General features: G+C 38.3%; 2 protein-coding genes across 6 annotated transcripts; both read left to right on the forward strand.

Moving 5' to 3' along the window:
* The first annotated feature begins 36522 nt into the window (after positions 1 to 36522).
* On the forward strand, positions 36523 to 96069 carry map3k1 (mitogen-activated protein kinase kinase kinase 1, E3 ubiquitin protein ligase). Of its 3 annotated transcripts, none has more exons than XM_065240527.1 (20): positions 36523 to 36917; positions 65515 to 65665; positions 68667 to 68876; positions 68970 to 69164; positions 69348 to 69464; positions 69566 to 69714; positions 69978 to 70099; positions 71368 to 71449; positions 72695 to 72881; positions 74583 to 74843; positions 77768 to 77889; positions 82953 to 83044; positions 84364 to 84556; positions 84699 to 85968; positions 87219 to 87371; positions 88716 to 88878; positions 89045 to 89176; positions 89479 to 89621; positions 92853 to 92984; positions 94034 to 96069. In XM_065240527.1, exons 1-20 carry the CDS (start codon positions 36547 to 36549, stop codon positions 94181 to 94183), a joined length of 4395 nt encoding a protein of 1464 aa, XP_065096599.1. In that variant the 5' UTR covers positions 36523 to 36546; the 3' UTR covers positions 94184 to 96069. The 3 variants fall into 3 exon arrangements, with proteins under 3 accessions (XP_065096599.1, XP_065096601.1, XP_065096602.1); XM_065240529.1 differs by having other exon boundaries at positions 84699 to 85962; XM_065240530.2 differs by lacking the exon at positions 36523 to 36917 and adding an exon at positions 61559 to 61678.
* A 2987-nt stretch (positions 96070 to 99056) lies between these two features.
* On the forward strand, positions 99057 to 120588 carry hmgcs1 (3-hydroxy-3-methylglutaryl-CoA synthase 1 (soluble)). Of its 3 annotated transcripts, XM_073816085.1 has the most exons (11): positions 99057 to 99075; positions 103483 to 103501; positions 111085 to 111542; positions 111620 to 111745; positions 111954 to 112118; positions 114422 to 114590; positions 116729 to 116899; positions 117003 to 117109; positions 117244 to 117369; positions 117466 to 117623; positions 118990 to 120588. In XM_073816085.1, the coding sequence occupies exons 3-11, from the start codon at positions 111095 to 111097 to the stop codon at positions 119077 to 119079; spliced, it is 1560 nt and encodes a 519-aa protein (XP_073672186.1). In that variant the 5' UTR covers positions 99057 to 99075; positions 103483 to 103501; positions 111085 to 111094; the 3' UTR covers positions 119080 to 120588. The 3 variants fall into 3 exon arrangements, with proteins under 3 accessions (XP_073672186.1, XP_065096597.1, XP_065096596.1); XM_065240525.1 differs by lacking the exon at positions 99057 to 99075 and having other exon boundaries at positions 103374 to 103501; XM_065240524.1 differs by lacking the exons at positions 99057 to 99075; positions 103483 to 103501 and adding an exon at positions 104335 to 104473.
* The last annotated feature ends 1308 nt before the right edge of the window (positions 120589 to 121896 follow it).

Here is a 121896-nt window from a genome sequence, read left to right on the forward strand (position 1 = left end):
TTACCCCTGCAGTAAACTTTGCTAACCGCTAGATGATTTACAGTCACAAGAGTACAAAGACTGCGTAAGGCAGCTCAAAATCATGTGAAAGCGTTTACCTAAACATAGATAAATAATACAAGCTCTGTAGATGGTAATGACCTATCGTGAGCCTTAAACGCAAATGTTTCCTTCTTCTTATGTAAACCTTGTGCATGCAAAAGCCTACTGAAAAACAGGCCAATCTCAACATAACACCCACTTTGACGTTAAAGTCAAGATGTACGCCCCAAACATAAAGTTATACATTAAATTAATTATAATGTTATTACAATGCTAAAAACAAAGTTGAGACTGATGAGTTAGCACTATAATGTTATATGCTTTCTTGGACTACAACAAACTGGTCTTTCCTGGTCCTGTTGACGTGGACAAGACCGTCATTATCATAATTCCTCTCGCTTTGACTCACACCCTGTAAGTTAACTCCTGTTAGCATTGCATTGTGAGTAGGGATAGAAATTATCGATTAATTCATTAATCGTTAGTTGATTGACCTTATCGATCGTTTAACGATTAACTGATAATGTTAATTTCTCATTGTATATAGTGTCTTTAACATAAATAATCTAAATATTGCTTATATACACTGAATAAAAATGCATGGTATATTGCTTAATTGATGTTTTATTGTAACAGTTGGGATACAGTACAGATAATGGCATGTATGTAGTTTTACTAAATAAATAATCCAATTTTAAAAATTAAAAAATTTAAATAGATAAAAAACTAATTGTGCACTGGCTGACCTGTTGCATGTGAAACATTAAGGGTGGGTTGCACTAACAAGGATTAGGCCTTAATCTGGATTAAATCCAGGCTTTTTTAATAATTCTCTGTTGCACCAAACTTTAAACCTATTTAAAATTAATCAGGTTAAACTGTCATTTTGATCCAGGTTTAAATTCTACAGTAAAACTAGATTATCTTTAACCATGTTGTTCCATTACTTTAAACTTTGTTTTAAATTTCAGTTAGGGATTAACTTGAAACTTGTCGTGCCGCTATTCAAAGATGTGTTTATTATAACGTCTCAACAGAGTAAGTTTGGCAGCTAAAAAAATTAGGCTAACAGCACCGGTGACAGCTACCAATGCTCATATGCGCTTCTCTTCTGTCACGCGCTCCAGTCAGAAACCAAAGGGCAGTGAATGAACAGACACACAACAGCGTTTCATTACAAATGTGTCGGCACGTCTTGTTCATTATATGACAATATCTGAGCTTTGCAATAGTTCCTGCCACATTGCTCTGTTAATAAATACAATAGATTGTTTTTATAGATCGTCAAATATTTTTATTTGAATCAGCCCTTTAAGCTCTCGGGTTTTGACTGTGTTCCTGTTTGCGCAGATCTATATATATACTATGCACATTTTTAAGGACATTTTACGTAATTTATTTGTTTATATTTTTCTTAAGTGGGATTCGGATGTGAAAAGCGCTGCATAATATATTTTACTAAAATTAAACATAAGAGGTGATGTAGCTTTAGCCTACATAAATGCTTCTTGTTTTAATGTTGCCAGTTCCTCTTCAGCCATTTCATGCTGTTATGTTTGTAATGCTCTGTTATGTTCATTGTTAATAATTCATATTGATGATTTTCCTTTACCTGTCACTGCTCTCTGTGCTTGTGTGTTCCCTCACATGTGTCCTCCATGAAAAAGCGTGACCGGCTAAAGTAGTCTGTAAAAAATAAATATGACGTTGATTTTTAAAAGCCATAAGCACACCGCAATCAAATGTGCTGTTAAATTTGCACTGAATGCGCATGTAAATTTAATTTCTGGGCACTGCAAGGCTGGTTTTTAAAAAGTAAGTGAGACTCACTGCATGTTTTAGCATTCGGTAGCATGGTGGTGTATTTGTTACGCATCGGTAGCATGGTGGTGTATTTGTTACGCATCAGTGAGATGCACAGTGAAGCTTTTAAAGTTTTTATTAATTCATATTCACAAAACCTATCAACAAAACATCTATTATAATTAAGAGACAAATTATATGAAAAAAATTGTTTTAAAGCAGCAACAAAACTTAAAATAATTTAGAAAATTATTTCTGACCCACCCGTAATGCCATCGGCTTTCCTGTGATCACGTACTGTTTTCCCACCACAGCAGCTAACACATACGGCTGCATGCGAGTTAGTAAGTTGGTATCTTAGCGAACTCGTAAAGCTGTTATACTTCATCGTAGTACCGCAGAGTTTACATTGGATGTCTTTGTCATCATTTATTAATTTGAAATGCTCCCACACAATATGTTTTTCCTAATCCGTTTCAGGCTACATCCAGAAGAGGTTTGAAATCTTTTTCAAATTGCATTTCCGGAAATACATTTCAAAGTGACTGCTCTGATCGCTGTTTTGCTGCATCCGGTCCTGGAAGACATGCTGTGATAAATCATAAAAAAAGCATAACTTTAGCAGGCTGTGGCATAGCAGGCATGATGTGAACAGGCTGTGGCATAGCAAGCATGACTTTAGCAGGCTGTGGCATAGCAGGCATGATGTGAACAGGCTGTGGCATAGCAAGCATGACTTTAGCAGGCTGTGGCATAACAGGCATGATGTGAGCAGGCTGTGGCATAGCAGGCATGAAGTGAGCAGGCTGTGGCATAGCAGGCATGACTTTAGCAGGCTGTGGCATAGCAGGCATGATGTGAGCAGGCTGTGGCATAGCAGGAAACTGTTCTGTCATAAAACAGAAGGACATACAGATTAACAAAGCTTGCCAAAGACGATGTGAACATGAGGGCTATTTATACAGACAAGTAACCAATCAGAACATGACACATCAAGAAACAGGGAAACTAGAGACATAATGGCAATGAACTATATCAAAATAAAAGACATGAACATGAGAAGACAAAACCCTACATTATTAAGTTTAGGGGGCAAGGACTTGTTCAGACAGGACCATGTGGGTTTAGATTTTGTTTTCTCTTCATAATAAAAACCTTAATTTAAAAACTGCATGTGTTTACTTGTGTTATCTTTGATTAATATTTAAATTTATTTGATGATCTGAAACATTAAAATGTGCACAAACATGCAAATAAAAAAAACATTCAATAAAATAAAAATCAGGCCAACACTTTTCACACCACTTTATTTATAAAGTATATATAAATATATACACAGCTGTTGATCCTGACAATTTAAAACATGATCCCCTTATTGTTAATATTGATAATAAGTTGTTTATATTTCAAACAAAGCTGAAATAACATTAATTTCTTTAAGTGTTTCACCTTGACCTTCAGTTCTAAGAAGAACCGCTGACTTTAATTAAATATCATGACAGGCTTTAAACATCTCACTCATGACCTCTTCATCTGCTGCTTTTCATTAAAAATGATAAAGGTCTCTCTTATTCTCTATAGGTTTTGTGTCTTTTCTCACTGTAATTTGTCTGTAGTGATGGCTCATCTCACAGCTAAACAAATAAAAGTTTTAAGTTTTGGTGGGATCTTGATGTTTTCTATGTATTTATCCCCATCATATAAAACCAGTGCAGATGTTACATTACAAACACAATGCCACAGCAGATTTCTAAAGCGGGAACTCTGAACACATCTATCACTGTTGACAAAGCAATAATTTAGCTTAGTCCAGTGATGTACAGTCTGACTGAATGAATGAATGAAGAGGTGATAACAGTTTTATAAAGGACTCCAGAGCTCCTGTCATATATGAGTAGCATGAGTCTTGAGTCATTAATAAATAATGTGAATCCTATCCTACTGTATATAAAACACAGGACTAAATCATTTTACAAGATGTTGTGATGTAATGGAAGCCAAATGTACCATTTTCTTATGTCAGTTATTCCAGTTTGTGGTGTCCTGATGCTTTGATGTCTTGGCTTAGATCAAAAATAAAAACCCTTTAATTCAAAACCTCAATGTTAGTCTGTGGATGGATTCATGCTGTAATTTAACCTCCCAGAATAATCATTTCAAAACAATTTCAGTCTGTGATCTGTGAATAAAACATTTGGTATGTTATCATATTAATTTACAGGGCTTAACCAATGACATGTCTTGATGTTAAAATAACTTTTTGTGTCTTGTTGGTTATTCATCATTTAGCAAATGTTTGCTAAATGTCTGTATTGATTTTAAAAACCAAAATGCAAAGGGACAAACTTATTAGTTGGGTTAAATTAACCCAGAAATTGTTTATATTTGATCCAAAAATGGGTTAAAATAACCAAGCATAGTTGAAATTACAACCCAGCGGGTTGGGTTCAGCCCTTTTTGAAAATAACCAAACATTTTTGGAGTGAACTATATTGTAATCGTACTGTAAGTGTCACAAGGTGACGATCTTTTGGGCGGAACCGAAAGTCGGGAAACTTTGGTTCCGCCCGGATGTTTCCACCCAGACCGGGAAGAGGAAACACCGGACATCCGGTAGCATCGCGAGGGCTGTAATCAGCGAAATAGAGCGCAGCTGTGGGCGTTTAAGAGAAACGCCGGTTGATTGGAGGATTACAGCACACAGAGGAGTATTTTAGAGCAGTGTAAATCACAGTTTGGGTGCGTGAGTTGTGAGTTGAAGTACGGAGCTGTGCTCATCCGTTACACGTTGGCAGTTGGTTGCACTTCTCTCTTTCCCTCTCGTAGTTCTCAGCGGATGTTACCGTAAGAAGAAACCCTGTGGGTAGAAGAAAACAACGGTAAATGTGACACGCTTGGAGTAACCAAGGAGTAAGGAAACAAAGCCGTTGTAAACCGTTTACCAAGAAGATCGCCGTGAGTATTGGCTCTGGATTTGATCCGAATACATACTACTAACCTGTGTATTATTGAACGCCTCCAGGGAGAGGAAAGCGGCCCTACCCCCGATCGAGCGTGGTAGGTGAGCCGCAGGAGTAAGTGGATTACATTCGCCATAGCAGCAGACCTAAAAGTCCCGGCCGTAGTGTCATCGCCCCCATCTGCCCTTAGCGAAGTGGAGGACGCTGGGCGTCTCGTGTGTGCACCTGTAGTGTGGTGGGTGAGTCCATGTTATTTGAAAACCTTTTCACGTTGAAGTGGTGCTGTGTAATTGCTGTGGGTTGCTGTGCAAGTGCTGTGTGTCTTGACAGACGTACCCCGCATCATCCCCTCCACTGAGGAAGAGACGGAGAGGCTGACGGCTGTGTGTAACATTAACTATTGTATGCTGTGTGCGATTTAAGTGAACAGTGACGGTGTGGGCCTTGGAAGTTGCCCCGTCGGTGTGTTGACAGTTTCAGAGTGCGGCGGTGAAGACCTGGAAGCTGGCAGTGTGTGTGTGTGAGCATAAACACGAACCTGTATATTGCTACTTTACCTGGGTGTTCTATCTGTGGCAGAGTGAGGGTGAAGGAGTTCCGCCGCCCCGTGGTCTCTACAAAGGGGCGCCCCTTTCTGGTATTCGATCGGCCTACGGGCATTGAGGACAGGGCAGCGCTCGGCCCGGTGAGACGGTGTGACGGTTCACCCCCCCCTGCTGACCAGCGAATTCGCCGAGAGGGTTTTTGGCCCCCGGCGCCCCCTGGGGAAATCGTCGCCGTTGCCCTTCGGTGCGGGCCAGCTGTCGTAAGCCGCCCCCGTGCATTGTCGACCAAAACACCGCATAGCGAGCTGAGGAAAAGCTGCACTTACCCAGAGTTGCAAACAGCAGAGAGGTGAGAAGTATCCAAGTTGCACTAACTGTGTTATTGTGTCCGAGCTGCCTGTAAAGGAAGAGAGAGAACAAGAGTGAACGTCAGTAGAACGAACTGTGGACAGCCACATATGCCCGAGCTGTAAACAGCAGAGAGGTGAGAAGTGTCCAAGTTGCACTAACTGTGTTATTGTGTCCGAGCTGTCTGTAAAGGAAGAGAGAGAACAAGAGTGAACGTCAGTAGAACAAACTGTGGACAGCCACATATGCCCGAGCTGTAAACAGCAGAGAGGTGAGACGTGTCCAAGTTGCACTAACTGTGTTATTGTGTCCAAGCTGCCTGTAAAGGAAGAGAGAGAACAAGAGTGAACGTCAGTAGAACGAACTGTGGACAGTCACATATGCCCGAGCTGTAAGCAGCAGAGAGGTGAGAAGTATCCAAGTTGCACTAACTGTGTTATTGTGTCTAAGCTGCCTGTAAAGGAAGAGAGAGCAAGAGTGAACGTCAGTAGAACGGACTGTGGACAGTCACATATGCCCGAGCTGTAAACAGCAGAGAGGTGAGAAGTATCCAAGTTGCACTAACTGTGTTATTGTGTCCAAGCTGCCTGTAAAGGAAGAGAGAGAACAAGAGTGAACGTCAGTAGAACGAACTGTGGACAGTCACATATGCCCGAGCTGTAAGCAGCAGAGAGGTGAGAAGTATCCAAGTTGCACTAACTGTGTTATTGTGTCCAAGCTGTCTGTAAAGGAAGAGAGAACAAGAGTGAACGCCAGTAGAACGAACTGTGGACCGTCGCACATGCCCGAGCTGTAAACAGCAGAGAGGTGAGGAGTATTTACGCTGCACTAACTGTGTCGTTGTGTCCAAGCGGCCTGTACAGAGAGAGATAAGACGGGTGTGGATGTCAGGAGAGTGACCTGTGGAAGAAAGACCATACTTACCACGAGTTGTCAGCAAGCCGACAGGCGAAGGTGATTCCAGTCCAGGCTAAACGAGTCCTCGCGTCCCAGTCGAACCCTGCAGAGAGAGAAACCCACAGTGGAGTGAGCAGGAAGTATCGGCCCGACGTGACACTGGTACCACAGTAGAGAGAGAGAGATAAATCCCAAAATTCACACTATTTTGTCTTTTGCCTCCAGGAGAGAAGAGGAGGGCGCCACGGATAGTAGGATTGGCAGGAGCCTGTGTTCCCCGTCCCCTCCCCCTTACACTTGGGTTATCAGCCCCTGGAGCCCCGTTGTCCTCTTCCCCTTTCTGCCACTGTCCCGTGCTGTGGTCTGTCTGGAAGGCAGAGAGGAAGCTAATTTTAATTACCCCTTTCCCCATTTCCCTAGTTATTTTAATTATTTAAATAAAGTTTGTTTTAATACTTACCTGCTCTCGTGTTGTTTGGTCATTGGGTTGGCTTTGGGGACCTCCTCGAGGTGGAAGTGGAGAAGGGGCGTGGCTTTAGGTTTAGCAGCCAGCCCCTAGCCGTGACAGATTTTGGCGTAGTCGGCAGGGCTCCACCTCGAGTTGAGTAACCAGGGTCGCCCAATGACCGACAACGCGGGGCCCGCAGCCCCACCCCGTGCCACGTCCATTATTATGGGTAGTCCATGGATGCAGAAGTATGGAGGAGCGGAGTCAGAGGTCCGACTGACAGAGTGGAAGGCCCAATTAGAATATTTGGCCGACCTGCAGGGCCTCAGCGCCGCCCAGCGGCTCCAGTTTGTGTTAAACTCCCTAGAGGGAGAAGCCCGGCGAGAAGTGCAAGCCGCCCCTGAAGCAGTTAGAGCCACCGCCCAGACCGTATTCCAGTTTCTCACCGAACAATATGGTGACCACACCCCTGTAGCTGTCCTCCGGTCCCAATTTTTTAACTTTAAGCAAGGCCCCCGACAAACCATTAGAGCATTCGCCCTGAGGCTGCGGGAGCAGTTCACCCGATTACAGGCCCGACGCGATCATGGGCTGGGAGACGGGGAGCACCTGTTACGTGACCAGTTCCTCCTGGGGATGAAGGAGGGCCCCGTGAGACAGAGCCTGCGGGTCCAGTTTCGGAGGGACCCCGGGCTCACCTTCGAAGACCTTAGGAAAGAGGCATTGGCCTTGGAAGGTGATGAGGTCGAAGTCAGCGAGGCTCCGGTATGCGCAGCGGTAAGCGAATTGGCACCCACACCACCTGAGCGGGCGGATTGGAAGCAGGCCCTGAAGGCAGAATTGCTGAAAGACGTCCAGGAACAGATATCGGAGCTGTCTAAAGCTCTCCTGGGAGAGTTGCGCCAAGGAAGGGCGCGGGAGGAACCGAGGCCGGCCCCCCGAGAACGAACATACTCGGAGCGAGGCCGAGAGCCGCCCGGACGTCCAGACCGCTTTAACCGGCCCCGTTTTGAATGGGATGACCAAGGGCGGCCTATTTGCAATCGCTGTGGTAAACCAGGACATATCAGTCGCCAGTGTGGGCCTCGTAAAGCATCGGAAGGGGGTTTTTAGATCGGCCGGCCACAGTGGGTCGTGTGGCCGGGAACCCTCGGGAAGACCCCAGAAGAAATAATCCCAGGCACCAGATGATTGGGCATAGCCCAATAGCGGAGGTAAAAGTGTGTGGCAAGACAGTACAATGCCTGGTAGATACGGGCTCTCAGGTAACGTTGTTTGCAGAAAGCCTTTCACAAGAAATATTTGGGAAGAAAGGAACACAAGGGGCAGAGGCCCCCTGGCTGACGTTGCGGGGCGCAAATGGCCTGGAGATCCCTTACGTCGGTTACCGACTAACGGACTTGGAAGTCCATGGGGTGTTAGTCCCCCAAAAAGGTGTGATCATTGTCGAAGACAGGTGTTTGGGTGCCCATCGAGCCCTACTGGGCATGAATGTCCTCTCTGAATGTTGGGAAGAGTTATTTCAGGCTAGGCCTGGCCCCAGGATTCCACCTGCCGAGAGGCCCAAATGGGAGTGTGTAGTTGCCGACTGTCGTCGAGTCCAGATGGCCCAGGTCCGTAGAGACCGAGAAGAGGTAGGAAGAGTGATGTGTCGTTTTGCTTTGTCTATTCCCCCTAGAAGTGAGGCCATTGTGTGGGCGAGAGTGCCCCCTCGAGAAGTCGACCCTGAGGAGTGGGTATTGGTCGAGCCTCATGCAGACTGCCCTCAAGTGGAGGTAGCACGGGGCCTAGTGGCAGTCCGCCAGGGGAGAGTCCCCGTGAAGGTACGAAATGAACACCCCTATGCAGTCCACTTACATCGACACCAACGACTGGCCCGACTAACGGCGGTCGCGCCCCATCAGGTGAGAGAGGAGAGAGACGTCAGTTTCCGTCAGGTGTGCCCCTCCGTGATTGAGGTGGCCCTGACACAGATGGATGCCCCCAGGAACGACAGGAAGAGTGAGGTGCCGGAACATCTTGAGGGTGAGTCGCTACGAGGGAAAAATTTGGAACCAGTACAGACACAGAAGCTCCAGGCGCTTCTTCGAAAATGGCAGCATGTGTTTGCAAGTCATGAGGAAGACTATGGGTGCACCAGAGTGGTGGAACATCATATCCCGACTGGGGACGCCGGGCCGAGCAGAGAGATATCGGCCGATTCCACCTACCCTATACACAGAGGTACGCACACTCTTGCAGGGCCTGCTGGAGCGAGGCATTGTTCGGGAGAGCAGTAGCCCGTGGGCGGCCCCCATCGTGCTTGTACAGAAGAAGTCAGGGGCCTGGAGGTTCTGTGTGGATTATCGTAAGCTCAACCTGGTAACCAAGAAAGACGCTTTTCCCCTACCACGGATCGAAGACTCCCTTACCAGCCTCACGCAGTCCGCATGGTATTCCACTCTGGATCTGGCCAGCGGGTATTGGCAGGTGCAGGTGGCCAAGGCAGATCGAGAGAAGACCGCCTTCACGACCCCGTTTGGATTATTTGAGTGGGAACGGATGCCCTTCGGGCTTTGTAACGCTCCGGCCACGTTCCAGCGACTGATGCAGCGCTGTCTTGGAGGTCAGTTGATGAAGTCAGTCTTAGTATACTTGGATGATGTGATTGTGTATTCCCCAGATTTCGATTCCCACCTTCAGCACCTCGAAGAGGTCTTCCAGGCCATGGAAAGGTATGGGCTAAAGCTGCAACCTGATAAATGCCATCTGCTGAGGCGAGAAGTTCATTTCCTGGGTCACGTGGTCAGTGCCGCAGGGGTGTCCGTGGACCCCGGAAAAGTCTCTGTTGTGAAAGACTGGAGTGCACCCAAAACCGTGAGGCAGGTACGATCATTTCTGGGATTTGTGGGGTATTACAGACGATTCATCAAAGACTTTTCAAAGATTGCTAAACCTCTTAACCAGCTGTTGGTTGGTACAGGGCGAAATCGGGGACGTGGGTCACCCTCAATCAACTGGGATGACCCTTGTGAGGCTGCGTTCCAGAGACTAAAGCAGGAACTGTTACAGGCACCCATTTTGGCATACGCAGACTTTACTAAACCCTTTGTTCTGTACACAGACGCAAGCAACCTGGGGCTGGGGGCCGTATTGGCCCAACGACACAAAGGAAGGGAGCGGGTGATCGCCTATGCGAGCCGAAGCCTCCACCCAGCGGAGAGAAACAATGCAAATTACAGCTCGTTTAAACTGGAGTTGCTGGCCTTGAAGTGGGCCCTAAGTGAAAAGTTTAAAGACTACCTCTGGGGTGCCAAGGTGACGGTAATTACGGATAATAACCCTCTAGTGCATTTGCAGACGGCGAAGTTGGGGGCCGTAGAGCAGCGGTGGGTAGCCCAGCTGGCCAACTTCGACTACCACTTGCAGTACCGACCGGGGCGCGAGCACACAAACGCTGATGTCCTTTCGAGACTGCCGGAGATGGACGACCCCGGGTGCCGGGGAAGAGAAGAGGAGAACAGCCCGAGGGAGGATTATATGATAGGGGCCGTGGATGCCCCAGGAGGACAGCAAGAGGCCGTCCCCGGAAACTGGGGGTGGGACCCCCGTCGGTGGATGGAGAGGCAAGCCCGGGATCAGGATGTGTGTCAGGTGAAGACGTGGGTGGAGCAGAGGCGACGACCGACGTCGCCAGAAAGACTAGCCCAGACGGAGACGGGGAGAAAACTGCTGGGGCAGTGGGACAAGCTAGAACTGCAGGAAGGAGTGCTGTGCAGAAAGGTCAGTGACCCGAAACTGGGCGAGGAGGTGCGCCAGATTGTGGTGCCCGCCGATCAGACGACAGCATTAGTCTCGGCCTACCATGATCAGCTGGGGCATCAGGGACAAGAGAGGACCATATCGCTGCTGCGCAGATTTTTCTATTGGCCAGGGCTGGAAGCCACGGTTCGTAGCTTGATCCAGGCGTGTCCCAGGTGTATGCTGTTCAAATCTCGGCGAGAGGCTCGAGCGCCGATGGTGCCCATCCAGGCTAAAGCCCCCCTCCACATTATGGCCATGGACTTCCTGACTCTGGGCCGGCCGCAAGACCGCTACCAAAACATCTTGGTAATTACCGACCTATTCACCAAATACGCATGGGCAGTCCCCACCCTCGACCAGACAGCTAATACCACCGCGACGGCCCTCTGGAGGAACGTCTTTCAGACGTTTGGATGCCCGGAGTTCCTGCACTCGGATCAAGGGGCCAACTTCGAGTCAAAGGTAATCCGAGAGTTATGCCAGTTGTATGGGTGTACCAAGACCCATACGACGTCGTACCATCCCCAGGGAAACGGCAGCTGCGAGAGGTTCAATCAGACCCTGTTGGGGTTACTGGGGACCCTGGATCAACGGCAGCAGAGCGACTGGGTGAGTGCCTTACCGAATCTACTACAGGCATATAATAATAGTGTACATAGTACGACGGGGTATGCCCCTACTTACCTGATGTTCGGCAGACATGTGCGGATGCCCACGGACCTGGTCTTAGGAGTGGCAGCCGGCCAGGAGGAAGTGAGCGTGACCGAGTGGGTGGGACGCCATCACCAGCGGCTACACTTTGCCTATGAACAGGTATCGAAGAGAATACAGACAACAGGGGAGAAGAACAAACGGTTGTATGACCGGACGGCCCGGGACGCCCCCCTGCTACCAGGAGAGAGGGTCTTGGCGAGGGACAACAGGCGCCAAGGCAAGGGAAAGTTAAGCGACCGCTGGGAGACCATCCCGTATGTGGTTTGTAGGCAGCAGAGACCGGGACAGCCGGTGTACACCATCCGGCCGGAAGGAAAGGCCGGCCTTGAGCGGGTGGTACACCGGAACATGATTCGCCCCTGCCCCAACTATCCCGAAGCAGCAGAGGAAAGGGTTGTGGAGCCGGTGCCGGCGGCCCCCTGGACGGGAGGATGGGCTGTGGTACCAGGCCGACCCGTGTTGGCGTTGCCCCCGGCTGCCCCGAGAGGGCGAGAGTTGGCACTTGAGCCAGCTGAACCCCCGGCCGCCCAGAGGCAGCGAGAGTTAGCACCCGAGCCAGCTGAACCCCCGGGACAACCAGAGCCGGCACACGAACCAGCTGAACCTGATTCACCCGTGAGACGCTCCCAACGGGAGAACCGAGGCCGCCCCCCTGCCCGCTACGGTGAGTGGACAACCCCGAGGCATTCTAGGGACTAGAATGCATTGGCAGGGGAGGATGTCACAAGGTGACGATCTTTTGGGCGGAACCGAAAGTCGGGAAACTTTGGTTCCGCCCGGATGTTTCCACCCAGACCGGGAAGAGGAAACACCGGACATCCGGTAGCATCGCGAGGGCTGTAATCAGCGAAATAGAGCGCAGCTGTGGGCGTTTAAGAGAAACGCCGGTTGATTGGAGGATTACAGCACACAGAGGAGTATTTTAGAGCAGTGTAAATCACAGTTTGGGTGCGTGAGTTGTGAGTTGAAGTACGGAGCTGTGCTCATCCGTTACACGTTGGCAGTTGGTTGCACTTCTCTCTTTCCCTCTCGTAGTTCTCAGCGGATGTTACCGTAAGAAGAAACCCTGTGGGTAGAAGAAAACAACGGTAAATGTGACACGCTTGGAGTAACCAAGGAGTAAGGAAACAAAGCCGTTGTAAACCGTTTACCAAGAAGATCGCCGTGAGTATTGGCTCTGGATTTGATCCGAATACATACTACTAACCTGTGTATTATTGAACGCCTCCAGGGAGAGGAAAGCGGCCCTACCCCCGATCGGGCGTGGTAGGTGAGCCGCAGGAGTAAGTGGATTACATTCGCCATAGCAGCAGACCTAAAAGTCCCGGCCGTACTGTCATCGCCCCCATCTGCCCTTAGCGAAGTGGAGGACGCTGGGCGTCTCGTGTGTGCACCTGTAGTGTGGTGGGTGAGTCCATGTTATTTGAAAACCTTTTCACGTTGAAGTGGTGCTGTGTAATTGCTGTGGGTTGCTGTGCAAGTGCTGTGTGTCTTGACAGACGTACCCCGCATCATCCCCTCCACTGAGGAAGAGACGGAGAGGCTGACGGCTGTGTGTAACATTAACTATTGTATGCTGTGTGCGATTTAAGTGAACAGTGATGGTGTGGGCCTTGGAAGTTGCCCCGTCGGTGTGTTGACAGTTTCAGAGTGCGGCGGTGAAGACCTGGAAGCTGGCAGTGTGTGTGTGTGAGCATAAACACGAACCTGTATATTGCTACTTTACCTGGGTGTTCTATCTGTGGCAGAGTGAGGGTGAAGGAGTTCCGCCGCCCCGTGGTCTCTACAAAGGGGCGCCCCTTTCTGGTATTCGATCGGCCTACGGGCATTGAGGACAGGGCAGCGCTCGGCCCGGTGAGACGGTGTGACGGTTCACCCCCCCTGCTGACCAGCGAATTCGCCGAGAGGGTTTTTGGCCCCCGGCGCCCCCTGGGGAAATCGTCGCCGTTGCCCTTCGGTGCGGGCCAGCTGTCGTAAGCCGCCCCCGTGCATTGTCGACCAAAACACCGCATAGCGAGCTGAGGAAAAGCTGCACTTACCCAGAGTTGCAAACAGCAGAGAGGTGAGAAGTATCCAAGTTGCACTAACTGTGTTATTGTGTCCGAGCTGCCTGTAAAGGAAGAGAGAGAACAAGAGTGAACGTCAGTAGAACGAACTGTGGACAGCCACATATGCCCGAGCTGTAAACAGCAGAGAGGTGAGAAGTGTCCAAGTTGCACTAACTGTGTTATTGTGTCCGAGCTGTCTGTAAAGGAAGAGAGAGAACAAGAGTGAACGTCAGTAGAACGAACTGTGGACAGCCACATATGCCCGAGCTGTAAACAGCAGAGAGGTGAGACGTGTCCAAGTTGCACTAACTGTGTTATTGTGTCCAAGCTGCCTGTAAAGGAAGAGAGAGAACAAGAGTGAACGTCAGTAGAACGAACTGTGGACAGTCACATATGCCCGAGCTGTAAGCAGCAGAGAGGTGAGAAGTATCCAAGTTGCACTAACTGTGTTATTGTGTCTAAGCTGCCTGTAAAGGAAGAGAGAGCAAGAGTGAACGTCAGTAGAACGGACTGTGGACAGTCACATATGCCCGAGCTGTAAACAGCAGAGAGGTGAGAAGTATCCAAGTTGCACTAACTGTGTTATTGTGTCCAAGCTGCCTGTAAAGGAAGAGAGAGAACAAGAGTGAACGTCAGTAGAACGAACTGTGGACAGTCACATATGCCCGAGCTGTAAGCAGCAGAGAGGTGAGAAGTATCCAAGTTGCACTAACTGTGTTATTGTGTCCAAGCTGTCTGTAATGGAAGAGAGAACAAGAGTGAACGCCAGTAGAACGAACTGTGGACCGTCGCACATGCCCGAGCTGTAAACAGCAGAGAGGTGAGGAGTATTTACGCTGCACTAACTGTGTCGTTGTGTCCAAGCGGCCTGTACAGAGAGAGATAAGACGGGTGTGGATGTCAGGAGAGTGACCTGTGGAAGAAAGACCATACTTACCACGAGTTGTCAGCAAGCCGACAGGCGAAGGTGATTCCAGTCCAGGCTAAACGAGTCCTCGCGTCCCAGTCGAACCCTGCAGAGAGAGAAACCCACAGTGGAGTGAGCAGGAAGTATCGGCCCGACGTGACACTGGTACCACAGTAGAGAGAGAGAGATAAATCCCAAAATTCACACTATTTTGTCTTTTGCCTCCAGGAGAGAAGAGGAGGGCGCCACAGATAGTAGGATTGGCAGGAGCCTGTGTTCCCCATCCCCTCCCCCTTACACTTGGGTTATCAGCCCCTGGAGCCCCGTTGCCCTCTTCCCCTTTCTGCCACTGTCCCGTGCTGTGGTCTGTCTGGAAGGCAGAGAGGAAGCTAATTTTAATTACCCCTTTCCCCATTTCCCTAGTTATTTTAATTATTTAAATAAAGTTTGTTTTAATACTTACCTGCTCTCGTGTTGTTTGGTCATTGGGTTGGCTTTGGGGACCTCCTCGAGGTGGAAGTGGAGAAGGGGCGTGGCTTTAGGTTTAGCAGCCAGCCCCTAGCCGTGACACAAGATCTCAGCGGTTGCATGCTGTATGCCTCAATCAAACAACATGACATGTTCATTATACTTTAAAATAATGTAATAATAATTTAACATATTGATTCCACACAATAAATACACAGTTCTGTAAATCTCCCAGATGCTCATGTAATCCAAAGTCTGATCTGCACAATCAGCAGTGCACAAAAAAAGTCCTTAATTTCTTTCTGTTAGGGTTCATGTGTTTAGATCGCTGAATAAAGCCGATTAACTACCTTCACCACGTAACCCAACCAACCTTGAAGATTATTCATTCATTCCTTTCTGATTTTTTTTCATTTTTACTTATTCCAAGTTTCGCAATGGTTTGCAAACATTTACAGGTTTTACAGAAACTTGGCAAAATGTATGCTGTTAAACTGCTAGCCACTACGTACTATAAATCAAAGTCACCTGCTTTGAATAAATAGGATTTTTCTTAAACAAAGCCTTAAAAATTACAAAATTCTTAAAAAAAGAATTCAAATGTATTCAGTTTAATTCCATCATGTTAAAAGTTTTAGACCTGATTGAAACCTGTACATTATGGGGCGGTTTCCCGGACCAGGATTAGCTTAATCCAGGACTAGGCCTTAGTTTTATTAGGAAATATAACTAGTTTTAACAAACATGCCTTACTAAAAACATTACCTGTGTGCATTTTGAGGTAAAACAAAGGGCATTGATGTATTTTAAGATATGTCAGTGCAAGTTATTTTCAGTTTGGAGAGCTCTTAAAAGTGTTTAAGTCTAGGACTAGTCTAATCCCTGTCCGGGAAACCGCCCCTAACAGTGTTAACCTGCACATTAAAACACAGCTGCAAGAGTGCTTACTCGATCTAAGAAGTATGATCACATAAGCCAAAATCTTTACACTGGCTACCAGTTAAATATCGCATACATTTTTAAATATTGCTAATCACCCATAAAGCCTTAAATGGTTTAAAGCCTCTGTATCTTTGTAAATTACTGTCAGAATACATTCCATCGCATACATTGTGGTCACAAACTTCTGGTCACTTAATTATACCTAGAATATCAAAAGTGTCTAAAGGTGGTAGATTTGAATGGAATGATTTACCCAGAAATGTTTGAGAATCAGAAACAGTTGAGCAATTTAAGTCTAAACTAAAGACATTTCGATCATGGTTCATGTTTTGTGTGAAGGCACTGGCTTTGTTTACTCAGGCCATGTGCTTTCTGTCTCATCTCATGACCCTGCCCCCTCATTAATCCTTGTTAAAACCTTGTCATTGTTTCATAATTGTCACCTGTTGCCCTCTTGATTAGCTCCCTTATTTAATGCCCTCATGTTTGCTGTCCTGTGCTCATTCGGCTGTTTATCTGTAGTGTTGATCCATGTGAGTTTTTGTATAGTCAAGTCATATTGGGGTGGTTTCCCCAGACAGGGATTATCTTAAACCAGGACTAGGCCTTAGTTTAATTAAGAAATATAACTAGTTTTTAGAAACATGCCATACTAAAAATGTTAACTGGGTCCATTGTAAGGCAAAACAAAGGGCACCAACGTATTTTAACTTAAGATATTTTAGTGTTAAGTTGTTTTCAGTTTGTACAGCTCCTACATTTATTTTAGTCTAGGACTGGTCTAATCCCTGTCTGAGAAACTGCCCCATTTAAAGTCTAGTCAGTTTATTCAAGTCTGTTTTTGTCACGTTTCATGTTACCCTGCAAATCTGTTTTTTTGCCTTGTTCATCCCCTACTGGGTTTTGTTTTTCCTGTTTTATTTACAATAAAAGTATGTGTCATTCTCCGCCTGCAACTGGGTTCTGTCTCACCTAATTCGTGACAATTTCTCCTTAACAAAGCATAGCATAATTTGCTTCATAAATAAACATTTGCTTCAATAGTTAGTTTGAAACCAAGAGCCCCTACACTTATAGGATTTTTGTTTCTCTATCTCATCCTTAAACCTGAGGACACTGAGACTAACAGACCCAGTTCCTGCTGCTGTGAAGCTCTTTAAACCACTGATATTGGCCTCCAATAATTGTGATGCTCAACTGATGTTTGACTAGAAATCACAGACTGCTTTCCTCTATTGTGATGCCCAGCCAATGTCTAACCAGTAACCACAGACCGCTTCCTTTTATTTCAATTTTTTACATTCTTAATAAATCTTATATCATTTATTTTATACTGGATACATTTTATACTGCCCAGCGACAACCAACCGCTTCCTTTAACTTTTAACTTAAATTATTAAAACTTTTTCCTATTAAGGACTTTTTCCTCACTGGGTTTTCTCTTAGAAGTGTTTTCAACCCCTTAGAACTTAGAACTACTCTTTTCTGTCTGCTCGCTCCCACCTTAATCTGACTTAATAGCTGACGATTTTGCTTCTTTGTGAATAAAACAAATACTATCAGCAGTCTGTTCTCTGAACTGCCACCTCTGTGCATGCTCAAACCCTTGTGGCATGCTTGCTTCCCTCCTTCTTTCTCCTATCTGAAGCGAATTTTCCAAGGTCTTTGCTTCTAACCATCTGAAAACCTGCCCGCTAGATCCCATACCCACCCATTTCCTTCAGGATATCTCTCTATCAGTTATCCCTGCTCTCACCCACATTATAAATTCATCTCTTTCCACTGGTACATTCCCCGCAGCTTTTAAATAGGCCCGGATAACCCTGCTGCTGAAGAAACCCAGACTTAATCCTGTTATGCTAGAGAACTACAGACCTGTTTCTCTTTTTCCCTTCATTGCCAAAACTCTTGAACATATGGTGTTTGACCAGCTCTCCTCCTTCTTCACACAAAATAACCTCCTGGATAGCAATCAGTCTGGTTTCAAAAGTGGTCTCTCCACTGAGACTGCGTTGCTCTCAGTCATTGAAGCCATGAGGCATGCAAGGGCAGCCTCCAAATCATCTGTGCTGATCTTACTTGCCCTATCTGCCACTTTTGACATGGTCAATCACCACATACTTATGTCGACCCTCATGGTTATGGGTATCTCTGATACAGCACTACTTTGGTTCAAGTCTTGCCTTTCAGGTAGGTCATTTACGGTATCCTGGAGATGTAACGTCTCCGAACCCCAGTGTCTCAATACCGGGGTACCTCAAGGCTCTGTGCTTGGACCACTGCTCTTTTCGATATACCTGACATCCCTGGGTTCTGTCATTCGAAAACATAGCTTTCCTATGTGGATGACATACAACTCCACTTGTCGTTCAACCCTGATTATCCCATGGTTTCTGCCCGCATCTCAGCATGCCTAAGGCACATCTCACTCTGGATGAAGGATCATCATCTGCAGCTGAACCTTGTGAAATACTGGACTGCTTGTCAAATCATCTGAACAGAAGATTCATCACAACCATTCAGCTATGTTCCTCTGCCATCTCGCCTTCCAGGACCTCCTCTCCTTCACTTGCTTATACAGCCTTACGTACCCTCTCGATCCCTGCGCTCTGTCACTGAGTAACAACTTGTGGTGCCATTTCAAAATGTGAAAAAAACATTATTATGTACCTTATCTGGAGCTGTTCCACATCTGTGGAATCTGAAGCTGTCTTTAAAGAGGCCATGACATGAAAATCTGACTTTTTCCATGTTAAAGTGCTATGATTGGGTCCCTAGTGATGCTATAAACCTATAAAATTTGAAAAAGATCAACCCAGTAACTTAGTTTTGGTAAACCATTCTCTACAAGCACATGAAAAAATAGGTCGTTGAAATTTGGCTCTCCTTATGATGTCATAAAGAGCTCTTATTATAATAATCCAACCCCTTAATCCAACCACAGCACTGCCATTTAGTGCAGAGAGAAAATAATTCACAGAACAATTGAGTTTCAATTTCAACAAACCACCATCATTGTGATCAGTGTTTGCACTTGATCTGCACATGTGCATTTTAGAGGACACACCCAAAACGGCACATTTTTGCACACACCTACAAAGTGGCAATTTTAACATGCTATAATAAATTATTTATATGGTATTTTGAGCTAAAACTTCACACATGTGCTCTGGGGACACCAAAGATATATTTGACATCTTAAAAAAGTCCTGTGACATGGGCCCTTTAAGAATCGGCTAAAAACCCATCTCTTCCGCCATTACCTCACTTCCTAATATAGGCTTACTATCTTTTTCTATTTAAATTTTTTCTTTAGCTCTTTATCTGTACATACATTCTTTGAAAAAAAACTAACTAACCCTTGGCAATGTATATTGACTATATCTAGTGCACTTATGTATTGCTGTTCTTGTGTTGCTATATTTGCTTCTATTGTTTACCTCATTTGTCAGTCTAATGCTAAATGACTAAATCTAAATGTAACCTACGTTACGTTATGTATACAATACATTATTACTCCGCTCACTAGTACAGGTGTTGAGAATGTGGGTGGGTCCCCCATTTAAAAAAAAAACATTTACTGGAGTAGATGTCTCTTTTTTGTATTCTGGTGCTTTTAAATTAAACAATAGCTTTAATGGCCTACAAGTTTAGTTTACCCTGATGTGTCATGTCACACGAGTGCAGAGGGACATAAGTAATGAAAACACGAAATAGAGTTTAAATTAGATGGACAAGTGGAATGGATTTGAGGAAGCAGCAGTGTGGAAGTCAAGGCGTTGCTGAAATGTGAAACAGAGTTTAATTTATCAGTGCATTGCTTAAGTGGAATGGATTTCATTAATGCTCTGAAAAATGGACATGCACTAAATAAGAGAAAAAGTGTGTGAGTCCAATACCACTGGTCTTAAAAAGTGTGGGTCCTTAATGTAACATAAAAAGCATACAGTATGTGTCATGGGCTTGCCAGATCTTTTGTACTAGACTCGGGTCTGAGTGTATCTGGCAAGACCATGACAGTACTATGTTCTGTGTGGGAGCATGTGGAGGCATATAGTTGTGTGGCTTCCACATGTTCTCAGTGTTTTGTGGCTGTCATGGTCTTGCCTGACCTTGGTTATTATCCAGGTCGGTTGTTAGTGGGCAAGATTATGGCAGCATTGTGTTTACGTGGGAACACGTGTGTTTTCACATCATGTATGTGTGACACGTGTTCCCAGTGTCTTGTCACTTTTACCCCACTCCCTTATGTACTTGTGTCTTACGTGATTAATTATGTTCACCTGTTCCCCATTGATGTGCTGTCTATATAATGCCCTCGTGTTCTCTGTGTGGTGTGCGTGCGTTGTAGTATTTTCAGTGTTGATGTTTCCAGTTCCAGTGATTCTCATGTTCTGCGTTGTTTTGTGTTTCATCACAGTGTTTTGGTTATTACTTGTTTTACCCCCTTGTGGGTGTTTTTGTTATATTTATTAAACTCATAGTTATTTTCGTATATCTGGTCTGCGTTTGGGTTCTCTTTTTGTTTTCCACTTCCCGGTGTTAACCGGTCGTGACATAACGCACGCACCAAACGGAACCCAGCGGACCAGCCATGAAGTGTGCTTCCGACCCAGAGTGGTGGTCGTCCATCTCCACACAGACACTCACGGGCAGTGGCCCCTTTCCACCGCAGCGGGGTCTTCCCTTCAGGGACTATGCCCGGGCGGTGGAGAAAAGCAAGGGGTGTTACCCGGAGGTTCTCGCCAGCGCTTATTTGGTAGCTGGAATGAATGAGCCTCCACCGATTCGGGAGAGAGAGGGTTTACTCCACCTACCCTATTGGGACCTGGTGGACTGTCTTGACAACCGACAGTCCAGCCCGAGGGGCATTATGACCGGGGCGATCAGGCTGGAGAAGTCGACTCCCGTCTCCCCGGCGCTGGAGACCATTTCTGCGTCCGGTTCCCATTCCGCACTCCCTGCCTCTAGACGGAGGAAAAAGAGGACGAAGAGGGCTTCGGAACCGGCACAGCCGGAGACTCACCCTCCGGCGCAGCCGGAGACTCGTCAACCACCGGTGCAGCCGGTGACACGTCACCCGCCGGTGCAGCCGGAGACACGTCACCCGCCGGTGCAGCAGGAGACACGTCACCCGCCGGTGCAGCAGGAGACACGTCACCCGCCGGTGCAGCCGGAGACTCGTCACCCGCCGGTGCAGCCGGAGACTCGTCACCCGCCGGTGCAGCCGGAGACTCGTCACCCGCCGGTGCAGCCGGAGACACGTCACCCGCCGGTGCAGCCGGAGACACGTCACCCGCCGGTGCAGCCGGAGACACGTCACCCGCCGGTGCAGCCGGAGACACGTCACCCGCCGGTGCAGCCGGAGACACGTCACCCGCCGGTGCAGCCGGAGACACGTCACCCGCCGGTGCAGCCGGAGACACGTCACCCGCCGGTGCAGCCGGAGACACGTCACCCGCCGGTGCAGCCGGAGACACGTCACCCGCCGGTGCAGCCGGAGACACGTCACCCGCCGGTGCAGCCGGAGACACGTCACCCACAGGCGCAGCCGGAGACACGTCACTCGCCGGCGCATCCGCCTGCGCATCCGCGAACAGGTCAGCCGCCTGTGCAGCTGCAGGCGCAACCCGGACTAGATCACGCCTCATCTAGGCAACAGAACTTTGGGACTCAGTTTTTGCACCCTGGACTTTTTGTTCCCCCTGTGTTTGCCCCACCACCCCTTCATCATGTACTGTTTCTGTTAAGTCACCCCAACCCGTTTGTCACTTATGTTTGTTTGCCATTGCTATTTATTGTTATTTTGTCATGGTTGTCTTCTGTTGTGCAGTCTCTCGTTCCTCGTGTTTAATGTCTTTGTTTGTTTGTGTTTATGACGTCTGGTATCCGTCATTGAAGACGGGGGTACTGTCATGGGCTTGCCAGATCTTTTGTACTAGACTCGGGTCTGAGTGTATCTGGCAAGACCATGACAGTACTATGTTCTGTGTGGGAGCATGTGGAGGCATATAGTTGTGTGGCTTCCACATGTTCTCAGTGTTTTGTGGCTGTCATGGTCTTGCCTGACCTTGGTTATTATCCAGGTCGGTTGTTAGTGGGCAAGATTATGGCAGCATTGTGTTTACGTGGGAACACGTGTGTTTTCACATCATGTATGTGTGACACGTGTTCCCAGTGTCTTGTCACTTTTTCCCCACTCCCTTATGTACTTGTGTCTTACGTGATTAATTATGTTCACCTGTTCCCCATTGATGTGCTGTCTATATAATGCCCTCGTGTTCTCTGTGTGGTGTGCGTGCGTTGTAGTATTTTCAGTGTTGATGTTTCCAGTTCCAGTGATTCTCATGTTCTGCGTTGTTTTGTGTTTCATCACAGTGTTTTGGTTATTACTTGTTTTACCCCCTTGTGGGTGTTTTTGTTATATTTATTAAACTCATAGTTATTTTCGTATATCTGGTCTGCGTTTGGGTTCTCTTTTTGTTTTCCACTTCCCGGTGTTAACCGGTCGTGACAGTATGTTTATATAACTTCAAATCAGATATTTTTTTACAGTCTGTGCAGTATTATTTTACATTTGATTACTTAATTCAATATCTGTACCTTAAACCACAGACCAACCTGAAATAAAACATGAAAAGGACTGATTATGTTTTCCCTATTTGCATGCCAATATTTATGTGCGATTAAATGCAATTAATTAGATTCATTAATCAATCTGCACGTTATGTAACAAATTATTTTAAAAACTTTATTTGTTTGACAGCCTTAAGTCTTATATATCCAAAAGAACAAGTCATAACCTTAATATTTCTGAAAAGTCCAGTAGGTTGTATTTAGGTCAATTAGGACAATTCTAACAAATTACTGAATTTACCCAACACTGTATTCACACATAGACAGGGGACACTGAACTGTGAATGACAGTATCAGTTTATTCAAATCATTAAAGCTCTCAGTTGACTCTATCAGTGAAGGGTATGTTTGTTTAATACATTCAACCAATGATTCAAGGCTCGCACTGGAATGCTATCAGTTCGTGCATTGGGCTTGTGGCCAATGAGGGAGAGGCCTCAGTGAATGAGAAATATGAGGTAATGCATTAAAAACAAGAATTTGTTAACTCTAAAAATTCATATAAAAAGACAGATGTAGTACGTAACACCATTATCTCACATTAACTGTACCACATTTATTTAATCATGCATCCCTCTTTATGGTACATACTACATAGTCTAGCTACTTGATTCACTTTGAGGACAGTGAATTTTAAACTTATTGTCTTTATCGCAATCAATTTTATAATGTACCATCTCACTCAGGCAATCAGTACAAGACGTTGCTGGTTTATTTTGGCTTATATAGTATATCAAGTTATGTACCAGCTCATGTAAGCTGATAAAGTAGCATCACCATACATAAAACATTTGTGCTTGCCTTTAAAATGAGTTGTGGGATGATGACTCTCCTGCAATCACACTTCAATTTTGTTTCGATTGTTGCACCACAAGTTTAAACAAGTCCATATGTCGGCACTTCACCTCTTCTCTCAGACCAAACGTTATATTTTCTTTACCCTTCATAACATACCCATCAAGCTGATGTCACGCCGATTAGAACATTATGTAGCCTCTGTGTTATATTTTGTGCTTTCTACGCCATTTGTTTGACAATAAAGTGCCGCAAGACTACACTTCTATGTATGCCTTTGATTCACTCTCGCAGTACTGATTTCATAGGATTGACACATAAATTCCTTCAGTCATATGTGTGCATCAAACCTTCAGACCACACAGACATTCTATCCCTCACTCACTGACACTTTTGTCTCATTTTTATTTGTTGACGAAATGTCAATAGATTTTCGTCATAGTTGTCGTCATCATGAATTGGTTTTTATTTAGTTATCTCGTTTTCGTCTGTGACAAAAATTATTTATCAATGAAATTAAAGGAATAGTCTACCCTTTTGCCACATTAAACTATGTTGTTACCTCAACCTAGACGAATGAATACATACCTATCTTTTTTCAATGCATGCACTGTACAGCATGTTGCATTTAGCCTAGCCCCATTCATTCTTATGGTACCAAAAAAAAGTTTTATTTTGTAGCAACATACTTACTGGTATAACTCCTCATGTAACAGTCTTTAAATAGGGAAAAACACAGAAGTGTTTGGTGGCTTCCCTGTTTGGTACCATAGGAATGAATGGGTTTAGGCTAAATGCTAACACATTCATGACGCGCTGTACAGTGCACGCATTGAAAAAAGATAGATATGTATTAATTTGTCTAAGTTGAGGTAATAACATAGTTTTATATGGCAAAAGGGTAGACTATTCCTTTAACACTGGTTCCTGATCAGACTTTAAGGCACATTATCGCCACCTACTGTGTTGGAGTGGCTACTATACGAATTGAGAAGAGTGACGTTAGGTGAAGAGAGAGAGTTAGGTTGCGAAAATGCCTGAACGTTACCCGCTATTAAATGAAGAAGAAGCTCCTTAAATGCGCATTGGCCTATACCAGAAACTAGTTATTATGGCCTATAAATTTTTAAATATGTATATTTTTCTCACAATGTTTCTTTATTACCCGCAGAAGACCTTTATTAACCCATTGGAGCCATGTGGATTACTTCTGTGATGGATGGATGGATGGATGGATGGATGCACTTTTTTGGGCTTCAAATTCAGAAGTTGTCCCCTGATCCCTGTTTAACACAATTATAAAGCTAAGAAGAGCAAGGACATTTACTAAAATAATATGTATCTCGGATGGCTTGAGGGTGAGTAAATCATGGGATAATTTTAATATTTAACTTTGAATTTGAGGAACACCCTTTACCATTTAGGTACAGATATTTATATGTTTGGTACCAGAGTCAGTATGTACCTTCACTCTTAGAGCGAATGTGTTAAAAACAACACATTAGTGTTGATTGTGGGACGACACTAAATGCATTGTCCCAGAATTCACCCATCACTGTTTTATTATTGAAACCGCACATTTTGTGTTACTTTTAACACAACTTGTGTTATATTTTAACACAAAATCAACACAAAATGACACATAATGTGTTAAAATTACACATATTGTGTTAAAAGCTTAACGCACAAAGATGTGTAAAAAATTAACACATCCTTTCTAAGAGTGTTTGAGAAACTAAAATGCACTCTGAGGTATTAATATGAACTCTTTAGGTGTTAAGATGTAAATGTTAAAAGGGTACCGCCCCATTGATAGCTGAGGACCATTTTTTGAACATTTTTATATCTGAATCTGTATAAACTTAATTCAGCAGAGTTACTAAGAGTAAAAACTGGATCAAAAAAGTACAGAGACAGTGTTTTCATTAAAACAATAAAATCCTTTTTTGTGTTTACTTTGTAATGCAAATGAAACCAGTTTTTTTATATTAATATAAATGTGATATTACACTTTGCAGGACACATTAAATAACTTGTATCAAAGATCAATAGCACAGAAAGTGTTATATGCTGTAAACTCTTGTTTTTTTTATATAGGCAATCTTGTCTGATGGAGGGGTGGATGCAAGTTTTTGTTTGGAGCTCGGCTGTACCAGTCACTGCCTTTCAGTAACTCGTGTGGGAGAAGATACAATGCATACCAGCACTTAGATAAGAACACATCCTGCAGTTTATTCAAAATAGTTGTCATCTTAATCTTTATTTTTATATATTTCTCTGCCATCCTTCCCAGTAATAAGTCCACTGTAAGGTGTTAACTTCAAACACTGAAAAAAATAAACAAATTTAATCAATTTGTCAGATTCAAGGAAAAGCAGTTACCTGCAACATTTGGGGTGCAACAATATTTACTTTCTAACCATTAAGCCACAACTGCCAGTATTTACTCTAACTGATTAAAACATTAAAGGATTAGTCCATTTAAAAAAAAAATCCAGATAATTTATTCACCATCAAAATGTTGATGTCTCTAAGTTTTGGGGTCCATTAAAGTCCTTTAAAATGAGAAAAATCTTGGAATGTTTTCCTCAAAAAACATAATTTTTTCTCGATTGAACAAAGAAAGACAACAACATTTTGGATGACATGGTGGTGAGTAAATTATCTGGATATTTTAAGTAAATCAAGTAGAAACAGATCCATGCTTCTGCATGTGCACGTTTGTACTTGAAATTCCTTATACATGTGAAACAATATCTTATGAATAGATGAATCAACAATAATCAATGTTACAGTAAGAATGAATTTAGTAACATCTGAAGATTTATGTTTTTTTTTAACACTATCACACATGCATCATTATTGCTCGGCATGTCAGTTTGCGCTGCTTCTCAGTGAGCCACTGTATGAAAGACCATTTTGATCTGGTATAAGATTTGCAGTTATGAATAAAAAGTTATATTTCACTAGTCATTATCTTTAAAAGGAAATTTCATGTAAATGAAATAAAACCTTTGTCTATCAAATGGAAGTCTTCCTGTGGAAAATCACTTACTGTACATAATAGACTAATGTACAATAGCAGTGCTTTTCCATGATTGTTCAAAGAAATAGCAGGCTAGTTTTCCATGTTTGGTCTGAGGCAGGAAACAGCTTTGTGGAGAGATTTTATTGTTTCCAACCAACAGAGAGCTGTGTTGTGTGGGTGATTTTAGGCATTGTATGTAGGATTGTGATAAAGTTTTATTTGGCTACTCAATCTGTTCTTCATGAAAACACCTCAATAGATGATTTGTGTATACAGTGTCAACAAAGACACTTTAGGACTCCACAATTCATGAATTAGATACAAAATATCAAAACATCTGGTGCTAGAGCTTTTCTAAGCAGACTATCCATATATGTGTCAGCACAAAAATGTCTTGAATGATCATTCTCCAAATACTGAGATCAGATTTGATGAAAAAATTGTACTATAATTGTACTATTCATAAAATTGTACATAAAATAACCCAAGCCAGATTCAGTCAAAAATTACACTCAGAAAACTGAAAAATAATAGCATATGTAAACAAATGACTCTAACTTTATTTCTTGTGTTTTCCACCGGTCAAGTGGATTTACGTCACTGTCCACCTCGGGTATCATCAAGGAGCACTTGATCTCATTTTGAACAGCAATGTACTGAGACACTGGTGTTACCCTCACTGAGTCACTGGTGTTACCCTCACCTGTTCTGCTGTCATAGCCTAAGAAGATGCAGTTGAAGGGTCTGGGTAGGACTGGGTAGGAGCATTTGTTATGCCTTGCCATCTGCAACCTTGGTATCGTAAAGGTGCCTTGCCATCTGCTACCTTTTTTGCCAGACATGGCCAGACATGTCATCCTTTAATGTCCAGACATGTCATGTTCAGCTGATTCTGCAGCTTTTCATATTTGTTGTACTCTTTGTGAAGGTTGGTTCGAAATTGGTGAAAAGGATTGGTTGTCGAGCTGCTTTTGACTCCACTGCTTTTTGCACTGTTTGCAGAGCGATGTTTTTTGATTAATGTCTGTCTTTTTAAAACCAAACCACCTTTATGCTAACGATAAGGCCCCATGCCTGGCAATTAAATCTACTGTGGGTTGCGAGGTTGTTGGTTTTTGAGTATATTCTCTCCCTGTTTCCTTGCTCATATTTAACTTCTGTTATACAGAACATATCTAATGCGCAGCTACAGCATGCTCTGGATGCACACACGCAGCATGTGACTACAGCATTTAGTAATTTTGTGGACAGAAAATGCAAGTTTTTGTTTGGTAATTAAAAGTGAATAACATACTCAATATTGTAACTCATAAAGAGTTACAGTATGTTTGAAACTACTGTATGTTTTAGATCCACTGTATGTTTTGGGACTAGTTTACCTTTTGGATCCACTGTATGTCTTGGATCCACCGTGCATTTTGGATTCAGTGTATGTTTTGGATTCAGTGTGTGTTTTGGATCTACTATACATTTGAATCAACTATGTTTGTATCTACTGTATGTTTTGGATCCACAGTATGTTTTGAAACTACTGTATATTTGGATACATGGTATGTTTTGGATCCACTGTATGTTTTGAAACTACTGTATTTTGGATCTATTGTTTGTTTTGGATCCACCAAACGTTTCAAAACTACTGTATGTTTTGGATGTAGTGTATGTTTTGGATCCAATGTATGTTTTGAATTGACTATATGTTTTGAATCTACCGGATGTTTTGGATCCAGTTTGTGTTTTGGATCTACTGTATGTTTTGGATCCACCCTATGTTTTGAATCTACTGTATATTTTGGATCCACAGTATGTTTTGAGTCTACCATATGTCTTGGATGTTCTGTACGTTTTGGATCAACTGCATGTTTTGGATCAACTGTATGTTTTGGATCCACCCTATGTTTTGAATCTACTGTATGTTTTGGATCCACTGTATGTTTTGATTCTACCATATGTCTTGGATGTTCTGTACGTTTTGGATCAACTGCATGTTTTGTATCTATCATATGTTTGGGTTGCACTGTATGTTTTGAATCTACCATATGTTTTGTATTTACCGTATGTTTTGGACCACTGTATGTTTTTTATCCATCGTATGTTTTGGAACCACCTTTCATTTTGGATCAACTGTATGTTTTGAATCCACCGTATGTTTTGATAAAAACTCAAGACAAAACGTTATTTACTAATTTTATACTCTTAAATAAATCTTAAAACTCTTTAAAACATTTTTTTTTGATAATCATTCTGAATCTGATCTCAAACAAAATTCCTTTCACAAAAACACAATTATTTCAAATTTTTGTATTTTTAAAGAATAAAAGATAGAAGCATGTGATAAACATAAAAAAAATATGTGATATATTTTTATGTTTATATATTTTCAGATTTTTTTTCCTGGAAGGCATTTTGTAAAACTTTTTTGAAAATCACAAAAAATGCTGGCGGCCAACTTTTCAAAAATGGCTGGCGGGGAATGAGTTAAACACTAAGTTCAAATTGGATGCAATGTAAATGGTTAACAAGCTTTTGTAATTTTTAAACCATTAAGATCATACCAAGGGTAAATGTGTGGTCAGATACTGTACAAACACAAACCTGAAACATTCATGAGATAGATGATTAATTGCAAGGTAATCTTGCTGTAGATCAGAGTTTTAGTTTTTTTTTGTAACCTGACTAATTTTGTTATATATTTCTGACTTTTTATGCAACAGAATAAAAAGTTTGTCTCATTTTTGTTCTACAGGAAAGTCTTAAAAGATTCTGGGCTCTATCTTACACCCGGCGCAATGCAGCGCAATGCGCGACGCAAGTGTCTTTCGCTAGTATCCACCCTAATTTTCACGTTTAGCGCCGCGTTGTTTAAATAGCAAATGCATTTGCGCCCCCTTTTGCGCCCATGGGCATTCTGGTCTGAAAACGAGGGGCTCTATCTTACACCCGGCGCAATGCAGCGCAATGCGCGACGCAAGTGTCTTTCGCTAGTTTCCACCCTAATTTTCACGTTTAGCGCCGCGTTGTTTAAATAGCAAATGCATTTGCGCACCCTTTTGCGCCCATGGGCGTTCTGGTCTGAAAATGAGGTGTGTTCAGGCGCATTGTTGGCGCGTTGCTATTTTGAGGCAACTAAAATAGACTACGCCATTGACCAACAAAAACCTGGTCTAAAGTCTAAAGTCAATGGCGCAATGTGTTTTATGTTATTTAAAGAGCGCATTAGTAAAATGCGCCTATAAACGGGAGGACAACGCGGGTTTGCTTATCACAAAGTACATGAATGCGCAGCAGCACAAAAATGCTTTTAAATATGAAAGATTAAAGGATTGAATGTAAAAGATTATTACTGAGTCTCTTGGACATAAATGAGGACTAATTATGAGACGTTAGAAGGCGCAAAGAGCTGCTTCAACCTGCAGCCTGGTAAGTAAATAAATGCTTTGCTTTAAACAAATGCATCTGTTTTTAAATGTTTTTTTAAATGCTACCTCACGGATTTATTATATGATGACTCTGTACCTGCGGATATGGTGAGATGAGAAACATTTTTAAGTCATGCTTAAAAAAAACTCTTTGCTAAAAAAAACGCTGTCCAAAGTGCTGAAACGCGCATAGAGCCGTTTGTAAATTCTTTATCTCCTGTTTGTTACAAATAAAGTATTTTTAGAGTACAAACCTTATCTTACATGCTTGTAAATTATTTTTTGATGATATTGGATAGCCATACATTTAAAGCAATTACAAGCCTGCTTTTTTACTTCCATGACTAAAAGGAAACGGGTTTTAAAGGTTATAATAAAAAAATAACAATTTCAATACAAGTGAAAAACAACACAATTATTTAACATTAATCTTAAACTGGGGATCTTCTTCCTCCGCTTAGTTTTTCAGTTTACAAAGTCCATCATCTAAATAGGGATTAGACATAGCGCCAGCGCAACTGGCTTTTAAAGGGGATAAGAGCTGTGACTCTCATTGGTTTACTGCACGTTACGCCCAAAATATTCCCATTACAATAGGACCTACCCTTTTCGACCATGCGCTCGGCGCAAAAACCATTTTTCCCGTCGTTAAATTAGCAAAAGTGGATTCGGACACGCCCATTTAGACGTTGCGCTGTGCGCTTTAGACAATGCGCTTAGATCGTTAAAATAGGGCCCTCTGTCTGATTTAATGGCCAAACCAAAATCTGTGTAAACATTAGTGATCAGAGTAAAAATAGACAATTATTGACCCAAGTCTCAAAACTCATGCTTGTCCTGGAGTCCAGGTCTTACTGACAGTGCATAGTTATTTTTAGTTAGATTGTGAAGTGTTACAAATAGCTTTCCTTTCTTAAATGTTTACTTTATCTGTAAAGAAACAAAATTCTCAGGTTTTGTCTTCCTCTTCTTCAGAATGTGCTGCAATGCTTCAACAGCAAAACTCCCCGGTCTTATCTGGAGGAGGTGCAGAATTTCTGCTATTTGTTTATAATAATTGTATAGGTTGCTGAATTAAAGATGTTGGGATCAGGGCACTCATGCTTTGGGTCTCTGTAAGCCCATGCAGAAAAAGATATCCTTATTTTCCTGACCACTAGCTCTCCCGGTGGTATTTTGCTTAGTAGTCTCAGCAATTCCTAGTTCAGTGATCCCAACTTTGGTGGTCCCAAAGGTTCTTGGTTGAGTAAACTCATCCTTGGTGATCCTATTGTCTTGCCAGTGTTTTTACTGAAACTATTAAAGAGGTTTTGGGAGGTCTATGGGTTGGTAATAAAACATGTCATTAGCTTAGTAAATGGACAGTTCTCATGAGAATGGATTAAATTTCATTCACAGTTCTGAAGTGCTGGTTTTTGAAGGTGAGCATCTTGTGCTGGTGTTGGATTTGAAAGGCTCAGGACAAAAGCTTTGATACCACAGTATCTGACATTTTTTGGGCCGGAATCCCAGACAAACCCAATGGATGGGTGAATTGCTGCTTGGACTGGAGTGTTTATGGGAAATGAAGGTAGTTCAGAGAAAGAGTGATCATAGACCAGTTCACGAGAGCCCATCATGCAGATAATAAAACAGAATCAGTAGACATACAGAGGTTTAATACATTTGTGGGTCTGTCAGATCATTGCGTGCTGTGCAAAGTTAATCTCCAATCAGATGGAATGAGTGGAATGGTCTTCTGAGCTTAATGTTCAATGACACTAGTGAGACAGTCAAGGGCTTGGTTTTTGCTGCACTGTAAAAAAATTCCGTAGAAATTGCAGCTGGGTTGCCGGTAATTTACTGTAGATTTAAACTTATGTTTTTTACTGGCAATATTTTGTTCAAAGTTAAATGAACATGAAACATTTACAAGTCTTTGTCTTTACAGAGTAAAACTAAAAAAACAGCATCAAGCAAAACATTCTGAGAAACAAAATCTGAAGCAAAAAACAGAAAAAGGTTGATGATGATTTCTGGTTCCCAGAATGCTTTGCATGAGGCTGTAATTGTATAGTTTTATTCTGTAAAGATAAAGACTTGTTAATATTTAAAATGTATTTAACTTTGAACAAACTCTTGCCAGTAAATAACATAAATGTAAATCTACGGTAAATTACCGGCAACCCAGCTGCAATAACATTGTAATTTCTACGGATTTTTTTTACAGTGTGTCTGTACAAGGATATAAAGTCCACCAACACATTTTTATTGTTATTTTTAGTTAACTTTGTTAAATTATTGTCATACTTACATTCATGTTTATACATTTTTATTCAAACATATATATTTAAATGTTGTGCATACATATAAGTAAAGTATTGAGTTTAAAGTATTGTAAAGTGTAAATTATTGAGTTTTTAGCACGGAATTAAAAATGAAACATGTTTGTATATAACCTGGAAACATATTTAATAGCTTATAAAGTATCTGATGTCATTTATTACTATGGGAGATCCAGGATGTCTTTTGTCTACTTTATTATCCACTATAGTCATATTTTACTTCCACAGAATTATTTAAACAAAACTCATCTATTACAATTAAAGTAGATATGTAAACTGTAAGCACCATTTAAACTATACAATATATCATTATCAAAACGGTTTGTCTAGTTTTTAAATATTTTATTCTTGCTATGTGATTTTTTCAGCTCATGTCCTGTTAGGAACTTATCTAACACAAAATGCTTATTTTATTACTTAAAAAAATTAATAATAAAAAACATTCCCATAATTTTTGAGATGAAGATTAAAGGTGCACTGAATAGTGCTGACATTACAGAAGTTACAAATACTTTGTGTGGTGGTGGACGTGTGCAGGAAACGCAGAAGTCACAGGAAGCAGAGTCTGGATAAGAATAGCACTTGACAGAGAGGAGAGGATCTACTACAGGATATTACTTTCTCTAACAGACCTCTACCTAAACTAACACTCAACTTTCTTATATATTTAACCAATAAAAAGTTCAATAGATCTCTATTTGTGACATATTTCTGCTGATTCTGGGTCACACTTGACCTTGATTTGCATGCAATTCAAATAAAACAAGCGTATTTAAATAAACCATGAGTATTAAGCGACCTACAAAGATTTGTCATACTATATGGAGGAAATAATACCGGCCGGATTCCCAGAGAGGGATTAGACTAGTTCTAGATTAAAATAAATAAGAACTATCCAAACTAAATACAACTTGCACTGACATATCATTAGATACATTAGATTGCCTCAAAATGAACACAAGTAATGTTTTTAGTGAGAAAATTTTTGTTAAAACAAGTTATATTTCCTATCCACAATATCTTTCCATGCCAGACCTGCCATTGCTGTCCTTTGCCGTTCTGTAAGCAAGCTTTAAGTATTTTATTTTACGTTGACACTGCTGCCACGACCGGTTGTGTCCACTTTCCTCCATCTTCTGCGCAATCATCTCAAAAACACGACGATTTCGATATGAATCAACGAGTTTTCACTGAACCTCCTCTTCTGCCCATACAGAGTTGAGACACCTAGTCTCACTCGAACTCCATCCACGAGGATCCATTGCTTATTTTTCTGCTTTTAGTTTTAAGATAAACTTTCCATTTGGCTACACAGAGTTTAAATTCCGCCTGACCCTGAAACACGTCCCACAATGATTACACGTTAGGTCAGTAGGCGGGACTAGGCGGTCTTTTGTAGCTGTTCGAACACATTCAACCACATGTGCGTTCCGCAACTACAAAAAAAAAACTACGATCCGATCAAAAGTGGTTTTGACTACCTCTGGATGTGGTTGAAAGTGGTCGAAAGTGTACAAGCTCAAAACGTTTTGGACACAGTTAACACCTGGCATTAACGTCGTCCACTTGTGATCCGATCGATGAAAACGCATGTTATGCCAAGTGTAAACAGCCTCTGTGTGCTGTGTAATACAGTGAGCCTTTTATTTGAACACACTGTAACAGGTCTGATGTTTTTCTGATTTATTTTAGAGATCAAGCCTCTAAAGCAGGGGTCCCCAACCTTTTTTACACCGCGGACCGGTTTCAGCTTTAAAAAAAGTTCGCGGACCGGGGGTTGAGGTTTGGGGGGGGGGGGGTGCTGAGTTGCTGTGCTGAAAATCCTCCTTTGCAAAATGTATAACATTTTAAACGGAAGACAGATCAAACAACCATGCATTGGGAAAATGAATAATTGCTTTATTTATAGTATATTTTCTATAGACATGTACAACCATATTTTGCCGGATAGTTTTTTTACTTTCATTGTTTCAGTTTGCCTGCCCATTTAGTCTTAATAATTAACGGTAAACAAACTTGGCTTGCTGTTCTCGAAGTCAGCTCGAATCCTGGTCAGGCTCGAGCCCCAAGTTCAAGTAACAGAACGAAAGAAAAATGCAGCGAAAGAGGAGAGATGCCAGAAGAATTGCGGCTGGGCGCGGAGGCACGGAGACTCCCGTTTACCATATGCTTTTAATGATGATTTACACAGTTTCCTTTTAAACCTACGTTAAAAGTGTAGCCGTTAAAATATTATTACTCCAATAAAAGAGTTTATTTTGATCATAGTGCCACGATCGCTGGATAATTCTGAAGTTGTTTTACAGAAGAATAAAATAATTACTTTTCAGTCATTTGCAATGTCACACAGTTGAACGTCTCCGCGTATTTACATGATTTGCGACGTATATTTGCAAATGATTAATTAATTCATACCTCTCCAATACTTTGATCGATTGTGTTTTAGAAGTACTGTATGCTCAAACTCTGACAGCAATGTGATTGCCGCTGCGCTGGTAGAGATAAACAGAGACCACGAAAAAGAGAAAGTGCGGCTTTGTACAAAAGTGGAAATGATTTATGTTATTTCAAGTCGGCTCTTAAAGTAAAAAATACCCGATTAAGCTATTACGTAGCTATTATACCATTTTTTTTTCAGGACATTCTTGCGACCCGGTAGCAACTTGTCCACGACCCGGTACAGGGTCGCGACCCGGTGGTTGGGGACCTCTGCTCTAAAGGAAATCTCAATCTAGGTAATGTTCATTTTCTAAATTCCATGTGACTTGTGCTGTATATAAGTGTTCTGAAGGCATTCCAAAAGAATAAGGGAAAGAACAAACTTTTACTGTAAAGCGGGACTTTCTTCGCGTTAAACTTTTCCACAGTATCTCTTTGGTATAATTATAGTTTTGGATATGGTAACTTAAGTGGCTGTTTGTGAGTCATAAAGCTTTACACTAAGGGCCAGATTTACTAAATGGGGCAAATTAGTGGTAATATCTGCGGAATATTTACTAAAAAAGTTCGGATTAAATAACACAGGCACAACAGCTGATTTCCATAATGACCAACACAATCTACTAAGAGCAGCACAAAATTAGCAAATCATAGATACACTGGATGTCGCCTTGGGGTTCTAAGCATGGGTCAAAACCGCCGCCATCTTAGAACAGGGGTCTTGTCATAGGAAGTAGCTAGGTAACGCTGCTATCTCCGCCTGTACTTCGAATTCATGGACGATGCCGGACTTTTGTGCTGCGTATGGATGTTAGGCCTATTTGCAATATGCATTATAGTTGGAAAAAGCAGATTTTCATAATATCAAAACTTACATTTTTTTTGGACTCAATGCTTAATACATGTCTGACTCTTGAAATGAACCAAAAGAAAACCAAGAAAATCGCATTCATTACGATTTATGGTGATTTTATTTCCGTTACACCAACCTACAATGACGCTCATGCGGGGCTCCCCTGTTTCAAGATGGCGGCTCTATTTGACGCATTCAGTCCAATGAACTGCCGTAGCCAACGCGACTTCTAGTGTACATATCTATGATCGCAAATAAGCAGAGCTGATGAGTTAACGTGTGATGCACTTGAAATCAGCACCATGGACATTACCGCTAACGAAGCCATTAGACACAGAAAAGTGAAGGTTTAGAATAAGAATTGTGACTTCTCTTATTGACTCCTATTTTATTTACTTCAACAAATAATAAATAATATGGCTTGGTAAACATTATTTTTGAATAGTATGTTACACGTTAAAACAATCCTCTGCATTGTATCAAACGTTCTCTGCTATCTGTGATGCCTCTTTTCAAGCGCATTTCAAGTGCAATTTAAGGCATGCTTTTTTCTGTGTTAAATAATTGCCCAAACATTAGTATCGCATTGGGTGAATCATTTAAATAATCTATTCCCATAAATTTTTCATCTAAAAAGGGAAACTTCTAGAAATGCATATGCAATAAGGTCAGTTGCAAAAAGAACTACACCTTTTCAGGTATTTCTTTTAGTATTTTTTTTTATAATTTTTTATAATTATTTTTAATTATTAAATTTGTTTTTTTTTCTAGTTTTTGATATTGAATGCTATCAATATCTTAAGTATTGTTTTCTTTTTTACAAAATTGGGTAATAATTGCTAACTAAATGTCTGTAACCCAATCGGAATCAGTCACTGAACAGCATAATCAATTATGGAAATTTTTTCTGTTCGAAGTTTAACTATTTAGTGATTTAGCATCATTCTAAAACAGAAAATATTGTTTGTTTGTTTTCTGAGTTTGTTTGTTTTCTGAGTTTGTTTTTTATTTTTTATTAAGTCGTGACGTTCATGTAGGTGTGACCCTGTAGGGTTGTCCCCGCCCATGAGACGCAAGGCCCCTCCCGTGAGTCCGGAAGCCACTCCCTCTGTCATAGGATCTATTAAGTGGCAAAAAAGCAAGACAGAAAATGGCGACGGCGGGGAGCCGGACCTCGTCGTTAGGTGGATTATTGGACTCGAGTAACGGACCAAACGTCGAGATCGGATCTCAGGGAAGTTCTAGCGGCTCCGGATCTACTCATAGCGTCGGGAGAGCGAGGAGAAACGCGTTGGAGAGCAGCGAGTGGAGGCGGAAAGTGAGGAGTGTTGATCTGGATACATGTGAGAGCGGGACCGCCTCGACTCCGCAGCTCCACAGTCTCATCACAGAACCGTACAGAACCTGCGATAATCTGTCTGATAGCGCTCAGGAATGGATGAACAACTCTTTAAAGATCAGTGCTGACGGTCCGAGCACTGGACATGATACTGCTGTGGACCTGAACATCTCACACAACAGGTACAACTATTTATAAACGCGTGCGTTACTCGTGTTTTCTTCTATCAGGAACTTGAGTTCCGCTGCAGAGTCACTTTAACATCTTTGAAAGAGCATTTGTAATAGTTCACCTTTAGTTATTTAATGCACAATATATGCCTTTTTTAATATTCTTTACAAAGACCTTTTATGAGGCAAACTCAAAAAGTAAACTTTACCAGAGGAAACTCTAGTATTGATGGGTAAATTTCACTTGAAGACCATTTTTTTACATTTCCATAATAATGTGCACAGCTGATAAACATTACATATTTTGTGAATATTGCATGGATATTGTTTATACACACACTGTCAATCGTTATTATTAGTCTGTTTATAAGTATAGTTATGAAGCCACGTGACCAAAGCAGATAAACTAAATTCTTTGTCAAAATTATATTGGTTTTGGGACAAATAGTATTGTGTTTCTAATGTCTTTTTAAATTAACTTTATTTGATATTTTTTGCCTGTTTTTGTACCATCTAGTAACAGAAGGAAAAAAGCTCATGTTAGGATGTGTGAAGAATATAATCGTGTGAAGAATATAATCATGTGAGAGAGTTGAAAACCTTGTCAAATGCACAATCTCATTTCAGAAGGAAGATTGTGAATGTGAGATTTGAGGCAATATGAGCTGCAGGCTTTGAGACTGTAAACATAATGAGACCTGAACAGATTTTGTAAGAAAGAATCACTGGAAACAGAGCCTTGTGCCATTGTGAACTTTTCAGATGATAGACAGTTGAGAGTTACTCAAGGTACAAATCCTACATGACATTTTTTGTATTATAATAAACTTTTACAATTTATAAAAAGTGTAACTGAATATATGAAGTCTTATATAAAAAGTTGTAGGGTTTATATAGTAGCACAGTTGTACTTCAGTTTAGAATGTAGTTGTACACGCTTGTAATCTTGGTCATGCATGTTAATCCTCGCAGTAATCATGTGAGTCAAGATTAATATCGTTACTCATATTGAGCGTAAGTGTCGTGACTTTAATTTTTGGAGGTCTTGCAACAGCTCTTAAGTTATGTGATATTTTTAATCCCATGTCATTGTCTTGTTCCTGCACGTTCATGGACATACAGATTTCAAAATCCATCATTTCAAACATCTTCAGTTTTACGTCAGTGAGTTTATTCATTTACCGCCGGTTTCCCCTCAGGTCAGAACACAAGCTGAGGTCATTGTGTTTTTCATCCAGGTAACTTTACGTATAGAAACCGTCGAGTTGGTGTTGAAACAGCAGCAGATGTTCCCATGCTTGAGTACACTTTTAGGAAGACATCTCATCTGCTGTCTGACACTCTTTCTATTGCATTGTTGAGTGATCAAAAGAGTTGTTTCTGAATTCTTTACTGATGTTTCATGAACCTGAGGTGGTGGATCTCACCTGGCCATATGGGATATAGTAACAGACCATTTTTGTGTAACACCTTATAAATTCAGATAGAAAATATACATACAGGGCTCGACATTTAAGGCTTGTCCGCTTGTCCGGGACAAGTAGATTTTTTGTAGGACAAGTGTAAGAGAAAATTAGTTGTCCGACTGGACAAGTTAAATTTCAAACAATGTTACTTAAGTCTTAACGTTATGTGCCGTTAACGACAGAGCAAAACGCGCAGCGCAAACACAGAGCGGAATATTGAACAGAGAGCGCAGCGCGCCGACACACACACACACACGTTTACATCTTAAGGGCGATTTATAGTCGTGCGTAGGTCCTACGGCGTAGCAGCGACGGCGTAGGTTCCGCGTCGGTTTTCATTTATACTTGTGCATCGCCGTGCAAACACACGCGAAAACCGCTGGTTGGCAGTAATCACGCGAGTGACCACAGTAGCAGCAGAAGTCGTCACAGAAGAAGAAGCTAAGCAAGTTAACCCACAAACGAAGAAGAAATAACAACTTGTTGTGTATAATTTGAGAAGACCAGCAATGATGGAAGTAAATAAACAGCGACTTATGTTGCAGTTTGAGTTAAATCACTCCTCAACTTGGCTCCTCTTTGTTTTCTCCGTCTCAAACGGAAATACCTATGACGCAGTTTTTTTACCTGATGGGAGGGGTTCTGGTGGACCAATCACAGAGCTTGCGGTTCGCGTAGAGCCGACGCGCTGTTAGAAATTTTGTGAGGTGCGCGTCAGGCTACGCAGAGCTACGCACAGGCTACGGATAGCTTACGCCGTAGCTACGCCGTAGGACCTACGCACGACTATAAATCGCCCTTTACTGTTATTGTTACTAAACAAGCTGCGCGCGCATGAAACCTGATCGCCGAACACGGAGGGGCGGGAGTTGCGGGATGGAGTGGAGAGTGATATTTCGTCAGGCTCCGGCGTGAATATAAATGAAAGACACTTCAACTGCGTTTTCATCACTGTGTGTCAAAAAAGCCGATTTAAATCCGTATTTTTTCTCTTCTAAAGTTCGGTAAAAACACATAATGGGCTTAAAATCTTGTTTAAGAATCTGTTTTATAATGAGAATCTCTCTTTCAGCGCGCCTATGTGTGTGTGCGCCGCGTGACAGCCGATTTGAACCTGACAGAGTTCGTCACTGTACATTAAAAAAATCCCACACAAACATTACAGCGTAAATGCTAGGATTAAGATTGATTTTATATATAACAGATAATCTAGATACATTTACCCTAATACGTTTTTTTAAAACATGTTAATGTTTTAATGTTTTGCTTTAGTGTTTTAATGTCAGACAATCATTGAAATGTGGGAAAAATGAAGAGAAAGGCAGCAGATATAGCATCCTTCTTCAGAAAGAGTAGCAAGAAGCAGCTAAATGAATCTTAGTAAATTACATTTCAGTGGCCTACAAAATTCACGTGATTTTCTGGTCTCTATAGTTTTTTCAGCAATGGGAGATATAAATTCTGGTTTCAAAGTAAATTTCAAAAGTTTTATTTGATTAAATAGTTTAAAAAACATGGAGGTTAAATGATGATTATAAATTGTATGTTAATCTCAATTCATTTTAATAAAAAATAAAGTATTGTAGCAATTGTATGTTATACATTATTCTGATTAACGCACCTATAATACTTAAAGGGACACTTCACCCATTTGCATTAAGTTTTGTATAGTTAGAACCCCACTCATGTTTTTGAATGGTCATGCATCATTTCCTCAGTTGCTGCTGAGACAGAAGAATTACAGATTTCAGTGTTGCACTTCCTTCTTTTAATGATGCAAAGGAAGTCCAATATCTTTGTTGAGGGGGTAAGACTACAAACACCCCTTTTCTCGATCAAATAGGCACCAAAATCTAAATGTATGTTACATTTAGACTACAAATATGACACCCTTTCAATAAAGATGAATGTTTCTACGGGTGAAATTCTTTAAAAGTATTTTAAGGTTGGATGATAGAGATTTTATGTGCCACCCCAGAGTTACTGCTGGCCCCTGCCTGGCCACCCCTATAAAAAATCCTTTGCTCCACTGATTAGCAAAACACAAAAAATACATAATATTATAAATCTTTACCCGGACAAGTGACTTTTGTGCATGGACAAGTGAAACATAAATTTACTTGTCCAAAGGACAAGTTCCTCAAAAAATTAATGTCAAGCCCTGTACATAGTTTATTAAGCCTACTTATTTAAAGTCTTGTTCAAACCAAGAACATTACTATGAAGATATAACTATATTAGTGTTTACGCCAGTAATTAGGCTTGTTGCGATAGTCGGTGAAACAGTGATTACCGGTGCTTCAGCCTCTCACCGGTTTAATCACTTGCCCACTGCGACACCGTCTTTCACCGTCGTTTTGATTTTTTCTTGTAATTAAATCATTTAGTTTTGTTAGAGAGAGCAAACACTAAGAATTGAATGTGTCTGCTGCCTAAATTCAGCGGAGCTGAACGCGCGTCATCACAGAGCAGCGGCTGCGGGTGTCAGATTTCATTTATTCCTGTCAGACTGCGGCGAGCTGATTGACCAGACGATCATGGCAGAAGCCGCGTGCTTATTCGTTTTTGTTATAATATACATATATGATGTTAAATATAAGCGAGATTGCTTTGTTGTTGTGTTTTTCATTAAGAATAATAATAAACCCATCATTCAAGCAGTGCTTTATGGAGGAATTGACTCAAGCACTTAAACCAGCTGTTGCACTCGCAATTGCACGCAAATTCATACGCGATTTAACGCAGCGTACGCAAGCGCTGGATTTAAACAACAGTTGCATCTAATTCAAAAGTGAAAGTAAAATGCGCACGTCTGTATGTGCATTTATAAGCCCCTCCCACCCAGTGAAACCGGGATCACCGGGTTTGTCACGCACTGATTAACCGGTGGGAAAATTCTGTCACCCCAACAACCCTACCAGTAATACCTGAGATGAATTGCAGTATGCAAAAAATATCTCTGTGTTTTCTACTAAGTGGTATAAATGTATAGATGATGTGCAAGTCAAAGCCTTATGTGGGATGTGACAATCACCTTTATTATAACAGTGTGTGATGAATAAAAAAATATTTCCTCCTTGCTTGAAAATAAACCGCTGCACAACATGCGAGTGGGTTTGACCTCCGTGTACATTTCTGCCAGAGCTTCTGTTGTACAGGAGTCGTATCAGACCATACTGAAATTAACGGTATCGTCTCATCCCGTATCCCACTGGGAAAAATTACTGATATACCTGTATATCTGAGTAAACATAACTCCATAGCATGGTTCATTCTGTGTTGTGCAATGCAGTTTCACATTGCAAATGCATGAGCGCCTTTCATTTAAAACAGGACTGTACATTAACTTTTTTGCACATAGCACTGGTGCTACAGAGGTTGAAAGTTTTGTAGCGCAGGCCAAACTGTAGTAGCACAAACATAAGAATTCATCATTACCATAAAGTTATCATGTCTGTAAACAAACACAAGTAATGAAGTTCATCACTTATATTAAGTTCCCATACAGAGCACAAAAAAACTAAGTATTACAAAAATTGCTTTTAGAGAAAGTTTTTCTTTATTTGCTAATAAATGAAGAGTGCAGAAATAACACCTCTTACACCTCAACACTAGACATAAAAGTAGAAAAGATCTGTGGGCAGACATCACTAAATAAAAACTCTTAATAAAACTAGCAACCAAACCTATAACCTTTTCTGTTTTTCCCTAAAGGGGGTCGCACACCGGACGAGAAGGTTGCGTATCCTAAAATCAAACACATTATGGTGTGGTATTATAGTATGGAAAATGTATTCATTGCACAGACAATTTTTTTCGTAGCATGTGCGATATATATGTGGCATATATGTCGCACTGTACAGCCCTGTAAATGAATTTTTATTCACTGTTAATGATTTATTGTTATTTAGCTTGGAAAATGATCCCAGCCATAATGGTTGCTTTTTAATTTTATAGATTTTTTAAACTTTATCGTTATTGTTATCATTTATTGTATAATGAATAATGATAAATTATACATTTAATGGGTGTTTTTTTATAGTAGTAAGTTGTTGTGTGGTCTGAATACCTTTTATAGAATATTGTAGATTATTTCTGCAGTCGAGACTTGGCATTGTGAAATGGTTGCATGTTGTCCGCTATGGATTTTCCTGTGCAGTGTCCGTTGGGTGTTCCCAGCCCATAGAAACGTAATTAATTTGTTTGCGTTTCCAGCGGATGTGGTGGGGCTTGAACCGATGCTGGATGAGATACCACCTCCAGAATAGATACCATCACAAGCCTTTGATCTTACTGAAGCCATTGGCACACGTTAAATACTACTATACATTAATATTTAGATTTGTAAATAGTTTGTTTTTGTACATCATTATGATCATGCGTGAACTTTCAGTTTTCAAAACATATTCATATTAAGAATATTTTGGCATGAAATGAAAAACCATGACCAAATCGTCTCTTTTGTTTCTTGACTAGTAAAGTATATTGTGTGAAGTCAGTGAAGTGTAATATGATTTCTGAAGTGATGGTGTTTTGTTTGTTGTTAGTAATTTGTGGGCTCATTCCACAGTAAGGTGTTGCATGACTCATTGTCCTGTCAAATGTAATAATCTGACCGAAGCTCAAATGTGCTACCATCCGGCACCTTGAGCCAGCGTCACGTCAGCTCTAAGCTGGAGCTAAACGCTCGCTCTCAAACTTCCTCATGGTCACCTTTGTTCCTGTTGAACACATCTACTCAACATGCTGATGTTGTAAGAAGACTCCTAAAGGTTCACAAGGTTCTCAGAGCTTTATCGTGACAAATATAGCCTCCTGCAGTCGAACGAGGCAGGTTAAAATAACGAGAGTGTATGGTCCTGGTGGTATCTTGGTGTATGGTAAGGGAGTAGGTCAGTGGAGTTTGAGTGTGAAATTTGACACGTTGCTTCTTAAAATGGGTTTTAGTGCAGTGAAGGTGGATTCCTATAGTTCCTATCACTTGTCGAAGATAAATTTAGCATACATTTAGTAATCTCATTCCTACCACTTTTACTTTGAGTAATTTTGGACCTATTTTTTGCACTTATCCTTTTACAGTCAGCTTGAAATGATGTGCTAATTTTATAGCATTTATTTATTTTTATAACACTGTAGGTTCTATCCAGTGGAAGGAAGACTTTTAGTGATTTTATTTAAGTTGTGATGCACATAAGGTGTTTATCTTTCCAGTTAAAAAAGGTATGATGTTGCTAATTGTTGCATATCTCCTAGCTTTACTTTAAAGAATATAAAGAGTTAGCAGGCAATCTGATGGATGATCAGTTAAGGGCCAGGTATACCTTTTTTCTGCATCTGCGCAGCTTTTAAAATATACTCACTGTTGCTACGCGCAAATGGCTGAAATGTAAGCAATACAAATGATTTCTTATTCACATTATTACTCTGCCACAATGTCAGGGCAGCACTGATTTGCAACATTTTTACAGTACATTAAAAAAATTAGGATAGGTGAATAAAAGTTGCCAATCCACCACTGCAAACGAAGTTTGGAACAAACAACAAGAAAACAAAGAACCGGTATCAACCATTATGGTGATGAAAATGCTCCACAGCTTTCTGTTCTTGGAAGAAGTGAAATTAAAAGAAGAAAAAATTGTAATGTGTATGCAAACATTGTCTATTGGCTCTTATTGTTTGTAGTGGAGTGTCCTGGCTCAATGTTTTCTCGCGTATGCGCTGATGTCCACGGACCCTCCTAATGACGGAAATTACGTCAAGCGGACAGCACAGGTATGCGGACATCCATATTATACCTTCGGCTTTAGAAGTTGTTTAGCTCGTAACAGAGTAAGGGCAGGGATACACCAAACCGATGCCAGCAAAGCAGTGCAGACTGTAAGTCCCGCTCACATTAGCTGGATTTCCATCCCAACGTGAAACAAATCTTTTCAAAATTCGCAAACAGCATTTTTGATGAAGGCATGAGCAGCAGGGCATTAAGATGAAGTCAAGCCCCATATATGGTAAAGACAACCCCAGCGGAAACTGCTATGGTCAGTGCTGCTTCAAAATGTATTCAGCAAATGCATTTACATCTCCCATTATTAGCGTTTACTCTTTTTCGGTGTCAACTTTAAAAATCTCTTAATTTGCAAAAAAATTTTTTTTCGAAAATGTACGTTTCCATCACTCGTTTTTGATGCGATACTTCAAAATGCGCATAAATATCATGGTGATGGAAACATGGCTATGGCTGCGTGCTGGTTATGTCTGGTTCAAGTAGCAGCCGGATCCATTCTGCGCCTGTGTGAGACGAGTTAACTTTCTGTACCGGCCAAACCAAAGAGCTAACCAGAATGATCCAACTCCCAGACGAGTGCCCCCACTCATTTCACATGGTGAATTGGCCAAATAAAACAACTTAACTCACCTCCAAAGACAAAACTGCTTAGGTTGGTCTTTCTGAAGATGTACTGCTGCAAAAAAAGATTTATTTTTGTATTAAGTTTAAACTGTCAAAATGTCTTTGGAAAAACTATGAAAAATAAAATAAACGTATGTCAGGAGTTATAATTGTAGAGGTATTTCGGGGTGTATACCTACTTGGATATTAGATCCTTTCACTGTTCGTTTGTTAACAAGCTTGATTTACCCTTGTGAAACACATTTCTTAGCAAGGTTACAGATGTTTTCTGTGGAATGTAAAGAGTTTATGATAATCATGAGCTGTTGTAAAGATGTTTGGAGTTTTCTGTTGCTAAGCCAGAATGATAATACTGCAAGATCAAGTCCTTCGGATGGAGGTCAAAGTTATATTTTGTCCCACATTGCGAACTTGGAAGTGTAATCCATCTTGTGGTATGTTACTTGATCTAAATGAGTTGTTTCATAGTTTAAGGTTTTTAAAAACCTAGAAGAATTAAATGGAGGTTGATATGACATGCTTTTATTCACACTTTTAAATGAAATAAACATTTTTCCTGAAAGATGAGAAGGATTTTATTTTATGCTTTTTACTAGAAACCGAGACATATTGTTTTCTAACTGTAAACCACTACTAAAGAACTTTAAATCATTGTTAAACATTTCATTTGATTTGATTAATATGTGAACATTTAGGCTAATGCGTTATACATGTATGCTTGCCTTGACAGTACATCAGGATAACTATATAAAACTTTTTATTTGGACAGGAGTTAAATGTTGTGTCACAGAAATGTGAATTTCCTCAGATGTCATCAAAACACTATTGCATGTAACATTGACATTTCTGTGGGTGTGCACTGTTTGACTGAAATACGTGTACAGTGCTGAGCACAGATACGGTTACAGTTGACGGTTCCTGTGGTTATTGACGAGCAGTTAAAGCTTCCTTTAGTTATTGATGGGTTGGAAATGGTGCCAGTAGTTATTAGACTAGTTATAGTGTTTCTATATCTAGTTGTCATAAATGAGTAACGTCCACTCCAGTAACTGACGAGAGACGGATGACGTGAACTCAACTGCTTCGTTGCCATTGGTAGTCGCTCCCGAATGTCGCTCATAATTTGCATAAAGTTAAACATTTCTCAACTTTGATGCGCAACTGGACACGCCCATCCAGCCGTCAATGGTTACTGTCGCTCGTGTTGCCGGATGCCGCTTAGCTTCCATTGAAATCAATGAGATTGCGTCGCTCTGCTACTCCTAGTTGCTTATAATGTGAATGTACCTTTTATGAGTTGCTGTTCTTCAAACCTTTTTAGGTATTTTCATGATAATAAACAATATTTGTAATGATTATGTTTGACGAGTGTTATAAACGACTCAAACTGACAGTGATTTCAGATCGATAAAGACTTACTGATCAAAAGCCGTAGTATATGAAATAGCTGTGCATAATATTGACTGTGCGATTCAGAATAGTAATCTGTCTTAAAAATTGAATTTGATACATTTATGTAAAACATGTGATCTGATTTATTGTTCACTTTATATTTTACAACTTGTGAGTAACTTAAGAAATTACCTATGTAATGCTGTTGTGTCACCAGTACTTTATAACTTGACCATTGTTGATTTAAGTAAATGGGTCCCCCACAAGTTCACTTAACTTGGTGCTCATGTAGACTGTACTTGAATAGTTAATTTCTTTTAACTTAAGGTTCATATAGTGTTCTTAAGGATATTATAACACAGGAATTTATCACTGACTCCGTCAATCATTGAACGCACTTCATGCACCACAGAAGTTGATGACATAAATAAGGAATGTTTTTGGGTACCTCTCAGATGGATCGGCTCACCTCAGAAGGTGCTTTGAAGAGTATAAGGACCCAACTAAATGCGTCTTTTTAACTCTGAGATGTAAACCTCTCTGTTTGCAAATTTACATTTTAGCACAGTGTTTTCAAACCACTGTGCCGTGGCACACTAGTGTGCCATGACCAATTGTTTGGTGTGCCGTGGAAAAATAACACTGCCGCAGTGTTTGAAAAAGCCCTTGAAGCTAGCTACCAGGTTGCTAAGTTGGTCACAGCTACATGTGTCTCTGTCATCAATTCCAGACAGGATTTCATTTGTGTTCATCAAAACAAGATCAAGTTTTACATTAAATGTGAATACTACGTTTAATACAGTATAATATTCCAGTTTAACAAGTCATTTAAGCATTGCAATACAGGTTTGTGCAGATCTATTAATGCTTATTGTTAAAGTGGTGTGCCGTGGCAGAGAAAAGGTTGGGAAACACTGTTTTAGCATACCAACATTTGCAAACCTGCAATTCACACATAAGTGTCTCTCTTCATCGAGTGAATGTGGAAAGGCCTCTTCATGGTCACCAGGAACTGCGTGGGTTAGCTGAATGATCACGCTTGGATGCTGGACACAAAGTCCCGGATATTTCCATAACCATTAGGTCCAGTTCACAGCCACGGGAGTCCCCCCTCCTCTCAGGGTTTGCGAGAGGACAAGCCAGGCTACATGTGAAAAGTAAACACGTTGTAGTGTGACTAATCTGGCCCAGATAACCGGTTAAAAAAAACAAGTGTTGATGCAAGACTAGTTTAGATGCTTCCAAACTCACAAATCATGACAAATGAAGTGTGTACTAAGACTGAAGGCTGACAAACTGAGGTGTCTCATGACCTGTGATTTGGGAGTTCATCCAAAAAGAAAAGTTCTGAGTAGGGCTGCACGATTAATCGAAAAAGAATCACGATCTCGATTCATACAGGTATGCGATTTTAAATGACGGCGATTCACTTGCATATACAGTATTTCCCTGTATTCAGATTCTACGTATTTAGATTACAATCCAAGAATATCAGTCAAACTTGCTAACACACACTCACACAGGTAAAACCAAACACTATTCATTCACCAATCAGACCCGATCGTTTCTTTCCTCTCTCTCATCTCATTTGCGGCGTTCCGCTGTCACTCGCGTGACGTATAACAAGGCGGCAGACCTAAACACAGTCGTTTACTTGGTGGATTTGGAGCGGCAATTTTCACCAAAAAGAGAGGATTAACGAGCGTCATTGTGGAAAATCCTGGTGGCGACGGAGAAACTGAAGATGCAACAACAATGGTTCCGAAAGAAGGCAAGGAAATTTATTTACCTCAGGACCTACCTTAATCGGGGGGCTGGAACCTCCGGAGGGTGCATATGCAGGCTGTATACGTCATCAAGCCTGGTTCATTTGAGTTAACGGAGCATTACATTTGCAAGTCATAAACACACTTCAACAATTTATTATTAACTAAAAATATTAGTCATCTTTATAACGTTAATTGTTAATATTCTGAAATTATGATGCGCAGTTTAGAAATGCGACCTCCATAGAAGCTACAGCCTTCAGATTGAGAAACGGCCTCTGTGTCACCGCCACAAGTTCTCCATTAGAAAGGGTTTTTAGCATGAGGGGAACATTGTTACATGTCTGCGTTTCTCTCTGATGCCTCAAAATGTTGATCGTTTAGTCTTTTAAAGGTTTAACGTTAGTGTTTTTAAAGTTTTTAGGTTGGCCAGTTTGATAGTACAAAAAACACAGGTGCAATTTAACAGCTAACGATAAATTTTTTTAAATTACTCTAAATTTTAAGGGGTCTAAAATAAGAAAGAGAATTTTAAGACACGTTATTATAACTGAAAGTCCTGTAGCACGTTTTTTTTTTTTAGTTAAGTGCATAATAAATGTTTTTGTAAAAAAAAAAGAGAATCGGGTGAGAGAATCGGGATCTCAATTCCCATGGAAAAAAATCGTGATTCACATTTTAGCTTGAATCGTGCAGCCCTAGTTCTGAGCCACATGAGGTTTTAGACATGACCCTGTTTAGATGCTGTCTAAGAGTGTTGTGTTATATGGAGGGATTTTCTAAACTAAAAACTGGGTTTATCTAAATTGTGAAACGTGAAACTGTTTTATCCTGAGCTGTGTTGATTTGTATTTTGTTAGCAGAATCTGTCTGCTGTCGCCAACAAGTGTTGTTGGCACCTTGTATGTTGGAATGGCATGGGAAAGAGCCATTGATCTCCAGGCATCTCATCAGCCTCCAGGGAACATCCATTAGAAATTTGATTCCGCCTGTAAATTGGGAGTAACAGAAATCCTTGAGTTTGAGAAGGCAGCACAAAGACATTCATTGTGGAACCACAGCACTGTTGTTGTAATAATCCCAGCACTAGACTTCATCATTGGAGGGGCCATCAGTGGAAATGGACCATTGTCTCTCAACCACATTACAATTCCTTTGACCTTCTCAAGCCAGCGTCCGATTGCGTCCCAACCTTTTTTGGGAAGGTTTACATAGTCAGAGCTCCAGACGTTTCGGATACAACATTATTGACAATAATAGCGCCAGATAAATGACAAACTTTGCAAACCTTTTACTCACTTGATTAGTGGACAACAAAGAAGCTGACTTACTCTAAGGGAAACACTGTCATGACCGCAACCTTTTTAAAACTCATCCCATTAATCTGAGGGCGTCATTAATGCCCGGGCACTCTGAAATTATTTGGCTACACATCTGCCAGAGGGATGGGTGAATTATTGGTAACTGGTCTGTTCGGTCATTTTCAGATGTGGAGCGGTGCGCAAAGCTCAAAAATGCCGTTCTCATTACAGTTTTTTTGTGATTATAAGCACATTGTTGTTTGACTGCTAGGATGTTCTTGGTGGTTGATTGGGATCAAATATGAGTGTGTGTGACATAATTGTCATTTACATTTTATAAATCTGACAAAACTTGATGTAACCCAAAGCTGAAGTATGCATTGTGTTTCCTCGGATTCAAACCAAAATTTTTGCTCTGCTAATGTTAAGCTCTAGTTTACGCCAACAGAACTGATAAAATGACTAAAGTGACATTTTGTGAGAATAAGGCATTTCAATTACTGACTAATAACCTTTTCATTGTCATCAAAGTGAAATTATTGAACCTAAACATTTACACCTGATAAAAACATATCAGATGCACTCAGAGGGTTTTGCATCTGAACTTGATTTACAAGTTGTACAGACATGAGCTTTTGAGAGGTTTCCCGTCAGCTTTTTAAATGTCTGTTTTTTTTGTGTGTAGCCGGTTTATTGATTTGCATGAAAACACATGCAAACAGGTTTGTATAATAAGCAGATTTTTGATAGATCTGCTTTTGCAATTTGGTTTTTACACACTTCTAGGGATGTTCACACACTGTAAAAAATACTTTGCTGCCTTAAAATTTTTTGTTAAATCAACAAAATCAAGGTCTTGTCAACAGAGATGAGTTGTCACAACTTATAAAATATAGTTGAGAAAAGTCAACTTAATTTTATAAGTTATAACAACTCACCTGTAGTTATAACAACTCATCGCTAGTCAAGATAAATAATAGTATGTAGAAATGACTTGTAAATCCGAGTTTATTCAACAAAAAATTAAGGCAGCAAAGTATTTTTTACAGTGCATTGACCGTTTTACCGTTAACCAAAGGTAAAAATTTATGACCGATTAACATTATCAGTTAAAATAAAAAATATTTGTTAATACATGGTGCGTGTCGTCATGAGCCGACAGACATGTGCCACTTTTCTTTAATTTTTTAATCTTTAATTTGTGAATATCCTGTAAATGACACAAATGATTGCTGTCCTGATGGTCTGATAAAGTAATAATTTGTATAAGAAATCATTTGTATGCGTGTTTGGAAGCGCGTCTCCACGCAAGATGACGCGGTCCATCTCGCGCACATCCGGACAGACGTCGCTGATGGCCTCTGACCCTAACCATAAACATCTCTCTTTTTGCACAAACGGAGAAAGACGATGCAAAACCAAAACTTTCTGAAAAGCGTCCTGCTTTAGAAATAAGACTGATCTGCCCTTTGGATATTAATCCTCTGGACCGATCGCGTGCTTTTTAATAAGGTAATGTTGCGTGAATATCTGATAATGTATGAATCCTGGTTCTGTTGTTGATCTGTCGCTGCTGTTTGCACGTTCAAATGAAATGTTTTTACTAGTTCACAGACAACCGTCAACTGTATTTTTACTCAATGACAATTTCATATTAATACACTCTGAGGCTATTTTGGGGATTTTTGCCTGGATTTGGCCTACCCAATTTCAAAAGCTTCCCATACCCACATGCAGAGGTGCACATACAAAAGTTTGGTATCATTTTACAGGAAACCCTTTGAAATTACATAAAACACTGTTAAAAGTGCTAAACATGGTTGTATGTGTTGTCAGTTCTCTAATAAGCACAAAAATAAATAGGCACTTTTTGATGTTTTTTTCTAAAGTCTGTATTTAAAAGTGTATAACTCTGGCCCTGAGTGGGAACGAAACCTCCAGACAGTTTTGTTTGATTCCAGCAATTGCCAGCTTACAGAGGAAACAGGAATTTTTTCTCTATCTTAATAAATGCAAAAGTTATTTTACTCCAACTGATGGGAGGACTAATACGCTTATGGTGTACAATTTCTGCCAAAAAACATTTGAAAGTGCTCCCATAACCACATACAGTGGAATAAATGCAATATCTTTTTTGCAAAAATCCCTTTGAAGTTACATAAAAAGCTGTTGTTTGTGACAAATAGTGTTATTTATGTGGTTTTTCATATGCTAAAACACCAAATTTTCTTTTTTTATGTTGTAAATACTATCTTTGATAGTGTATAACTCTGGTTCTGGGTGGTCTAGCAGACTGCAGACAGTTCTGGTTGTTAGCAGCAGCAGACAGTAAACACGCAAAAAAAGAATGAACTCTTTAGCATGTTGCATTCAAAAGTTATTCTCATTTTACTGAAGGGTGCGAAAATACATTTTTCATATAAATATTAATTTTTTGTTTTCCACATATAATAAATAGCAAGGGATTAATTATGCACACAACCAAAGAAAATGCTGTGAATGGACTCATTTTTTAGAGTAGGACCTAAAATAAAAGATGGTGTATAATTTGTGGCTATATGTGCTATCTGAGGCAGTCCACACTCAAGTTTCCCATATGTTTACAAAAGACAATTTTTTACCTCATTATTCATTCAATGATTGTTAGATAGGTGATGATAATAGGACGAAAATAACGCTGCAGACTTATTCCTGAGACTGAGAGCTTTCATTTGATATAAGACTTGCCCATGTTTGTCATACTTGAAAAACATGAAATATATGAATATTAAAAGATATTAAAAAATATCGGGGGGGTGATGGTGTAAATTAAGTGTAAATAACTTTCTTACAGTAAAAGATATGTCAAAGTGATGCATATCTGCAGAAAGTAGAGAGTCTAAGCTTTCAAACAGTATCTCATATGTGGTACTGGGTCCATGACAGACCATTACAAATTACAGGAATATTTTATATTAAGTCAAAATAAGATAATTCGGGTCCACAGAGTTAAAGAAGTTAAAATCTTATAAGTTAACTGTTAATGTTCGGTTTAGAAGCTACGGTTGTCGGTCGGGAAAATTAACTGATACGAGCATCCCTACACACGTCTTCACCTTTTTGGGAACATGTTTGTTCATTTGCTTCTGTTTATATTAGTACGAGTATGAAAGTCCCATTGGTAATTATGATTTTACATTTCAAGTCTGTTTTCCTAGAATTTATTATTGACTTTTATTTCTGCCATTCATAATTTGTCATTAATATCTATTTAGCTGTTAGTTTAACTTGCACTTCAATGCTCACAATATTAAATATGAACAGTTTACAGTTGTGAGAGTGGCAGTTTAATAATAGAGGGAAATGCATTTAGTTTCTGTCTGTCGGTTGCTGGGAAGCCATGCATGTAATTCTCAGCAGTGTTAACCCAGATTCTCACATGAATTCACCATCCCTCATGTCAGTTTAAGGGCCACTGAAAGAGATTTACTCTCTGCCACTACTACTGTTAGTGAGTGAATTTACAACAATGTTATCATACTGTCTTTAAGCATTGCTGTCACACTTCCCTTATTGATACATTTATTTTGATGGATATAGGAAGTACCTTACAAAAGTCAACCATGGTTTACTACTACATTTAAAATAAAAAACTAATGCTTATTGTTGTAAATCCAACCATCTTGTATCCATTTGACTGGTGAAGTTTACAGACATGCAGCAATACTTTCTGTCTGAGCTTTGCAATGAAAACTACTCTTGGGTTGGGTAAACATGTCTGGCTGCTGCATGTGTTTTTTGTGTGGAGTTTTTTTCTTGAGAGAGAATGGTTGGTGTAGCTGAGATCGAAACTTTCTTATGACCAGTGCACAAATGTTCATGTCCCATGACAACTGTTAATATATAACCTCAGTTGAGTCAATGATTTAAGACTTTTTTGATGTTAAGATGCTGACCTGGTTGGTTGCTCAATGTCATATTAGAAAGAGAAAAGCTGGTGAATATTTTTTTGCCTGTTATGTAAGTAAAACACAGAGTTCACACTTTAATTTAATATAATGTCTTTCTGAACTATAGTGGACTGACAGGTCTCTTCACTTGTTGTGACCTGCAGGGAAACATTTTTCATTGTTGGTAGAATAACAAAATAAATTGATTATTTTCATACGTTTTTGATATTTTGTTTTCAACACAGGTTGTGCATTTAGTCATTTTTGGGTTTTTTGCGACAAATGTATCTGTCATGTAGTAGAAGCGTCACACTATGGCATATGGCTACACAGTATAACCCCATTCACACAGACCTCTGGTCCCAGAAAATACCCGTAAAATTGCCAGACAAGCGTCTGTGTGAACAAAAACTCGTTCCGTTAATCTTCTGGGATCGTTGCCGGAAAGAGGACCTAGTAAGATACGCGGGTAACCCTCTGTGTGAACACGAAATGCCATAAAGGGCGTGTCGAAGTGAGGACGCGCGCGTCATCATCACAACACAAGTTATGGTTCAGCTCCTTACAACGAGAGATAACATGTATATAAACATTCACCACGAGAAATGTTGCAAACTAGATTGAAGCAGTTATCAGGAAATGATATAAGACGCATAAACGCATAAACAATGACGCACGTGACGTAGTGAGGACGCGCTTGTCATGGCAACATGAAGTTGGTTCAACTCTTTAAAATGAGGGATTTACAACATTCACTACAAGAAATGTCAGCATACTAGACTGAAGCGGATATCAGGTAAGTTAGCTCGTTACTTACTGCGTTGAAACTGAGATCATTCAGCAGCATAAAAGAATATCGCGTCACGTGCTCATTTGAGCTATAATAAACGAAAATACCCGCATGTCATCCCAACGAGATATATTGTTCAGCTCCTCAAAATGCGGGTTTTAAATGCATATAAACAATCACGATGAGAAATGTCTGAAAACTGTATGAAAGCAGAAATCAGGGAGCTCGTCAAATATCCACTCTGAAGCTGAGATCATTCACCAGCATAGAACTGTGCATTCACGCGCTCCTTTGTAGTCTTATCATAAACAAAAATGCACGCGAGTTGTTTCTGGAGAGAGAAATAATATATAATATGCAAACTTCAGACGCTGCGTAGAAGAGAGGGCGGGACTTTCAACATGTCACGTGTCTTTCCGGGACCATCAGATGCCGTGTAATCTTGGCAGTGTGAACGAACAAAAACTCTAACTATTCCGGAAAAATCCAGGATGCATTTTACGTGTATTTTACGGAATTTCTGTGTGAAAAGGGCTTTCGTCTCTCTCTCCCCATCAGGCCTCCTGTTGCTTCATCACTTTAATAACCAGATTGTGTTTTATTGAATAAGCTGTATGAGAGACACCAAGAGGTTGCCTTGCAGGCACGTGCACAGATAGGGCTTAACCTGTGCAGAACACATGCCCTTTTGGTCCTTACACTCCGAAGTGTCCTTTTTTGGAGATGTTTTAATATTATATATATATATATATATATATATATATATATATATATATATATATATATATATATATCTATATCTATATCTATATCTATATCTATATATATATATATATATATATATATATATATATATATATATATATATATATCTATATATATCTATATATATCTATATATATCTATCAATGCTATTGTTAACCATTTACGTCTGCCTGTCTGTTTTACAAATATATTAATCAAATAAAAAGTATTTAAAAAAACAAAATCTTTTTGGATTCCAAAACCAAACTGTCAGTCAAACCTCTTAACTCCGGCCCCTGAGTGCAGTGAGCTGAAGTTCCACAGCAGTCAGAGCAGCTGAATGTCTTGCAACGGGAAATAAATATCTTGTTGTTTGAGCACAATGCTGTCTCATTAAGAAAGTAACACTAGTGTGTCTATAACGGCGCATGTTTTATAAATTTTAGCCGAATTATCCATAGATGGGATTGGGCGAGTGGGCACCAAGGGCTCCAAACTGCGACCAAATGGAGTTTTTGACAAAGCGCAAGCAATTTTTTTATCAAGTGTTCACTAGGGGTGTGACGGTCATTATATAACCGTGAGACCGACGGTTATAGTTGAACACCGTCATTAGAACTCTATAACCGGAAAAACCGTGTTATTAAAATATTTTTTTAAACATTTTTTATCATAAAGAATTTTTAAATACTATTTAAAACAATTGTTAACAGTCTTTGTTACACGCCCTCTCATATTCTCACGCAGTGAAAAATACAGAGCGGAGCAGACACTGACCACGTGCTGACATACAGGACAGACCAGGTTTACTTTTGGTTACTTTTGAGATTAAACATATTAAACAAAGTCTCACCTTTGAAATCATCTCTTCCTTCTAGTTAATTTATAGCATCAAATAAACATGAATGACCATAAGAAGGAATGTTGTTTTAACCGCGGAAAGGCGTCAGTACACTCCGCTTTTCAAGTTCAAATCCTCCCATGCTAATCTACTAACTCTCTTGAACGCACATTCACTGCTAGTTGTCTTGCTGTTAATTTTAAATAAACGTAGAGCAAGTAGCTAATCAGTGTCTAGTTTATTCAAATGCCGGTTTCACATCGCAAGCTTGAGCAGCGCATCTTCGGAGAGCGTTTGCCGCGCGTGGCACACTGGCTGCATTTGCTGCGCATACTGTGCAGTTTAATAACAATCTCAAGTTCACATTACTTTCTTTTACATGCATTTATGAGCAAAACCTCTTCAATACGCTTTTTAATCCACATTGTTTTCGTGCTGTTCTGGTCCGTGTAATGACAGATATAGACACAATTACATAAAAAGCCCATGGCACAAATCTGTTTCTCGAAAGGTTATTAAGATGATAGATAGAGGATTAATATGCTGGGCAGAGAGTGACAGCGCAGTCTTCTGGCAACAGTGTGCTGTTTAAATATTTCATTGCTTTCTGTTAAATTGCTCAAAGTTATCACTGTTTAAAACACACTTGGCATCACATTCATGATTTTATGGTAAAATGACACTTTCGTGTCAATCCATGAGCATTTAAACGAGCAAAACGTCCCCCCCAAACCACCGACGGTTATGTTACGAACCGTCACATTTGACTTACGTCATAACCGTCATCACCAATTCTGAAACCGGCACAGCCCTAGTGTTCACGCATGTGAAGGGCACCCATGACAACAATACGGAATGCAGGGTCGGGTTTTTACCGCTTTTTTGCATGACGTGTCTCAATCGTTTAACTACGCAGCCCGGGTTAAAGTCAACACATCTCACTCAGACCCGCGAGAACATGAGCCTGCGCGGGTAAATGTCTAGCCTACATTAACACCAAAAACATTACAAGACATCAGATGCCCAGTTAAGGAAAACTAGATAGAAGAAGAGAAACGTGTAACGGATACAAGTATGTACAGTATATTGCCCTGCCACTCATTACAATATGCTTATTGTATATGTATGTATCTTATGCCTTGAATTAGTCAAGGGAGCTGTATGATTATTTGGTTCATAACTTTTTATTCTGAAATCAACTGCATAGAGTTAAGTCTATTTAGTATTAAGTATATTTTTCAGTAATGCAGTTGTTTGCACCTTCAAAAGACCAAGGTTCCTGGTCCTCAGCACCAGGTAGGCAGATAGATCTTGGATATGCTAATGGTATGGCTATAGTATAGTATAATCTCCTATTTTGATCTTAAATCTCCTATTTCCCCCTCTTCTCAATGACATACATAAACATGTTAACCAAATAATACAAATTAGCTTATAAAACCAAACAGAATAGCTATTTTTCTTAAAACATATTTTTATTTAACTGTATGTATGTAAGCAGAGGAAAAATTTAAATTAATATATTCTACAATTAAATAAGAGTGAGTACACAAGAGCAGTTCACAAACACATGACTACAAATAGGCCTAATACAGACAAACACCCAGGATGTAAATTGTTAAAGCCAATTTACAAGGCCAGATATCCTTTGCACTGTATAAAATAAAATGTCATTTTTCATTCATTAATAGTGATTTTTTAAAATCATTAATAATGAATAAATATAAAGCTTTTAAGACTATTATTATGTGATATTTATTTGGAGGGGGTGCCCTTTTTCAGTTTCAGTACATGCCCCTCAAAAGGTCTGTGCACGGCCCTGTTGCCTTGGCATGCCATCGTTTCTAAAAACCATGAACGGTGTCATGCAAAATTATTATCAGGATCTATCTAAAAAAAGTAGCATGCCCAGTGTTTTTGATAATTTTAGTGTGTCTCCTCTCCCCACTCCCTTCCTTAATTCTCTGTATATTCCTGCCTGTCCCATGCGTCCTAATAACTCCCCCTCCTGCCCTCCACAGGACCAATGATCCTCATCCCATCAGAGCTCACAGCTCAATCGTCCTGACACACTACAGCTCTGTGTGTGTGTGTGTGTGTGTGTGTGTGTGTCTGTGTGTGTGGAGGGGTAGATACACACCATATCCATTGTGTGAGGGGGGCAGGAGTGCAGTTAGGAGCACCTTTGCTAAAGTATTAGCTTACTTGCCTTATAACATTTAATGCAATTAATAATAAGCCAACAACACACAGAAAACATTAGTTTGACTGGATGGCTTGTTGCTGTAGATGGCACCTGTGTGTGTGTGTAGGGTTAGTGGTGTGTCTTTGTGTGTAGGTTTTGTGGGGTAATCCTGCTGAGAGGGCAGTGAAGAGTTTGTGTAGGGTCACAGTGGTCCAATCACGTAGCATGAAGTCGTCTGGTGGGAGGAATTTCTCTGCATTCCAGCTACATGCCAGAGCTGTGGGCAGTGGAGAAGACCTGCATAGATATGTGATTTACATTTATACTGCACTGAAAGTTTTGACACTTCTCCACAAAATGATTTTTATTATCATCATCAACGTTTGTAAAGATATTTGCATACAATGTGTCTGTCCTTTTATTACATGCATGCAAGCATACACCTTTAGATCATAAGGTCTGTAGCTCTTTCCCCTCCAGCATTTAAAAAAAAGTTGCCGGCCAACGCCACCAAGCTTTCCAGAAAATGTTTTTTAAATATATAAACATGCAAAAAATCTCAATCAAAAAGCTGAGATAATTGCAATTTTTGTAAAGGACTTTTTTTAAAGATCAGGGCCCGTAATCATAAAGAATCTTAATGCAAAAAGTAGCTCCTAGTGACGCAATTCTAGGAAAATTCTTAGAAATGTGTGCGTTTTCTCTAAAAATTAAAGAAAAAATCCTTGTAAAGAAAAAAGTAATTCAGAAAGCATCTTAACCCTTAAAAGAGGTCTTAAGGTCAAAATTGTTAGGAGCACGGACAAGGACTTTTAAGAGGCTTAAGAGTTTTTTTAGCAACCGGGAAAGTGGACAAAACATGAAGAGGGATACAAAAAAATGTTGCACACAATGCATGACAGTAAGTTATTAACATGCAACACATTAGATCGTGCAGGAATCATGTTTGTGACCGATCTTATTAGAGACATAATAATAATATAATATAAAGCCAGAAATAAAAGTAATCCCTACATTCACTACAGTAACAGATTCGGTAACTAGAAAAAATGCAACTGCAGCAAAGCTGTTACAGACATCTATAAGCAAAGTAATCACACAAACTTACAGAACATTGTGTTGCTGTTTATTTCCTTAACACGTTAACATTCCTTAATACGTTAAGTTTGACATTACCAGCACTTATTATATATAATATTTATAAGTTTATACTTTATTTTTTTATATATATATAAAATAAATATATTAATAATTATATATAAGTTCTATATTGTGTATTTTCTCAAATTTTATGTTTCATATATATATAATATGTAATTGTGTGTGTGTGTGTATGTATGTATGTATGTATGTATGTATGTATGTATATATATATATGTGTGTATATATATATATATATATATATATATATATATATATATATATATATATATGTGTGTGTATATATATATATATATATATATATATATATATATATATATATATATATATATATATATATATATATATATATATATATAATTTTAAAATAGGTAAAATAGGTAAAAGTATAATATAAATGTAAATGTTATTTCAAATTGATGGCTAATAATAGATCCTATACTTACAAGCAATCTTTTTCTTCCTTCTTGGACAACCAACCAATCACAGTCTTCAAAAGATTGTGTCACACGTAGCAAGGGGGTCAACCCCGCCTCCTCACTAAGATCAAAGTTTTTGTCTTTTCTTTACTCAGAGTTACTCTCAGATCAGTCCCGAATTGCTCTTAAGCTAAGACTCCTACGTAAAAGTTTTTAAGCTAAATTAAGAGTTTTCTGAGAAGACTCTTAGAATCTTTATGAATACGGGCCCAGATTCAGAGTGATAATCAAAACAAACACAAGTATTTACTGCTTTTGAAACCATAGATGCTTTAGTGTTTTATAAGTGGGGTAAGAGCGCCAAATAGTGGACAAGTAAGGAATAATTGACGACGGGCACACCCAAGGTGGTAATGCGGCACGACTCAAAGCGAAGTGCCGTTGCACTGCTGGTGTGCATTATTTTCTTAAAATTCACTGGCCCATCGTCAATTATTCCACTTATACCACGGTTACCACAAATATTGCTCGGGTGCCTATTTTTAAGGCCTTTGACAAGTTAGGTGTGTGGTCATTAAATAATAATGCATACCCGTGGAACATTTCTCAACCAATCAGAGTACAGCATTCAACAGACCCGTGGTATAATAGCAGAATTATGGATTGCCATAAAAGCTCGTCATTGGCAGGGAAGCGTTTTCTCTTAATTGACGAGATAACTAGTCAGTGGCGGGAAGAGAGTTAAAAACAAACGATGATAAAAACTAAAATTCAGTTACATGTGTTTAGACTGCTAGTGTTGATGCTTTCATTCATTCATTCACATATCATTCACATTTAGTTCTCTTACTGTAATGACCTAAAATATATAAAAACAAATGTTTGCAGCATGCAAAACATTGCTCAGATGCCAAAGTAACAGCACTAATATACAGTCATGGTGTGTGGTCAAACTCGATTCCATTGTTAGAGTAATTGTGTCTGGAATGCTAAACCTGGAGACTGTTTTGTCGGCTGTGAGTTTATAAAATTGCGTTTATAAAATCTTAGTTTAAATGTGTGAAATAAATAGTACTCATAAACGTCTTTTGAGATTGTAGTCTCACTTGAAACTGACCTGAAACTGTATTCCTTACTTCACAACTTATCAAGCGGATACTGCATCTGCCATATTTTCATTGTCATGTGACCTGTATGTTCAATCACCTAGAACAAACTAACAACAACAATAATTAACTCTTGTGTTAACCATAGAAAAGTGTCCATCTTATCTATAATGAAATCTCATTGGAAGCATAAAACAAGCTGGGGATTTCTTACATACAGGTTTTTTTGCATATTGAGGTCTCAGACATACAACTCTTTTCACATATTGATTTGAGCATACTCCAGTTGCGGTCTACATGACCGCATTTTCAACCAAATTGCTACACCAAATCCACCAAGTAAACCAACAATGTGTTTAGGTCTGCCGCCTTGTTACACGTCAACCGAGTAACAGCAGAATGCCACAAATGATGAAGAGAGAGGAGAGAAACGATCATGTCTGATTGGTAAAATGAATAAGGGTTTTGGTTTTACACCGTGTGAGTGTGACCAAGTTTGACTAATATAGCATATTGGATTGTTGTAAATACGTAAACACGTGAATGCACCATCTTTTTTACGATTAATCATGCATCCCTAGTGTAAATGCAAAGTCTTTTACGCAAATGGAAAAACTTTTTTGTTTTTTGGAACCATCGTAGTTGCGTAAACGTGCCCTTTTAGCATTTAATCAAATCAGACAATAAAGTTATTAAAAATACAAATCGTTGGTGATACTGATAAAGTGAAGCATATATTGAATGTCTCTGAAACACCCAGCATTTTCTTCCACCACCCGGTGGGCTTCACCCTTGAATGGCTCTCAGGTGTACAGTAACTCGGGCTGAAAGCACTGCTAGATTTACAGCATGACCCAGTTCAACTGTAAGCGAGCGTGAGAGTTTTACGGTAACATTCATGTCAACAGCAGTGAGTACGAGTTCACATTACAGTCAGCGAGAGAGCGTGATAGTCTCTGTGATGCTTAAGGGCAGGAAACCTGAATAACTTCACTATAGCAGGGGGCAGTAAAGCCTGTCCTAGTTCATATAGCTGAGACTTCATAGTCGTTGGCAAGACAATGATGTGTCTTCATAACAAGTAAAACAAACTTGTTTTTACAGATGTCCTGAGATCTGCCGGCATGTGGTTAAGAGAGGTCTTTTTGTTTTGTTTTGACATTGCGTTCATTTCCTTCCTCCCCAAAATGTGAGAAAGGGGAAGTATTTAGAAGAACCTCAAAGCTACGCTAGCTCACGGTTGTCGTGAATCTTCAAGTCTTGCTACGTGAGTAAATGTGTTTGACATGCTGGCTTTCACGCACATGCAAATGTTTTAAGATTTGTGCTTTCAAAAGCTGGTGTAGTTTCAACATTGGTTTGGACACATGCGGCTATTTAACCACTTTTGATCTACAGTCTTCTGTTTAAAATGAGCATTGAAACAGTAATAAAAGACCAGCAGGTGTGTCCATGTTGTGTAGAAAGCAATGTTATGACGTCCAAACGGTTTCCTAAAGCAAATAATACCTTAAATGTGCATACAGGAAGAAATAAACAATTCATGTGTTATTATTTAATAGATGGTAGTTTTAGGAACTCAATGGAAACATTGTGTTTGCGAGTTCAGTGAATGATCATTTGTTTTGTGTATGTGGGCGAACAGGGAAAGTTTTTTACATTTCTCAACACATCTGCTCTCATTGCCTACCTGTTAGTTTTGCTTTGTCTCTTTCTTGGAAAGGTTAGTTTGTGGCTCTTTCTTTGTGTTTTTTGTAGACATTTGGTTACCTGTGCCGAGTGGTGGTTAGTTCAGCGTGTGTTTGGAGTCTTTATTTAACGTCTGAACGTTCGGCCCCTCCAGCAGAGATTTTGTTATTGTGTTCGCAGTAATCCGAGCGTTGAGAGGTCTGCAGTCCATGAGAAAGGGTGTGTGCACCGCTACAGGCCTGTGTGTGTGTGTGATGTAGTCTAAGCTTACGTGAAGGGTTGAAATGGATTCCCAGCTGCTGGCTCTTCCACGTCCCACCTGCACGGCCCACAATGCCTCTTTGTTCCTGCCCCACGGCACTGTGGGATAGCTGTTATTTGAGAGGCAGGGGCCGGCCACCACCGACTTTCTCATTCAAACTAAGGATGGTAAATTTCTGCTATCCGGTTTCGCGGCGGCAGGCTCGGGCTGGTGAGAGAGTGAAGGTGTACTGTTGTTTACTTGCACACTTACCACGTTGCCATTTAGGCTGCATTAAATAATCCAGAACATTGTGTACAAGAATCACATTTACTGTGTACAGTAGAAAAAGTAATCGTTTCGTCGGTTTGGTCTTATAACATTTATTGATAAGGAATTCAAATCAAAACTCGCTTTTTGTTTTTGCCATCACGAAATTGCTGTAGTCGATAAATTGCCAGTGAAATTGATTACCGGTGAAATGGATAAAAAATGAACTTCTTGATATCCCAGCAGAAACTTGGATGGATGGATCGATGGATAAAGAAATTAATATGTGATTAACGAACATTCACACATTTATTTATCGTCAGACTGACATCACCTAGATTTGTCTACCAATACAGTGTTTGTCTGTGTTTGTTTTATAAATGCTAATGAAAGGTTTAGGGTCAATCTTGAAAATGTTTTTAGAGTATATTTATGTCTTTCTCTTTCCTGTTGTTTTCACTTTCGTTAGAGTTTGTTGTGAACTTCAAGTATTTTTGTGACAGTTTACTAAATGTATAGGTCACCCTGCCCATCTTTGTAAATGCATGGGATGAGAGCCAAACCTAAAACTCAAATTACGATTTGAGTAATTTTTTTTCTCAAAGATGGTTCTATTATTTTAGTTATTTCTTATCACACTGATATACGTTTGTGTTTTCTAGTAAGTTTAGTATTAGTTAGTTATTAGATGCTATAGACGTTTCAGCAGCAACAACATAAACCAACGGCTTTTGTGAACCAAACTTAACTTCCGGTAGACTTCCTCAAAGAATCAATAACAACAGCATTTCTCTAGAGTAGATTATCTTGTAATTTATTTCTGTTTTTATATGACAAGTAAATTACCTTTTGCTCCGATATCATGTCTAAAGCATATCAAGTACTACACTGAGCTAACATTACTGTGTAAAATGAATGTATACAATGTTAGCTAGCTACAGATCCTTAAATTATTGCCTTGCTGCCAAACCTTTCTTTACAGCAGTTATCTATGCTTGCCATTTCCCCTCATCTTTAAGAAACTGAAACATTTTATTTCCGAAAGTATTTGTTCCAGAGATCAGTTTAGCTACTAGCCAGATGGATAAACATCAATAGAACGTTAACCTCGGGCCAGCAGCGGAACCCTGGCAACGTGCCTACTTTCTGAATTTTATTTATATATCAATTTTGCTACCCTAGTTTAAAATGGTAACCATTTTCAGCGTATTTTTCGCTTCAGAAGACAAATATTAATCTGTGGAGTCAGTCACTACTTTAATGATGAATGTTTGTGCTTTTTGGAGCTTCACCATTTTGAGCCCAATATAAGAAAATAACAGCTGAAATATTATGTAAATGCATGTGTTGCTGTTCATCTGAAGAAATGCCATCATATACTTCTTTAAATGGCACGAGGGTAAGCAAAATAGTACCATACCATGTTAATGAACAAACTCTTTGAAACTGAAGAGAGAAAAAAATAGTGTAAATAATAAACTAAACCACCAATATTATCCATCTTTTAGATTTATAGTAAATGTCCAGTGTTCGTAAACGATAGTAGATTGCTGTATAGCATTGCACAAATTGACAGGATACTGCATTTAATTATTTTATTAGCATTCTTTTATTACAGACTTTTACACATTCTTTCATACCTTTATTTTTTTTAACATGTAATTTCTGAAGTTGTCTTGTAGAAAGTCATTGTTTAATTGAGAAATAATTGGCGGTTGTGCTTTTAAAGAAGTTTAGAAAGTCATTGTTCAGCAGAAAAGCTTCACCAGAATGGTTGCTGTTTTTGCAGTAGTTGAGACAACAGTCACTTCCTCACTGGTTAGACTGGGACAGCACAGGAAGTTTGGCTTTCCTGCTTCTGCTTTGTTAATGTCATACAGCCCTCGCTGGCTCGCTTCTTACTGAACAACCCAAAAGATCTAGAGAGAAACCACAGATTTTTTTGACTTTTAAATAAAGATGGAGATTAGGGATGGGACGGTATAAAAATTTCAAATCATGATTATAGTGACCAAAGTTGTCACGGTTATCATTATAATCATGTTTTGTTAAAATGAGATGGAAATTTTCAAAAAGAACTGATACATACAGTGAAAACATATATATTTTTAAGTTTTATTTTTGAAATTCACAATTTAATATTTCATGTCCCTGAAATGATTTCTGTGGTAAAAAAATAAATAAATCTGTCTAATAAGTTATTATCTATAAGTACCGTGAATGAATACAATACATTATCCCTTAAATGCCGCCTTGTGCAGAAAACTATGTTGCATGTGCGTGCCTGTGTCAAACTGATTTTTGCTGGACAGGATTTACTGCAATTTTTCAAAATCAGGGTAATCAAACACGGTTGTAATGATAATAAAATTTTAAAACGATAATACTAACCGCCAGGACATTTTATTGTGGTTAATTGTGAAACCGTTAATCGTCCCATCCCTAATGGAGATGCAGCTCAGGTGGTCTCCTGAACCAGGACACCATGCATGGCCGTACATTTCTCTCTTTAAAATGTTTAATTTTTGGTTTATTAGTTGTACAAGTTTTTTCATTTGTTTGACATCCATATGTATTTGCATATGTGGTCTGTGAGTTTTGTGAGATTGAAAGGTCAAAAGAATCTATATTTTTTTATAGTATTTGTTTATGGTTATGTGGTTATGTGCATTTACCAAAAGTAAATGCAGAGGATGTTGCACTATACAAAGACAAAAGCAAACGGTTTGAAAGGTGAGCCCATCTGCCTCAACTATACATGATGTTAATTATGGTGTGTTTTGCTTTTTTGCCATTAGACAAGGCACTTAAACCTGATAATAAATGACAGGGAGAGGTAGAAAAAAAAAGAAAGTACTGCACACATTTACACCGCTGGTCAATGTTTTCTTCTCTTTTTGTAGCCGGGACATGGAGAACAGAGAGACCCTGCGTGGGCTGCAGAAGATGGAGGATCGGCCTGAAGAGCGTTTGATCCGAGAGAAGTTGAAGGCCACCTGCATGCCCACATGGAAAAGCGAGTGGCTGGAGAGACGTAGCAGGAGGGGACCGATGGTATGGCATCAACAATGCACATGCATGTGCGCTGCTCAAAATACTGATTACTGATAGACAATGACCTCACATAATTGACATCATCAGATATCCAGTTTTGGTGCCTGTCATTAACCCTTTACACACAGAGATTATGAAAAATACAAGGAATTTTTTTTATGAGTTTTGGTTCGTTCACACTGCCAATGATTTTTATAAATCTCTTCCTGTTCTCTGCTTTAGTCCAGTTTGCAGACATTTTTTGTTGTAAATGTTTATCTGCATGTAAATCCCCGTGTCAAAGATCTGAACCATAACTACTTGTTGCGATGACACGCGCGTCTTTACTATGACACGCCCCTTACGACATTGTTTCTCCCTCTTGTTTACACAGGATGTGTTCCGTAAATGTTATAGTAATGGTACTAGGTCCCCCTTATGGGTGCGATTCCATAACATTTACAGGACGTGTTTGTGTTCACAAACAAAGGCTTCTGAAATTTCTGGGATAAAGTGCTGTGTGAATGAGGTTATTGACAAGCATACATACCTTGATGGGGTTTGTGGTCAGTAGTTGTCTGTGCTTTTTGTTGTGATAGTTTTTAATGAAAGACAGCGAGAGAGAACAAACTATTTGATGTTACCCTGGACCACAAAACCAGTCATAAGGGTAAATTTTTTTTTTACAGTTAAGATTTTTACACCATTTTACAGGTAAATTATTAAGCTTTGTAATATTTGATCCACCGAGATACAACTATTTGAAAACCTGGAATCTGAGGGTTCAAAAAATCTAAATATTAAGAAATATTAAATGAAGTTCTTAGCAATGCATAATGAAAAATAAAAAACAATTATATATTTACGGTAGGAAATTTACAAAATATGGTCTTTACTTAATATCCTAATCATTTTAGTATAAAAAATTGACAATTTTGACCCATACGATGTATTGTTGGCTATTTCTACAAATATATCCGTGTGACTTATGGTTTCGTGGTCCAGGGTCACATTTGTGTTATCTTAAATAAAACTTATCGCAGAAAGAGTGAAGGAAACCTGACTCGTCTCTTTTGAATAGGTGACAGACAGCACTTCATTTATATATAAAAATTTTTTTTAAATGTGTTAAGATATTTTCTGTTGCATTAACACATAGGCTGCGTGAGCTCTGTGTATATTAATAAATCCAAGCAGTGAAGCACAGTTGGCAAAATAAAAAACTGGCTTCCTTTGTTGAAATTATTGATATTCATTTTAGACATTTTTGTAAATTTAAAATCCTTTACCCTCGTCTATAAAATAAACAATAATTTATTAAAATTTAGTACGCAATTGATTAATTTCATACACAAATTAAAGTCATATTTGTATACGTAACTTTTCACACATTTCAAACAAATCCATTTATTTGATATAAATCTCTCTCTAAAGATCTTTAAAACCCTCAAACTTCATGTTAACTTTCAAATAATCATGCCTGTTTTAGTTTTAATTAGGGATGCACCGAATCCAGATTTTTTGGGCCGAAACCGAATACCGAATCCTACTCGCATCCTTATTCCATTACAGGGCTCGCAAAATTTCTAAATCAAATTTTGCCAATACAAAGCCAATAGGGCCTCTAACCACAATGTTTAATCTGCTATTCTTGTTGTTGTTTTGATGCTGTTGTTTTTTTAACAAACAAAAAAACTGGATTTCCAACCAACTGTTCCTGCTCATCCCCACACCAGATATACTCACCATTTAAAAGTGGTTCAGTGGGTCACAAAACACACTTTGGATAATCCAGTTAGAGATTGGATAATTTTTTCGATCAGAAAAACAGGGTCTACTGTCGCTTTAAGAGCGATTCTGTCACTCTCTTCACTGCCCGTACAATTTATATCACTTTAAAGCTTGCTGAGAGAGATTTCATTTTCTTACGTGAGGATAGTAATGACTGACAGGACGAAGTTGGAAGATTTGCACAACAAATCCATGACATCATTACGGATTGCTTCCTGAACTGCGGCTTCGCGCGAAAGTGAAAGTAAAACTCGAGCGCGCGCTCAAACGCAATTTAAATACCCAATGCCTGAATTTCATATACCACAATTACCCATCCTAATCTGAGAGAGAATACATAAGCATTTAAATATATTTTTTCCTCTCTATAAGTCAAGGGCGGGGATGCATTTTGATAGCCCGACTGCAAATGAAACCGATGCGATGCGCTAGTTTATCCAGGTGCGTCCACGAAATGTGAAACGCCTGAAAAAAAAACTGCTTATCTCCACGTCAGCACCTGATGTGTGTAATCAACGGCCACGTGACGTCGACCAGTAGCCCAAGCTTAGGGTTCGGTTCGGTGGAAAAGAAATCTAAGATTCGGCCGAACCCCGTCAAAAAGCCCAGTATTCGGCCGAATCCGAATCCTGGATTCGGTGCATCCCTAGTTTTAATAAATATATTTTCTGAAAATTCAAGATGTTACCTCATTTCTTTTTTATTAATTCATTAATTCATTTTAATTGAAATAGTCGTTTGCAACATGTCTTAACTGTTGGGGATGTAAATTGGACGCCTCGTCATGATGCAATACTCAGCAAACGATAACATTTTTGCAGTGCCTCAAAAAATTATCTTACATGATTTTGATTCAATTCATGTATCGATTGATTTATTGATATTTAGACGCAAAGGTTTCTGTGTTTGTCTTTTCGCTACTACAACTGCTTTGTTGTTGCGTCTTAATCTGACGCACAAACAGACAGTATTTTTCAGTAAACAATTTTTTTTGGACAGAAATTCATACATGTCATGTCATATAAGGTACCTCATATCGTTATTTTGCACATGGAATCGATGCATTGTATCTTTTGGGTTTTGGTCAATGCATACATCCATATAAAATAGTGGTGACACCACTATTAACTATAATTATTTTTAGCAGTTTACCGCATCCTTGATGAATAAAGGTATTAGCTATTTTACACATACTGAGAGAAGCACATAAATAATTTGTTGTACATTTTAGGTAGTGAAGCCCATTCCTCTGAGGGCAGACGGCACTGAGGTTAAAAGTGACGGTCAAAGCTCATCGTCCTCTCAGATCAGAGCTCATCGTAGTCCTTCACCTGGACCTTCCTCTTTCTCAGCATCCTCCTCATCCTCATCATCATCCACTAAGACCGCAGTAAAGCCTGATTCTCCTGGTCTGCGAAGACGGAGGGCATCTCCAGTGCCTGTGAGTTTGTCAAGCATTTGCAGTCCAATGAGATTTATGTGTTTTGTACATCTATGGGAGCTGATGTATGTGTTTGAATATGTCTCGCTCCAGAGCGGAAGGGTGACGCCTCCTCGGAGAGCCCCATCTCCTGATGGCTTTTCTCCATACAGTCCAGAGGAGACCAACCGCAGGGTCAACAAAGTCATGAGAGCTCGCCTCTACCTGCTGCAACAAATAGGACCCAACTCATTTTTGATTGGTGGAGACAGTCCTGACAACAAATTCCGGGTGTTTATTGGTCCACAGGTATGTTAATGGAGAATGTACCTACGATGTGATGTCACACATTTGTAGAAAGTAGAGAACGAGTTGTTTTTGCAGCTTGGTTTCAGTGAAGTGTGCTCAACTGTGTGCTCAAGTGTGCTCAATATTTCAACTTAAATAGTTGTCAGAACCCTGTTGATTTTCATACTGTGTTTATGTTATCAGACGTGCAGCTGTGGCCGAGGAACGTTCTGCATCCACGTTCTCTTCGTCATGCTCCGAGTCTTCCAGCTGGAGCCGTCTGATCCTCTGCTCTGGAGAAAGACCCTCAAGAACTTTGAGGTAAAGCGACTGTGATCCAACCACAGCACTGACACAAGAGCTCCTCACATCACTGTAAAAATACTCACTCATGCTCTGCTTTGATGTTTGTCTTCATTTAGGTCGAGAGTTTATTTCAGAAGTACCACAGTCGCCGCAGCTCCCGCATCAAAGCTCCCTCTCGTAGCACCATCCAGAAGTTTGTATCCCGCATGTCAAATTCTCATACGTTGTGTACCTCCAGCACCTCTCCATCCAGCAATGAAAGCAGGTCTGTGATGATGATATTACTGTGCAAGATACAAACATATCCAGGTCACATTTCAAAAAGAAAATTAAAGTTTGCTTTATGACCATTGAGATTTTTTCCCTACTTATGAGCCGTTTTAATATTCTCATTTCAATGGTGAATCTTTACTGTAATAGTTAATAAAGACATTTACAAGATGTTTGAGATCCATGCAGCCATCTTTTGTAGCCATTGCATCTCATATTTTGTATTGAACTTCTGGCTTTGTATGTATGTGTGTCCAGTGTGAAAGATGAAGAGGAACAGATGTGTCCCATCTGTCTGTTGGACATGCTGGATGAAGAAAGCCTGACTGTGTGTGAAGACGGCTGTAGAAACAAACTCCACCATCACTGCATGTCTATATGTAAGTGACATCAGTATATCTCTACTCATGTCCGTATATCCCACATATCTGCGTTTCCAGCCGGGACTGTCTTAACAGTGAAAGTTGCTTGTATGACTATGCCAATAGACCAGTAGGCAGTCGATGAAGTGATGTCAAAATAAAATACATTTTGAAGTAGGGTAGTCTGACTTCATCTCACTAATAACTAATTCAGCAGGTGTTATTATTAAAGCTGCTTCATTGTGTTATCTCGTGACATTGAAAACCTTGGGATTAAGACATTCCCTTATCTGAACTTGTGAAGACAATACAGTAATACAATTAAACAATAATAAAAAACTAATAATAATTAATAAAATGTTTATCTCTACACAAACATAAAGAATAAACTAGCATTAACTTCTCAATTTATATTCGATTATAAATTTAAACCTGATGTTATCCAGTTTCTCGCTGTGAGCTGTTGTAGCATATGTAGACATCAGCACAATGTCAAGAGTTGTTTAATACATCTAATGGGGCATACACACCAAACGCGAGTTCAACGATTTGCGCGAGTAGATTACGCGAGTAGAAACGTGAGTTCAACAATTTGCGTGAGTAGATTACGTGAGTAGATTACACGAGTTCAACGATTTGCGCGAGTAGATTGCCCTTGCGTGGGGCAATGCGAATGACGCGATATGGGCGGCGCGTTTTCCACTAAAACACGTGCTATTCGCCTCAAACACGTCTTCGCCCAAATTGAAAATATTCAACTCGAGCGAAAAATTTGCATGACACGAAGTTAAATCCCGCAAGTAATCTAGAGCGAGGAACGCGATGCCCCGCGTTTGGTGTGTTACGTAGCAAAAGAGTATATGTTTTTGTGTAAAAGACAATGAAAAACTAGACATCTGATCTTTACAATATGTCTGTCAAAGCAAAACACCACAGGTGATGAACTCCTGAGGCACATAAGATGTTATCATCTGAGGTCTTACAGTATTTATTAATTTATTTTTGAGTCCAAAATGATGCACCCTTTTGCTTTTCAATGTCAGATAGTTTAATAAATTGAGAATGGGAAAAACATTTATCTGTGTACATTAGTGCCCACGCTGTATGATATTAAACACACAAGGGATATTAAATGAAAACAGGAAATGTATGAAGATTACTGTACTGTGTGTATGATCTTTTGTTTTGTTTAAAGGTTCAGACACCTCCTAAAGGGTTTTGTAAAATGTGACAGCTCATGTCAGCCCTGACATTCGCTCATGTTGTGTGTATTGTCTGTTTTTTAGGGGCAGAAGAGTGCCGGAGAAATCATGATCCTTTAATCTGTCCTCTGTGTAGAGCCAAGTGGAAGTCTCATGATTTTTACAGGTAAACTTTTCCTAAAAACGCTTACGTTCAACAGGTCTCAATGTTCCTCGAGTACATTTATTATAATACTCCTTATTTACAACAAGATATATATACCTCTTGCATTAAACTTATTAATAAGTGAAATGATGAGTTTTCTTTGAGGAAAAAAAAGTCAGTGCCAATGCGTTCATATATTTTAAGATAAATATTGTATTTTGCTTTATTCTACCGTTGTACTAGACCGACTTTTTACGAACATGATGACTTTGTTTCAGAAAGGTCATGTGTTAAATATTATCTTTTGTTTTTCTGTCAGAGCAACAGGTTGAAGTGCAGGAAGCACCTGTGTGTAGTGGACATGTGCCGTTAATGTTACATATCAGAGAGTTTACATGTTAAAAGAGGCGTGTCCTCGTCTAGCACACCCATAGGAAAGAAAGTTCAGCATAAAAAAGTAGGAAAAATGTGCCCGGTCTCGTTTCGATCAGGCTGAATAAAACCTAACAAGCCCAAACACAGTTTGAGAGTTTATGAATGCAAGTCAACAAACCCAGATTAGATTTCCAAATCGTCAAAGCTGCACACGGCTGTAATTCATAGAGATGGCAAGAACGCAACTCATTCCCCAATGACTCATGACAATGCTTTTCAGAGATTATATTTTGTGTTTGTATGTACTGTTAAGAATTAAGACTGATATGAAGTCAAGCAGAGGTTAGTATAAGTAAGTATCAGACTCGAGCTCTTTTCGGTGGTTAGGTAAGTGAGACGGACCAGCACCAGTCGTGTTTTCAGCATCTGTCCTGACCTGACATGTTTGCAGTTTGTTTTGTTCCAGTCAGGGATTCATCCCACATGCAATGAAGGCCGAAACCAGACACTCCGCTTTTTTAGGAAATGGCAATTATTTAAAATTTTCAAAGTAAATCCCCTACATTGGGTAATGCTGTTAAGTGGTTACTCATTCAGAGAGAATGCTGCATCTTATAATTTCCAATATACTGTCTTATAATGTCCAAACCACTCTTTTGTTTGGTTGCCTTTTGAAATGTCTTATTGTGGGGTATAAGGGTATATTATTGTAGGCCCTGAACATAATGACCACAAGCGCTTCTTGCTACACAAACTCTTTAATGTATAATAATTAATAATGTATTATCAAATCCATACAGCATGGAAAATACAGTGTATAGTTTATATGTTGTAGTAATTTTGCATTTGTCTCTCAATTTAAGCTCAGTCTTTGCATATTTTTGTGTTTAGTTATGAAGCCTCATCTACAGTGGAAAGCACAAATCGCTCTCAGAGCCAAACAGCATCAACTTCCTCATCTTCATCTGTACATGCTGAGAGCTCAAGAGTGGGACAGGATGGGGACTTTTCTCTTCCACAGTATGGAGTACAGCACATCCCTCAGACATACACTGAACTCGCTGAACCCTGGATTAAGGTGGGTTGCATTTGTAAAATATATATTTGCCTTTACATTTACATCAGTGTTGGACTACAATTAAATGGATGGTTATTAATCTGCATTGTGTTTTTGTTATATTTCTTGAGTATTAATACAGTTGTCCTGTAAAACTGTTAATGCCGGTCATGATCATCCTTCATTGCTATAAAATAGGCCTACACATTAAGTTTGCTATAACGGTAAACACTATAGCCCTTTTCACACAAACATTTCATAAAATACACGGGAAAGACTATAAAGGAGCGCGTGAACGCACAGTTCTATGCTGGTGAATGATCTCAGCTTCAGAGTGGATATTTGACGAGCCCCCTGATCTCTGCTTTAATCCAGTTTTCAGACATTTCTCATCGTGATTGTTTATATGCATTTAAAACCTGCATTTTGAGGAGCTGAACAATATATCTTGTTGGGATGAGGCGCGGGTATTTTCGTTTATTATAGCTCAAATGAGCATGTGACGTGATATTCATTTATGATGCTGAATGATCTCTGTTTCAACGCAGTAAGTGACTAGCTTACTTACCTGATATCTGCTTCAGTCCAATTTGCTGACATTTCTCGTCGTGAATGTTGTAAATGCCTCATTTTATAGAGTTGAACCAACTTCATGTTGCCATGACACGCGCGTCGTCACTACGTCACGTGCATCATTTTTTATGCGTCTCATTTATCATTTCCTGATAACTGCTTCAATCTAGTTGCAATATTTCTCGTGGTGAATGTTTATATGCATGTTATCCTTCGTTTTAAGGAGCTGAACCATAACTTTTGTTGTGATGACACGCGTGTCCTCACTACGACACGGCCATTACGACAGTCTTTCGACTTCTTGTTCACACAGAGGGTTATCCGTGTATCTGACTAGGTCCTCTTTCCGGCAACAATCCCAGAAGATTAACGGGACGAGTTTGTGTTCACACAGACGCTTGTCTGGCAATTCTACGGGTATTTTCTGGGACCAAAGGTCTGTGTGAATGGGGTTTATGGTAAATAGTAAATTGACAGCATTTATATAGCGCTTTTAACAGACCTATGGCCATCCAAATCGCTTTACAATTTGCCTCACATATCATTTATATTATCTATCACTACTTTCTGACATAAACATGCATTTGCTGTAAAGCAGCTTTGAAACAATATGTGCTATGAAAAGTGCTGCACAAATAAATGTGGAGTAAATGTTAAATTAGATTGCTTTTATCCAAAATTTAAAAAACCTATTGATGCTAAAATATACTTTCATTTTTTATGTAAATGATCTGGACATTTGATTTATCATTAAAGTCTTAAGTGAGTTGTTCCTTGACTCAATAAGCTTTTGATCTTTTTCTCTTCATGTTTTAATGTATTTATTTTAGGGCTATCAAACAATTAATCACAATTAATAATACAAAATAAAAGTTTGTGTTTGTTCGGATAATTTATGTGTGTGTACTGTGTGTACACAAACTTTTATATTGTATGTGATTAATAGCAATTAAAAAAAACAGTTTTGCTATAACACTAAAAACAAAGTATCTGGTGCGTCCAATGCTGTTGTTATGTCCATATCAAATAAATAAAAATTAAAAAAATTAATAGCAATTAATCGTTTGACAGCCCTAATTTGTTGTATTAAAAAATCTTGTTGTCTTCAATGTATATTCTCATTCTCTGTCGTGTTGATTTGTCACACAGGTGTTTGGTTTGGAGCTGGTGGGATGTCTCTTCTCCCGCAACTGGAACATTAGAGAAATGGCTCTTCGGCGGTTGTCACATGACGTCAGTGGTGCCCTCCTGCTGGCCAATGGCGAGCGTTCTGGGGCCGGGGCGGGTGCAGGTCCAGGTCTGGGCACAACCGCTGGCGACGTGTCAGGAGACGTAGTCGTGGAGTGTTGCTGTAGTGTGCTGTCAATGGTCTGCGCAGACCCCGTCTACAAAGTCTATGTGGCAGCACTGGTGAGATTCTACGCCTTTTGTATTAATAACAGCTTGCTTACCACTGCCTTAAAGGGTCATTCACATTATAACAATAAAAAATATAGTTTTAAAAAATGTTTATATTAACGAGAATAGCAGAGTTCACACCACAACTATAATGATAAAGAGACAATGAACAATATCATTGGGATCACTTTCTAAGTGATTTTTTTTTACCTCAGGGGATCCAGTGCTGTTTCAGTTGCTGTGAAATAGCTTTTTATTCTACTACATTGACTACGCCAAAAGCTAAGATATTAGATGCAACAAGTACATCATATTTATACATTCAGTGACATGTGAACAATTACAATCTTTTTATTAAAGGAAATATGCAGTATTAGTTAATGCCATTAAACTAACAGCGCAAGTGAATAAGCATAAAGTTATCGTCCGATGGTGTGGACTCTAATATATTTACCGTATTTTTTGCACTATAAGCCGTGTTTTTTTTATAACTTGGCTGGTGCTGCGTCTTATAGTCAGGTGCGCCTTGTAAGTCAGAATAAATAAATTTTGACATTTAACTCAATGGATTCAAAGATGCGGAATGACGAGTATGCTGACTTCACGCTAGTTGGCTTGTTTGGTTAATTTAGCCTATCCAACCAGGTAAGTTCTGTATGCTAGGGTTTATCGTTTAAATAACTGATAATATTACTTTAACGTACAGACATCTATTCAGCCTGCTGTTCTGTCTGCTATTGTTTAGTTGAATAACTTGCCGTTCCAGATTAAATGTCTGTTATGCGGCTTGGATAATTTTCTAAATAAACGCGACATATAGTCCATGTATAAGTCCTGTGACTTATACATGTTATTTCGTCTTAATGACGCATTTTTGAATGATGCGGCTTATACTCCAGTGCGGCTTATAGTCCGGAAAAAACTGTATCAGTATAGTTATTGTTATAATGTGATTGAAATATGAATGGTTCAGTTAAGTAACTTTACAGGAAAGTTTTTTTGGGAATGTTTTTTTGTACGTTTCAAATGGTAAAAATAACAAGTCTGACTTTTAGTTGAACAGTGCCATCATCAAATGTGAACTCACTTGACTATGGTTTCCCATGTATCAGCATTATTATCATGTGCACAACTCCGTACTGTCACATGAAGTTCTGGCAGCTTGTGACAGCTTTCGTCTTAATCATATGGGTGAGAGGAAATTACACAATACTGCACTGTGCCGAACTTTTGACATAGATCCTCTAAAGACTGAGACGGGTTATATATTTGTAATGCTCTACATTTATTCTTTTAATAAAGTTTTTTGAGTCTTTAATTCAAACAGCAAATGAAACTGCTCCCAAAAGTGGCTCATCATTTGCCTAAAGTTAGACTTTTCTTAACTTAGTTATCCATTTCCTGTTTGTAATGGTCATTGTCGCTGGTGTCACTGGAATGACGACTGAACTACCGTTGCTAGTCACTGCCAATGTGCACAAAGCTTTAGACTGCTGATGTATTTGATGTGCAAATAAAGTTATTACTCTTGTGATTTTTACAGTAATAATTTGTTAACCTAGAGTGCTTAAGTTTTTTGCCATGCAGTAATATGTGCATTACTTTTCTCATATTAGCCCAAAATACAGAGGCTAAAAAACATAGAAACTATATTGATAAAATCACAGTGGCTCTTCTGCTGGTTTGCTGACCAGCAGTGTTATTAAAAAATACAGGGAATATAATATAGATATCTCCACAGTGCTTTAAAGTTAACAGAAAAACAACAGCTGTAAAACGGTTTCAATTTTTCCTTTTATTGACTTTTGGTTCGAGGTTATCTGTTATCTAAAGCGTGCCAAAGATCTAAAGAGCAACAGTTCACACCGGCTGGTTTTAAAGTTCATTTCTAACCAGGAAGTCTGAAGCGGCCGTGATCTTCTGACCGAGGACGGAAAGAAAATCTATTTTTCATGTTACTCTCTTAACCCATTTCTCCTGTTTACAAAAACAATAGTTCATGCTGCTTGGTCTTGTGGGACGTTGTCTTTCCCTCGGGCGTTGTCTTTCGCAGTAAGTCGCCTTTGTGAAAACAACAGGAGTTTTGTCTGTTCGGGGCTTTCCAGCACAACTCAATTCTGCTGTATTCTAGCATATACACAATAAGAGACCCGAGTTAAAAATATTACAGATGAAAGTTTTTAGAAGAATGAAGAAGGCTTGACTTTAAAAAGTGTAAAAGTGTTAAGTTTATTTACATGGGGTGATATATAAAGTTTACTCTGAAGAAGAAATGGAGTTTAGACGGAGTGAGATTTATTTGTCTGAAGAGATGAAGTAAAGTGTTTAGTGTTGTGAGTGTAGACTGTGCAGTGTATGTAGTGTTAGTTCAGGAGGAGAATGTGTGTCGGGTCAGCCGATGCTGGGCAGTGCTCCAGTGTAATGTGCTGTCAGTCACCACTCCCCGAAATCTGCCCGGAGTCAGGGACGTGCACACACACATAGACAGAAACTACAAATACAGTAGCTTATCTTCTCATCTGTCTTTGGTTGAAGCACCATCTTATAGTGTTGGTTGTGTTTATCTTACGAGAATAAATATGAACTGTGGAAACCACCGTTTTGGGTGGAAACAGCACAGCTCTCAGAAATAAACCCTTGATATTTCTTCAGTGCTGTGAATGATCGTCTGTAGAGAGAATCGATGCCATTTGATTTCATCTTTACACAAGCCTGTTGATTTTCCAAAGATCACAGTAAATCACTAAAGGACATTCTAATACTGTATTGGATCACTTGCTTTATAATGAAAGTAAATGTTTTGAGAGCCTTTGTGCTCAAAGTCTGGACTATAGGATGAGAAAGCTTGCTGGCCACAAACCTGATAGTGCTGGTATTGTTTTGTCTCCATTCACTCACATCAGTTCGTCAAGTCTTATCTTTGTGTTATGTTTCAGAAAACCCTCAGAGCAATGCTGGTGTACACCCCGTGTCACTCCATGACAGAGCGAACCCGACTACAACAGCTACTGCGACCTGTGGTAGAAACCATACTGGTCAAATGTGCAGATGCAAACAGGTACGACTCTTTCTCTGATCACAGACTGAAGGTGTCACCACCTACTGGACATTAACTTTAAAAGGGGCACATATTATGCCCATAGTCTAGTAGCCAGCCCATAGAGCCCCATTGTGAACCCGGAAATGTTGAGTACACCAAAGTTTTATTGCATGAATGGGAAGTATAGGTCCCCAACATACAGAAACTGCCGGATGCTAATTTGCATATGTTGAGCAATTTGCATAATTAGCATAATTAGCAATATTAGCTTAATTGTCCATTTTGGTCACATATTTTGCACTGTATGGCCAATTTCTACAATATGTAAGTGGTTTTAGAGGTTTTAGAGGATTCTGATTTCATTTCTGCCACTTTCAGACTTCAAAATGGTAATTCTATAACAGATTTGGATTAATTTAGACACTTTTTTATTAATTCCGAACAAAATTTTAGGTTATTTTTATGGTAAACACTATATTCTCACATTTCAGAATCACAAGAACTCATGCTCTTTGATGTGAATGTTGATAACCTCAATATGTTTACATTTCTTAAGGTCTGGTCATGTTTTTATGCAAATAAGCTGTTGCAGTGAGCTGTTGTATATACAATAAGTATGTTGTGAAGCAAAGGAGCATAGTCTATTTTTAAAGTCGAAATTATCCTTGCAGATTTTTTTATATTCTTATATCATATTTATGTTTTCACATTAAGATAAAAGGTTATAATGAGTTATAATGACAGTTTTGTTCAGTACATTGTGAATTTCTATTCAGATCCATTTTGTGAGTGAATCTGGTGTTCAAAAATTAGTTACCATTATTAAAAAAAATTGTATTCTTCTTTTTTTAAATTCAGACTTCTTGTGATTTGATCAGGAATGGATTAAAAACATTTGATATTCAGTGTTCTTGCTGCTTTCTCAAGTTGTCGTGTAGTATTAATTTAACCATTCGGATCTAGGTTTAAAGGACAAGTTCGGTATTTTTTATACTTAAAGCCCTGTTTTCAGATTGTTTATGATGAAATAGAACGGTTTTGGCTGAAATTTCGACATATGCGGCTGCCCTGAGAATTTTTGGGTGTTTGTGTTTCACCTCACACCTCTACAATGGGTTTAATGGTGCACTGGAACAATCCTTTCTAAAATGCATTAAACTTTCGTTTACAAAGACGTGAAACTCAGTGAGTAGTCAGGGGTGTTCACTGACATGCTAACACAAAAATCGCTGCAAAAGATGCTATTTCACCATTTCATCATAAACAATCTGTAAACAGGGCTTTAAGTGTAAAATACCGAACTTGTCCTTTAAGTACTTTCAAAACAAAGAGAAACGTTTTGATCAAGTCGAAATGTCAGGAAAGAAGTGTCTGTTTGCACCATGCAGTGGCAAAAATAGCGACTTTAAAATATCTTTACAATCAGAGGAACTCTGTAACCTTGGATGGAGCCCGTATGAAATTTACCGAAAGCGCAAAAGGCCCCCAGCAGTGAAAGCACTACCTCCTACAGAACGTAATATGCGCCTTCATGGAAGACGTGCCCACCTACAGGTGCTACTATGAAAATCAGCTGACCAGCCTGATCCACCGGTTGTGGATATCACCTTGTTTGGATGGGACAAGAAGATGGGTCTAAAGGAAGGAGAGGAACTGCTTATGCCCACACAGGATTCAAGTCCAGTTGCTCCTCCTGCTTTGTTAGATGTTGTCAGCTGTGGTTTCAAAGCTGTGTTTGAACCTTGTACATCAGCAAAGTCCAGCTGTGTAGCTGCAGGTCTGGGCTGTACCAGTTATTGTTCCTGCAAAGGCAATAATGGTATATACTGCATACTTACACAACACCAAGAACACAAAGAAAGAGATGAAGGGTCTGGAGAAGATGATGACAGAACAGAAGAGAATAGTGAAGATGATGAGGCTGCCTTTTTATTAATTGTGAGGCATAGCAGTTTGCCTGAAGGTGTTAGCCAGTGTGTGCTTTGTGTGGTGCGGAGGTAAGGCCCTCTTGGTTAGCCTTCCGTCTGGCGGGCTGACCCGGGTTGCCCAGACTCAGTTTTAACTCTTGCGTCTGGCGAAGTTTCAGTTTACCCGATTACTATGTATCATACAGTTCCAGGATCCAAGTTATGTCAAATACCCGCATTGCTTTTTCATCCAGAAATGCATAACATTCAGCCTAACAAAGATTCATTGTTTATCCAAAAAGCTATTTTGAATCTTCAAAAGTGTCGGGAGGGGATTCAGCCTCACTATACCCTGTAAACAATGAATCAACATTTATAAGTGCACTCATGATTCTGAAATGTTAGATTATTGTATTTACCTAGCCTAGAAATCTAGACGCACCCTAGCGGCTGCAAAATATATTTGCTGCCAGGGTTTAGTCTAGGCACTCACAATACACTTAACAGCTCCAAAAACCAAAATTTGGTCAGGCCAATCACATCGTGTGTAGCGTCTGTGGGGTGGGCTTAACATGATGACGACAGAGCTGCAACGGTTCCTACTTGAAAACAAAGAATGGCTGCTGCTGGCGAACAGCTTTCTTTTGAAGCGGCTTTGGACGCGACTCTGGAGGACTTAGACTTATGTTTTTCTTTGAGAGAAGAGCAAATAACCCTACTGAAGTCCTTTTTAAACAAGAAAGATGTGTTTGGAGTTTTGCCGACTGGTTACGGTAACTACGTCACCTTCTTCGTTGCTCTGATTGGTCATTGCGCTATCCTATTGCGTGCAGAGGCATTTTGAGGGACAACCTTATATCCCGCCCCTTGCATTGAGCCGTTTGTGTGAAGAGTTGCCAGACCTTACATCTTGATGTAGGTCTGGCTAACCAGGCTAGTATTTACCATAAAATAACCTAAAATTATGACTGAAAGTAATAAAAATTTGAATAAATAAATCAAAATTTGTAATAAAATTAGCTCTTTAAAATCTGAAAATGCCAGAAATGAAATCAGCATCATCTAAAACCTCTAAAACCACTCACATATTGTAGAAATTGGCCATTTAGTGCAAAATATGTGGTCAAAATGGACGATTAAGCTAATATTGCTAATTATGCAAATTATGCAAATTGCTCAACATATGCAAATTAGCATCCGGCAGTTTCTGTATGCTGGGGACCCATACTTCACATTTCTGCAATAAAACTTTGGTGTACTCAACATTTCCGGGTTCACCTAGTTGGCTACTAGACTACCATGTTTACAAGACATAATGGTAGCACTTTATTTTACAGTATGTGTACTTACCTTGTACATATATGCTTAATAAGTTTTACTTACAGACAAATGTGTGGTACTTACTTTTAGGTATCTACATGGTAATTAACTGGTATCATTACTGTACTAATAACTGTAGTTATTATGTTATTATATTAACTCTAGATAAGTACTGGGTAATAACGGATACATACTTATAGTGTAGGTATACTATAACTAACGAGAAACATTACTGTACATAAATGTACAATATAAGTATTTAGTATCTACAGGCAAGTTAGGGTAAATGACAGGTATTTATAGTGTACATATATGATAACTAATATCAAACACTACTGTACTTACAAATTGTATATACACAATAAGTGTGTACTAGTGAATGTACCCAGTAGTTAATGCATATGATAGTCAATGGTTGGGTTTGCCTCACAGTGACATGTATATGATGCTATATCCTAGGTGGTAGGTCCTATGTTATAACTGTGTAAAAAGCAACACTTTATTTTAAAGTCCTGTTTCCATGCATTTACCGTAGACGTACTAGAGAATGTACCCAGTAGTTAATTCATAAGGTTATTTAATGCCTGGTTTAAAGGACAAAGATACTGAGTACCAAAATGGCACATCAGTAATGTTTGTTCTTAGTTATCATATATGTATGGTATAAATATAACTTACACTTGCCTGCAGGTACCACACACTTATCATGTATATACAATTTGTAAGTACAGTATTGTTTGATATTAGTTATCATATGTACGCTATACATACCTGTCATTTACCCTAACTTGCCTGTAAATACTAAATACTTATTTATTTGTAAGTACACTAATGTTTCTTGTTAGTTACAGTATACCTACACTATAAGTATGTATCTGTTATTACCCAGTACTTATCTAGAGTTACAAAATAACTACCAAGTATGTACCACTGGTAAGTACAGTAATGGTACAAATTATTTACCATATATGTACAAGGTAAGTACACATACTGTAAAATAAAGTGCTACCGATATAATATAAGTCTCAGGTGTCCTAGAATGTGTCTGTGAAGTTTCGGCTCAAAATACCCCACAGATCATTTGTTATAGCACGTCCAAAATTTGGATGCGAGTAAAAAAGTGCTGTTTTATGTACCTTTATTTGCAAATGAGCTACAGCTCCTTACTCCCTTACCAATAGACAGTGAGCGCTTTTGGTTCAAAATAGATCCGATTCCTGTGAATACAGTCTGAGAAAATAGTATCTTTAGCCACATTAGTGCTACAATGTGCTTACAAACACATTTTTAAAAGCTTTTGGGTCAAATTAACCAGTCAGTGGGCAGGCTTTATCAATGTGACATCACATTAACAAGAGAATCATAACGGCATGTTTAGACTGCTTTGATTTAATGGTGATTAAAAAAGGAGTGGGTGGATTTTTTTTCATTGTAGAGTTGTTGCCAACACACATTTATGTCTAAACACATTGTAAAAGTGGATTTGGCATACTGATGAATTAAACTTAACGTTTAAAAGTGATCATATTTAAAGCTTGAATTGACCCCATTTGTCTTCCCAATGCATATTCTTTGTTTTTATGAATAATTTAATGTTACTTCAAAGAATAAAAGTTTAAGTTTTCTTTTCAGCCTTCTTGTTTTTTAAGTTCTCCCTTCCAGTGGCTTGTCATTTACAGTAAAGTCCACTTTTTACCACCCCAATCATTTCCCAAAATCAAGTTCCTCTTTGCATTTGCAATGGAATAAAAATCACATTGCTAAAGCAAGAGTATTGTAAATGCAATCTCATATGTACTGTTTTGGTGATGGTTTGCTAACTGTACATCATGTGTTTATCTGTTTGTGTTATAGTCGCACAAGTCAGTTGTCTGTATCCACTTTACTGGAGCTGTGTAAGGGTCAGATGGGTGAACTCGCTGTGGGCAAAGAAATCCTTAAAGCAGGTAAAACTCACTTGTGTCATTCACACAAGGATGAAAATTCTGTCATTGTTTTCTCACCCTCATATCATTTCACACCTATATGATTTCATTTTCCTCTTTGGATAAACAAATCTTAAGCAGCTACTGCATATACATGTAACTGTGTAAGACCAGACATCTATCATGAGTTTACCAGTATTTTGATGGATGTGAATGCTGTAAGCACACTGCACACAAAATAAAATGCAACCATTTTATTACCACAAAAGGCAACACTTTAGTTTGGCATCCAATTCTCACTAAGGTGGAGTCAGTGATTTGGAAAATGTTAACTTTAGCTTGATAACATTGATGACATATGAACTCACCAGCCCTACAAATGACCATTCAATGCCATGACTTTACTGTCAATCAGTTTTTCATTTTAGAGATCACATATAATATTATAATATAATTCGGACCGAATGCAATGATTGAACAAATGTTTTCTTGTCCTACATCTTCCAGAGATGATATACATTTATAAAAATGCATTTGATCACTTAACATAGTAATTGCTAATCTGACCAGAATAGGGATGCACCGGAATGAAAATTCTTGATCGAGACCGAAAAAGAGGAAACCCAGGCCGAAAACCAATTCCCGAAAGAAATAATGCCAATTATTAGTACCATTGCACACAAGCATGTGCAGGTCGGTCGCGGTTTCTGTTTGCGTCATAACAACATTTCAGCCGTATTATTTCGGTGATAAGTCTTTCGTCTGAAAACCAAAAATGCTCTTATTGGCCATTTTCGGTGGCCAAATATTCGATGCATCCCTATACCAGAATATGGAAACTTTTAACCAGCATAACAAACTTTTTTTTTGTAGAAAATCATTGCACCTTTACTAGTTAAAACTAGTTGCTTATTAGCATGCATATTACTAACATATTAGCTGTTTATTAGCTCATGTAACGCACATATTTTACATGACCTTATTCTAGATTCCTTAAAGGGGACATTTCACAAGACTTTTTTAAAATGATAATAATTAGTAATTAGGAGTTTATTAAGGTAAAATCGTTGTTAGTAGTGAGAAGTGGTCCCCAAACTAAAGTGTGACCCCATAAAATGAACCCATTCTTCTGATGCACTATTTTTCAACTCTCCTAAAGTAATACAGAAGCTTTTTGTGTTGAATTAAACCCACACATTGTAGCTTACAAAATCTAATTTGTTATACACACACTTGAATGTCAGAAATCTGAATGAGATTTATGAGGTGTGGCCATGGTTTTTTGATGACCTTTTCTTGTTTTGTCTATTAAACATGTGTTTAAATTTAATTTCTCTCAGGCTCTATTGGCATTGGGGGAGTTGATTATGTGCTGAACTGTATCTTGGGCTCTAAAACGGAGGCCAGTAACTGGCAGGCACTGCTGGGTCGACTGTGTCTGATCGACAGGCTGTTACTGGAGTTTCCTGCTGAATTTTACCCTCATATTGTGTCAGATGGAGATTGCAGCCAAACCCAAAACGTTGTAGAGAGGTACAGAAATGCATCCTAATATTACTTTGTCAAACAATCCTAAAGTTTTAGTTATACTTGTGAGATTTAAATTGATGCTATAGCTGTGTTAATGGTTTGTTTGGAGGTTGTAAAACATTCTTACACTCATTTTTCATTTTAGGTACCAGAAGCTACTGCCTCTTCTAAGTTTTGCGCTGCAGTCCATCGATAACTCTCACTCTATGGTGGGTAAGCTTTCTCGCCGTGTCTTCCTGAGCGCCGCCCGTATGGTCACTCGTGTGCCTCACATCTTTGTTAAGCTACTGGAGATGCTCAACGTCACCAGTTCAACTCACTATGCCCGTATGCGTCGTCGTCTCTTGGCCATCGCAGAAGAGATGGAAATCTTAGATGCCATTCACATGGGTCTAGAAGACCTTCAGACCAGGCACAGTTTGCATTCAGACGTCTTCCTCGAACCCTCAGCCCCACATAACTCCCCGTGCACTACTGAAAGAAACTCTCCCACTCACGATCTACAGCAGCTGACTGCCAAGGTGGCGTGTCTTGGTCAAACCAATTCAAATCCTGTAAATGATGTAGCAGAGAGACTCTCAAACATCGTCACAAGTCCTGCTGAGTTTTCAAAGCCCCCCATTCAGGCCCGTAACAGACCCAGGAGTCAATGTTTGAATTCCCCCTCATCCAGTCAACCTCCTAGCCTTCCCTCACTAGCCACCGCCAGTGCCTCCTCCTTCCCTTCAGACAGCCCCAAAGCCCTGCCACAAAATCTTATACCCAGCAAACTTTCCCACTCCTCGCCGGGTACCCAACGCAAGTCATTAATGCAGAAGGCAGTAGGCGGGGTTGGGTGTAGCGGTAAGGACTTGGAGAGGCTGCCATCTCCTATGTTTACCCAAGCTCGGCCTCCGCCTTCAAATCAAATCCACTGGCCCAAACCGTCTCGACCCTCTCCTGCTACAAAATCTGAGGGAGCTAAAGCTTTAAGTCCAGGGACAAGGAGGAACATGAAACTGGACCTTCAAGAGGTCAGGTCGGGAGATAATCCAATCTGCAGTGGGGGATCTGCGTTTATCCACAGCGAAGATGGTGTCTTCACTCCTGTGGAGGAGAAATTATGCGTTCTCGGCGCTTCGGCCGAGCTCAACTCCAGCATGGAGGACCTGTTGGAAGCCTCCATACCCGCAGCAGACAGCACAGTTACCTTCCAGTCCGAAGTAGCGGTGCTGTCACCAGAGCAAGTAAATGCAAACGATGACACGTACAGCGAGGATGTGACCCAGAACAAGAAGTGCAGGGAGAAGATGGAAGCTGAAGAGGAGGAGGCCCTGGCTGTTGTCATGGCGATGTCAGAGTCACAGGACGCACTGCCCATTATACCGCAGTTACAGGTGGATAAAGGAGAAGACGTCATCATTATTCAGGTGGATGTAAGTGCAAAGTGCACACCTTGGTGACTCTAGACTGAAATCATACATACTACATATCAATCGTCAATACCGTGTATCTCTAGAGGGTATGGAAGTACAGTGAGGTCTAGATGGTATGGTTTGTTGCTACCACAGTTTACTGTAGGTTGGGTTAGGAGTAGGGTTAGGTTTTGGGTAGTTTTAAGCTAAAAATAGGATTAGTAGGTGTTGGGTCTATATAGCTGCTTTCCACTGTATGGTTGTAAGAACGACAAGAAACGGTTAGACATATGTTTCATGTTCATTCATTTTTTATGAATTCTCAGCATGATTGTGTAATTGCGCCGAATCGTGCTGAAAGAATGCGCGTAGTAATGTTGCTGCTTAAGATTGGTTACACGTTTGTTGCATGTTTGTTGCATGCATGGCTAAAAGTTTTTCTCTGTAGCTGGTAAATTGTGTTATTTGAGCAAACCAAATACAGATCAGGATAAAATGTAAAAATAAATGCACTCACTATTTACATCACATACCATCTTTAAACTCTTGCATTACCAAGGAAACGATTGGAACGGTTGTTTCACATTCAGAATAAAGAAATAAAACCATGATAGTGCCGGCTTATTCGTATCGATATATGTTGTGTATCGTTGCTGTCCGATTGAAATCTTCAGAACCGCTACTTTTCAGAAAATTATGAATATTTTTGTAAGAAAACGCTTTTCTGTACATTTGTTAAAAGATCCCTTGTTGCAGTTACATTTTTAAGTTTAATCATCTTGATATTACACTTAATTTCAACTTTCTTGACTATTGATGAGTAAATTATAAAAATACATTTGAAATAATTTGGGCTGATTCAAATGTATTTTTATTTTATAGCAAATAAATTCAAGTTGATTAAACTAAAAAATTTAAGTTCAACAAGGAATTTTTTACAGTGTAAAAAATTAAATGTCAGTGAAACACATTAAATTTTAACTATCTTACAGGTTATAAAGTTCATCGTATCAATATTGGCATAAAAGATGAAGTGCTGCGTACAGGCTAGAAGACATTATTGTCTATATGTTTTGACGACAAATGCTAGACATGAAACATAAGCCTTAGGAGTTTATTTAGTAAAGAGAAACACTGTATATATTCATAGAATGAGTTCTTTATTTACCCTTACATTACAAACACACAAGACACTACACGCTTATAGCAGATAGATTCCCAACATATGTACGGCACTCCATTCACACTTTCTTTTTGCTTGTCCCGTTTAGACCCCCGAGACTCTTCCTGGTCATACCAAAGCAAAGCAGCCATACAAGGAGGGTATGGAGTGGCTGAAGGGTCAGCAGATTGGTCTCGGGGCTTTCTCTTCATGTTATCAGGCCCAGGATGTGGGCACTGGCACTCTGATGGCTGTTAAACAGGTAATTTGAAATACTAAGGCAAACACCAACCTGAAATATTCTGAAGCAACTATGACAATTCTTGTCAAAAGTCAGAATCCCCTGAGATTTTATAGTGGTCATTTTGTCAAATACAACAGGGTGATCCGTGGTTTTACTTGAGGGATATTACTTTTATGGGGTTAATGTGAGGATTGAAGTTTAAATTTCCCTAAACTAACTTTAACAAACTTTACCTCATTAAAGTAAGTTAATGCCATCTGTTTGTTAGTAAATGTCTAACTGCGATGAATCATACTTTTTGTTTTTTCCTTCATTTTTTTAATTTCACTGGAATGGTGATAACAGTGAAGGCTTTCTCTTCAAGTGCACAAGCAAACTCTTTATTCGATCAAGTGTATAGAATGGGTTACAGTACTGAAGTCACGGCAGAAGTCTTTTTCTTATCTTGTTTATTATGCAGGGACAGAATGGAGGTCGAGTCATTTATACCACATTTTAAGCGTGCAGAAATACATAATATCCCTTAATATTTATTAATATTTTTATACATACTGCTATGATCGTTTACTCAAAACTGTGGAAAAACACACAAGTTACTTTCACAATAAATCAACACTACTTAAAGTTGTTATTTTTTTCTTACAATTTATTTTATAAGTTATTATTTTTTTCATTTTTAGCTTCTTTGAGGTTTCACCCCTGAGATGATTTTTAAACGGTATTGAAGGAGTTCACATCTATTCTTGACTCTTCTTGCATGCTTTTTCTTTTATATTCAGTCAAATTCCTCCATTTAAAAATAAATTTTTATGAAATAAATAAAAAGAACCTAATATGTTTTGAACTATTAAATTTGTCAACAATATAAGCATATGCATTTATAGAAAAAATGGCTTGTGTCACCCTAAGCTTTAAAAAAAAATGAATTTTTTTTTTAATGGACACTCGACTTGTATTATACTCCGTAACCAGATATTAACCGGCATAGGTTAAATTGTTATAACATATTTTGCCTGGTAGGATGTGTTTCTCAGAAAGTACTGGTCACTTTGTCCAAACATCTTTTGTGTTTATTTGTCACTGGATGTTATTATTTTTTTGTAAAAGAAGATTTTTAGCATCTAAACTATGCGTGCTGTATAAAGTGACTAACAAATGGTACATTTGATCTAAAGAAGTGATCTTTTACTGAACTGCTACAATGTGAAACACCTGTTCACCTGGCTAATGTTGATCAGTTTTCGGCACACTTGGAGGTCATCTTTTAACCTAATTTTATATTTCATGATTTAATTTGTCCATAATCTTTATGTGCATGACGCTTGAGTATGTGATTTATGTTTTTTTGTTTTATATTTACAGGTGACGTATGTTAGGAACACCTCCTCAGAGCAGGAGGAGGTGGTGGAGACCCTGCGGGAGGAGATTCGCATGATGGGTCTCCTCAATCACCCAAACATCATCCGGATGCTCGGATCCACCTGCGAGAAGAACAACTATAACCTTTTTGTGGAGTGGATGGCAGGTGCGTTTCTCTTTCAGTTAGTCTGTAAATCTGCAAAACAAAAGGCTAATGATTATTACTCAAATTTTACATGTTTAGTTGATGTTTTACATGACGGGGTGTCCGTTTTAAAATTGCCACATTGTAAGTTCTTATAAAACTCATACATGCTTTCTTTATTTCTCAGGTGGGTCTGTATCACATCTGTTAAATAAGTATGGTGCCTTTAAAGAGGGTGTAGTCATCAACTACACAGAGCAGCTCCTGCGAGGTCTCGCCTACCTCCATGAAAATCAGATCATCCACCGGGATATCAAAGGTAAATACAGTCTCATCATAACACACAGATACTGTTCTGTACTGAACTGTTGTTGGCTTTACACATTAGCTTATTCTCTGTTTAATGATGAGGTGCATTGTGGCAAGCTGTACAAAACTTCAATAGAGAAAATAGCAGTCCAAATCCATCACATTGAAGGTTAATGTTAGACAGGATGCTTCCCTTAAAGGTAGTAGGTGGACAGCAGGATGTCTCACTAAGTTTTGGGACAGAGCTGTTGTGTATTTTGTCTTTGTCTTCATGTCCTCTATCTTACAATTATCTTCTTTTGACCATTGTAGGTGCTAATCTACTGATTGACAGCACAGGTCAGAGGTTACGAATAGCTGATTTTGGGGCGGCGGCTCGTCTGGCGTCTAAAGGCACGGGTGCGGGCGAGTTTCAGGGACAGCTGCTGGGAACCATTGCCTTTATGGCTCCTGAGGTAAGACTGAGAAGAGCAGATTTAAATTTAAAGGTGCTACAACAGGTTCTTGGTGCCATTTTGAAGAACCATTTATTTTTTACATGTTTGTATTCTATAAAACACTTTTTCAACACGAAGATCATTTTGTAAAACAGAAAGATTATTAAAGATGCATTGTGTAACTTTTATGCAGAGTTCACACCAGGCGCTGTAGAGGCGGCAAGCACGAGTGATTTACATGCTAAGTAAATGCAAAGACACAAATTGCGCGGAAGGCGCAGTGCGAATGCCGCGTTGCCACTGAAAACGCACGAGTTGAAAAATCAGAACTTTGGCAGATTTCACCTTAACTAATCAGGACCTCACTGTAGTAGTGACGTGATTACAGGAAGCAAGCGGAGTCTCAGCGGAGTCGCAGAAGCCCCTCCCATGACTCGAATTTCCACGTGAATGTCTTGAATGACTAGAATTTCACGCGCGAATGAAGCGAGTAAACTCAAAATGTTCAAGCGTCCAAATATGCTCGAATAGCACGTTTTGTGTAAAATGCACCATTAGAAGGATCTCAGAAATGCAGTATAATGTTCATAACTATATTAACAGTGGTGTATGAAGACCTTGCATAATGAACTGTATTGTTTTATTACCTTAGAATGAGTCGTTTTTATCTACATACACCACGGGTCACTGCGCCGCCATGTATTTGACGTAATGCAGCGCTGCGCAGACTGATCTACATGAAGTTCTGCGAGAGAGCGATTAGTAAGCACTGGTCTCGAAACTCTCACGCGATACTTTGATGTCATACATTGATAGATATGCACAGCTCTGCTGACATTTGACACACTATTTTGTATTATGTTTATGCTCGTAAAAATTTAAATGTGAACGAAAACAAAAGCTATTTAGTATAATCATTAAAATATTAAATGACAGTTACTAATTGATTATAACCAAATGACGGACAATAAAAAGGTCTAGAACAACCTTTGTGAAGCACCTTTATTTTTAAGATATGTTGACTCTCTAGTCTTGAATTTCTTTCTTTCTTCCATTGTGGTATCTGTGATTTTATTTATTCAGCTGTGTTTAAGCCAAAGATGCATGACTTTTCCTAACTTTGAATGTCCTTCAACAAATCACTGGTCAAGTCTGGTGACCTCTCCGTGTGGCGTTCCGAGTTACACAGCCGCTCTGGAAAACGGGACAAAGTGGATTTAGATCTCTCAGTAACTTGAAATAAAAGTAAATTGTGGTTCTTTTGAGGCTGTCACAATGGGTCGGCCCCTTAATTCCTTGTTGTCATTGTGGGCCAAACTCTGTTTAATTAGGACTGAGTTCAGCTGGCCCTCCTTCCCATAGCAGTGCATTCATCTCTGAAACCTCTTCAAAATCAACAAGACTGCTTTTGTCCGGGAAAGTCTCTCGTTCTCTCTGTCGCTTACTTTTCAACCAAACCAGTAAAATAAGATCTAAAAGAAGATATAAAGTAAGCAGTATATCACGGGGTGATACCACACTTGTGACCCTGTCGCTGAAATTTAATGCTTTACATCACTCAAATTCATGTGTGCAAATATAGACCTGATAGCAGTCTATAGACCTGATGACATGTGAATGAGTGCAAATCCACAGACCGTACACAAGAAAGCACTGTACACACACATTTATCTCTATGTTTTGCTATTCATCTTAACTTTCATTATTTGGTACTCATTAATATTATTATATAAAAATCATTCATATTAAAACAAAAAATAATATTTTTTATTGTTGTTATCGTTATTATTTTTTATAAAAAATCCTCAATATTATTATCATTTTACAATTTCTTATATTGCATGTATAAGCAAGCATATGCTTTTACATACGTAAACCGTAAGCATATGCATAATGTTTAAAATTAGTTATTGGAGAAAAATATAAATTTGGCAAATTATTTATTTCATCACAATAATTCAATCTTTTTTTTTTAAAACAAATTGATTACTTTAACCAAATATGTAAGCAAAGCAGCCAATAAGAGTTCAGAATAGATGTGAACTCGAGTGTGCCTCATACACCTTAAAAGTGAAGCTACTGGCTCTTTGATCGCCCCCTGGTGGCTGGCTGCAGTAAAAGTAATAAACCCCGCCCTCGCCATGCAAACGAACGGGACTCGGCTCTAAATGAAAATATTATTTCAATAACATTTTCCAAAAAAGGGTTTTGGTCCTGTAAGGTAGTTGTTAGAATGCTGATATATGTTCAATTGTAAATTTTTGTGATAAGTTTCATTTTAGCTAGTATTTTGATGCTGTAGAAAAGGGGGGGGTCTTTATGATTGCCGTGGTTGAATTTAACATGTGATTATTTAGGAGGAAGTTTAATATCGCGGCTCCACGTATGATTCCTTCTGCGTATGCCCTGGCTACAAACTGATGTTTTTACTTAACATGGCAGCGTCTATGATCGGACATTTTTGGCTTCAGTTCTTTAAATGGAAGGAAGCGATGACGCATCATCCATCTTTTTTTACAGTCTATGTGTGAACTCCTTCAGTATTGTTTAAAAATCACCTGAGAGTGCCAAAGCAACTCATGACAGCATCAAAACTGCTTATATGTGCAAATTTTAAATTTTAAAATAATATATAAATGAGTACAAAATAATGACATTTAAGAAGAATAGCATACAATATGTAGAGTTGTGACATTTAAAGTTAAAGTGTGCATACAGCGCTCTCTTGTGTAATGTCTCTGTATGTGTACTCATCCCCACATTATCATGGGTGCTTCTCAATAAGATGCTTCCTCGTTTGCTCACTTCTACATCCGACGACCTTATAACCTATCGAACTCCACCAACTTGTAGGGCATCCCAATTATATGTGTGCTTGATTTTTACTTATTATTAATTTTTTCAATACTTCAGTATACTTTTACTGAGTTTCGAACATATAAGCAACTTTTACTCTCTACTCAACTACATTTTTGATTGAAAATACAATCAAACAATCATCTTAACTCATTATATTGTGACACGAATACTCAAACTCAACTCCTATCAGATTATGTATTTACACGTGTGAAGAGCTTACTCTTTGTTACTCTAAGAGCAGATTATAGAGAGTGTACGGCTATAGGATAGTTTGATCTCAAAGGTGATGGTGTGGATGTTGTGAAAACATTCAGCAATCTGACACTGACTCTATTCCTGCTTTAATCCATGTATTAGTGTCTGTTGAATGATGTGTGTTGTGTGTTTCAGGTGTTGAGAGGACAGCAGTACGGTCGTAGCTGTGATGTCTGGAGTGTTGGCTGTGCTATTATTGAGATGTCCTGTGCTAAACCTCCATGGAATGCTGAGAAACACTCTAACCACCTGGCACTCATATTTAAAGTGAGTACTGTCTCTGTCTGTCTCTGTCTGTCTCTCTACCGAGCATGGCCCCGCCCCTAACACAATCGTGAGCATCCATTCAGGTTGCAGCTGTATTTAAAAGTTAACTCTTTCGCCTCGAGCATTTCTCATGATTTTCACAAAAGTTTAATGCCTTCCAGAAAATGCTCCTTTTTAAATTTATAAACATACAATAAATGAAATAAAAGAACAGACCCTCTGCTTTCAAACAAAAAATCAGTTTCATCCTATCTTCATTTGTTCTGTTTTTATCACCTCTCAAATATGTGTAGGTTTCATCAAAAACACCAAATTTTGAGCAAAAAGCTGAGATAATTAAATTTTTGTGAAGGACATGAGTGGCTTAAGTGCCAACAGTGGCAGAGAATCCTGCCTGTTTTTCCAAGATTTTGAGAACTTATTTAATTTACTTGGCGGTTTTGGGTTGTTTTTGTGGTGTGGCAAACTGAGAACACATTTAATATCGGACTTTACACAAACTTTAACCAGGTTATCATGTTCGCATATTTTTTGCTGTTGTTTTTATGGTAATGGTAAATGGTAAATATTGTGTGATTTTGCTCAAACTTAAGCTGTATGTTTAGTCATGAGGTCCAATCACATTGAGTTGGCAATTGTGAATCACATTCATAGTGCCACCAAATGGTAGCAGGAAGAGTTTCACTCATAATTCACTTAAAGTCATAGTTCACACAAAATTGAAAATTCATTTACCCACCCTCATGTTGTTTTAATCCTGAATGAGTTTCTTAATTCACTTGAACACAAAAGATGATAATTGATGGTAACCACTACGTTGACACTGCCCTTCGACTTCCATAATCCATAATAGGAAAAAATACTATAAAAAGCATAGGGGGGGCTGCAATTGTGTGCTTACCATTATCCTTTTTTCCATGTTTAAGAAAAAATTAGATGATTAGAAATATTGTTTAAAATAAGCTTTCAGTTGTCTGTGCAGATATTTTTACCTTAACTCTAGTCGTGTTGTGTTTATGTGAACTCTCTGATGGTCTTTCCTCACACAGATCGCCAGTGCCACAACAGCACCTAGTATCCCACCTCATCTGTCTCCAGGCCTGAGGGACGTCACATTGAGATGCCTCGAGCTCCAGCCCTCCGACCGACCGCCCTCCAGAGACCTACTGAAACATCCCGTCTTCCGCCACGCCTGGTAGATCATTACTGAATCTGCCAGACTTCATACTACTGAGGGTCGAGTCTGACCTGTGCCTCATACTGCTGTCATGGTTTTATGTCTCTCTTTCTCTCACCGATGCAACTGCACAGATGCTGTGTCCTCAGCGTATGATGCAAAAAAACATGCTCGCATGAAGTAGGAAGGAGTTGCTATTTCTGTTGAAAGCATCCCAGTCTGTTTTCCTGCTTGTCTGTTTTTGAAAGGGTGGGAATTCAGGGCATCATCATTTATAGAGGTGCTCGAACGGTTTGGGTCATTTTTGAAAGCGTCTCATGTGTTAAATCCACTCTGGATAAACACTTTTAATTCAGTCGTGTCTGGACGTGTCAGGCGTCATGCTTCGTTTTATACTTCGAATGTGTTTTAGAGAAACAAATCTTTGCTAGTTGAACTAGCTCAAGGCTGAATGTGAATGCTGTGATGATGATATATTTTTCTTTTCCTTCATTTCTAAATGCAGACCGTCTATAAACGTCTGATTTTAATTGTTTAAGCTCACTTGGGAACCTGATTTAGACAGTTTGGTTTAATGTGTTTATAAGTCACATCTCACTGGAACATCTTTTCTGATCTCAGTTTTCACTTCATAAGATTGACGACTTTTGTCATTTCAGATGTGGATTCGTGATTAATGTTGATATATTTTCTTTGTTTTCAGCTGTTGTTTTTGGTGCTGTTCTGTTCACTGTCATGGCTGTTTGTAAATTATTTGATTCGAAACATTTAAGGACCATTTAGTTCACGTTATAAAGAGTTGGTGACCTGGGGTTGTTTAGTATACTTCCAGATATTATAACTGCAGGTATACATGCTGTTTAACATTTCGGTGGAGGGATCGTATTCGGTTAATGACAGTTATATTTGTTTTCTCTTGATAATGATAACATGTTCAAAAAACGTCAGGTGTTTGAACTCAAGCTCTTCAAGTTTTATTGCTGTTTTAAATTAAAGAGATTCTTTGAAAATTTGAAGTTTTAAAACGAAATGCATTTATTAGGACTCCCTTTTTGCAAATCTTAAGGAGTTTGAAATGTGACAAAATATTTAAACATGATTTTATTTAAAGCAAATCAAGCCTGAAGAGTTAAGATGTAAATAAATGTTGGTAGCTAAATGTATTTTACTTGACTTGCATACATCTATTTTTTTAACCACACTTCATAAATGCATATTTTTGTTTCTGCATTGGGTGTATTTTCCTTATATTTGACTTTTTCTATGTCTTTTTAAAAGCTTTAAAGTTATGCACTCTGTCTTTTTTATATACTGGAGCTTTTCAGTTTAAATCATAAATCTAATCAGTATTACTTGAGTCTTCTGTTATTTCTTTTCAAGTCGCAGTCAGTTTGTCGGTCGCTGTTTATTTTGTATTCAGTGCCTCTTGTTCATTATTTCATGGGCTTTTTTGAACTGGGCTAAACAGACTCGTGTCAAATGATGCTGATGTTTTTTTGTCTTTTGGTACTTTTTGATGTGAAGATGGTCTATTGCTGTTTTATTCCAGTCTTTTCTACCTCAGGTGTCCTATAGAATTTTCTTCTACCAAAGTTCACTTTCTCAATATATATATAAAAAATTATATATATAAATATATATATATTCTTTTATTATAATTTTTTATCTCTTTCTTTTTCTTTCTGAAAGATCACCAGGGCTTAAGGGCTAACTTGTATTAGCTCCTTCAACTGTGCAAATAAATCTCTGGGTTCAGCTAAAGAGAATGAAATTGGCTAAAGCTGTGTCTTTTAATTCTTGTGTAGCTTTTGTCAAAATGTTTTAATCGGTTTTTTCACCATTTGAAACATTTTTATAATGAAATCCATCTATTTTGGTCTTTATAGCAAATAAAACATGTAGATAAAAGACTGTTTCTTGTTTTTATTCTTGTTTTGTCACTATTGTAATACAGGACATAAATCAAGAGGTCTGGTTTTATTAGTTAAATTAGTTTAGATCAAGTAGATTTAGATCATTAGATTTAGAAAAACATTGCCTATATTGTAATAAACTCCTTGGTCTACAATTGAAAAATAAATTTGACTTGATTTTGAATGTTAAAGCTTTGTTACAAAATTTTATTTTATTATTTTTATTCAATAGCCTCAATGCTACCAAATTGACAGCTCATTTACACTGTATATTAATGTGATCTTGATCAAATGTATTTACACAAATATAACCTCCGTAATATAAATTAACAAAATGTACTTTTTATAGTAAGTACGCATATCATGTATATCAGGATATAATCAAGTGAAGAATTTGGTTCCAAAACAAGATAATTCAGTTTTTTTTATTTTTCAGAAATCTTGTTTTTTGAATTTGCATTCCAATAAATATCAATCAAACTGCAGATGGTTTGTTTTGGTTTAAGCCTTCATAACAAAAAAATACAGCTAAGTAGCACAATAAAACAAAATAAAAACATGAGTTATCTCATTTAGGAACCAAACACTTCAAATATTACTGTCAGGTCAGCTGATTGTGACTTTAAATGGATGCAGGCATTGGTTTATTATCATAACACTTTCAAACAGAGAATTCACATGATTGACTTTCATGTTTTCTGTATGCTTAAGATTGTTATGAGAACACATTTTAAATTAGCTGAAATATTTTTATTTTATAGTCAATATGTAAATAATAGTCGATTTAAATAATAATAGTCAACATTTGTGTAAGAGCACAAGGAATATAACTGATTACAAGACTTACTTTTATTTAGTATTGTTAATAGAGCAATTCCAGCATTTCAAAATCCATTACAGTTAAAACTTGTAATATAATTTCTCAGAGAATGAATTTATTTCCAATATTGAACCATCTGTTTATATTTTCCTAAACCCCTGATAGTAGTCCAAACATGAGAAAAATATCAGTTTTCTATTAAATATTAGGGAAATGTGCATGTGATATGGATGTGACAAAAAAGGACACGTTTTCTGTGAATTAAAATCATACAAACCAAAAAGCATTAATAGCCAACAAATGGAGTAAGAATGTCTCTATGAAACAACAATTTTTTTATTTACATTTTTGCATGCGCATATACGAGCAATAATCAGCGTTTTATGGATGTGACAAATCTGAAATTTCCACTTAATTATGGAAAATAATTTTAAAAAATGCTTTAAAAGCTTGAACAGAGACTTTTCATAGGTATTTAACCACCAAATACTGACATCTGACATTTCAGTATAGTTAAAAACTAAACTAAAAGTTTGACATTGTATGAAATTACCCTAAAATAAATCGTAGGAAATATTGATACAGTGCACACTTGCTCTATTAGCACTTTGATCATAGCAAGTATACAGACTGTATAATGCAAGTATTTTTTACGCAACTGTACAGCTTTTGTAAAACATTGTAATAACATCACGTATTCTGCATATTTTACTTTAATTATATTTTCTACTATGTCTCTGATGTCTTCACTTACATATACATATAATGTATAAAGATTATATATTTTCAAATATACCTCCTTAAAAAGTCCCTGTGAAGGGGCTACTAAAAAACAATTTAGGCTGAAAAAAATGACTAGGGTGTAGTTCAGGTTGCTATTTGTAAATCCCATACGCAAAGGCTCAAGAGCTAAGAAAACATCAGACACTTCTGTTAACATACAGCTAAAAGTAGCCTTATTTCCTGAAAATGACATTTCTAAATCACTCTCTGTTTAACTGTGTGAGAGTGCGTTTACTCTTTAATCTTGGCAGTACGAATCTTGGCAGTACGATGTTGGCTCATGTGTAACAAATCACTTTCTTATTTGCAACATACTTAGAATAAACGTATCTACTAAATATCTAATAAATAAGGTGCGGTGTCACTTGTATCTGTGTCCTTCATCAGCAGCAGCACCACCAGCTAAGTGTGCTTATGCACAAGGCACCAAAAGTGTCATAACATAAGTTTAGGTCCCATGAGTGTGTCTCCTTTCATCTTGCACATCAATTTTATTTCAGAATGCCACTTAAATGATTATAAAACATGTATATTTCATGGACACGCGTTTTATTAACACATGCTCAGTTTAAGAAATCTTAGATTACTTGATATTAACAAAAAATGTTCTCCTTTTAAAATATATTTGTAGTTTTTAATGTCCTTAAACATTTTTGTAGCTCCATTAAATGGTTACAATATTTTATAGTGACATGGTTTTATAAAGTGTAACATTGCCTGCGTCTAAAAACGCGAAACGAAGTTTTTAGGAATTATTTAAAAACTGTTATGCTGATGTCAAATAAAACGGGTGCCATGCCAACCTGCTACTGTAAACAAAAGCTCGCAACGCTTGCCCGCCTTGGTGTCTTCTGATTGGTCGACAGCTGTAAACTGACATTGATGAGTGGCACTGCGTAAAAAGGTTTAAATTATTTTAACTTTACACTGGGTCTTTACAATGTGAAGACGCAGCAAAAGATACGAGAAGTCCGTCTGGTAAGAGTTTACATAGAAAACCAATACCGTAGTAGTATCTTATGTGAACTTCCCCTTTTAGGGCTTCCCTGACGATTATTTGCGCAAAGAATGGCCAGCAAATCAGACGTGGACTCTGATTGGATCCTACGTTCTCAGACGTGTGCTCTGATTGGATGCGGCTCTCTCACCATACCCCGTCATTCACTCACACCATTGAACCACTCTGAGCGCCTCAACTAAAATCCCGCCTCTCCGCATTAATGATTGGTTTATCATTTTAAGGGGCGGAATCTTCAGAACTTTATCTGTGTGCTGATTGGTCGTGTTAAGAGCGCACAGGAGCTTACTGTACACAGGTATGATACTTCTGCACCGTATAAATACTGTACATCTATACACCTCATTTAGTGACAGCAGCCGTGTCATTTACTAAATTTTACTACGTAACGAACTGAACTCAGTTATATAGGTAAGTGAAATATAATATGCTTTCAGCAATAGACTAGCCTATATACTTTGTTAAATAGGTTTACACTACTTCTAAAAGAAAATAATAATAATAATAATACTTTCTGTCAGTATGTCAATGGTCTTCGAATAACATAAATAGTTCCAAATACAAAAAAGTTAATTAGATCTATTGCAAACATATTATTGCTCAGCAGTACTAATTCAAAATAATATTGATAATATTGACAAGCGTACAGAATAATGCAAAGCATAAGTATAAACTTTATGTTAGATTTTAGTAAAACTAAACTTGTGTAAAAGACATCTAAAATTTGTTTTTTTAAAATAATGCAAACTAAATGTATTTTTTTATCTAAACACCATCATCCACTTACTAAAGAGTAGCTAATTAAAGTTAGTTACATAGCAAAACGTAATGTATAAAAATCCCGTTGCTGGACTTATAAAGTAACGTAATTCAGCATGCTCATTTTTGCTTAATTTATTTTTATTATATACGTTTCTACAAATTATACTTAGGTAAAACACATTCAATAAAACGTTAAACTAACGTAACACAAAACATAACGGGTAAGTATTATTTTTTTTAAAAGAGACATGTTTCAAACTTAGTTTTGATTCGTTAATTTATTTAAGGGTGTCCTTTAAAAAAAAAAAAACGGTTATTTGAATCAGAGAACTGCATCATTTGCGAACTGTTGACCGCAGTATCTGCGGCATTACTGCGTCCCAAATAATAGGATTAGAGAAAGTGCATACTACACTGAAAACTGTAGTACTTGCAATCTATATACTTTACCGCTCTTCTGCGTAGTGACGTCTGTGAATTGGCGCAGCGCTCTGTAAGCGGAAGGTCCGTTGACTTTTAGCGCTCGGGTACTTATCAAATCTCTGACCTTATGATATCTCAGGATAACAGCGCTGTCTGTCTCTGACCCTTAGCTCACATTAACCTCTGTATGATTGTAAGGTAAGTAGATCGGCTCGTGTAGTTTAATAATTTTAATTAATATGACATTTATATACACATCATGTTAGCAGCTTATTGCTAGTGACACATGCGCTCATCCGTTAACTCTCTCAAAATCCATCACAGCTGTACGGGTAACAACATACGCATGAATTGCATATGTATTTTGTGTTAACGTGTTACTAACTAATAATGGCCAAAACAATGATTATAAAAATAAATCTCTGGGTTCAGCTAAAGAGAATGAAATTGGCTAAAGCTGTGTCTTTTAATTCTTGTGTAGCTTTTGTCAAAATGTTTTAATCGGTTTTTTCACCATTTGAAACATTTTTATAATGAAATCCATCTATTTTGGTCTTTATAGCAAATAAAACATGTAGATAAAAGACTGTTTCTTGTTTTTATTCTTGTTTTGTCACTATTGTAATACAGGACATAAATCAAGAGGTCTGGTTTTATTAGTTAAATTAGTTTAGATCAAGTAGATTTAGATCATTAGATTTAGAAAAACATTGCCTATATTGTAATAAACTCCTTGGTCTACAATTGAAAAATAAATTTGACTTGATTTTGAATGTTAAAGCTTTGTTACAAAATTTTATTTTATTATTTTTATTCAATAGCCTCAATGCTACCAAATTGACAGCTCATTTACACTGTATATTAATGTGATCTTGATCAAATGTATTTACACAAATATAACCTCCGTAATATAAATTAACAAAATGTACTTTTTATAGTAAGTACGCATATCATGTATATCAGGATATAATCAAGTGAAGAATTTGGTTCCAAAACAAGATAATTCAGTTTTTTTTATTTTTCAGAAATCTTGTTTTTTGAATTTGCATTCCAATAAATATCAATCAAACTGCAGATGGTTTGTTTTGGTTTAAGCCTTCATAACAAAAAAATACAGCTAAGTAGCACAATAAAACAAAATAAAAACATGAGTTATCTCATTTAGGAACCAAACACTTCAAATATTACTGTCAGGTCAGCTGATTGTGACTTTAAATGGATGCAGGCATTGGTTTATTATCATAACACTTTCAAACAGAGAATTCACATGATTGACTTTCATGTTTTCTGTATGCTTAAGATTGTTATGAGAACACATTTTAAATTAGCTGAAATATTTTTATTTTATAGTCAATATGTAAATAATAGTCGATTTAAATAATAATAGTCAACATTTGTGTAAGAGCACAAGGAATATAACTGATTACAAGACTTACTTTTATTTAGTATTGTTAATAGAGCAATTCCAGCATTTCAAAATCCATTACAGTTAAAACTTGTAATATAATTTCTCAGAGAATGAATTTATTTCCAATATTGAACCATCTGTTTATATTTTCCTAAACCCCTGATAGTAGTCCAAACATGAGAAAAATATCAGTTTTCTATTAAATATTAGGGAAATGTGCATGTGATATGGATGTGACAAAAAAGGACACGTTTTCTGTGAATTAAAATCATACAAACCAAAAAGCATTAATAGCCAACAAATGGAGTAAGAATGTCTCTATGAAACAACAATTTTTTTATTTACATTTTTGCATGCGCATATACGAGCAATAATCAGCGTTTTATGGATGTGACAAATCTGAAATTTCCACTTAATTATGGAAAATAATTTTAAAAAATGCTTTAAAAGCTTGAACAGAGACTTTTCATAGGTATTTAACCACCAAATACTGACATCTGACATTTCAGTATAGTTAAAAACTAAACTAAAAGTTTGACATTGTATGAAATTACCCTAAAATAAATCGTAGGAAATATTGATACAGTGCACACTTGCTCTATTAGCACTTTGATCATAGCAAGTATACAGACTGTATAATGCAAGTATTTTTTACGCAACTGTACAGCTTTTGTAAAACATTGTAATAACATCACGTATTCTGCATATTTTACTTTAATTATATTTTCTACTATGTCTCTGATGTCTTCACTTACATATACATATAATGTATAAAGATTATATATTTTCAAATATACCTCCTTAAAAAGTCCCTGTGAAGGGGCTACTAAAAAACAATTTAGGCTGAAAAAAATGACTAGGGTGTAGTTCAGGTTGCTATTTGTAAATCCCATACGCAAAGGCTCAAGAGCTAAGAAAACATCAGACACTTCTGTTAACATACAGCTAAAAGTAGCCTTATTTCCTGAAAATGACATTTCTAAATCACTCTCTGTTTAACTGTGTGAGAGTGCGTTTACTCTTTAATCTTGGCAGTACGAATCTTGGCAGTACGATGTTGGCTCATGTGTAACAAATCACTTTCTTATTTGCAACATACTTAGAATAAACGTATCTACTAAATATCTAATAAATAAGGTGCGGTGTCACTTGTATCTGTGTCCTTCATCAGCAGCAGCACCACCAGCTAAGTGTGCTTATGCACAAGGCACCAAAAGTGTCATAACATAAGTTTAGGTCCCATGAGTGTGTCTCCTTTCATCTTGCACATCAATTTTATTTCAGAATGCCACTTAAATGATTATAAAACATGTATATTTCATGGACACGCGTTTTATTAACACATGCTCAGTTTAAGAAATCTTAGATTACTTGATATTAACAAAAAATGTTCTCCTTTTAAAATATATTTGTAGTTTTTAATGTCCTTAAACATTTTTGTAGCTCCATTAAATGGTTACAATATTTTATAGTGACATGGTTTTATAAAGTGTAACATTGCCTGCGTCTAAAAACGCGAAACGAAGTTTTTAGGAATTATTTAAAAACTGTTATGCTGATGTCAAATAAAACGGGTGCCATGCCAACCTGCTACTGTAAACAAAAGCTCGCAACGCTTGCCCGCCTTGGTGTCTTCTGATTGGTCGACAGCTGTAAACTGACATTGATGAGTGGCACTGCGTAAAAAGGTTTAAATTATTTTAACTTTACACTGGGTCTTTACAATGTGAAGACGCAGCAAAAGATACGAGAAGTCCGTCTGGTAAGAGTTTACATAGAAAACCAATACCGTAGTAGTATCTTATGTGAACTTCCCCTTTTAGGGCTTCCCTGACGATTATTTGCGCAAAGAATGGCCAGCAAATCAGACGTGGACTCTGATTGGATCCTACGTTCTCAGACGTGTGCTCTGATTGGATGCGGCTCTCTCACCATACCCCGTCATTCACTCACACCATTGAACCACTCTGAGCGCCTCAACTAAAATCCCGCCTCTCCGCATTAATGATTGGTTTATCATTTTAAGGGGCGGAATCTTCAGAACTTTATCTGTGTGCTGATTGGTCGTGTTAAGAGCGCACAGGAGCTTACTGTACACAGGTATGATACTTCTGCACCGTATAAATACTGTACATCTATACACCTCATTTAGTGACAGCAGCCGTGTCATTTACTAAATTTTACTACGTAACGAACTGAACTCAGTTATATAGGTAAGTGAAATATAATATGCTTTCAGCAATAGACTAGCCTATATACTTTGTTAAATAGGTTTACACTACTTCTAAAAGAAAATAATAATAATAATAATACTTTCTGTCAGTATGTCAATGGTCTTCGAATAACATAAATAGTTCCAAATACAAAAAAGTTAATTAGATCTATTGCAAACATATTATTGCTCAGCAGTACTAATTCAAAATAATATTGATAATATTGACAAGCGTACAGAATAATGCAAAGCATAAGTATAAACTTTATGTTAGATTTTAGTAAAACTAAACTTGTGTAAAAGACATCTAAAATTTGTTTTTTTAAAATAATGCAAACTAAATGTATTTTTTTATCTAAACACCATCATCCACTTACTAAAGAGTAGCTAATTAAAGTTAGTTACATAGCAAAACGTAATGTATAAAAATCCCGTTGCTGGACTTATAAAGTAACGTAATTCAGCATGCTCATTTTTGCTTAATTTATTTTTATTATATACGTTTCTACAAATTATACTTAGGTAAAACACATTCAATAAAACGTTAAACTAACGTAACACAAAACATAACGGGTAAGTATTATTTTTTTTAAAAGAGACATGTTTCAAACTTAGTTTTGATTCGTTAATTTATTTAAGGGTGTCCTTTAAAAAAAAAAAAACGGTTATTTGAATCAGAGAACTGCATCATTTGCGAACTGTTGACCGCAGTATCTGCGGCATTACTGCGTCCCAAATAATAGGATTAGAGAAAGTGCATACTACACTGAAAACTGTAGTACTTGCAATCTATATACTTTACCGCTCTTCTGCGTAGTGACGTCTGTGAATTGGCGCAGCGCTCTGTAAGCGGAAGGTCCGTTGACTTTTAGCGCTCGGGTACTTATCAAATCTCTGACCTTATGATATCTCAGGATAACAGCGCTGTCTGTCTCTGACCCTTAGCTCACATTAACCTCTGTATGATTGTAAGGTAAGTAGATCGGCTCGTGTAGTTTAATAATTTTAATTAATATGACATTTATATACACATCATGTTAGCAGCTTATTGCTAGTGACACATGCGCTCATCCGTTAACTCTCTCAAAATCCATCACAGCTGTACGGGTAACAACATACGCATGAATTGCATATGTATTTTGTGTTAACGTGTTACTAACTAATAATGGCCAAAACAATGATTAATACGCGAATTACTGAGGGGAAAAGACAGCTGATTCATTACACTGTTAGCGACCTGACTAACCAATGCGTTTAAAACGTTAAGAATATCGCGTTATGTATGTTTACTGTTATTTTAATCGGTCTAGATGGGTTGTTACGTGTTTTTTTTAGAGTAAATGATAAAGAAGCAGATGCTATTACAGCAGGAATGACAATATCATTCAATTCATTAGCTAACATATTCACAAAAGCTACTTAGTCAAATAAATATGAATCAATGGCATGTTTATAACCTGTGTTAAACGTCTTCAGAGTTTGTCCAGAGCTTTTAATGTGTTTCTGTGTGTTTATAAGTAATGTATTTGTTTCTATATAAGACACTTATATTTTCATGCCCTAGTGAAATTTAAACACGTCAGGATCAAAAAAAGCTTTCGGTTCTTTATTTATTATAAATGTTCAATGCTGTTTGCTTGACATGTGGGTCAGTTGGAGCTGTTCTGTCCAGCCATATCTTTGTAGGTTAAAGGTAATGTCCTTTAACTAGTTAAAGGTCTAATCTGATTAGAGGAAAGCAGAGCTCTGTGCATTGTCTTGTAGTTTTTTACTTCACGTTAATAATAAAGTGTTTATTCTCTGACACATATAGAATAACCAATTATTATATAACATTTTATACTATTATTATATAATATTTTTATTGCAAATTTATTTTTTTCTAATTGATAATCTATATAATCTAACAAAATGATTTGTACCTGTTCTATGACTATCAAACATTTATATGTCAATTAATATGATAAATAATAGGCATCATATTAAAATAGAAAAATAGATAAAAGCACAAGTTTTTAATTACATAAATAATTCGTAATAATACCCTAAACACCAGGTTAAAAAGCATAGAGAAATGATATCAAGTGCTCCCCAGCACCGCACACCTAGAATATTGAATTTAGGGATGGGCATTTTTAAGCAAAAAGGATGTTTGAAAATTGGTGGGATCTATTAGATTATTATTTGAAAATCGCAGCCCTCCTGGCATGCACGTATTTATAGGTTATTCACATATAAATAGAGAGAGAGGGGGGGCATTCATTCTTTCAAACTGTATGATGCCAATAACGTTTAATTCCTTAGGAATATGGTTTCTTAACACAAGCCATATAGGGGTGGTTTCCCAGACAGGGTTTATGTTTCCCAGACTAGGCCTTAATTATTTTAGGACATTTAAATAGTTTTTACAAACATGACAAAAACAATACTGATGTGTATTTTGAGACAAAACAATGCTACTGATATATGTTTAAATATGTCAGTGCAAAATGTTTTGAAATTAAGGCAACTCAATCATACATTTTAGTCTGGGACTAGGATAAGCCCTGTCCAGGAAACTGCCCCATAGTGTTTTAAGGTTAACATACTGAAACATATTAATATAGCAAAACAAACATAACCAAATGGCGGCACTGTTTAACAGTCTGTCGATAAGCATAAATAAATTTCAAATCAAAACGGTTTGTTTGTTTGATTTATCCTCATGCTGTAATGATTTTAGGCTAGACATAAATGCGTTAAAACATATTGCTAACAGCACATCATTACACTTAACAATTACCTTTCATATTTCATAAAGAACATTTCCATTTCAAAACTATCCATAAACTGTTTTCAATGTATTAATTGCTATCAATGTTTATGAAAGATATCCAGAAATATTACCTACCTCAAGCAAGGGCGTAGGTTTGATTCTGGCATTGATGGGGACATAAATAAAATGGTCGCATTGCAAAAACTGTTTATCACCGTTTACTTGACATAAACAACAGACAACTCAGTATGCACTTTACTCTGTTATCTGACTCGCCACCCCCGGTGACATCCCAAATTTAATGTACTATAATAAACAATTTGTTATGTCCTAGAGCCTAATAAACAGTAACTGTTTAAGTCTTTGTCAAAAAAAAGAAAATCACATTGTAACATATATGAATCCATATTTACTTTATAACATTGAAGAATATGCCATTAATATTTCATTCTTAATTTAATTTTGCCAAAAAATCCCAGTGTTAAAGTAGGTATGTATATCATGCTGTTTCCTGAACAACGTTTATTAACGTTTCGGTAGTTTACATTAAATCTTCTTTTCATTAACAGACAGTTAATCAGTGTGAAAAAAAATAATTTTAAGTTTAAAATGCAACCTTACATTATGTCTACATCTGTGCAAGTAATGACCACAGTGCAGTAATATAAAGTATTCAGCAATCATGACATGAATTCAAGTTTTTACCATGTTGGGGTTTTTTCTTACACGTATTAGGGACCCCCTAAATAACCTTGCCACCCCGTTTATAAAAGGTTGACACAAGTTTGCAACTCCTCAGGTTAACATGGGATTGTCGTGTATTGGTGAAAACACTGTCCTTAAATCATTATGTGACACCACTTTTTTTGTGCATGAAACAGTTACAGTGGGAATAATAATACTTTCTTCCTCACTTACCTGTAGCCCGAATAATCACGCGCGTCTTGAGTGAACTTTGGCGCGTTGTACAAAGTGAAACCATCCTTTCTATCACACGTAGCGAGTAAATACAAGCCCATCATAAAGTTATGTGCGTTAGAGAGGCGGGACTCAAGAAATGCTAATCCAATCATATTAGCAATGTGAGTTAGAGAGGCGGGACTAAAGAAATGCAAATCCAATCATATTAGCGATGTGAGTTACAGAGGCGGGCATTGCAGAGAACGAAAGCTGTTAACCGTTTGTGTACCACATAGATCGTTATTTTTACAGAACGGGATTGCAAAAGATTTCTAATCTCATTTAAATGATTCCTGAAAAAATATATAATAAGTAAAAAATAGAAAACACTAGAATAAGACGGACATCAGTGGTTATATATAAATACAGATTAATTGTTTGGTCGAAATTATTGCTAGGGACAATTCAGTCTTCCCTGAATATTGGTAGGGACATGTCCCTAGCGTCCCACCCTAAATCTACGCCCATGACCTCAAGCCATAATGATTTTAGACTAAACATACAGTAAACCATATTACGATTCAGTTGTTATCGTGGTCCATGAATCTGTGGTTACTGGTAAGTTCCATTTTTTTAACACCTGCTAACTGACTGCGCAGCTCTGGCAGTGATAGTTTTTTTAGACGGGACCGTAAACTAGGGCTTTTAAGATTTGTAAATCTTATTGTACCGTAACATTCGTTATGACAAACAAGTCTACTTAGCTAGCGTGTTGTGTGTCAGACAGTGTGTTTTAAGAGTTGATTGACAGCTTTTAGGTGCATTACTGGCGCCATCGTCTGGTTAGATGAATGCATCTTCACCGCATCAGTACAGATGATATCTGCGGCATATACAGCGATACCGATATATCTGTAACAGGGTCATATCAGCCGATAAAATTGGCAAAACGATAAATCAGTTGGGCTCTTATAATAAAGATGGTTTATTGAATAATCTTAGTTGCATTCAATGCTCAGTTTAGCTTTCTGATGGTCTTACTAGCTTCGTCTAACTTGTCGATGGTCTGACTAGAAGCAGATTTGGCAGGTACTATTATACCAAACACAGACAGTGGAAATTTACTGTTTCTTGTGATGTTAATGAAAACCTTGAGATGACAACCACTGGAAACCATATCTACTTGTGAAGACAATACAGTGTCAACATAAAATTTAAACAATATTAAGAAAAGTAATGTACAATAGAATAACTAGATAGGATGCTAATTATTATATAACTAGTAAACTATATAAATACAAACTAGTAAAGAATAAGAGATGAAATGAAACAACACAGATGTATGTCTATACTCTTGAGTCATCTCTCAAATACACACACACACACACACATTCTGGTTTCCATGTTTTGTGGGGACATTCCATAGACAACTGTATATTCTATTCCCCATCCCAAACCCTAACCCCAACCATCACAGAAAACTTTCTGCTACTTCACATTTTCAAGAAACATCATTCTGTTGATTTATAAGCTTGTTTCCTCATGGGGACATCAAAATGTCCCCACAAGGTCAAAAAAACACTGGTATTGCTATCTTTGAGTGGACAATTGGTCCCCACAACGTGATAATTACCAAGTACACACACACACACACACACACACACAAAGGTTGCTTTCAAGAAACTCAGATCCTAAGATCTATCACATAAATCACTACAGACTAAAGATTCTCTGGAGGACATGTGCTGTAGTTGTGCAAATGTTTTGCAATGAGTTTGCAATATGTTGTTTATTTTTGTGATTTTAGCACGTGATTTTAGATATATCTGTATTTCCCCATTCAAGTGGATAGTAATCATCCGGACACGTTGCAAACATGGCCGCTGAGTGTCATGACTTTTCTAAAAGGACTTTGGTAGAATGTATTTTAAAGTATTGCATTTTTTATTAGTAGTATTTAAAAAAAATATTTTTTTAAATTGTGCAGTGAAGTTTTATCAGTAGCCTAATTCAAACTTTATGATGAGCCAAACCCTCTTGACCAAATTTATTTATTTGAAGTACCACAATAGCCACAATATGTAGGATTTTTGTGATAAAATATAAAAAAACATTTGCACAATGTAATATATTTCATACAGGTGTGTACTTACATTATCCTCATTTATGCTGGGGCCGCATTTTTTAAATACGGCACACTTTCGCCGCATAAATTGCAGATTTCTGCTCGCAAAATATGCGGGCGGGGCTTGCATGATTTCATAATCCCCGCATTTTCCTAGCAAAAAGTCATGTATATCTTAGCAGAAAATTGAAAAATGTTGCATTTACTTCACACATGCGCAGCCATGTCCCCTGTTGTCATGGGAATGTTAGAAATTTACGTAATTACTAGGGGTGTCACGATTCTCCAAATCCTTGATTCGTTTACATTTTCGATTCTAGGGTCACAATTTGATTCGATTCTCAATTTTTTATTCATTTTTTTTGAAAGACAAAAAAATTATATGCCATTATTATTATTATAGTTTCACATTAACATGCACATTGCGTGCTTTTCCTCGCATGGGGGTTTGTGGGCTTTACTTTACGTGAGAGAGCTTGTAGAGAGAGGATTCCTTCTTGCACGCACATGGACTTAATGCACGCGTCTTGGACTCCTAGCGTCTGAAATAAAACCAGTGCGTCATAAGCAGCTGTGCTTCTCTCTGTCTCACGTGCACGCGCTCTCGCATCTGATTCTGTCCAAATTCTAAACATAAAATAATGTAGTTATCCTTGCGTATTTGTTCAGTTTTATGCGTTTCATGCGATCTGAGGCAAACTATCCCTTTTGTTTAAAATATTACCCGCTGCATCTTGGCGGCTCTCTTCAGCACGTGCAGAGAGCTGCGCTCTGTCCGAAGTCAGATCACTAGGTAGTAATCCTGTTTATGATATGCATTGTAGCAATACATCCCTCGTGTTTAAAATATAAATCGCATTCTGCTGGACCGATGTTTTTAAAGGCACCTCTAAGAGGTTTATTTTCCCCACTCTTGGCAAGCCGACCGGACGTGACATGGGGGCGTGGCAGCATCGACGATTCCATTTTTTAATTCGAAGTTCGAGGTTGTGACTAAATTTCGATCGATTTCGATTTAAAATTGAAATCGTGACACCCTTAGTAATTACGTGACGTGAACATCAATGAAAAGCTGCAAACGGTTTTAGCAAGCTCACGCAGTTTTTGCAAGCTCACGCAGTTTTTGCAAGTTCATGCAGTATCATCGCATAAATTTGCATACATATCCCACATATTTCATCGCATTTTTTAAGAAAACGTGGCACAAGATCAAGGATTTTTGCCCGCATCAGTTTTGATTTGCATAAACTAAAATGTACAGTTATAAACTCAATAAATGAGTAAATAAAGTGCATAATTTAATTTACATTTTAAAATAAATCATCATAGCATTTCAGAAATCGTATAAGTGTTTTAGCATCTACAATATTTCCCACAGGATTTTGAGAGACTGTGACCTAATGACGTCACACGCTAATTAGCATATACGTTTTAGCACATTTGGTAATTTTCTTTTATTGGTACATTAGAGATCTCTGTCCATTTTGCGCGAGTTCTCAGTTTTCTGATATATTATAGTGTTGTGTAATGGTCACATGACATTCAGATTAAACAGATACAATATATTTTTGTTAGTAAGTGTTTTATTTAGATATTTTTTTATTTAAATGCCCATTTTATTAAAAAAAAAAATTTAATTGACAGATCTTAGATGGGGTGCTTAATGATCAGGGCTGACTGAAAGGTTGCCGTTTCAAAAGGCTGTATGTAAATGTTGTTTGAAATCATCAAATGTAGATAATGTCGACTTGATTGAGTTTTTTTAACTTAGCAGATTTTAAAGTATTCTCCTTGTTGATTTCAGTTCACTCAGAATGCCTGGATCACTTCCTATAAGCTGTGAGGCCACATGGCCTAAAGATGTGGGGATCATTGCCATGGAGGTGTACGTGCCTTCTCAGTATGTGGACCAGACAGAACTTGAGGAGTTTGACGGAGCTGGAGCCGGTAAATACACCATCGGCCTGGGGCAGGCACGCATGGGTTTCTGTACTGATCGCGAGGACATAAACTCTCTGTGCCTGACGGTCGTTCAGCGGTTGATGGAGAGAAACGGCCTTTCGTATGACAGTGTGGGAAGACTGGAGGTGGGCACGGAGACAATCATTGATAAGTCCAAATCAGTGAAGACTGTCCTGATGCAGCTGTTTGATGAATCGGGCAACACAGATGTGGAGGGAGTGGACACCACTAACGCCTGCTATGGAGGAACCGCCGCTCTTTTCAATGCCATTAACTGGGTGGAGTCCAGCTCCTGGGATGGTACGTTTCTCATTAGTCCCTAAGAAGTCCAGATTTATTTCTGGAATTGTTTGCATAGTGATTATTTTATGTCACAGGTCGCTACGCTCTTGTGGTTGCTGGTGATATTGCCGTCTATGCCACGGGCAGCGCCAGGCCTACGGGGGGAGCAGGAGCCGTGGCCATGTTAGTCGGACCCAACGCCCCTCTAGCCTTTGAAAGAGGTTTGTGTCCTGCTGTGACATTATTAACGTTCATGACCCATGTCACACTTACAGAAAGAGAAAGGCTAAGGTTAAAGTCAACACGTTTATACACCTTTACATTTACTCTTCTGTTTGTGTTAAAACTGCCAAGAAAATAAAATCTGTGGTTATTTATGTTCTGTGCAGTGGCTGTAGTGTAATAATAATATACATGTATTTTTAACAGGACTTCGTGGGACGCACATGCAGCATGCGTATGACTTTTATAAGCCAGATATGGTGTCAGAGTATCCAGTGGTGGATGGCAAGCTCTCTATCCAGTGTTATCTCAGTGCATTAGATCGATGCTACTCGGTTTACAGGAATAAAATTCATGCCCAATGGCAAAGAGGTTAGCAAATATACACACATACCAACAATTCATATCTCCAAAAATGTTTTTCTGTTTCCATTTGTTCTAAAAACAGATGCCATCACTTCTATTACTGTTATTATGACACGTGTAAAGATTGTGGCACATAACATAAACATTTTAACTCTTTCCCTGCCATTGACGAGTTATCTTGTCAATCTGCAATACCGCTTATAAACTTATAAAACCAGATCACTCTGCATCTGATCTCTATCAAAAGTCCTTCACAAAAAATGGAATTATCTAAGCTTTTTGCTAAAAATTTGGTGTTTTTGATGAAACCTACACATATTTGAGAGGTGATTAAAACAGAACACATGAAGGTAGGATGAAACAGATTTTTTTGTTTGAAAATAGAGGGTCTGTACTTTTATTTCTTATATTGTATGTTTATATATTTAAAAAGGTGCATTTTCTGGAAGGCATTAAACTTTTGTGAAAATCATGAAAAATGCTGGCGGCAAAAGAGTTAATATAGTGACAAGCAACATATGTGGCTTTATTAAACATTACAGACCTAGGGCCGGATGAACCAGCTTGACGTAAAAAAGTAGCGTGTAAGCCTTACGTCGGGCTTAGCTACGCCTGGCTTTGTGAAAAATATTTACACCTGTTGAAGACAATACGCATCACCACTTATGCGTTTAACCACAGTGATAGATAGATGAGACGTTATACGCTGCTTTAGGTTTAATTAACAGTTTAACAAATATAACAGTTTGACTGAATTAAAATGATATTAAACAAAGCTGTTAATAAGTTCTCTTCCTCCTAAATATCTAAGTATAAGATTTATTGGTGCAGTCTGAAAGCCCACTGCCTGCATTTCCAGACGTGCCAATGTCTCGTCAATTGAATTATTATTAAAAAAAATTTGCCAAAATATAAAGTTGTGTCTTGTTTCTTACGCCTACCCTGGAGTAGACGTAAGATTTAGGCTGCGTTCCACTCCAGTTTTAGACACGGACTCACGAACTTCCCTAAACACTTTTTGAAGTGCGTTCCACTTCGTCAAGTGGACGACGTAAGTTTATATGGACAGACCCTCGCTCCCTCGATTTTGACAGAGGTACCGAGTCTACTTCATATGTACACTTCAGGCAGCTCCATATACCACAATGCAACACGATTGTGACGTCACTTCAGCAGCTCGTGCTTTGCACAGTTCAAATGATGGAGGGGGCGGTTTCCACTTTCCATGTGATCAAAGGCTTAGGGCAATCCATTTTAACCTACTTCAAGTGTTTCAGCAGTAGTAGGCACTCGTACAACGTCAACAATGATGTACATCCAAGTGAACGAGACTGAGGGAAGTTAGCGAGGGAAGGTCCTAAAAACAAACAAACTGGAACGCAGGGTTAGTCTCAGACCTGCGCTACACCTAGACAGTGCAACAGGTGTAAATTCTATGTAGGACGTAAAGATCATTTTACATCCAGGCTAGTCTTACGACCGGGTATACGCCCAGCTGGTGCCACCGGCCCCTGGTAGATACTGTAGATAAACTCTCGAACATTAAATTATATATTTATTACATTTATTGTTTACAATATAATATTTGTACATGTTGATTATAATTTAATGTTGTTGTTTTTTTAGAAAATTGCCAATTAATCTTTACTTAATCAATAATCTTTTTAAAAAATGGCTAAACCTATGGGCTTGTTAAGTCATGAAAAGAATGTAAAGAATACTGTGGATGGGTCCAAGCCTCCACTAAATGCAAAAAAGGATATTATTTAAACCGCTGTTTTTGAGCACTTTTTATTCATATCACACATTTAAGCAAAAATTGTATAAACTCGCAGTGTACACTGCAGTCTCCAGGCTCACAGAATGACAGACAGCAATATATTTTCAATTCATAAAAAATCCATGTCCTTGAGTCCATGTCTGGTCATCTCAGATTTTATTATGGAGATAAAAAGTAGGATTGTGTGTTTTTGGTAGTTTTGCATTATGATGCAAGATTTTTGTTGCTATTTCCCTATGGCATCTGTAAGCGGTTGGACCCAGAAGTAGTCCATGACGTCAACATTGAATATTAATCAGGTTATTGTATAAATGGTTATTTTTTTGTACAATTCCTGAAGGTAAATTATCTAATTTCACTGATCATTTGTTAAAAAAGAAAATAAGATTTTGTGTATTTATATTTTGTGGAAAGTGCTGAATGCACATCTCAAAAGACACAATTTAGAGAGGGTAAGGTTAATATTAAATGAATGCTCATGTAATAAACTAACATTAAATAATAAAGAGTTCTCTATCTTGTGTTTCAGAGGGTATTGAAAAGCGCTTTAATCTGGAGGACTTTGGCTTCGTGGTGTTTCACTCTCCTTACTGTAAACTGGTGCAGAAATCTTTTGCCCGTCTGATGCTCAATGATTTTCTTTCTGATCCGAGTCCAAACACAGACAGTGGACCCTTCAGTGGACTGGAAGCTTTCAGGTACCACCATATGATAGACAGATTATACAGCTATCAGTAAAAGGATACCTTGACTATTAATGCTTGTATGGCGTAAAAGATTAACACTGGGATTGGCTTTATGAATCTAAAAATTAAAAACAGTAAAAATGTGATTTTAATGAACTTGGAAAGAATCTTTTCACTCGGAAACTGTCCTTTTGTTTACATCACAATACATGACATCAAGTGGTTTCAATCGAAACCCATTCCATTAATGCTACTGCGAGGTAAACATGGTTAAACAGTCTTTAATTAGTAGATTGTAAAATTATGTGAAACCGAAGATGAGAGTTATAAATGCACACAGACACCAGGTGGTGCTATGTGATCTTGACACCTGCATGCCATTAAAAATACAAGAACAATATCAGGGTTCAAAGTTTGTGAATCTTTGGGAAAAAATTCAAGGCCCTGGGAAGTTTTTGAAAATATACATACATAGATATAGGTCATTGAAAGTGCTTGAATCTTTTTTACTTCAAGAAGTTTTCTGGAAAAAAATCCATATTATTCCCTGTGTAGTGTAGGATAATATCATACAAATTCTAGACTTTTTAAGCACACTAAAACTGTTTGCTTTAAATGCTTATATCTTCTGTATGTGAATGTTGATTCATACCAAAATGCTTTTTTGCATAGTTGTGTTTGACACATGAAAACGCCTCGGGTTACGTATGTAACTGTTGTTACCTGAGAAGGGAACGAGACGCTGCGTCTTCCTTGCCATACTTCCTTTGTCCCTGTAACGCCGTCTTTGGCAATATTTCAGATAGCGATATACTTCCTGGCTCCCTCGTCACCCTGTCTTTGTCGCTTAGCCTCACCATTGGTTGAATTTGATATACACATTCAGACGCACTTACCCCTGAAGGCATCCCCAAAGTGTCACTGCAGTGACGCAGCGCAAGTTCCCTCGAAAGGGAACTGTAACAATGTATCTTAAAAGGTAACACGATGTAACCTTGCTCTCACTTGAGTCCCCACATTTAGTCCTTGAAATTGAGGGTATTGGACCTGGAAAGTCCTTGAAAGGTCCTTGAATTTGAAGTTAACTAAGGTGTGGGAACCCTGACAATATGGATCGTAGAGTAACGTAAATTAGGAACTATACAGAAAACATACAAATGAGAAATTATCAATATAAAGACGATCTCAGAGGTATGAAGGTGTAAATGACTAAATGTAAATGACTAAATTTAAGATGGGGAGTAAAACATTATCACATATAAAACTTTATTACATACCATAGATAACATTTACTAAAACTAGTAATTTTGGCTGTAGTAAACAGCCATTACATGTCATCGATTCAATGCAAGATACATAATGGCGGCCTCTATAGGCTAAATTGAGTATTACATGGTGGGATTTTATCAATGGATTTTTAGTAGTTGAAGGCAAATATAACATTAAAGCATACAAGTCTTCATAATCAAGATACCCTTTAAGTTTAATTTTATATTCATAAATATGTGTGCAGTCAGTTTATAACTTCAATTATTGTGCATTTAAAGTTCCACATAGAATAAGGTATGAAAATAATTGTACACTAATATAAATTTACCACATTTCAGAAGTGTTTTGTATAAGTGATGATAAAAATTGAGATCGTCCCTTTATCTTTACACACAGTTACAGTCAAAGTAATTCTACGACACCCCATAAAATCAAAACTGACTATTCTTATTTATATTGCAGTTTTCATTATAAATGATTTATCTGTGTTGGGTCATTATTATTTAATTTATGTGCCCTCATAAACTTCCCCACTTGTGCCAATCATTCTCTGTTGAGGTCAGTTCAAAGGCTTGGTTGGAGCATCCGTTTAACTACGCACTCTCCAGATGTCAATCTTCTGCTTGTTCCATTTCTGAAAGAAAAAACACCTACTTTACTATATCCAATTAATTGACTAGTTTCCTCGTTTGATTTTCCGTTTCACTAAAAAATGGCATAATGCAGAAGTAAAGTCGATTATTACTTTAATAAAACACATCTACTAAATCCTTTATGTTAAATTTGTCAAAGTATTGCATTATGTATTTACATTAATTGCTTTGCCATTTATGGACTTTTTATTGAAAATCTTTTTAAAACCTTTATTTTGTTTTTACCAGAGATGTGAAGATTGAGGACACTTATTTCGACAGAGATGTAGAGAAAGCCTTTATGAAGGCCAGCACAGAACTGTTTGAGCAGAAAACAAAGGCATCTCTCCTCGTATCCAATCAGAATGGAAACATGTACACACCATCAGTGTACGGCTGCCTGGCATCGGTCCTCGCACAGTGAGTGTCACACGTTTCTCATGTCACTTATTAACACAATTATAGATTATTCAGAGCGTGGTGACTCTGAATGTCATTGATTTATTTGTTTTTTCCTCTATAGACAAACACGGCAGCAGTTGGCAGGTCAGAGAATTGGTGTGTTTTCTTATGGCTCAGGCTTTGCTGCAACCCTTTACTCCATCAAAGTCACACAAGATGCTACACCTGGTATGTGCATTCAACTTTAATAAGACTGATTAGATATTTGTTACTGCGCTATTGGTCAGACCCAGTCTGTCACACCTACACCTGAAGGTTTATTTCCTGACACTTAAGTACTAATCTCCATGTGTACTCTTAAGGGTCTGCCCTGGATAAGCTGGTCTCCAGTCTCTGTGATCTACAGACCAGACTGGACTCCAGAAAGAAGTTTTCACCCGCTCTGTTTGCTGAGAACATGAAGATCAGAGAAGAAACTCACCATTTAGGTATGCAGGTGTTTTCATTTTGCTGTTCTTTCATTGATTTGGATTGGTCTGTTTGAGTGAGTTTTCTTTACTGTGTGATTTGTTGCATTTTCACAGCAAACTACATCCCTCAGGGTTCTGTAGATGATTTATTCCCAGGGACGTGGTACCTCACTCGGGTGGATGACAAACATCGCAGACAGTATGCCAGATGCTCTCTGAATGATGATAGACCTTTGGAGGCAGGTTTCATTGATTCCAGCATTACAACTGAGGTATATTACATATTCTCCTGATAAACACTGGAAAAAATGAATTTCTTACACTGCAAAAAATTTTCAAGAAAATTTTTTTTGTAAAAATATCTACAATGTTTTAAATTAAGATGCCTTTTCTTGATGAGCAAAACAACCCAAGAAAATCAGTCTAGTTTTTAGACCAAAAATATCAAGTTTAAGTGATTTTGTGCATAAAACAATTTAATAAATCTGCCAATGGGGTAAGCAAAAAATCTTGAAATTTTTTCTTAAACACTAAATTCAAGAAAAATTCAAGAATTTTTTTTCTTGTTTTATGCACAAAATCAATTGAATTTGATATTTTTGGTCTAAAAACTAGGCTTATTTTCTTGGATCTTTTTGCACATTAAGAAAAAGCATCTTAAATTAAGAATTTTTTGTGAATTTTTACTGAAAACAAGACAAAATTACTAAGAATTTTTTGCAGTGTACTACTATGTTTACTGTATAAAAATCAAGTAAAAATATCTGCCAGTGCAGTAAGAAAAATTATTTTAAGCACTATTCGGACGGGATTAGTTTTCCAAACGACGTTTGAGTTTCATCATAATTTATTAATTTATTCTAACAAATCCTACTAAAGTAGCCTATGTGATTTATGTAACTGGCTGCTTATAATAAACCCAAAGAAATTAAGAAATAATGATTAATAACAATTTATTATCTTTATTAATTAACATTACCATTCCGGAGTTGAACAAAATAAGGTTGAGTTTACCTTATACTAAATTTACAGTGGCCAGTCTTAACAGTGTTTGATATTAAGCTTGTCTTGATGTAATTATTTTATTAACATTTGCATCCAGACAGGATTAAATTTCTCAGAGGACCTCTGAGTTCGGCGAAAAACAGTAGGTAAATTGCTCTGGAATTCTTATGGAGGTCGTCAGAGAAAAACACAGACATGGCCGTTTTGGACGGGATTAAAAACACAGAGGACCTCTGAGAAGCTCGATTTTCTCAGAGGTCCCCCTTTAAAACTAATTCTGTCCGAATATGGCTTTAATTCAATAAACTCATTTAAGTTTATTTTTCTTACCACACTGGCAGATATTTTGACATTTTCATTGAAACAAATGATGAAAATCAAGCGGTTTATACTTAAAACAAGACTTAATATCTTAAGTGCTTAAGGCACTTTGCTTACCAAGTAAATGTTTCTCAATTTAAGAATTTTCAGATATTTATACTAGAAAAAAGACAAAAATACTAAATAAGACTAAATAATTTATTTTTTGCAGTGAATAAACAAGCCTGCAGTAGTTAATACCAACTGATGTTTTCTCTAGCAGAACGATGCAAACAGATTTTTTGCTAATATGTTTATCTTCATGTCTTTCAGCATATTCCCAGTCCAGTAAAGAAGATGCCCCGTATCCCAACTACCACAGCTGGTACTGAGGTGGTCGTCTTTAGTAACGGGGATCATTGAGTTCACCTCTGTGAGGTGCACATAATAACAGATCACAATATGGACACTCGGTCTGGAAAAGCAAAAAGCAAATAGGGGTCCTGGAACTGTTACTGCCTTTATTTCAAGGCATATTAATGAGACACACAGCTTTTAAACCGTTCCCAGACAGGATTTGTTTGACCATCACTGTGTTTTATCTGGCAGAAGCGTTTGTATGTGGAGAGGGGTTTCTGCGGTGGATACAAACTGAAATATTCCCATAAACTTTGCTGCTCCAAGTGGTCTATGCAGATATCCTGAATTGTTTCATACTTTAATTTCAAATATCAATCTGCTGGCATTGCATTAAATTAATACAAAATAAAAGAAAACAAGTTTTAGGATTGTAAGGACCATGAGGTTCAATTTCTTTGTGATTTTCATGTTTCTTGTTCCCCATCATTTGTCAGAATACCTCAGTAAATCATTATTATATAAGTTACGTTATGTCAGAGAGCTTTGCCGGGACATACTAATGAGCCATAAACTTTAAAAGTTTTTATTAAACCATAATGATTGTTCAGTTACTACACGTCTGACTTGTATTAGAACAAAATAAGCACTTAATGTTAAGTGAAATGAGTAAGATCTAAATTAAGAATATTGTTTGTTGTTAGTGTATAATAGTAACCTGATCAATGATGATTTCAGTGTGTTCATCAGTCACAGATGGAATCTTATGGACAGCATTTTGAATGGACAATAAGTAGGATTTTCCCCCATTTAGTTGTGAAATTGTATTTTGCATTCAAGCGAATAGTGCTCTCTAGCGCCTCGCTTTTCCAATACTAACCCTAATATACTTTTTTGGTCAGTTTCCCAGACAGGGTTTAGATTAATCCAGGTCTAGGCCTTAGTTATGTTGGGACATTTAAGTAGTGTTTACAAACATACCTTATAAAAAACAATACTGGTGTGCATCTTGAGACAAAGCAATGCCACTGATATATGTTAAAATATGTCAGTGCAAGATGTTTTTAAATTAAGCATCTCAAACATGCAGTTTAGTCTGGGACTAGGATAAACACTGTATGGAAAACCGCCACTTAAAGTTTCCTTTAGATCATTATTTAATCCATTGCGTTTATGTCAGTATCATGAAAAGGGAGTGCTTCTGGTCTACATTGCATTCCAACTCCTGCGAGCCTTATTGTGAGCATGTAAAAACAAAAGATTTATTTTGAGAACTATATATAGATATATTTTTCTTTTCATTTTGCTGCCAGGACAGGTTGACTGTAAGGTTATCTTCAAACCACCCATGTTTACAAGAAATTTTTCATGATATCAGTTAATATTAACAATTGTCAGTGAGTACAGCACTAACTGTAAAATTGTTTATACTTGTTAATGCACAAGTTAGTATCTTAGCAGTTGTAACTTATGGAGAACAAATTGCATAGAAAATACATCACATAATTGAAAATAGAAATATGGGAATCTGCTAATACTTTATGAACTGAAAATTAAATGTTTATTTGCAGATTATCTTGGTGTCATCTTTTATTTTTTATTCTGTTTTGTTTAGCATTTTCTTGCAATACTCTGGTCTCTTTTTAAAGAAAGTGAAATTTAATTTTTCGTTCCGTCCACTAAGATTATTGTTCTGAATGGGTCTCTTGCTGGTCTCAAACAGGGCTACCTGTGACATCAGCAGGCAGAGCTTCCACTACAGACCACAATTAAAAAAGTGCCACATTTAAAAGTTGTTGGGTCTTACAAAAATTAGATTTGCCTGCAAAATCCCCTCACTCACTAGAGATTAAGGGAAGTCCCAAAACCTCCCCTTTACCTACATTTTTGCCCTAACCCTCGCTTTTGCGCGTGCACGTGTAGGGGTAGGGCGTCCCATTTCTTTTGGGAGCGAGACGGAGTGCTATTTTCCCCTTAGAATCAACCCTCAAAATGTAGTCAGGACCGATGCAGGCTTAAAACAAAGTGGGAGATGAAATTGCCCAGGATACCTTGCGAGCTCAGCGGGCTAGTGAAACTTTTCAACCAAGATGGCGGACGCCGCTGGAAAAGAACAACCCTATTTTCGCAAATAAGCATGTTAAAATTCTGGAAATTGTTGGAATATGTTAGTTTGAACACAAGTTTTGTGTTTGTGAAGTTTTGAACGCTAATGTTAGAAAATATTTCACGGAGCTATCTGACGACGTCACCCGACTACTTCGAGAGTCTGTCCATCATTTATACATCTGATCTGGGAAGTTTTGTCAATATTCAGGATGTGTGTTCCGCATGCACATGAACACATATAACCCGGGCTTATCGAGAGTTCAGTCATATTAATAATAATCACGCTGCACGTGACGTAGTTGAGCACATTCGCTACGCTACTTTCCATATAGTGGTGTCCCATTTCATAGGGAAAAATTTTAACCCCCACTTCCCTTGTTGAGGGGACTTTACTGTTGAGGACACTCAAAACCAAGCAGAAGTTTTAAGAAGGGTAGAAATGGGACGGGGCCTAACTCCTAGCTTCAAAGGAAGGGTCCTGAAAATCCCTTTAGGGCGCACTCACATTATCCTAAACAAACCAAACCAAGCCCCAACGCGATTGTCACCCCTCCCTACTCCCCCAGATGCACGCACTCACACTGTACTTGTATCGATCCGAGTCCGGGCGCGCTTTCGTAATTAAGATGCGATTGTTTTGAAAAAGGCAGGAAGTAAGGCTCTCTCTTAACACTGGAACGCACCGTAATGATAAGTCTGTGTTTTTTATTCGGAGTCGTTTGGTGCGCGATTACAGACAGCCCTCTTACATGTCATCATATTGCTTAGTTCATC

The sequence above is a fragment of the Paramisgurnus dabryanus genome, chromosome 10 (genome assembly GCF_030506205.2).
Source record: "Paramisgurnus dabryanus chromosome 10, PD_genome_1.1, whole genome shotgun sequence".
Lineage (NCBI taxonomy): Eukaryota > Metazoa > Chordata > Actinopteri > Cypriniformes > Cobitidae > Paramisgurnus > Paramisgurnus dabryanus.

Bases quoted from the DNA above. Each gene is read 5' to 3' on its own strand.
- map3k1 (XM_065240527.1), top strand. From the start codon at position 36,547: ATGGCGACGGCGGGGAGCCGGACCTCGTCGTTAGGTGGATTATTGGAC. The intron at 84,557-84,698 runs GTACAGAAATGC...TTTTCATTTTAG, and splicing joins ACCCAAAACGTTGTAGAGAG to GTACCAGAAGCTACTGCCTC. The intron at 87,372-88,715 runs GTAATTTGAAAT...TTATATTTACAG, and splicing joins CTCTGATGGCTGTTAAACAG to GTGACGTATGTTAGGAACAC.
- hmgcs1 (XM_065240524.1), top strand. The intron at 114,591-116,728 runs GTACCACCATAT...TGTTTTTACCAG, and splicing joins AGTGGACTGGAAGCTTTCAG to AGATGTGAAGATTGAGGACA. The intron at 117,624-118,989 runs GTATATTACATA...CATGTCTTTCAG, and splicing joins ATTCCAGCATTACAACTGAG to CATATTCCCAGTCCAGTAAA.